Source organism: Lucilia sericata, unplaced genomic scaffold (assembly GCF_015586225.1).
Source record: "Lucilia sericata isolate MDLA Ls3-8-SP2 unplaced genomic scaffold, ASM1558622v1 Contig000164F_arrow, whole genome shotgun sequence".
Classification (NCBI taxonomy): domain Eukaryota; kingdom Metazoa; phylum Arthropoda; class Insecta; order Diptera; family Calliphoridae; genus Lucilia; species Lucilia sericata.
The window spans coordinates 110,767-254,945 of NW_023994193.1; the positions used below are offsets into that span (position 1 = coordinate 110,767).

At 31.6% G+C, this 144,179-nt stretch overlaps 2 protein-coding genes and 1 long non-coding RNA gene across 5 annotated transcripts; 2 read left to right on the forward strand and 1 right to left on the reverse strand.

Moving 5' to 3' along the window:
* Window positions 1-17,542: 17,542 nt before the first annotated feature.
* Window positions 17,543-97,636, forward strand: LOC119601444 (clavesin-2-like). Of its 3 annotated transcripts, none has more exons than XM_037952382.1 (3): window positions 17,683-17,838; window positions 56,262-56,915; window positions 97,260-97,636. In XM_037952382.1, the coding sequence occupies exons 2-3, from the start codon at window positions 56,313-56,315 to the stop codon at window positions 97,587-97,589; spliced, it is 933 nt and encodes a 310-aa protein (XP_037808310.1). In that variant the 5' UTR covers window positions 17,683-17,838; window positions 56,262-56,312; the 3' UTR covers window positions 97,590-97,636. The 3 variants fall into 3 exon arrangements, 2 of the variants coding, with proteins under 2 accessions (XP_037808310.1, XP_037808311.1); XM_037952383.1 differs by lacking the exon at window positions 17,683-17,838 and adding an exon at window positions 43,221-43,415; XR_005231229.1 differs by lacking the exons at window positions 56,262-56,915; window positions 97,260-97,636 and adding an exon at window positions 23,247-23,279 and having other exon boundaries at window positions 17,543-17,838.
* A 15,671-nt stretch (window positions 97,637-113,307) lies between these two features.
* Window positions 113,308-113,808, reverse strand: LOC119601443. Its single transcript, XM_037952379.1, has one exon. The coding sequence runs from the start codon at window positions 113,806-113,808 to the stop codon at window positions 113,308-113,310; it is 501 nt and encodes a 166-aa protein (XP_037808307.1).
* Window positions 113,809-130,430: 16,622 nt separating this feature from the next.
* On the forward strand, window positions 130,431-135,903 carry LOC119601446. Its single transcript, XR_005231230.1, has 4 exons — window positions 130,431-130,795; window positions 135,136-135,374; window positions 135,457-135,680; window positions 135,746-135,903. It is a non-coding gene; the product is annotated as an uncharacterized LOC119601446 (long non-coding RNA).
* The last annotated feature ends 8,276 nt before the right edge of the window (window positions 135,904-144,179 follow it).

Consider the following 144,179-nt stretch of genomic DNA (forward strand, 5'->3'; position numbering starts at 1 on the left):
GTTGCATTTTAAATATACTACGATCAATTTGAGTAGGTACACAAATTAAATTTAATTAATAAGATTAATAAGTATTTGTGTTGGAAAGAATTTATTTTTGACAACAAACACTTTCATTCCGACCCGACAATCCCTACCAAGGCGAATTCAGATAATGTGGTTGCAGTTCTGCCACAAAGTATACTTTGTGGTTCTGCAACAACAATATTAATACATCATGCAATCGTGAGCAGGATGTGGATACCTTGGCTGCCGGTAGACAATGCGTCAAGTGTACATCATGCCATGTGGAAAAACATAGTGGAGAAAGAGAGGATGTACTCGGAGCCGCCATCTTACGCCAAAGTTGCCAGAAGAAGTCACCGACTTATTCTGGTATTTATTTTTTTACATGAGTATAATATCATGTCAAAACCCATAAGTACGGCGAATTCATTTCATGAAAAATTTTTGTAAAATTTTTATATTTTATTAAAAAATAAAGATATTAAAATTTGTGAAGAAAATATATTCTGAATTGAATAATATTTTTTTTTTTCAAACGAAAAATTCTATTTCGGCAGATTAATTTGCAAAATTTAAGTGAGTGCCTAAAGTTAAGTAAAACTTAATTTTTTGCGAAAAATAAACATAAAAAAGTACATATTCATGAAAAAAATTATATTACGAATGAATGAATCTTTGTTGCAAATGGATAATTTTACTCCGGCGGAGTAATTTTCAATGATTAGCCAGCCATAATATAGCAGCCGCCGGCCGTTTAAATACCACATGTGGGTTTTGTTACATATAAAACGTTCCGGAACAGACATTTTTTAGTTAATCTCTCTATCTACATAGTGTATATATAAAAGAATATTGTTTAATTTGTTAACATTTAATAGATTTCAAAATTAAGCCATAACGTAGAAGTAAGCTACCGCTGCACAAAGTATACAGAGGTGTCATTTTTGACAGTTCAAAAACACTAAAATCAGCTTTTTTTGAATTGGTCTCGGTAGACAGAGAAAACTAATTTTTGGGTTTAATACACACAGTGCGTTAAAACAAACAACACTATATAAGGCTATTTTGTAAACAGAACAACAAAGCAAAAGAAAATAAACAAAATTAAAATAAATTTTGTGCATAATTTTAAAAAGTTTTAATTGCATATAAATTATGTGTTTTATTTATATATATATACATATTATGATGTTTTATTTTATATTTTTTACAGCAATTAACTCATAATTTACTTACCTCCAATAAGAAAATTGAAAAGAAACCCAAAAAATAAGACCAAAACAAAACAAGTTGAAATGGTATCGTGCGAAAGAGACAAATATATTTTTTTGCCGTGACGCCTCTGTATACTTTGTGGCCGCTGTCCGGCTAAATTCTTCATATGTGTTTCTTTATATAAAGTGTTCCGGAAGAGATTTTATTTAGTTAATCAAGTTATCTACACAAATGTTAATATAAAATATAATATGTTAACATTTAATAGAAAACAATATTTCGCTTAAATAACATTTTTGAATACTTAACAATTATGCCATTATTTAAATAACATGATATTGGTTTGCGAGATGCTTGATATTTTTAGATTTTTACATAAATAATTAATAATATTAACGAAGTTTTTCTCGGTTTAACGGAAATTTTTAAATATAAAAACGTAAACAATAACAACCTGATTTTGTGTCCCTCCAAACCTAGAATTTAAATATCAAATAAATATTTTGCCATTGATCAGAACTGTTAGATGCACCTGGAATTTTGTTTATTCTATTGGTGAAATCTTCCCATTTCTCCTTTACCATTTCCTTACCATGCAAGGCAGAAACCAAACCTTTTCCATTTTCCAGGAAAGAAAGAAGTACGGCATGTTGTACTTCTGTAGCTCGAGGGCTTCGTGTTTTCTTCCTAAGGAAAAATTATTACATTACACAAAATTTACGCTTATAATTTAATACTTACTCTTTTTGATACAACAAGCCCGATATTGGCCTAGGTGTATTTCTTCGGATACATCCTCCTATCAACCTAACCTACTCTTTTTGACATTCTCACATTTGTACCGATATTTATCGGTAAACTATTCTAACGATAATATTCGTTAACTTAAATTAGAGAATAGACATTGTTAATGCAACCAATATTTTTCACTACTTTACGATATCGGTAGTTAAATTTAAATACAGAATTGCTGTACTGGTCACAAACCTTTTTTAATATCAAAGGGTCTGCTTTCAAAACTGAACTTTACTAATCTACATACATACTATATTTCTAAGGCTTAAGAAAGCTAAATATAAAATATTTTCACTCTAGAACAGACAATAATAAGTATTTAATATCCAAAACACTAATTATGCCCGTTTTTCGCACTTTTTCCCCATCTTTAGACCCCTTTTGGTAATACTTTCGAAACTGAACTTTACATAAATAATTTTTGAGACTTAAGAAAGCAAAATAGAAAATATTTTCGCTCTAGAACGGGCAATAATCAATATTTACAGAGCTGTGACTTTTTTCAAATATTTTTATTTAAAATTAAAATAAAAATACAAAATAAGTATATTTTATTAAGAAATTTGAAATTTGATCTCTCGTTTCCAGAGGGGATTATCTTCACCCTCGTTTACAAAGAGTACATCCGTGACGAGAGCCAACCAGGTCGGTAGACATTAGTGGATATCACAGTCTTTTTCGGACGCATTGACTCTTTGTCGAACTGCAGGGTACATATAAAATATTGTAGCGTATCTAACTAACGTTGACTAAAATGATTTTGTTAAAATTTTCATTATTTTGAGCCTTAAAAAGGTTAATTTATTTGAGTAAAATATTCTGAAAATAGAAATAGAAATGAAAATAGTTATTTGTATTTTGTTATTTCAAAAAAAATTGGTGTACACTTTCTTTTGACGCTCACAGTATGTATATTAGGATGAATCCAAAACTTTTTCGGTTCGCAAATCTCATCATAAATTAATTTTATAGATAATTACGATTCAGCTATCTGGTGTTATACTACTAAACAATGTGTTGGAAAATCCAACATTAACATAAAAGAATGATATAAAAATCATTGTTTGATATTAAAAACGTAATTTATGATTACAAATTTTAAAAATTAATTCATAGAAACCGTTTTAATAAATATTACGTTATGTCCCCTATGCAATACCACGAATCGTTTCTATAATTTTTTCCAGTAACTGTATTACTTACGCATAATCAAAGTATGCTTTCTGCTGAGACAAATGGTGCAATAACAAAAACTCTATCATTAACCCTTTAGATGTAATGAGACTTAAAATTTCCAGATTATAAACTTACAAACGCTATATTTCGAAAACCACAAAAGTGGCAAATTCCATTGTCATTATACAAGTTATATATGGAGTATTAATTGGATGGCGTTTTATTAAATTAGGAGGTGATGATGAAAAAAAAACATTGTTTGATGGGAAATTATTAGCCCACAAGTTAACATTATTAACATCATAACTCTTAAACGTCTGTCATATACAAATCTTAAATTGTAATGTAGAATTGTATTTGAAATATGCACGATGGGGCAGCCATATGGAGACTTGTGGCGATAAATCAAAAATGAAAACTGATTTTTATAAAACAAATGATATATCATTTGAAAGAGGACACTTTTTTGCATAAGATTTGTTCGCAACATTTTTCATAGTAGCTTTGATCTGAGCTTGAGCTGAGCCTAAAGTTGATGAAAAAAACAATTATTTGAAATGTAGTAATAATTCCTGTTTAAAGACCTATACTTCATGTTAATAATATGACCTTCTATTGTAAAAAGCCTACTTTTTCTTTACGAGGTTTAATATTACGTATTGTTGAGAATTGATCTACGAATTTTTAAGACATAGTAATGGTTACAGGCATAGAAAAATAAATAGAACTGAAACTGAGAATAAGAAATATTACTCTCTCACATGTACAGGTTCTGTGTGAATTTAATACAATTGTATGAGTATTTTTATTTTTGTTTACATAAAATAACAAAAATATGAAAGTACAAAATGTATCCGAATACACCATACCCTACCACATTGCGAGTAAGTAGCAATAAGTTATTTAGTATTTTTTAATGTAGAAGTTATATTCAAGAGATTGATGTTTGCTTAATTAATGAATGTACTACTCATTATAACAATATATAGTCAAAATTTCGTATATATAAAATTTGTTGAGTCGAATTTTATAAATACTCTATTCTTGTATAGCATGTACCGCTTACAAAAAAGTTCAATAGGCTAATTTATGGGCGGATTACATCATTACATCGACGCAGGTGTTACAAACTTTAAGACGTAAACAAAATACCGTTCCCATTAGTGTGGTGTAGGGTGTATTTTGACTGCATTTGGGCTGCTTTGAAATTAACAATAATCGTTCATATCAAGCGTTAATTTTAGCATTAGCACAATTCCTTTGGCAAAATAGCCCCTGCTGCTGCAGTAAACACTGCTAAAAGTTATGTTTTCCCATAAAATTATTGAAAACATTTTCAGAAAAAAAAACAAATTTTTCAATCGTTTTTATTTTTTAATATTATTTTCAAGTGTCAATATTGACTCAACCCAGCAACCACAAAGAGTTTATTTAAAATTAAAAATAATTTTTAATGAAGATCTTTCTTACATTGGTCAACTGATATTGAATAAAAATGGCTAATTCAAATCATTATTTCATAAAATATCGAAATATAATATCAAACAAAAATATAAAAACTTTTTAAACGAAAAAGTTTGTATTTGTTGGGTTACATATTTTTCAACTAATACATTCTCACGACTTAGGTTTTTGACAGCAGACTTAGGTTTTGTCATACTCAGTTTCAGTTCTATGTATACCTTTTCTATGGTTACAGGTGTCAAAATGCACAACTTACTTGAAAGGAAAATTATAATTATTTTTTTTAAATTTTCAAAAGTTTGAAGGTAAAAAAGTAACACAAATGTCCAAAAATGCCCATAACCATTATATATCCTTTAAAGTAGGGGATGTCTAGAATTATAATCTTTTTTAACATTTTGCGGATTTTTGCGGTTTTTGATTTTTTTCGAGTTTGAAGATATTCATGTACACATAGATTATTTCAACTTGATTTATTTAATAACTGATTTCAATAAGGTTTAAATGCAAAAAGTCAATGATTTTTTCTAAAATTGCTAAAAACGTATAAATTATTTAATACAGAATTTTAAAATATTTTTTTAGAGATGCCACCTTTTTTGTACCTTATGTAGTAGAAATTAACTTGTTTAAGTAAAATTTCGGTTACAATCATTGTTTTATATGGTTTTTGAAATATATTATGATGCCTAAGCTCTAAAATAGATAAAGAATTTAAAAATATATTAGTATTACCCAGCAAACATTCGATAAAAATTTCAGTCGGAATAGTTAGATATCGGAAAACTACTAAATTTGTTTATATATCTCATTAGTATATATGTATATATAGTATAAAAAGGTACATATGTATTCTATGTCCACAGTATGTATGTATGTATGTATGTATATAAACGACCTGAATAATAATAATAATAGATCGGTACACTTAAGGATGGAGATTTCGAATTAGAATATCAATGAATGAATTATAAAACTTTGTAACTAAAACTTTTCCTTTAATTTTGAAGTAATGATTCGAAACAACTTTATCATAAAATCAATGTTGCATTTGTTATTATATTGATAAAAAATTCTGATTACGAGTTGAGTAAGTACTTTTGACCATCAAATATTCAAAGAATTTTGTACCCTGTTAACTTCTTTTAAAATTGACCAAAAATTTTCTTTAAGTGTATTTTAATTTTTTAACAATTATTATATAACTAGTATTTACTAATTTTTATAATCATTACATTATTTTGGAAAATTTAAAAAATAAAATATTTTTGTTATTTTTTATATTTTATATCTTTTTTGTATAATTTTGTTCGGTGGGTTATGATATTTTTACAAATTCAAAATCTAGAGAAAATTATCTTTTTATTGATACCAATCACTTGTATCGAAAGCCATTGGTTGATTTATCGCCCTTTTTAATATGTCTGTGCCCCTATGTGATATGTTCAGTAGTTTTCGGTCTATCAAAAAATGTCGCCCAAAATCGGTGTTTTGGGCGCAGATATGCAGTTGACATTTAAAAAAAATCGACAATATTAGTGCTGATTAGGCTTTCCAACTACCGACATTTTTTGATTCAAGCCCCTTGTATAATCTTTTTGGGCCTCAACGTTACCGAAATAATCCAAATATATGTAATTAAGGCCTAATTAGACTACATAAACGGCTTGACAAACATACTTTTTTCATTCCCACATTCACTACTCAAACTTTGCTCGTACAAACACCGATTTGTTCACGTTTTTATGGACTTGCAAAGATACAGATGTCAATTTTTCTTAGAAATGTAAAATTTGTTATTTATGTATATAAACCATACAAACGTTTTGACAAAAATTCAATGTTTGTGTAAAAACAGTTCTGGACCGACAGCGCTGAAAATTTGTTTCTGGGCTACTATCCAATAATACTAATGGTGAAAATTTAACAAAAATCGATTTTTTGAGTTGGGTCACTTGACTTGAAATCAAATCAAAATTTTTGTTCAACCAAACCGCGAGCATGTCGTACGGAATAACACAGTACATATGTAAAATACATGTCGTCTAATACCACCTTTAGTACCTGATATGTTAAAAAATCGCGTAAACGTTTTTTTTTAATATTTTTTATTTTATCGGAAATTCCCGGGAATGTGAATATTTTTTCCCGATTCTCGGGATAAAATAAATAATAATTAAAAAAGCGTTTACGCGATGTTTTATTGATTTTTAAATATATCAGAAATATGTACATACATACATATATATAAAATCAGAGTTGGCAATAGTTTAGATAGTATAAAAAGGTACATATGTATTCTATGTCCACAGTATGTATGTATGTATGTATGTATGTATGTATGTATGTATGTATGTATGTATGTATGTATGTATGTATGTATGTATGTATGTATGTATGTATGTATGTATGTATGTATGTATGTATGTATGTATGTATGTATGTATGTATGTATGTATGTATGTATGTATGTATGTATGTATGTATGTATGTATGTATGTATGTATGTATGTATGTATGTATGTATGTATGTATGTATGTTCATTGCTGGGAACTAATAAATGCTTTAAGTAGCTAACTTCTGTTAGGCATGAAGTTAGTAATTTAACATCTTGCTTAACCCCCTTATTATCTCAATATTCCTTAGAAAACATTCTAAACAAGATTCTAACTAATAACGGCGGTGATGGCTCAACTTTATATAAACGACCTGAATAATAATAATAATAGATCGGTACACTTAAGGATGGAGATTTCGAATTAGAATATCAATGAATGAATTATAAAACTTTGTAACTAAAACTTTTCCTTTAATTTTGAAGTAATGATTCGAAACAACTTTATCATAAAATCAATGTTGCATTTGTTATTATATTGATAAAAATTCTGATTACGAGTTGAGTAAGTACTTTTGACCATCAAATATTCAAAGAATTTTGTACCCTGTTAACTTCTTTTAAAATTGACCAAAAATTTTCTTTAAGTGTATTTTAATTTTTTAACAATTATTATATAACTAGTATTTACTAATTTTTATAATCATTACATTATTTTGGAAAATTTAAAAAATAAAATATTTTTGTTATTTTTTATATTTTATATCTTTTTTGTATAATTTTGTTCGGTGGGTTATGATATTTTTACAAATTCAAAATCTAGAGAAAATTATCTTTTTATTGATACCAATCACTTGTATCGAAAGCCATTGGTTGATTTATCGCCCTTTTTAATATGTCTGTGCCCCTATGTGATATGTTCAGTAGTTTTCGGTCTATCAAAAAATGTCGCCCAAAATCGGTGTTTTGGGCGCAGATATGCAGTTGACATTTAAAAAAAATCGACAATATTAGTGCTGATTAGGCTTTCCAACTACCGACATTTTTTGATTCAAGCCCCTTGTATAATCTTTTTGGGCCTCAACGTTACCGAAATAATCCAAATATATGTAATTAAGGCCTAATTAGACTACATAAACGGCTTGACAAACATACTTTTTTCATTCCCACATTCACTACTCAAACTTTGCTCGTACAAACACCGATTTGTTCACATTTTTATGGACTTGCAAAGATACAGATGTCAATTTTTCTTAGAAATGTAAAATTTGTTATTTATGTATATAAACCATACAAACGTTTTGACAAAAATTCAATGTTTGTGTAAAAACAGTTCTGGACCGACAGCGCTGAAAATTTGTTTCTGGGCTACTATCCAATAATACTAATGGTGAAAATTTAACAAAAATCGATTTTTTGAGTTGGGTCACTTGACTTGAAATCAAATCAAAATTTTTGTTCAACCAAACCGCGAGCATGTCGTACGGAATAACACAGTACATATGTAAAATACATGTCGTCTAATACCACCTTTAGTACCTGATATGTTAAAAAATCGCGTAAACGTTTTTTTTTAATATTTTTTATTTTATCGGAAATTCCCGGGAATGTGAATATTTTTTCCCGATTCTCGGGATAAAATAAATAATAATTAAAAAAGCGTTTACGCGATGTTTTATTGATTTTTAAATATATCAGAAATATGTACATACATACATATATATAAAATCAGAGTTGGCAATAGTTTAGAAGCTGTGAAAAGATAAGGGTAACGTTAAAGGTGGAAGTACACAACACGCGTTGAGGCGGCAACGCGTTTTACGCTTTTCAAACTTTTCGCGCTTTACAAGCTGCAAGTTACACACAACGCGTCATTTTGATCTTTCTTTTAATGTTTTTTAAGACTATTACTGTTTTAAAAATCAACATTTTAAGATTTTGTTTATTTTTTAATATTTTTCATTCATTGTTGGTGAAATTTATTTCATTTTAGTTTATTCTTATTCTACACAAAACAAAATAGAACCCTGATCAGGTGCCGACGCGTCAAAAGTTGAAAGTTGCTGAACTTTTTGCGGCAGACGCTTTGCAAACTACAGTGTGTAACTTGTTAAATGAAGATACACTATTTCAACTTTTTTTGACAGAAGCCTATAACGCGCTGCCGCGTACAACGCGTGTTGTGTACTTTCACCGTAAGGGCCAAATAGACTACACAAGCGGCTTGACAAACATACCAATATTTTACATTTGTACAAGCCTGTCGTGTAGTGTATGAGAGTGTTTAGTGTTTGTACAAATGCTTATGTTTGTATGCGGTTTGTTTGTACAAAAATCAAAAATTTTGATTTGATTTTTATTTCATGTTAAGTGACCCAACTCAAAAAATCTATTTTATTTAATTTGCACCAAGGTTAGTACCAAAGAATATAAAGAAATTGGGGCTTGTCAGTTGGTACGTAAAGGAGTTGTCATTCGGTACCTAACTCTAAGTATGTATTGGTAGAATTTTTGTATTAGTATTGGAGCTCCAACCACTTTCACCACACTTTCCAAACATACATACTTGCATAAAATCGTACATAAAAATTTTAGGAAAAATAAATAACATTTAAATTTCTACATTCGCAGATTTTTAAATTTATTTTGCCCAAATCTAATCAGTAAACATTTAATAAATATATTTTTCGGACTTAAAATCTCTTTTTTTGCAAAAAAATAAGTTTATTTTAAATAATTTTTTCATTTTCAATACCAAAATATACAACTTTGTTTTGTCAATTTTAATTTCAACACACATAAATTAATTGTCAAAAAAATTAAAATAATATTTTTTTAGTTTGTGAAAAATAAAATTATTTCGGATTGTTAAATGCGATAAAATTGTGTAAAAAATTAAAAAATTATCCCGGTATTTTCGCGAAAAAGTTTTGAAGTATTGTGAGAGAATTGAGTTCTCACAAGTGTGTTGAATTTGCACAGAACTCGTCTGTGAAGAGAAGGAAATGTTATTGTTGTAAAACAATGTCATAGTCCAACTTCTTATTATTCTTTGGTTAGTACTATTGGATAGTAGGCCAGAAACAAATTATCAGCGCTATTGGTCCAGAACTGCCGGACTTAGACATTTTCGTCATATAGGGTTTTATTCAAATGAGTGTAACTTTTCACCTGTTGCTCAGCTTATAGAATTTCCTTTAAAGCGCCTTGGCGATACATCAAACTGGCTCTCTCAAACGGTAAGTTTTTTTTATGGTGTTAGTAAAAAATCTCATATAAAAAAATCGCATATATACATATGATGTTTTTTTACTAACACAATCAAAAAAATTACAGTTAGATATTTGGCCATCCCGCTTAAAGTCTTTATCCCGGGTCTATATTAAACAAATATTTATTTTGCTAAACGTCAAATTGTTATCATAATAAAAAATTAGCAGGTACAGACGGCATTTATTCGCGTTATAACGGCGTTCTGACAGTGTTGTCTAAACAATTGTTTAGACAACGTTGTCTTGATAACAAAGGTCATTTTATTGCAAAATTTGTTTAGAATTTTGTTTTTGTGCAATTAACATTAGTTTTTTAACATTACTTTTAGGGAAATTACTGTTTATTTACAAAATTTGCATTTAATTTTAATTGTTTTTATAAAATATAGCATTATTTCAATAAAATTATCTGTGAGTTGTCGTGATAAAATCTGCGTTTTGTTACCCCTATGTATTAACATAAACAAAAAATGACAATTTTTCTGCCGACGTTTTGTCAATTGTCGTGATAAATATTTGTCTAATATAGACATGGGGTTATAGTCCCATAATGAGATGCGAGAGGGATATAATTTTTTAAGTAATTTTTTCAATATTTTCCACCAAATTTTTCCCTATTTTTCGAAATGGAAGTTTTGTTTTTGTTTTTTTTTTTTTTTTGCTGAAAAGAAAGCTTAAACCGTTTCCTTTAAGAGCTTTGTGGTTACTTAGTGGGATGCAAAAAAATAATATTTTATCTAAAAAAAACTTTAGAGATAAAATAATTTTTTTATAGATATCCCACTTGAATAAATAAAAGAAGAAAATTTTTTATATTGATATTTGAATTTTGTTCGAAATACATAAATTTTGGAGTTAAGTTTTTATTAATCGGTTAATTGATGATCGTTATTATACCCTTCACCTTCGTGAGAAGGGTATATATAAGTTTGTCATTCCGTTTGTAATTTCTATAATATAATTTTCCGACCCTATAAAATATATATATTCCGAGTCCTTATAGATAGCGAAGTCGATTAAGCTATGTCCGTCTGTCTGTCTGTCTGTATGTTTGTTGAAATCAATTTTCTGAAGACCCCAGGTATCTCCGGGATCCAAATCTTCAATAATTCTGTTGGACACACTTTCGAGAAAATCAGCAAAATCGGTCCATAAATAACGGAGATATAAACAAAAATCTGAGACAACCTCTGAATATGTCATAAAAAAATCAAGAGAAAAAAACAACAACAAAAAAACCTGTTATTGTTTTTTCAACTAAAGTTTTTTGTTTTAACTCATCTTAAATGAATTCAGTCTTCCAAATTGTAAATATTTCTTATTTAAATTGTAATATTTTTTAATCAAATTAAAAAAACATTTTTTATTTTAAATTCACACAACAAAATTTTTAGTGGAAACTGTCTTAAACAACTTATTAAAGTCAACTAACATAAAAGATGTTCATTGTCTTTGCACTCAAATAAAACTGATCATAATTATTGTTTTTCTCTTCGCCTTATTCTTATGTTTTTCAAGTGTTCCCTATCTCGTTTACTCGGGGCACATTTAAGTGACGACTGCCACACTCTTGCTTTCTTGGTGTACAGTAAAGTGGCGACTGTCTTCACTGTCGTTTACGAAGAGTACATTGGTCACGAATAACCCAATATATAGAAATTAGGGTCAACCATGTGGCTACACATTAGTATAAATGACTGTCTTTTACGTATGCATTGACTCTTTGTCGAACTGCTGGCACAAAGTATACAGAGGCGTCACGGCAAAGATATATATTTGTCTCTTTCACACGATACCATTTTAACTGGTTTTGTTTTGGACTTATTTTTTGTGTTTCTTTTAAATTTTCCTATTGGAGGTAAGTAAATTATTTGTAAATTGTTGTAAAAAATAAAAAAATAAAACAACATAATAAGTATATATATATTAATAAAACACATAATTTATATACAATTAAAACTTTTTAAAATTTTGCACAAAATTTATTTTCATTTTGTTTATTTTCTTTTGCTTTGTTGTTTTGTTTACAAAATAGCCTTATATAGTGTTGTTTGTTTTAACGCACTCTCTGTATTAAACTCAAAAATTTGTTTTATCTGTCTCCCGAGACCATTTCAAAAAAAGCTGATTTTAGTGTTTTTGAACTGTCAAATTTGACACCTCTGTATACTTTGTGCTGCTGGGTTAATTTTTTGTGTATTTCGTTTTGTATGTCTGTTGGTTTCATTGCCTTTTGTATTTATACCCTACACCACTTTAGTGGGGAGGGTATATTGGATTTGTGCTGATGTTTGTAACATACAAAAATATTCGTCCTAGACCCACCTTAAAGTATACCAATCGGCTTAGAATCGTTTTCTGAGTCGATTAAGCTATGTCCGTCCGTCTGGCTGGCTGGCTGTCCATGTAAACCTTGTGCGCAAGGTACAGGTCGCAATTTTCAAGATAATTGGATGAAATTTGGCACGCACGTTTTATTTGACCTAAGGACGAAGCCTATTGAAAATGGTTAAAATCGGTCCATTATTTCACCTAGCCCCCATACAACAGAACCCCCCGAAAAGGGCTTCTGAGCTCATAATTATGTTAAATATACAGATATATCGATAAAATACGGCACAACTAAGTTTTATAGAAGTCTTGATGACCCTGCCAAATTTCATAAAGATCGGGCCACATTTGAAAGTCTCCTTCAGAAAATTACTTGAATGTCCCAAATTAGCTTATAAACACAAATATCGCGATGAAATTCAGCACAATAAAATATTATGTCAATATAAATATATTCACAAAATTTTATCGGGCTTGGTCCATATTTGCCCCTAGCCCCCATATTAAGCCTCTTTCAGAAAATTAGTTTTTCATCCATAAATTGCTTAAATGTATCGGAACAAGGGAATATTGAAGATAAATGCTTTATTATGAAAAATAAATCACATTTAATATTCATAACTGGTGTAGGGTATCATATGGTCGGCCACGCCCGACTATAATTTCTTACTTGTTTGTTTTTTTTTGTGTGTTTTATTTCGTTTAGCGTTGTTGTAGTTTGTTTTGTTTTACTATTGATATAATAATAATATATGTATGTAGTCGGAAAAATAAAATAAATATAAATTTTATAAAATTAATATACATATTTTAAATATACTATGAAGGTTATATAAGATTCAGCACAGCCGAATATAGCACTCTTACTAGTTTAAAATTTGTCAATTGTCATTTATTCGAACAGTTATTCGACAAAAATTTATCGAAGATTTTGGAAGGTTGTGCATAAGTCAGTCACCCCCTATGATTACAGATATGTTAATAACATTTCCAAAGATATAAAAATTATTTTTTTTCCATACCGCCCCTTTAGATTTTCATATATTACGTCGCCATTTTAAGTCCGTTCGTAAGATATCATATATCAATATTTATGGCTTGACTGTACCTATATATATTACACTCTTAGAAAATTTTTTAATTTGACGTCATATTCTATGTGCGACTTCTCATATCTCGGAACCTTCCCTTAAATCTAAAGTTGTGGCTATACTGGAATAAAGTACATTTAATTATATGAAATATAAGCTTTTAAAATGCTCACTATTATGATTGCATCCCTATGTTAACACAAAAAAGATCATTTTATTCAGCATTTAATTTTATTAATTAATAACAAAATCGCGTACATAAATACTAACCCCCTTATTCACAAACAAAATTTTTATTTTATAAACAGTTTATAAATTAGATTTTGTATGGAAATTTTGTTTTATAAACCTTTTATAAAATAAAAATGTTGTTTGTGAATAAGGGGGTAAACATTTTATTTTATAAAAATAAATTAAAAATTAATGAGTTATGGTAAGTTTTACAAAAATATTTCATGCTTTTTTCCATACAACTACTTGCATGTTTATCGATTTTTTTTATAAATTTTGAAAAATGTTTATACTAATTTTTATATTGAATTTCCATATACTATTTAAGCAATTTATTGATTAAAAACTGATTTTCTGAAAGAGACTATACGTGGGAGTATACATCCTCCTATCAACCTAACCTAACCATACGTGGGAGCTAGGATCAATTATGGACCGATCCTATCAAAATTTGGTAGAGGGATTTATGTTCATATAGGTGTTAGATATGCAAAATTTCATCATAATGGTAGTATTTAAGAGGAAATTAACGACGTTGAAGCCATAATTAAGAGCTCCAAAGCCCTATTCGGGGGTACGGTTGTATTAGGGCTAGGAGAATAATGGGCCGATTCAATCCATTTTAAAACAATTTCGTCCTTGGGTAAAATGAAACATATACATAGCTAAACTACTATAGTGTTGTAGGATATTATTAACTTCCTCCTTTAACTGAAAAAATAAAAAGGATTTCTATTTTATAATTCATTTTCAAAAAAAAAAAAAAAAAAAAAAAAATGTTTTTTCCAGGGAAATTATGTAATTGTTTGTTGTGTGAACGGTTCATAATGAATATTTGAAAATTTTTAAATATCTATAAAATAGCTGTTTAATCATAAAAGTGAGCATTCCAAAAGCAAATATTTCATATAATTAAATGCTCTTTAGTCTTGTAGAGCCACAATTTCAGATTTTGGGGAAGGAAGGAAGGATTAAAAAATCGTCTAAGGGTGAAATGTAGCTACAGTTAAGCCATAAACACTGATATATCATATGTTACGATCGGACTTAAAATGACGACGTAATTTATATATAAAAAACAAACAGGGCGGTGTTTCTAAGCGTGACAAAAAAATATTTTTTTCAATTTTTGGAAATGTTATTAATATAACTTTAATTCTAGGGGGTGACTGATACAACTTTTTTTTGTCCATAGAGACCCACGCATTCTAGTGATCATCCAGGTGTTCGAAATATGATTGTTTATAAATTTATTTCGTAATTATATTTCGCGCAGTCGGAAGATCAAAAACTGTTTTCTGTAATATGTACTTGTCTGTAATAGATATAAAAATGACTCAGAAAAGAGTCAAAAATTACTAAAATGTAATTCAAAAATTACTCTAAAACGACCAGTAATTTAACTCATTAATGAGTATCATTTATGATCAGAAAATGAGCGTACTATGATAATTTTAATCGTGCAATTGCAAAAAATGCTAGGTGGTTTAGGGTTTAACTTGCTGTTGGATTAAACTTGGAACAAATTTAGGCGGACTTTATCCGATGATTGTGTTTTTCAGTTATGGATTTAAGACAGCCAAGCGCAGAAAGAGAGGCGCTAAGAAACTGTTATTGTAGTGGTGAGAAAATACTAAAAAACACGCTTGTTACCCTGCCAGCAGTTTTGTAGTCGACTACGAGAAAAATTCACTTCTAGTTTACTTTTACAGACTGACTATAAGCTAACTACAATGTAATGCAGAGCTGTCCCGAAAATTTGTATTTGGCAACGTAAAGAACCGACTTTTAAATACTAACTACAAGCTAACTATAATTTAATGCAGAAGTGCCTCAAAATTATCTGGAGAGAATTAATTGTATTTCAACATGTTTTCTCTTGTTTCTTTATTATTATGATTTTATTTGTTAACTTTAGTAGACTGACTATAAACGAACAACAATGTAATGCAGAAATGTTCCAAAATTTGGTATTTATTAACGTAAACAACCGACTTTTAAAGACTAGCTACAAGCTAACTATCATATAATGCGGGAGTACCCCAAAATTATCTGGAGAGCATTTTGTTTCGACATGTTTTCCCATGTTTCTTTATTATTTGGAATTTTGTTTTACATTTTTGTCATTTTCTTGTATACGTTGTGAAATTAGAGTCAGTAAATTGGAAAAATTAATTATGAAAGGTTAAATATTTCAAAACTCGGTCCCTAAATTCTAAATTCTGCTGATTAATAATGTAAATATAATACATTAACAGTTAACATTACACATAACATTTTAAAATTTATTTTAGATTTGGATCAATGGGAATCATGGAAATAATGAACAAATCATTCATAATTTTATGGATATTATTAGTTCCCCTGCAGAAAACTGATGTCTATTAATTTTAACGAACTAATATCATAACATGTATTAAGGCGAAATGTAATTTAGATAACTAGTAGTTAAATTTGAAATATATTTAATTAAAATGTAATTAATTAATACAGTAGGGAATACAAAAGAAAAGTATTACTTGACTTTTCTGCAACTAACTTTAAGTTAGTTAATAAAGAGTTGCCTTTAAGCTAATTTTTTAGTAACTAACTTTAAGCTAGTTGAAAAGTCATGCAGAGTAGGACAATTGACTACTGCGTAGGACATCGCCATGTTAAAATAGTCAGTTGGCTCCATTAAAAATAATCCAAGAATCAACCATAACTAGTTGATGAAAAATTAGGCTTTTAATGCATTTAAAGTTAGTTGAGTTGCTGGCAGGGTATGATCAAATTTCATAACAAGTAAAATGGTAAATTTTACAGATACAGAAAAGAAAAATGTATATTTCTTCACAGAGATAAAGTTTTTTATTTTAAATGTGTAAAAAAGTATTAAAAATACTGTTTTTATGTGTTTTCATACTTAAGCTTTGGGGAATTTCTGTTTTGGAGTGTGCTAGTTTTTTTGAAAAAAAGACCTGGTCCACACTAGGAAATTTTTGTTCAGAAACTTTTTCATAATTCTCTTTTGAAGTTTCCTTAATGTCCACACATAGAAACTTTTGTTTCAGAAACTACGTATTAATTGCATTGATTTGTTGTTGTACGAATGAGAAGAATAACAAAACAAGTTTCCGAGTACGAGAAACTCCGTACCGCGAGAGAAATGAATGATATTCTTTCTCTTTCTCTCTCACGCAAAATCAAAAGTTTCCCAAAAAAAGTTTCCTAGTGTGGACCGGCAGTAATTCTCTTGTTTACAAATTGTGTTGTTGTTTTTACAAATTGTTTTTGCAATTTTTGAAACAAAGCGACGTCAATCTACAACTAAAGATAATTTTTTGTCTTTAGTTGCGTAATTTGAACAATATGAACGCGCAACGCTGATTTAAGAGCAGTTAACTTTGTTAGTATTGCCAACTTTTCAGTAAAAACATAAACGGTAAACAGCTATTTTTAGCTAATATTACTCTTGCAAAGTGAGAAAATTAATATAAACATTTAAAATAATAAAAATAATGTTGATAAAACAAATCAGAAAATTAATATTTACTTAAAAAAAAGTTTTTCTTCTTCCGAATTGTGTATTTTTTTGTTGATTGTGTTTTCTTATAACTTAGGTTTAATTGGCCAATAACCCTCACTTAAGCTAAGATAATAAGTAACGTAACTGATTACTGAAAAACATAAAACAAAAATTAAACTAGGTTTAAACAAAGAATGTAGATTATCTTTATCAGAAAACCCCGACCTGAGTTTCTTTTTGTGATTTGACAGCGATTTAAATTTTAGCAGAAGAGATATTACTGATTCATTTGTGGTTTTGGTTGTATCATATCAAATTACTACCATATCAACTTTTCCAACTCTGTACAACATAACGCTATAAATCCAAACATACAGCGCTAACAGTAACTTGTGTTATTATTAATTCAACTAGTGAGTATTAAGTACTTAAACATCAGTAGAAATTATTAATGCTTAAAATTATTTTTATGGAATTTTCTAAAAAAAATAGCAAATAGTGATTTAATCCAATTAATTTTAATTATAAATGCGTAATTTATTAAATGTACAACACATTTGTGTTTTACACAGTAGAAACATACATACGTATTTAAAAAAACACATGTACATGTGTACATGACTAATATGTTGATCGTTACCAAAGTATGTTGATTATAAGGTAGTGTTCCGAGAACAGTTGATTGCTTTTTGTTAACATACTTTTGATTTTTATGTATAGAGTTTGACAGAGACCTGTTACTTCTAAGTGCAGTCATACTGTCAAACTCCATATATAAAAAATAATACGATTCGCTGTTTGACAATAGTTTAAAAATAAAATAACTCATTGATCGTTACACATACTTTGTATGAATCAACAGAAGCGAATTCAAATATTAATAAATATGGCTATTTACAAAGTAAATTAATAAAGTAGCGACACGAGTTGTTGTACAACAAACGTCTACAAAAACCACAGGCAATTTGTTTTTGTTCGAAATACTCACTTGTCAAAATTTGTTTACAAAAATGAACCAATAATTAATGGAAAATATGGCATTATTGTTGTACTTTCCAAAAATATGTTGTTATTTATATTAAAAGTCACAGAGTTTTCTTTATTTTTTAAAAATTAGAACATTTTTAAAAATATTATACACTTAAAATACACTTTTTCACATTAAATACAACAAATTACTCAGAAATTTGTACAAAAGCAAGCGTTAAAATGAAAACAAATATGGCAACATAAACATTTTTGACAAGTAAGTCCACAAATAGCAAGTTTAAAAAAAATAGTCAGCTGTTCAAATGAGTCTACTTTATAAATTTACTTTGGCTATTTAGGTATGTATCTAGTATTGCCAGATTTTATTTTTAGTGCAATGTCTTATTAATACCCTTTTCACTGCATCGAAATCTAGTAAATTTCTATCGAAATCTTTCTTCAAATCTAGACCGTTTACCCTTCGTATTTTTGACATTTAGGAAGATTTAATTTTTTCTAATATTTCTCCAAATTGTGTTTGATGAAAAAAACATATATATATATATATATATATATATATATATATATATATATATATATATATATATATATATATATATATATATATATATATATATATATATATAAATCTTTCTTCAAATCTAGACCGTTTACCCTTCGTATTTTTGACATTTAGGAAGATTTAATTTTTTCTAATATTTCTCCAATCAATATCTATATATATATCTATCTATATATCTATCTATATATATATATATATATATATATATAGATATATATATATATATATATATATATATATATATATATATATATATATATATATATATATATATATATATTTTCATTTATATTTTCCAATTTATTAAAATTTTGTCGACATTTTGATTTTCCTTTCTTTGTTTTCCCCTTTTTTCTTGTGCAGCATAGTATTTTTTAGTATTATTTAGGAAAAAACAGAGTTGCATTTCTATTTATTTTGAGTAGATTTTGCCGAAATCTACTCATGCAGTAGATTTTGTTTTGTATGGAAAATCTAGTTAAAATCAACTATATTTGCTCGAAATCTCGTAAGTACTAGATTTCGCTATAGTGTAAATGGGGTACAACGATGTTTGACTCAATTTTGATATGGAAAAATTTTCATATTTTCTTAATTTTTGTTTTAATTTTCATTGTGAAGTAAGGCCAGTAATTTATAATATTTTGTAATTATATTATGAAAAAGTCTTTAAAAACTGATTAGGAAATATTAAAAATCATTCACATATCATTCATCTCTCTCTCGGAAAAGTTACTCAACTAAAGTTTTTGTGTGTGGACCGGTACAAAGAAATCAATGCAATTAACACGTAGTTCTGAAACAAAAGTTTCTATGTGTAGACATTAAGGAAACTTTAAAAGAGAATTAAGAAAAAGTTTCTCAACTAAAGTTAGCGTGTGTGGACCGGCACTCACATTTATATATACGGTGTGAGTTTTTTACTAACACAGTTAAAAAACTTACCGCGTGAGTCAACAAATTTGGTGTGTGGCCATGTCGCTTTAGGCAGTACTCTACTTAGCTTAAATTAATTCGCCTACTTAACACCAGAGGCTCTGCAACTCTGTACTAAAAACAATCATAACGCGCAATTACAGAGTTGTAAATGAATAAAAATAATTTTTCTTTTTTCACAACCTTTTCTCTCTATTCTATCCCCTTTCACACCGAAAATAATAGACATATATATTTGAAATTTGATAAATCTACATAAATGTTTTATAGCCCTCAGTTCAAAAAACTCGAATTTTTTATTATGATGATGTTTATTTATAATATCGCTAAGTAGTATGGAAATGATAGGGTAAAAACTGTTTTTTTTTTTAATGAAGAGCAATTCTTAAAGAGCATTTTAAAAGAGGAAATTGTTTTTAATTGATTAAGTTGAGAACCAATTAATTTATTTTTGTAGTTATTTCTTATATGTACAATTAAAAACCAATGTATTTATTTTGTACACAGAAAAAATAATACATAACTAGAATGAATTTTGTGATAAATTGTATGAATCGAACATGACTTTTTTTCCCAAAGCATTTTCATTCAGAATATTAAAAGTTCATAAATTGTATGAATTTGTACATGAATGATTTTTTTTGTTTTTTACTTATTTTCTTTAATTTTCACAAAAAAATGCAATAAAAATAATCACAAATATATTAGTGAATTTTTATGATAAATATATAAAAATATTGGAAAACAAAATATGAAATAAAAAACATCAGCAAACATGTATGGCTATGTTCGATGGTTAATTAACAATTTTTGTTTATTTTTTCTTCCTCTTTTACATTGAGACTTTTTCTCCCTGGGCTTTTCTGAATTTTCTTTTAATCCCCTTCGTAAAATCTTGAATGTTTACATTGAGACTTTTAAGGCATGCCTGCTTTTGGAAATTATGAGCGTAAAGCTACGTTCACACCTGAAAAATATTTGGTCCAAATATTTGTAATAAATATTTTTGAAGTTGCGTCAAACCAACGCAATATTAATTTCATGTTCAGACTTGAACAAATATTTGATGGTATTGTTTTATCAAACAGTGCAAAAATAATTTGATTCAAACATACACATGTTTTACAGCCACAGTACATCGTATAATTTAATGCAAGAAAAAACCAATTTACCAATTTGTTTTAATTTTAACTATTTTTATTAGGTTTAAAATTAAATTTATATAATAAAAGTGAATAATATTAATATATAACACGATTGAAAAAACTTTGTTTGTCGAATCTGAACATAAAATATTTCATGTTAACAAACGGCAACGCGGATGATTTTTATAAAACAAATGGATTTTCTGGCAAATAAATATTTTTTCATTGTTTCATCAATGTGAACACCACAAGTCAAATAATTTACATCATTTTGGCAAAATAATTATTTGATCTTGCGAACCAAATATAAGATCAAGCAGAGTCAAATAATAGCTGTTCTTTTCGTACAAAAAAGTAGGATTTTGAATTTTTTTCAACAAGTATTAAATTTGACGTATATTTTCTTAATTATTTATCAAATTTTAATCGTTTAGTCCCCAATTAAAGCCAATGTCTTGTAGTTCGACAATATTTTCTTTATTTACATTTTTAACGTGAGGATGATGACATCAAACAATGTCTTTTAGTCAAGGATATCTCAAAAAAAGTACCTTCCATTTTCTTTATTCCTTCACATAAGATTGCTTATAGTGTACTCAACAATATATAAAAAATTTGGAATGGGACAATGAGGGGATCTGAAGTAAACCAACTTTTAGTAAAATAATCCACATCATTCCCATACAAATTTCAAAATTTATAGTTTTATTTGTACATGAACACAAAAATAAATGTAAAATTCTTAAACAAAAATTAAATTGTTCAAAAACAAAAAATTACAACTTTTAAAATTTGTATGGAAATGATATGGATTATTTTACTAAAAGTTGATTTACTTCAGATCAGCTTGACTACTGAAGAAAATTGGCGGAATCGGTCTACAATTTCATATACCTCCCATACAAAAGTACATATTCCCGGAAAATGAGTTTATCGTCAGAATGTTGATAGCTTTACAAAATTTTACAAGTAAAATCTTATGTGAATAGAACTCATTCAGAGAAAAAATTTTCAGGATCGGTCCATAGTTGGTCATAGCTCCCATACAAGGTCCCCTCCCGAAAATCACTTAAACGCACATAACTCATTACTAAATTAAGATATCCATATAAAATTTTGTACAAGTATTGCTCTTATATACAGAAATATTACTATGAATTTTTTTCCGATCGGTCCATAATTGGTCAAGCTCCCATACAAGGTCTCCTCCCGAAAATCACTTAAAAATACATAACTCCTTACTAAATTAAGATATCCATATAAAATTTAGTACAAATATTGCTCTTATATACAGAAATATTACTGTAAATTTTTTTGCGATCGGTCCATAAATGGTCATAGCTCCCATACAAGGTCCCCTCCCGAAAATCACTTAAACGCACATAACACATTACTAAATTAAGATATCCTTATAAATGTTGGCACAAGTATTGCTCTTATATACTGAAAAATTTGTTTCCGATCGGTCCTTAATTGGTCATAGCTCCCATACAAAGTTCCCTCCCGAAAATCATTTAAATGCTCATTACTAAACCAAGATATTCATATAAAATTTGGTACAAGTATTGCTCTTATATACCGAAATGTTACTTATTTCTAAATTCCTAAATCCATATAAAATTTGGTACAAGTATCGCTCTTATATACAGAAATGTTACTGTGAAATTTTTCCGATCGGTCTATAATTGGTCATATCTCCCATACTAGGTCCTGCCCCGAAAATCACTTTAACCGTATTAACCAGTTGCATTAGTGTGGGAAACTTTTGATTTTTGTGTATGAGGGAAAAAGAAATATCAATTATCTCTTTCTCTCACACACAAAACCAAAAGTTTCCCTGTGTGAACCGGCACTTATCAAATTGTGAATTTCCTTAAATCTTTGTGAATTTCCTTAAACCTGTTACACACATGCATACATGCAAATTATTAAATATCGCTAAAGCATATCTTAGGGCGCTATAAAAATATAAAAGAAAATGGCGTTTGTAATGTTCAATAAATCTTGCAATTGTAACAGATTTAAGCTGTTTAAATCTTGGGATTTTTCTATTTAAGGCATGAGAAAACTTATTTCTACAAATATTTGATCAATTAGAAAAGTGCTAATATAAAAGTAGCTGGTGGAGGGTATTTAAGATTCGGCTCAGCCGAATATATCACTCTAACTTGATTTTATATATTTTTAGGTACACTATAAGCAATCTTACGCAAAGATTTAAATAAAATGGAAGGTACCTTTTTGAGATATCCTTGACTAAAGGACTTTTTCGATATCATTATCCTTATGTTAAAATTATAATATTTTAAATAAAATATTGTTGAACTACCAGACATAGGCTTTAATTGGAGACTAAAACGAAAATATACGATTTAAAATTTAATGCTTGTTGAAAAAAATCCTAAAAAATATGAACTTTGAACCTCGATAAAATCTGAACCGTAACGAATTTAGAAATTTTGGAGAATCTCGAATTCCGTATTTACATGAAAAATGTATGTACCGAATTCCATCGAAATCAGAGAGGGTAAGGTACAAAACCTGTTCGAAAATTTTTGAAATGGCCTTCTAGTTTATAGTCTAGTCTATAGTCTATTCTATAGTCTTGTCTTTAGTCTTGTCTATACTCTAGTTTATAGTCTAGTCTATAGTCTAGTCTATAGTCTAGTATATATTCTAGTCTATAGTCTAGTCTATTGTCTAGTCTATAGTCTAGTCTTTAGCCTAGTCTATAGCCTAGTCTATAGACTAGTCTTTAGCCTAGTCTATAGTCTTTGAGGTTTTCAGTATCAAATTGAGAATATTCTAAATGAAAATGCGAATTTCCGTTTGAAATTTAGAAAAATGCAATTGAAATTGAGAAAATTCCAATTGAATTTGGGAAACTTTCAAATGAAATTGAGAAAATTACAAATGATTTTGAAAAAGTTTTAATTTGCAAATAAATATATATGTACATATATATGTAGTGCAATACATGAATGTCCCGTGAAAATTTAAAATTTGAACATGATTGTCAATCATTTCGAAAAATGCTGCGAAACTTTTTATACTTTATACTGGGATCAGAACTTTTAACCTAATTAGCGGTAAGTTCAGACCATATTTTAATATTTTTTTTAATTTGACGTATTCAGACTACCAACACATATCGCTTGAGTGGTATTCCTACATAGTATTCATGATAAACCAGCCATTGTTCCTCGACAATCGGTGGATTAACATTGGAATTTCTTTATTATTTGTTTTTTATATTTAAAATGTGTTATATAAATAAAAGGTTCTCAATTTAATTTGAAATTTTCTTAATTTCATTTAAAGTTTTCTCAATTTCATTTGAAACTTTCTCAATTTTAATTTAAGTTTTCTCAATTTAAATTCCAAATTCTCAATTTCAATTGAACTTTTCTAAATATTAAATAGAAATTCGCATTATAATTTGGAATATTCTCAATTTGAAATTGAAAATCTTAATTTGAATTGAAATTTTCTCAATATAAAACGGAAAGTTTTTCAATTTAAATTCTCAATTTCAATTGAACTTTTCTAAATATTAAATGGAAATTCGCATTATAATTTGGAATATTCCCAATTTGAAATTGAAAATCTTAATTTCAATTGGAATTTTCTGAATATAAAACGGAAATTCTTAATTTATTTGGAATTTTCTCAACATCAATTTGAAATTCTCAATTTCATATAGATTTTTCCCAATTTTTAATAAAAATTATCAATTTTATTCGGAATTTTCTCAATTTCAAATTGAAAATCGTAATTTTAGTTGAAATTTTCTCAATATCAAATTGAAAATCATAATTTCTCAATATTAAAAGGAAATTCTCAATTTCATGTGGATTTTTTCCAAATTCAGTTAAAAATGGTGTAGTCTAGTCTATATACTAGTCTATAGTGTAGTCTATAGTCTAGTAATTAATTGAGAAATTATTTAATTAATTTATTACTCAATTTATTTAAACAATTATTTATTATATATAATGGATATAAAAATATATTAATAATAAACAATTTTCTATAATTTTAAATTTATAGATGATTTAATGAAAATAATATATAATTTGGTTATTTCCCGTCTTATAGCGATTTTTTTAAATCGCTATAAACCGTTCCACACAACAAAGGTTTTTCGCTACATTGACTATACGAAATAGCTACATGTAATTTGTATTTTTTTGTGATAAAATTTTGCTGAAAAATAATATTAAATGAAATTTTAGAATAAATTGATGTTATTATTCAATGATATATCTTTTTAGTAAATATAAACACATATATTTTTGGCTTTTGGTTTGGTTGCGCATTAACTGTTCTTCTTATTATGTTCCTCTTTGCCTGCAAACAAAATTTTGTTTTTTCACTGTTTTATCCGTCAATTGTTTTAAGAAATTATTTGTTGTAATGTGAACATCGGGCAAACAAATTTTCACTATTTGTACTGAATTGTGTTTGGCATTATTTCTTCAAACAAAACGTCAAAACAGAAATACTCATTTTAAGCACATTATGAAATAAAAACTAAAAATTAAATAGTTTTTAGACAGAAATTTCTTTGAAATTTTAAAAAACTATTGTAATTTCAATTAAATAGTTTTTCTTTAACGTTAAACAAAAATTTTTCGTGTTTGGTGTTCACATTGGGAAAATATTTATAGGTTGACAAATAAAAATGTTTCACGAAAAACAGCTGATATTTTGTTTGCTCTTCAAAAATATTTTGTGTTCACTTTACAGCCAACAAATATTTGATAAAAAAACGTCAAATATTTGAACGTAGCTTTAGATAATTTTACTCTATCAGGAATGATTTTTTCTCAAAAATGTTGTTTAAATTTAATAATAAAATATATTTAGAGTTATCGCATTCTAAAATAAATATCTCTGTTTATTAACTAATTTAAAACCTATATATTGATCGTCCAAAGACAAACCTATACAAAGTCAGAAGGTTGAAATAAGGAAATTCGTAGATTTAACACATAAAATGTTTTGATTGTATATAAAATTAAACACAATACAGTAAAACAAGGAGTCAAAGACAACAATTGCTAATTCATTATATGTAATTGTATAAACATCAAGTTGACTGTTTATATATTAGATCTTTCAACTCTAATGTATTCCTTCCGAATGACAAAATCAGAGCGAAGGAAATCGTGCAAAATATATGTAAATAGTTACATTCAGGATTAATTCAAAATTAATTAAATTTTATGATTCAAATTTGTTAAGCAAAAAAAAAAGATTTTTTTTTTAATTTGAAAATTTTTGTAGAAATTTATATGGCAACGATGGTGGCCCTACAGGAATTTATAAGTATATTCAGCCATTTCAGTCCTATACCTCTAAAGTAATGGAAAAAATAAAATAAATTGAAAATTTATAAAATTAACCTTTTTAAACCAAGAATCGGAAAACGTTTTATATTTGCTTTTTAAAAAAATATTTTTCATGGAAGTTTAGAAAATATTTTAAACTTTAAAAAAAAAAAAAAACAAAGTAAAAAAATTATTTTAAATAAATTTCTTTTATGTTTAAAATAATAAAGTTCTTACAAAAAGTTTTTTAAAAAACAAAAACCTATTGAATTTCTATTGAAATATTTTTGGACTTAGAATAGTTTATAAAATAAATAATAATGAAAAAAATAAAATAATTTTATTGATTTTTTATCCCGTTCATTACTACAAACGGCGAATGAGAAAATAGGTATATAAATTCGTTATTACAACTGGATTATCCGAATAGATATAAATATACTGGTATATGCATGTAAGCCTAAAACCCCCTTCATACGAGCACACAAGTAATATGATCTGTCAAAAATTTGTGTAGAAGAGAACGGATGGGATCATCTAAACCAGAGCCTGGCAACGCCTGCTATTGGTCAGTTTTTGCAAGAGCGAAAAATAAGAAAAGAGAACGAGAAGTTTATTTTGGAAAATGTACCTATTTAATTTTTAAATTTTAAAACAAAACCTTCTGAGATATTTACAAGCTGTACTCCCACAATGAATAAAAATAAACAAAACGACTTAGTCTCGCTTGTGCCTTCATGCAGTGAGGTTGGATGTACGCTTGATGCTAGAGAAACGAATAAAAAAATGTTTAATTTAGAATGGGAAAGTTTTCGGGGGAGTTTTCCCGTTTTTCCTACCGAGCGCGTCCCCGGGTGGCGGATAGGGGGTGGTGATGGACCATCTGTCCTCCCCCAGTTTTAGTTTGAATCAAGCTGAGGGAGGGCGGATTGTCCACCACCTGGGAATATTATATTCCCCGCGGACCAAAAACTGGAAAAAAAAACAACATGGAAAATAAAAAGATAAAAGTTACGGTGCAGGGCCTAAATAACCCAGTACCGGCGGCAAGTGTTGATCCACTCGCGAGTCACTTGTCGTCGTCATCCTGCAATCGTGAGCATAATACTACTACGGAGGTGGGTACCTTGGCCTCCGTGGCGGACAATGCGTCAAGTGTACAGCATGCCATTAGCAAAAAAATAGAAAGAGAAGGATGTACTCGGAGAGAGCTCTAAGCTACCTCAGCCTTTAAACTCCCGAAGAGTTGACAACTGAGAATAAACCTAAGAAGAAAAAGAGCTCCCCGTCTTCTAATACACAGTCGAAGCCAAGCCATACTTTACTCAAAGGAACCTCAAGTCAGAATCCTGAGAGTAAGTGTGATAACGCCAAGATAGATATCCCGAAGACGACCACGTCGGCGAAATCAACCTCGAAGATAAGGGTATCTTAAGAGAAGCCCCGAAAAGCGAGGAAAGATAGGCTTGACAGTGGAAAAGGAAAAGAGCCGTCATCTTACGCCAAAATTGTCAAAAGAAGACACCGGGACGATCTCTGTTATGCAGTTTACGATGCCGGTAATCCGACAGGCAAAATTCCAATAGACCAACAGAGTAAGGTGGAAGATCTGGTAAACAATAAGATAGTGGACCACGCAATCGCTTCAAAGGGCCAACAGCCAATAGAGAGCGTGAGCTGCGAGTTCAGAATGGGCGTGATGTTGATGAGAATGGCATCTCACCAATGTGTGAGCACCCTAATGAACTTTGGTGGAAAGTACCCTCCTCCCTGGGACGGCGCTAAATTGGGACTGGCAAAGAAGGGCGAGCTTCCGGTGCTATTAAAGTTCACTGTCTACATAAAAGGATGGGGCAGTAAACTGGCTAATGAACGTATACTGGAAATTCTTGGTGGTCAAAATGCTGAGCTGGCCGTGGAAAAATGGGACGTCTTTTACAGGAAAGAAGAACCTGAGGGAACTTTATTTGTAATAGGTATCGACCAGAAATCTATGGCTAGTCTTGCCAAGAATAAAGATAGGGCTTACTTCGCCTCTAAAGCTGTCATATTCAAAATTGGGAAGGTGCCGATTGGAAGGCTGTTACAACAAGCCTCGAAAAGGACACTAAAATACCTAAGACCACAGTATCAGTAGCAAGTACTGATAACGTTAAGGAGTCAAATCCTAAAAGCGAGGAAGATACCACTAACTCGCCAAAAGAAGGTGCAGCTGCCCTTTCCAAAATTGGGGAGGTGCCGATTGAAAGGGATGTCAAAACCGGCCCACAGTGGTATAGGAAAAAAAAAGAGGGAAATAATTCGGTAACTTCTAAACGGTTAATCCGATTTTAATGAAATTTGGTATGCAGAAAGAGGAGGTGTTGTCGAGTTCGAGGTTTTGAATTTGGACCTTATAGGCCAACCAGGGGCCCGGCGGGGGGTCCTCAAATTAGGACACCTCGGCTATGTTAAATTTTTAAAACGATCCTATTTCATCATTTGAGTTCCGATTTATAGAATTTCGTATATAGAATCTCCTCATCGAGCACTATAAAAAATGTCGTCGTAGCAGTAAATTATCTCTTATAGTTTAGGAGATATTCGCATTTGAAAATTAAAATTTTAAAATTTTTACCGTCCTTACTTTAGTTTTTTTGATAATAGCGGGTCCAAATATTCCCGATTTTCGCCTTCGCTTATTCGCTTAACAACAAGTTTATATATCAAGCAGTGAAAGAATTATGTAAAAATCATGACTGAGTCCAAAGTTATAGGCATTTTAATTTAAAAAATTAAAAAAAGGCGATTTTTTGTAATTTTTTTGGGAAAAAAGTATCTTTTTCTTTTTAAGTTATCTAAAAAGTTTCTAAGAAGATGTATATAGAATTTATACTTTTTGGAAAGCTGACTTTACATAAAATACGATAAATGAAACAAAACCTAAAAATTTTTGATACCGAGGGGACCAGGTCCATCCAAAAAAACCCTATTTTTTATGGAAAATTAAATTTTGAGCAAAAATTCTCAAATCGAATAGTCGATAAGAAAAAGATACTTTTTTCCCAAAAAAATGACAAAAAATCGCCTTTTTTTAATTTTTTAAATTTAAATGCCTATAACTTTGGACTCAGTCATGATTTTTACATAATTATTTCACTGCTTGATATATAAACTTGTTGTTAAGCGAATAAAAAAAAATGGCGAAAATCGGGAATATTTGGACCCGCTATTATCAAAAAAACTAAAGTAAGGACGGTAAAAATTTTAAAATTTTAATTTTCAAATGCGAATATCTCCTAAACTATAAGAGATAATTTACTGCTACGACGACATTTTTTATAGTGCTCGATGAGGAGATTCTATATACGAAATTTTTTTTAAATCGGAACTCAAATGATGAAATAGGATCGTTTTAAAAATTTAACATAGCCGAGGTGTCCTAATTTGAGGACCCCCTGCCGGGCCCCTGGTTGGCCTATAAGGTCCAAACTCAAAACCTAAACTCGACAACACCTCCTCTTTGTGTATACCAAATTTCATTAAAATCGGATTAACCGTTTAGAAGTTACCGAATTATTTCCCTCTTTTTTTTTTTCCTATACCACTGTGCGGCCCCGATAAGGACACTAAAACACCTAAGACAGTACCCAAAGCATCATTAGCAAGTACTGGTAATTTTGAGGAGTCAAATCCTAAAAGCGAGGAGGAAATCACTCACTCGCCAGAACAGCAGTGCTGTCCAAAATTGGGAAAGTGTCGATTAAAAAGACTGCTCTTGCTATGCCTGATAAGGACACCGCATTGCCATCAATAGTACCCACTGCATTAATAGCCACTTCAGGTTACCCGGAGGAGTCAAATCCAACGAGCGGGGATGTGATCACTAGCTCGCTAGAAGACAGTTTAAATGGATGACAATGAAGTTATCCAAATAAACCTCCACTGGAGCGAGACAGCTACCAGCCTTGGACGATTCGCAACAAGATTTCCGGATTAAATCACGTAAATTTCCAACTTTTCTACGCTGATACAGGGTCTCACCCGAGAACATGTATCTTATGTCACAAGAATTTATGTTTTCTCCTCTCATAGGATTATCCACACGGATGCAACGGTACTGAAGCAAGGTCGTGGCAACATATACCTTGCATCTGTTTACCTGCCTTTCGATTCTCCGATACTACCACCAACGTCGGAGCTGATGAAACTGGTCGAAGAAGCACAAAGGCAAAATAAGAAAATTGTAATAGGTTGTGATGCCAACTCGCACCATGTAGCTTGGGGTAGTACAAACACCAATCGCAGGGGACAAGCCCTCATGGATTTCCTTAATACTAAAGACTTGATCACATCGAACTTAGGTAATAAAGCTACCTTCGTCAATAGAATCAGAGAAGAAGTATTAGATATAACTATATGTTCAGAAGAGCTCATAAACGAAATTCAGGATTGGAGAGTTTCGGACGAGCACTCCTGTTCTGACCATCGGTACATAAGATTCAAAATACTACGGCCGCCACCAAAGCCGATAAAGTTTCGGAATAAGTCTAAAACTAATTGGACAATGTTCGGTTCCTTACTAAAGAACCGTTTATGTCAGATGTCGAAATAAAGAGAACATAGACGCCAAAGCAGAAATGCTCACAAGTGCCTTGGTTGAATCGTTCGAGGACAGCTGCCCTCTGCGAGAGCGGAGATCTGCCCAGGAGAAACTCTGGGTAACCGGCGAGATCCGGAACCTTGGTAAGACTCCTCGCAAACTATTTAACCGGGCACGGTGTAAAAAGACCGCAGTATACTGGGAAAACTTGGTGAATATAAAAAAAATTGTTCGTAAAGCCAAACGAGACTCCTGGAAACTTTTCTGTGAACAGGTAGACAGCGTATATGACGTATCGAAGATAAAAAAATTCCTATCCAAAACTCATGTCCAACCAGAATCTATGGTCGATGATACGGACAGGAGGCTGGAGGTTATGGAGGAGACAATGAAACTCCTAATGGACTCTCATTTTCCACCCGGTATATCGAATAACATAGATGAACCGATATTGGAGGAAGGGGAGGCTAACACGGAAATTGTAATTACATCTGATATGTTTAAAGCGAAAATCAAGAGCTTCGCTCCCTATAAAGCTGCAGGGCCGGATGGCATTTTCCCGGCACTCTTACAGATGGAGGCGCGACTGGTTTCCATACATCTGTCCCAGATATTCACTGCATGCTTGAAATTCACATATACACCCATTAAATGGCAGGATGCAAGGGTATTATTTATACCCAAACCAGGGAAACCTATCTATTCGACACCTAAGTCTTATCGACCGATAAGTCTTACGTCCTTCCTACTTAAAACCTTGGAACGGATAGTTGATAATATGGTGAAAAGCAGTATACCCGACACAGACCTAAAATTTAAGCAGCATGCTTATGTAAAGGGACGATCGGTGGAAACCTCTTTAAACGAAGTTGTCCACTACATAGGTGCATCCTTTGATAGCAAACTGTATACACTGGCGGTATGCATTGACATCGAAGGCGCCTTCAATAACGTGCACACTGATACTCTTATCCAGTCCCTAGACTAGTTTTATGTTGACCGGGTGCTCCGTAACTGGATCAACCACATGCTAAGGAACAGATGGATAAGCTGCGAGATGTACGATATAACTATCAGGAAAAAGGTATTTCGCGGTATACCACATGGTGGCATTTTGTCACCTTTACTCTGGGTTACCACGATTAATAGCCTCCTAAGGACCCTAACTGAGAAAGGACTTAGACCTGTCTGCTATGCAGACGATGTCGTAATACTTTTAAAGGGAAAGGATCCAAATTACTTGTGTAGAAGAGCTGAGGTGGCTCTGAATATGGCCTTGAGCTGGGCTCAACCGAGAGGCCGCAATGTTAACCCGGCAAAAACGGAAATCTGTCTTTTCACAAGAAAGACAAAAATTTCTACATATACTGAACCTTGCTTCCTGGGCAAGAAGATACCAGTGACAGACAAAGTTAAGCACTTAGGTGTAATCCTCGACCGAAAATTAAAATGGAGACACCACATAGAGGATAGGATCAACAAGGCACATTGGTGCTGGGCGATATGTAGGAGAACTATAGGCATGAAATGGGGTCTTAGTCCTACTATGACAAATTGGCTTTATAAAAGTGTAATTAGACCAATTCTAGCTTATGCTTCAATAATCTGGTGGACTTCTTTAGACAAAAAGTGCAATATCAAACTACTACAGGGAGTTCAGCGTACATGCTGCTTGGGTATAAGTGGTGCCATGTGTACTACTTCAACCATGGCTCTGGAAACGTTGCTAGATATTCCACCAATTGAAACATATTTAAGATATGAGGCGGCGCTTACAGCCGAACGGCCCTTTACTCTAGGCGAACTGGCCAAAAGCGGTTATAGGACACGTCATCAATGTATACTGCCTGATCGTATACCAGACTCAGAATATGTCGGAAACTTTGAAACGCTGATCCCAGATAGAATGTCTTGGTCAAGCGGAATATTAGAGCAAATACCAGTAGGAATCCGTTGTTACACGCATGGCTCTAAATTGGGGGACAAAGTGGGGCTGAGTTTCTATATTGAAGAAACAGAAATATACCACCGTGGACCAAATCATAACACAAGCTTCCAGGTAGAAGTACGAGCAATAACGGAATGCGTAAATTGGATTAGAATAAATATGGCGCCCACAGCGCTTAATATATTTACCGATAGCCAGAAGGCAATTAGGGCGATATCAGGCGATAGAACTAAATCTAAGACCGTATTGGATTGTAAGAAAGCTTTAACTGAATACTCTCCCAGAGGTAAGGTTCACATCATATGGGTACCAGGCCACTCGGGAGTAGTCGGTAACGAAAGTGCGAATGTAATAGCTTTAAAGGGAAGGGAGCTCGATGCAGTTAACCTGACAAACGCAAAACCATTCGACGCAACAAAAGCTGAACTAAAAATATGGGTGAGAGAACCCATAAGGCCTCTTGGAATAATGAAACAGTGGGTAGAACCACGAAGATCCTATGGGGTGAGACTGATGAGAGCAAGACGAAAAATCTCCTCAAAATGAGCAAGTCTGAAGTTAGTATGATGGTACGTATTCTGAGTGGACACACAGGACTACGAGTACATCTATGCAAAATTTTACGTGCGGATTCAGACGAATGTAGAGCATGTGGAGAGGACAGTGAAACTCTGGAGCACTTTCTTTGCTAGAGCCAGGCATTCGTCGAAGTTAGATCCAAGTATCTTGGAAGTGATGTTATTCCGGAAATAACATTCCTGACTAACACTGATTGGAAGATTCTTAGGAATTACGTTCAGGAAACTGAGTTTCTGAACACTGAAAAATAATTCTTTCAGTTTTTTTTTTCATGATAAGGAGCGCACAACAGGCCCGACAGTGGCCTAGGTGTATTTCTTCGGATTTGATGTAGTATACATCCTCCTATCGACCTACCTACCTACCTACCTAGAATGGGAAAATGATTTTTTGTTTGCCGAAAAAATTTTTTGGTAAACCTGAATGTTTGATTTCTAATCGGACGATGTCACGAACCAACAAATTTAATACAATTTTTCGAAAATTTCCCTTTTTATAGAATATTTTTAAAAAAATTCTCTTTTCTTATGTTCTTATGAATAGTGAAATATACGTTGTTTTTGTTTTACTTAATTAATTTTTTCATAAATAAGATTTATTTGTTTTAATTGGTTTGTTTTTATAATAATTTTGATAAATTTAAGTAAAATTTCTCCAATAAAATATGAATACAAATCAAACACTGTTAGATTCGGGTAAAATTTGGAAAAATAAAGTATTTTCAAACACATAAAAATGCTTCTGATAACCCATTCGGGCATATTTGCAAAAAAAAAAAAGAAATTTTGAAATATTAAAAACAGCTAAAGAGATTAAAAAAATCATTAAAAATACATTTATTTTGTAAAAGTTCATAATTCTAAAAACATACATAGTTGTCCATCCCTGCATTAGCAGATTTTCATGTACAAAAGAATGAAACAAGCGACAACACAACCACCTTCAATGAACGCTCAAACCATATAGTAGGGATATAGGCGAAACTGAGGGGGTTGTCAAATAAAATTTTTTATTCTCTTCACACAGACGAGTTCTGAGAGAATAAAACACTCTTGAAAATAATTTATATTTTACAAACGAAAAAAAAAAAATATTTTTTATTCTTTGACATTTCATCTTATTTAAAACTGAAAAAAGAAAAGCTGTAAATTTTCGTATTGAAAATGAAAAAAGTATTTCACATACTTGTTTTCTTTTTCCATTAGTGCAGAAAAAAATAACAAAAAGACGTGTTTATGTTTTAAGATGAAATATCTTCTGAAAAAAATAAATTAACTATTATTTTCATTCACTAGTATATAAAATCCCAGTAATAACATACAAAAAATAACGTATCAGAAATTCATTTATTATTTAGTACCTTTTGAACAACTGTGTTTATTTTTTTGCTTCTACTAATACATTCTCACCAGTTAGGTTTTTGACACGGGACTTAGGTCTTTGACAATCCCTTTCGCCTATATGCTACTATATGGCTCAAACGAGACTGAATGTGTTTTTAATATATGTGAGTATGTGTTGTAAATTTAGTAACGATCGAAAAGCACGCGTGCATAGAAAATGCTTTGCTCTGGTCTAAACGCAATATGTAATGAAACCATCACACATTGAGAGAAAATACGGAAGGAAAATTTGACAGTCGTATGGCTCTCTTCATTTTTTGAAATGATTCAAAAAACAAGCAAGTCGCCAAGGCGAATAGACTATAAGGTGAAGTCATTTCATTTTGCGGCGAATTCATGAAATTTTTTATATATGTAGTTTGACAGCGTCGGGTTTGAGAGAGAATTTTTTTTATATTGAGTTTGACAACTTCGGGCTAAATTTCCATGGACAAAAAAACAATCAGCTGTTGAAATGACTTCACCTGCAAGTCGCATTAGATCAGGGACAGTGTTGCCACTTTGGTTATTATTAACCAAAATTGGTTATTTTTATTTTGCATGTGTACATGTGAATTATTTTTTAGTTTTGGTTATTTTTTGCAAACAATTGAACTAAATGCTGTTTGCTTTTAGTCTAAAAATAATATTTTAAAATCAACTATGTAAATATACATATCGTCCCTGTTTTGTATATCTACTGGCTATACTTATGTGCACAAAGGTATTTTTCGATATCTTAATTGGTTTAGGATTTAGCAAAAGTACCTATACATTTTCCACATATTAAATGAGTTGATTTAAATCATAACAACACCGTAATATTATTTTATTTACACTAGCCAATCTAACACCGTGAATAATGGATCCTCTCTCTCCTTTTGGTGCATCCATGAACTTAAAATCGCTTTTTGGGTCGATTCAAACTCGTCCGTCCTTCCGTTAATATTTCTATTGGAACTTTTTATGTAAAGAACTTGCGATACTTATATGAAAAAACGAAGTAGGCTGTATTTCGCATTTCGATTTTTATGGAATTTGGTGGGAATAGTCTACGTACTTAGTAGATTATGTCCTCCAAATTTAATTTAAAGTATAATTGCAACTTCTATACCTATTTGAAATTTTGCATAAACAGATACTGTGCTAATTTGCCGAAATTCTAAGATAAATGATTTAATATAATTAATAAAGTATTTTCTGCTAATTGATGCAAGAATAGTATCACAATATCTATAAAGTATTAATCAACTGATATTTTAAGTAACACAGCTAAAGAAAATTAAATTGTGTTGTCTACAAAAGTTGTAATAACATCTAATCTCGTACGACGAACAATAATCGCGATATATGCAAAGATTTGATACTCATGACCTTTGACTTCTACTAAATATCTCACCATGACTTTTAGTTCTTTATTTACATTTTCTAGATGATGTTGTATACTTGTTTTTATTTTACCGTCTTAAATTCTAAATTTTGGTCAATTTGTCGGATAATTTGGATAGATTACGTTTACAAATATTGCTGAAGTAATGAATGTAAAACTGAAATATTTCGCCAAAATATTTTTGGTTGACCCAGTTTGCTTGCTTGGTCAACAATTTCACCTAGCCCCCATATTATGCCCTATTCAGAAAATTACTATATTGCTTAAAAAAGCATGTATAGCGATGAAATTCAATACGAAAGTTTTTTTGGAAATGTATTTGTCAAAGTTTATGAGGATCGGTATATAATTGACTCTATCCCTCATAAAAAGTCTCCTCAGAAAATGACTTTAAAGCTCATAATGTACTGCAATATAGCAACAAAATTCAACATAATCAAGTTTTAAAGGAACTAAAATATCTCTGTCAGATTTTATGAGAATTGGTCCATAATTGACCATACGTCTCATATAAGATCCCCTACAGAAAATTACTTTAACGCTCATAACTGCCTTCATAATACCAGTTTAGCGACGAAATTTAACATAGTTACAAGTTCCACTTCAGAAAATGAATTTGTTATTTTAATGTCCAAATGTAAACATGAAACAAATAAAAATAATTTTGTTTACTTTTTTCTTAATTTGGTTATTTTTTATTCGAATTTTGGTTAAAAAAAAATTTTGTTGTGGCATCCCTGATTCAGGGATGTATTTTTATGTAAACACATACAAAAAAAGTGAAAAAGCTGTTCCATCTTACTTTGTTATTATGAAATCTTTAAAGTATTAATCAACTGATATTTTAAGTAACACAGCTAAAGAAAATTAAATTGTATTGTCTACAAAAGTTGTAATAACATCTAATCTCGTACGACGAACAATAATCGCGATATATGCAAAGATTTGATACTCATGACCTTTGACTTCTACTAAATATCTCACCATGACTTTTAGTTCTTTATTTACATTTTCTAGATGATGTTGTATACTTGTTTTTATTTTACCGTCTTAAATTCTAAATTTTGGTCAATTTGTCGGATAATTTGGATAGATTACGTTTACAAATATTGCTGAAGTAATGAATGTAAAACTGAAATATTTCGCCAAAATATTTTTGGTTGACCCAGTTTGCTTGCTTGGTCAACAATTTCACCTAGCCCCCATATTATGCCCTATTCAGAAAATTACTATATTGCTTAAAAAAGCATGTATAGCGATGAAATTCAATATGAAAGTTTTTTTGGAAATGTATTTGTCAAAGTTTATGAGGATCGGTATATAATTGACTCTATCCCTCATAAAAAGTCTCCTCAGAAAATGACTTTAAAGCTCATAATGTACTGCAATATAGCAACAAAATTCAACATAATCAAGTTTTAAAGGAACTAAAATATCTCTGTCAGATTTTATGAGAATTGGTCCATAATTGACCATACGTCTCATATAAGATCCCCTACAGAAAATTACTTTAACGCTCATAACTACCTTCATAATACCAGTTTAGCGACGAAATTTAACATAGTTACAAGTTCCACTTCAGAAAATGAATTTGTTATTTTAATGTCCAAATGTAAACATGAAACAAATAAAAATAATTTTGTTTACTTTTTTCTTAATTTGGCTATTTTTTATTCGAATTTTGGTTAAAAAAAAAAAATTTTGTTGTGGCATCCCTGATTCAGGGATGTATTTTTATGTAAACACATACAAAAAAAGTGAAAAAGCTGTTCCATCTTACTTTGTTATTGTTTTATACCAATCGTGTAAATACGAAAAATATAAATCATACGACATTTATTTTCTTTTTTGTCATACGGATGGAATTTCATTTTACTTTTTCATTACGTAAAGTGTGATCGTCTGAAGGGCCCTTAAAAGATACTGCTGATTTTCGTAATAATTGGCCTTAATTTGACCATAGCACCCATGTAAATTCCCCTTCAGAAAATTAGTTCGACGTTCATAATACTAAAAATTTATCGCTAAAATCACGACAAAATTTATCCAACCTTTAACTTATGTATATCAGAGTGTCCCATGGACAGAATGTGGTAATAGTTAAGAAACAAATTTTTGAAAGGATCGATTGTGCTTGGTAATCCTGATCTCAGAATAATTTTTCTAAAAATATATTCTTTAATTTTATCCAAATGGATATCAAAAGTTGCCTATTTTTCCTAAAATTATTACGGAAGAAAACATTTGTAAATTTTTATACATCATCTGTACTGATAGAACCTAGAAATATTTATCTGAGTCCTAAAAAATATATATATTCTGGATTCTTATGAAAATCTTATCAGATTAAGCATTGCAAGAAACATATCGTCTTATGAAGTCCAAAAAGCCCTAAGTTACATTGAACCATTTTTTCAGGAGAAGCAAAAAACCTTTTAAAATTATAAATAATCTAAAAATTTTCAACATTTTCTCAATTTAAGCTTATTTTTTATTGACAAATTAGTATTTGAAGAAAAATTTGCGGTTTTTGTTTTAATTGCGGAGATATGAAACTTACGCCCTTGAGAATTTGTTTTTTCTGAAACCCAAAAGGGCGTAAGTTACATTAAAAATAGTAAGTTTCAACATTTTTATTTAAATTAAAATAGGGTTTTGTTGGTCAAATAGGAAACATGGAAAGCACAAGGCTTCTTTGTTTTCATAAAGATTTTCGGAAATTGGAATTTTTCTTTGAAAAAAATCTAAAGCTGTTAAAAAAATCTATAAATCGCAAGGTTTCGCTAAAAGTGCCATTTTTGTTTTATTTGATGCCAACTTATAACATTTTACAATCTCGAAGTTAAAAACTCAACAGAATTTTAAAATTTTCATGAATTTAAAGGTATTTTTAGAACATAAACTTTTAGAATTTCGAAGATAGCGACGTTGATTTTGATTGTAATACGTTGGATCACAATCAATCAAAAAGTCAATTTTGATTTTTTGTAACTTAGGGCCTTTTGGATTTCATATGACGATATAAAATTCAAGTTTTTAGAAATGGGTGCGAAAATCTTTCTGCATTTCTACAATCTGACAGCAAAAGTATAAATTTTGACCCAAATATTCAAAGAAATCGAAGTATAACTGTAAAAATTGTAAACTGAAGTCAAAAATATAAAAGTAAATTTTTCTAAAACTTAAAATTTTAAGTTTTCAGTTTGTAATTTCTCGTCTCTGTTTTAACTCTTACTTGTTATATATTTTTAGTTAATCTAAATTCTATCAAAGCAAGTTCATATATGTATCTTAAATTTATAGAATTGTATATTGTATATGGGGAATTTCGTGTCAAGTCACCCAACTTTTAAAATCGATGTCTTCCGATATTGATGACATTAGTACAAGGTTAGTACTACGGGCAAATTTTCTACTCTATCGGTCAAGAACTGCCGGAGTCAGAGGGGGTCAAAGTTGTACATTTTGGTCATATCCAATAGTACTAGCCCAATATACAATAGTACTAACCTTGGTGCAAATTTCATCAAAATCGATTTTTTGAGTTAGGTCACTTGACATGAAATTTCCCATATATATATTAGGCTTCACGCGATATATTTCAAATTGCGATATAATACCTTTTATGAAAGTTTTTGGATCAGCACAAATATTGGCGTAATTATTTTGTTAAAATTTCAACTCCTTCATCTGCATATCTGTTGCCAAAACATCGATTTTGGGCGACATTTTTTAATAGATCGAAAACTCCTGAACATATTTCAAATCTGATTTTAGTATACAATTCTACAGGAAAATTCGACAGAATTTGGATGTACTATAAATACAATTTAAAAAAATCAAAACTTTATTTTATCATCCGTAAATACAATATTCAATGTCCTTAAAAAAATGGTGTTAAAAAGTTTTATTGTAAGTATAATTCGAAGGAAATACTACTTCCTTTTCTACTACAAGAAGTACTTATATTTGCAAAAACCCTTCAAATAACGTTTCGTGCCTGTTTTGCAACACTTCTCTCTTCTTTCTCACCTTTGCCTACAAGCTCGTAAGGCATGGCTGGTGTCCCTGACTCAAAAAGCATAGTCTGAAACAGATCCAAGCATTCGTCTGCCAGTTCGCCACTGTACTCTCTACACCACCGCTTAGCTGTTTTTTGTGCGTCAAATTATGGTTTTCACACACAAATATTATTTTCTTTCTGTTTGTCTTAAAATATACATTTGCTAAGTGCCGGTTCACACTGGAAAACTTTTTTTGGGAAACTTTTGATTTTGTGTGTGAGAGAAAGAGATGGTTGATATATCTTTCTTTTTCTCTCAGACACAAAAATCAAAAGTTTCCCAAAAAGTTTTCCTGTGTGAACCGGCACTAACGCGTTCGAGGAAAAATTTCACTTACTATGGCTACCATGAACTACTTTTTTAATGACTTACTTTGTAGTAAAAGCTAAAAAAAACAAACACACAAACAAGTTGAACCCCTGTCCGCGTCGACTTTTTATTTTTAAAATTTTTCATAAATAGTTCTATAAATAATCCAACTTACAAAAGAACTTATTAGCAGCCAAAAAATAAATGATTTCTTTTGAACAATAAGTAGAAAAGGAAATAGTCGTTCCTTCGAATTCTAAGTACTTTTCTACTTACTTTGGAACAAAGTATAACAAGCAGTCCGACTCTCGCGTACATGAAATTCCACCTCCACATATAAGGGTGTTGTGTGAATTCAACACCTTGGTGAGAAAAATTATTGTTTTAGTTAAAATTGATTTAACTACATTTTTGAAATACTATTTATAACAACGTTAGAATCCTATAAAGCTTCCCTTTTATTGCAACTTTGTTGGAAGATTCTAACGAGTAAACCGCTAACGGTGCTTGCCACCAAATTTATGCTTGTTTCGTTTGACATAAATCACTTTTGATTTGTCTACGACACAAGCACTACGTGCATATTACTTATAAAAACCATGGCATAATAAAGGTGACTGCGATAAAGCAGCTGATTATTTTTTAATTTTTGTGTAGAGTATGTATAATGTCCAGTGTGACCAGGTCTCAAAAAATGTTGCGGCTAAATCCCATCCAAAATAATGCTAGAAAAAATGCTAAATTGATTTTAAAATGCCAAAAAAATGCTAAAATTTTTAAGTGTTTTTATGAACAATTCATATTAATTTGTAACTGAAATTCATTGTAATTTATATCAAGTAAGAAAGTATATTCTGCCGTGGTTGACCATATGAGTATAAAATTTGATTTATTTTTCGTAATAAAGCATTTATGTTGAATTGAACCTTGGTTCCGATATATTTAAACTAATTTTCTGAGAAAGGCTTTATACATTTGTATATGTATGGGGGCTAGGTAAAATAAAGGACGGACTTTAACCATTTTTAAAAGGTTTTGTCATTGGATCAAAAAGCATACGTGCTTATTGTTTTGAAAATTTCAACCTCTACTAGACGGTCAGACTTACATGGCTTAATAGATTCAGAAAATGATTCTTAACCGATCAGTATACTCAAACGTAGTATAGTGGAGTAGGGTTAAAAATTAAGTTCCGTGGTATTAAGATAAACAGAAATGCTAAAAATTATTTCAACATTTTTGTAAATTTAGCAATATGTAATGTCTCTAACTTTAAAATATTTCTGAATGCAAAAATTACATTAAAACTATTAATTACACTAGTTGCTCATGGTATAAAACCTATATGTGTTTTCGTTTTTATATAAACAATTTTATTTGTCTTCCTCAAAACACTTTAAAAATGGTTTTCATGTCACAAAAATATTGAAAATTCCGTTGAAATAATTTTAAAACTCGGTGAATAGATGTCAGGTTTATAACTCATACTTCCAAGATTTTTTTCGGAAAAATATATATGAGAATGTATGAAATGAATTGAGAGATATATTCAAATCCGTAAGTTTGTAATTCTGGAATAAATTGTCAATAATATTTTCGAAATTTATGTATTTTTTTTTAATTAAAAAAAAAACGTGACAACAAAATTACTAAAAATTTGGTAAAAATAAAAAGAACAGAAAGTAGGATGGGAAAGTCTTAATTATATATTATTAATTTTTTTCAATACTTATTTTCAATAAATTAACAAGAACTCCTGAAGTATGATAAAAATTAAAACCTCTTTATTTTGTATAGGAAAAAATAAAATTTCTTAATTAACCGTCATACATAGCCTTTTCCAAAATTATATGTTTCATTCCATGAGCAAACAAAAAGTATTAGTTTGTAAAATAGCGTACTGAACGTATTTGTAAAAATATATGAAATCTCTTGAATTATTTCTATCACCTCGAATTTAAAAAAGAAAAATATTTTAGAATACAACATTTTAAAGTATTCACTTGTATTGGCGTAATTTTAAGTTATTTATCTTCATGAATCTTTTTGCATTATTTTGAATTACAGTGTAAATTATTACATTTCTCATATTTCTTGTTGCTTGTGTTTGGGTAGACATTTAATTCTGATTTTTTCCGGTTAAACCTATTTATAATATAAATCTTTTTTGCAAAAATTTGTCTTTTTTTGTTTACATACTATAATTGCAAAAAAAGCTAAAAATGCTAAAAATATTTTATAAAAATGCTAAATAAAATGCCAAATGCTAAATTAAAATTTTACAGCTAAATCAAAATAAAAAATGCTAAATCTAGCTGCAAAAATGCCAAAATGGTCACACTGATAATGTCAAAAGTTGTTATTGTTTACATGCTAAGAATGTTATTTCTTATGTCATTTTTGACATTAGTCTGATTCTAGTATAAAAAAAAATACATGTTGTTTTTGTATTGTTGTGGTGATGCAGTCACCTTTCTAAGTGTGCCCTGATAAAAACCATCTACTTCTACGAGGTAATATTCTGGTTGCAATAAAAAGAAATCTTCGTCTCTAATAAAATTGAATATTCTTTGTTTTATTTTTATATAAAATCTCGGGAAATCTTGTTGAAGCTGAACATTTGGTCCTTCGAACCGGATTTCTTAGATCATTTATCGGATTTTTTGGATCTTTATATCAGAACCGGATCTTTTTTGGAACCTTCAACTCCATTCCTATAATACAGTCCACCGGAGATATATTTATCATTTATTTATTTCTACGATATAAGGTACGTAAATATATTTCAATTGTGAGCAATAAACTAAAGTAAATTTTGTTAATATTTTATTTAAAAAAACGCGGTGGTTTTTACATTTTCTTTTGTGTTATTTGTTTACAGATTTACATCTGTAAAATAAAACAATAAAATACATAAACGGTTGATTCTTCTTCTACCTTTATATTAGTCACCCTACGCTCGGTCAGTTTTACTATTATCACGTTTGTTGATATAAAATTTGTAGTCAATTAGTAATTAGATATCGGGCTATTAATTTCTTTATTATTATTGACTTTTCATATATAAAAAATTTCGGTTTCTTCACTAAACTCACTTATAAAAGCATCGGATGCTCTTATTGCAGTTAGGAATATGTTTAGTAATTTTGGGAAAGAAATTCATACTGAAATAATCTTATTTGTAAGATTATATTTGATAACGAAACTGGTGTCGAAAACACAATTTATATTTATATTTAGTACTTTTCTTAAAGAACTTCAAACTAATTCGAACACGTCCAGTAAATAAAAACTGGACAAAGCTGTTCATTAGTTGAAGGCAGTAAGCTAAGTCCTCTTTTATATTGAGACTTTTTCCCCCTGGGCTTTTCTCAATTTTCTTTTAAATGCCCTTCGTAAAATCTTGAATGTGTACATTGATAAATTTAAGGCATGCCTGCTTTTTGAAATTATGAGTATAAGAGTTGCTAATTTTTATAATTCTTAATTTATTTTTTAAATATTTTATAAATGAATAAATCTATTTCTTTAATATTTGTTATATTAAATATTGTTTTAATTATTTAAGTAAATATTTATATAAAAAAATTTATGAAAAAAATACTAAAATACTTTAAAATACATATTTTTGCTACTATTAGCTGTATGTTTTAGTTCTTCTTATAGTTATTTATTTTTTATTAAAGATATAATAACATTTTAATTTAAATTAATTGAAATATGTAAAAAATTTAATTATTGCAAATGGCAACACTAATTCATGTGTGAGAGTAGTCGCACACGATCTTTAAGCTGTGAGAGCAGAATAGAAATAAAGCAACTAGCAAAATCACGAACATGAAGGAAAAGCAATGTCGAAAAAACCCTCAAATTACGATTCGTGCGTGTCTTGCTACTTCCCTTTCTTCTTTCCCCCTTTGCCAACAAACTCGACACGCTTGCGTGCTCACCCCTGAGAAAAAGTCTCAATGTAAAAGTGGAATAAGTTATTTTATTCATGCAACTGGTGCTGCTTTTATACCCTTTTCAATACATTGTTGTAAATTATAAGTAAATTATACAAGAACATGGTTGTATAAAAGTGTAATAACAAAGAAATCATAGAGTTGCATTTTATAAAGTCCGTTAAATTTGAAAAGTATACGTTAAATTAAATAAATTGGGATCAGACGAACAGAGTTGTATAAGAACTAAATTACATAGTTGCATTTGACTAAAATCAGTTAAATTCAGAAATAAACATGGAAAGTTAAATTTAAACAATGAAATGATATTCAGTACGGTTTATACCTTAGAGATTCAGAGTGAGGAGTTAAAAACACTTTGGAAAAATGTTAAGACGACTTACAAAGTATGGCTTAACACTTTAGAAACTAGTAAATTTGAAGTAGTGAGTGCTAAATATCAAGCCACCTACTCAGCTTATGTCCAATGTGGAGGATCCATATATGAAAAAATAGATAAATTCAAATCGGCTTCGAAAAGTAGTGAATCTCCAACGGTAAATCCGAACTCAGGTAATGCAGAGCATAGTCTGACTCTACCTCCTTGTGATATCGATCCATTCGGAGGTGACTATGTTTCTTGGACCGCTTTTAGGGATTTATTTACCGCAATTTTTATTAATAGCTCACGGCTTAGCAATATAGAACGCCTTTGCCATTTGATACGAAAAACCGAGGGTGAAGCAAAAGAAATCGTTTCTAAATATCCACTTGTTAACGCAAGTTTTGAGGTAGCCTGGCGCGATTTAAAGGAAGCTAATAACATAAGCAACTAAAACATATTTTTGGTCTCCTTTCCTTGACAAGGAATCGATAACAGCATTTAAAACATTACAACGCGGAATTAATAGTTGCCTTACGGCTCTTTCTATTTATAAAGTGTCCACTGATAATTGGGACCCAATTATCATTTTTATGTGTATTCAACGTCTGCCTAGATCTACAGTTATTTTGTGGGAACAAGGTGTTAAGAACAAAACTGTTTTGTCCACATGGAAAGATTTCGATTACTTTCTGTCAGAAAGAATTCAGGCATTGCAATGTCTTCATGGTCTTAAAGGTACGAACTCGACTGACATCTCTTATGCTCTTCCTAATAGTTCTCTTTCTACTAAACTTCCATGCCCTTATTAGTCTCACTATTTGCGAAATTGTCGTCGATTTAAAAATCTTTGAGTAACTGAAAGAATTGCGAATGATTATAACTGCTGTACTAATTGCCTTTTGAGGACACATAAAGTCAGAAGTTGTACGATCAATAACAACTGTTTTATTTGCAATAATCGACATCATTATATGCTTCATCTGCAGCATAACGATAATTCCATAGTTGAAAGACCTACTCTTTCTACTGAACAGAATTCCAGTGAGGTTTTACGGCCTACTAGCTCCCACATTCGACAGTCGCATACGTCCTATAATGTTACGTTTTGTTAGGGACTGCAATGGTAAACATAATTCATAACAGCCATAAGTATCAGGTCCATCCTTTAATAGAACGTTTACGAAAAAGATTAAAACTTTCCACTCATTCTGCGAATTCTAACGTTTCTGGCGTTAATAATGTAGTTTTTGGAGTTACAAAATTTTGTCCTTTGGAAATTAGTTCAGATTTATATTCTTCAATAAAACTATCAACTGACGCATTTGCTTTACCAGAAATAACAGGAAATTATATCCGCGCATTATTTTACCGGAAATACAACAAAACATATTAGGATCATTATTGGCACAGAAAACTATATGTGGTTCGATACTGACAGGTCCAGCTAATCCTAGGGACTTCGAAACATATATCGATGATTTAACGTATTCTACGTGGTCTAACGCTTTTTCACCATTAATATTATCACTTTAAAACGCTCACAGAAATATATTTATGTTCCTACTACCTTATTTATGTTTTTACCTTCATATTTATTATCTTTATACATCTTATGTGTATTACTTATATTAAATAATAATCCACCTGTGGGACTTCGGTTCTGTGGGAAAAGTCGAGAGACTTTCCAAAAATCCACCTGCGGGACTTCGGTTCTGTGGGGAAAGTCGAGAGACTTCTTAAAAATCCACCTTCGGGACTTAGGTTCTGTGGGGAAAGTCGAGAGACTTCTTAAAAATCCACCTGCAGGACTTAGGTTCTGTGGGGAAAGTCGAGAGACTTCTTAAAAATCTACATCGTTTTAAAATCGTTTGCAATTCCTAAGGTATTGCAAGGTGACCGGCAATGTTTAAGTTAAAATTGATTTAACTACATTTTTGAAATACTATTTATAACAACGTTAGAATCCTATAAAGCTTCCCTTTTATTGCAACTTTGTTGGAAGATTCTAACGAGTAAACCGCTAGCGGTGCTTAAATATTGTTTGCCACCAAATTTATGCTTGTTTCGTTTGAAATTATAAATCACCTTTGATTTGTCTACGACACAAGCACTACGTGCATATTACTTATAAAAACCATCTACTTCTACGAGGTAATATTTTGGTTGAAATAAAGAGAGAGCTTCGTCTCTAATAAAATTGAATATTCTTTGTTTTATTTTTATATAAAATCTCGGGAAATCTTTTTGGAGCTGAACAATTATTGTGTCAAAATACTTAAAATTTCTACTTACATTTTCGAATTCATAGCGGGTTCTACGTGAAATCTCTCCCGTACACAGAAAAAGTAAAATTTTTTAAAATACATTTACGAAATTTTTTCTTTAAAATTCCGTTTATTTTGAGCAAACCAAAAATTTTATTTTTTATTTATTATTGACATTTATTTGTTGTTGTGGTAGAATTTTAATTTAGAAGCACAGTTATATTTTTTATATTGAAAATTAATCGTGGTAACCCAGAGTAAAGGTGACAAAATGCCACCATGTGGTATACCGCGAAATACCTTTTTCCTGATAGTTATATCGTACATCTCGCAGTTTATCCATCTGTTCCTTAGCATGTGGTTGATCCAGTTACGGAGCACCCGCTCAAAATAAAACTGGTCTAGGGATTGGATAAGAGTATCAGTGTGCACTTTATTGAAGGCGCCTTTGATGTCAATGCATACCGCCAGTGTATATAGTTCTCTATCAAAGGATACACCTATGTAGTGGACAACTTCGTTTAAAGCTGTTTCCACCGATCGTCCCTTTACATAAGCATGCGCTTAAATTTTAGGTCTTTGTCGGGTATACTGCTTTTAACTATCCATTCCAAGGTTTTAAGTAGGAAGGACGTAAGACTTAACGGTCGATAAGACTTAAGTGTCGAATAGCTAGGTTTCTCCGGGCTTAGGTATAAATATTACCCTTGCATCCTGCCATTTAATGGGGGTATATGTGAATTTGAAGCATGTAGTGAATATCTCAGACAGATGTACGGAAACCAGTCCCGCCTCCATCTATAAGAATGCCGGGAAAACGCCATCCGGCCCTGCAGCTTTATAGGGAGCGAAGCCCCTTTAACAGATGTAATTACAATTTCCGTGTTAGCCTCCCCTTCTTTCTATATCGGTTTATATATGTTATTCGATGTACCGGGTGGGAAATGAGAGTCCATTAGGGGTTTCATTGTCTCCATATCCTCCAGCCTCCTGCACGTGTCATCGAGGATAGATTCCGGTTGGACATGCGTTTTGGATAGGAATTTTTTATCTTCGATACGTCATTTACGCTGTCTACCTGTTCACAGAAAAGTTTCCAGGAGTCTCGTTTGGCTTTACGAACAATTTTCTTATATTCACCAAGTTTACAACGATACTCATCCCAGTATTCTGCGGTCTTTTTACGCCGTGCCCGGTTAAATAGTTTGCGAAGAGTCTTACCAAGGTTCCGGATCTCCCCGGTTACCCAGGGTTTCTCCGCTCTCGCAGAGGGCAGCTGTCCTCGAACGATTCAACCAAGGCACTTGTGATCATTTCTACTTTGGCGTCTATGTCTTCTTTGTTTCGACATTGAAAAGTGTCCTGATATAAACGGTTCTTTAGTAAGGTCCCGAACATTTTCCAATTAGTTTTAGACTTATTCCGAAACTTTATCGGCTTTGGTGGCAGCCGTAGTATTTTGAATCTTATGTACCGATGGTCAGAACAGGAGTGCTCGTCCGAAACTCTCCAATCCTGAATTTCGTTTATAAGCTCTTCTGAACATATAGTTATATCTAATACTTCTTCTCTGATTCTATTGACGAAGGTAGCTTTATTACCTAAGTTCGATGTGATCAAGTCTTTAGTATTCAGGGAATCCATAAGGGCTTGTCCCCTGCGATTGGTGTTTGTACAACCCCAAGCTACATGGTGCGAGTTGGCATCACAACCTATTACAATTTTCTTATTTTGCCTTTGTGCCTCTTCGACCAGTTTCATAAGCTCCGACGTTGGTGGTAGTGTCGGATAAACAGATGCAAGGTATATGTTGCCACGACCTTGCTTCAGCACCGTTGCATCCGATGTGGATAATCCTGTTGAGAGGAGAAAACATAAGTTCTTGTGACATAAGATACATGTTCTCGGTCGAGACCCTGTATCAGCGTGGAAATGTTGGAAATTTACGTGATTTAATCCAGAAACCTTGTTACGAATCGTCCAAGGTTCCTGGATTAAAGCTATATGTATCATACCTGTGTTAATTAGCGTTGCACAGTGGGGCAGAATGGAAATTTTTTGGAAATAAATCTGGCATTTCTAAACGGCTGATCCGATCGGGATAAAATTTGGCATGAGCGTAGCCAAGGATTATTCGAGTTTAAGTTTTGAAGATGAACCCTGCAGATGCCCCAGGGACGGCGCTGTGGCGGCTCAAAGTAGGGTACCTACGACATGTAAAATTTTTAAACTCGTGCCATTTTTTGTTTTTCACCCAAATACAACGATTTTTATATTTCGCTCGACGAGATCTTGAAAAAACATGCTTGGACATACTACTTATCTCTTATAATATCCGAGTTATAGGCATTTAAAAATTTAGTGATACAAAATTTACCATACCTTGGTCCGCCTTTTTTTGAATACCGGGCGTAATTTTGGACCAAATGGACTCAATTTTTTCTTGTTAGACAACAAAATTTCCAATAATATACAAAAAATTTCAGATCAATATCATTTACAGATCCAAAAATATACGTTTTTTAATTTAAAAATTCAAAAAATTTTAGATTTTTGGCGTTTTTTTGCCAAAAATGTGTCTTAACTCTTTTATTAATAAAATAAAATTTTCTTTAAGAACATATAACAGTTTTATAGTTTTCTAAAAGGTATCTTTACGCAAAACGCTTTGGCTTAAAAAATTTGTCCTATTTTTTGAAAATGTTGCCACTGCGTCCTTCCGAATGTGACCTATTTTTTATCAAAACTTCAACTTTGGGCGACATGTTCTAAAATCACAAAGCTGGGATCAGAAAACTGAAAGCAGTTTTGGAAACCTCAATATGTTTTCTATTTACTCCAAAAGTATTTTCCCAGCCCTGAAAGAAATGTGGACCCTATGGGCAAAAAAGTAAAAAATCCCATTTTTGGGATTTTCATTCCTATTTTTGGGAATTGCGGGATGCCCTTTGACCTTTTCAATTTTTTTTTTGCATATTCTTATTTGAAATGACAAATTTAACAAGCGTTGAGTTTTGTTCATAAATAAAGATTTTGTCATATATTACATATTTGTTTAATTTCTAAAACTATGATTTATATCAAAATTTTAATAGGGTCGCAGATAGCTACAACAATTTAGTCCATATTTATCCCTTAATATCATTTTTTAGTTAGATATGGAAATTCTCGACCCTTTACAAAAAATTTCAAGCCAATATCTCAATTACATTCAAAAATATGTCCATTTAAACCTGTGTCCTTTAATTTCATCTTTTTCATATTTTAGTATTAAGTATGACAGAACATATTTAAATCTTATATTTACCTATTTTCTATTTGTTTGCTTATCCTTATAATTGAAAGGTCCTATTATGCTTAAATTTTCAAAAATTTATAACTATTTTTTACCTAAATTTTTTCGACAGATCATTTCGTTCTGTTTCGTTTATGATCATGTAGGTAAAAATATACAGGTAATGATAATTTCGATTCATTCACTAATAAGAAATATCAATGACTGAATTATAGGTTATAGTAATATAGTACTAAATGTTAATAGGTAGACAATTCGTAATTTTTTACTTTGGAATACCTGTATCGGAAATGACAAGAATTGGTATATAAGTAAACTTCTCAGATTTTAAGTACCATATTTAATAAATCTACAATGAAGATTACATTAAACGAAGAGTTGTGTTCCGTTTTATGGAGTGTATCTTCAAAAGGGACAGAAAGAATTGAAGACATTTCAAATTATATAAAAACTACATATAGTAGAAAAGTAGACAAAACAGGCATATCAAAAATTGAAAACTTTTTGATGTAAAAAGTAAGTCTGTGGATGGAAATCAAAAGAAATTTCGATTAAAATTTTGTAGTTGGATGGAAACTACTACGGAAATCTCAACTTACAACACATCAACAGGAGCGCCTTGCAAGTCATACGAAGACTTATGTTCAAGGTCAAAAAAAAGAGGGTCACACAAAAACTTTTTTCAATCTCAAATGAGGAAATTGCTGATACATTTAACGAAATGCTGAAAAAGGAAAACCAACCTATGGATGTCGTACATATTGCAACTATTCTTCCTAATGCATCACCAAAACGACTTAAGCGAATTGTGGAAAGTATACCAACTCCAACATCATAATCAAATTTTACTGAAGAGGAAGCAATAGCGCTTATGTTGGAACTGGGTCTCAGTCGAAATAAGTACCAAATATTAAGGAAAGCTTTGCATGAAAAAGGACACAATATATTACCATCATACAAGGCGATCCAGGAAAAAAAACAAACTATCCTACCATCACCTATTGCTGTTAATGATGTGGAAGCTTGTATTGATATATCATCTTTGCTCGAAAACACAGCATCAAGAATTGTGTCAGACTTTTCAGAAGACCAACTAAGGAAAATTCATAACTGTGATGTTGTCTTAATGTGTAAGTGGGGATGTGACGGTTTATCAGCACTTCCAGAATACAAACAAGCTTGTGGAAGTCGGACATTAGCAGACTACAAAAGTGTATTTATGTCATCATTAGTGCCATTACGAATTCGTTCATATTCCCTTAATCCATCATCGTCAAGCATCGGAAATTCATTTGAAGATATATGGATCAATACAACTCCGGGTTCAAAAAATTTTTGTAGACTCATTGGATTTGAATATATAAAGGAGTCAAAGAAAACAACAAAAGATTTAGTGGAATATTTAAAAGATGAAATAAATGCACTGGAGCCCATTTGCATAAAAATAAAGGAATTATCTATTAACGTATCATATCAGCATTGCTGACCTTTCCATCACAATGATTGATGGAAATGATCAAATAAGAAAATGCAAAAAAAAAATTGAAAAGGTCAAAGGGCATCCCGCAATTCCCAAAAATAGGAATGAAAATCCCAAAAATGGGATTTTTTACTTTTTTGCCCATAGGGTCCACATTTCTTTCAGGGCTGGGAAAATACTTTTGGAGTAAATAGAAAACATATTGAGGTTTCCAAAACTGCTTTCAGTTTTCTGATCCCAGCTTTGGGATTTTAGAACATGTCGCCCAAAGTTGAAGTTTTGATAAAAAATAGGTCATATTCGGAAGGACGCAGTGGCAACATTTTCAAAAAATAGGACAAGTTTTTTACGCCAAAGCGTTCTGCGTAAAGATACCTTTTAGAAAACTATAAAATTGTTATATGTTCTTAAAGAAAATTTTATTTTATTAATAAAAGAGTTAAGACACATTTTTGGCAAAAAAACGCCAAAAATCTAAAATTTTTTGAATTTTTAAATTAAAAAACGTATATTTTTGGATCTGTAAATGATATTGATCTGAAATTTTTTTTGTTGTCTAACTAACAAGAAAAAATTGAGCCCATTTGGTCCAAAATTACGCCCGGTATTCAAAAAAAGGCGGACCAAGGTATGGTAAATTTTGTATCACTAAATTTTTAAATGCCTATAACTCGGATATTATAAGAGATAAGTAGTATGTCCAAGCATGTTTTTTCAAGATCTTGGGTGAAAAACAAAAAAATGGCACGAGTTTAAAAATTTTACATGTCGTAGGTACCCTATCTGCAGGGTTCATCTTCAAAACTTAAACTCGAATACTCCTTGGCTAGGCTCACGCCAAATTTTATCCCGATCGGATCAGCCGTTTAGAAATGCCAGATTTATTTCCAAAAAATTTCCATTCTGCCCCACTGTGCGTTGGTAGCCGTTTCGCTCCGATGGAGGTTTATTTGGATAACCTCATCATTGTCATCCATTTAAACTGTCTTCCAGTGAGTTAGTGATCACATCCCCGCTCGTTGGATTTGACTCCTCCGGGTAACCTGAAGTGGCTATTAATGCAGGGTACTATTGATGGCAATGCGGTGTCCTTATCAGGCATAGCAAGAGCAGTCTTTTTAATCGACACTTTCCCAATTTTGGACAGCACTGCTGTTCTGGCGAGTGAGTGATTTCCTCCTCGCTTTTAGGATTTGACTCCTCAAAATTACCAGTACTTGCTAATGATGCTTTGGGTACCTTCTTAGGTGTTTTAGTGTCCTTATCGGGGCCGGTTTTGACATCCCTTTCAATCGGCGCTTCCCCAATTTTGGAAAGGGCAGCTGCACCTTCTTTTGGCGAGTTAGTAGTAGCTTCCTCGCTTTTAGGATTTGACTCCTTAACGTTATCAGTAGTTGCTACTGATGCTGTGGTCTTAGGTATTTTAGTGTCCTTTTCGAGGCTTGTTGTAACAGCCCTTCCAATCGGCACCTTCCCAATTTTGAATATGACAGCTTTAGAGGCGAAGTAAGCCCTACCTTTATTCTTGGCAAGACTAGCCATAGATTTCTGGTCGATACCTATTATAAATAAAGTTCCCTCAGGTTCTTCTTTCCTGTAAAAGACGTCCCATTTTTCCACGGCCAGCTCAGCATTTTGACCACCAAGAATTTCCAGTATACGTTCATTAGCCAGTTTACTTCCCCATTCTTTTATGTAGACAGTGGACTTTAAGAGCACCGGAAGCTCGCTCTTCTTTGTCAATCCCAGCTTAGCGCCGTCCCAGGGAGGAGGGATACTTTCCAGTCTTTTGCTCCCGATTGCAGGATGACGACGACACGTGACTCGCGAGTGGATCAACACTTGCCGCCGGTACTGGGTTATTTAGGCCCTGCACCGTAAATTTGGTCTTTTTATTTTCCATGTTGTTTTTTCCAGTTTTTTGGTCCGCGGGGAGTATAATATTCCCAGGTGGTGGACAATCTGTCCTCCCTCAGCTTGAGTCAAACTAAAACTGGGGGAGGACAGATGATCCATCACCACCCCCTATCCGCCACTCGGGGACGCGCTCGGTAGTAAAAACGGGAAAACTCACTAACACAATCAAAAAATTCCTGTGTGTGTAAATTTGTTTGATCATGGCCGTCAGCCTTAAGAGTTACAATGTAAACATTCAAGATTTTACGAAGGGAATTTAAATAAAAAGGGAGAAAAAGGCATGCTTTGAGTCACACAGAAAAAATTAAAATATCACGAAATTCGTAAAATCAACTACTCAAATTCGTAAAGTCTTTATTGAAAAAATTTGAGGATTTTTCGTATTAAAATAATATACTATTTATGAAAAACTTTAATAAATATTCACAACATTTCCAAACAATTATTTTACTAAAATAATAACGCAAATTATTTGTATATGTACTGAAATTCAAGCAATTATTTTATCTGACACAGATAAATTATTTATATAAATTATTTTGGCAATAATAATACACAAAATTCCTTATTAAATTTATAAAAATTTTGTTAAAAAAAATATATATACATATATTGAATTTTAACAAAAATTTTACTAATTCTATAAAATTAAAATTTGTAGAAAAAAGTACTTATATACTTACAACAATTTTATTTCACATTCTAGAAACTATTATTTTGTAGTGTGAAAATTGAAACACTTATACATTAAATGTTATAAACCAAATAAGAATTATATAAATTCATTTTAGTACATTCCAAAACTTGTTTTATTGTTGTATTCCATATGCTGACATATAAATAAAACTCAAACAAAAACATTTATTGAACAAGTAAAAATATTTACTGAAAATTAAATTTATTTCAATAAAGTGTTTGTAGAAGATATTTTCCTTCCCAATAAGCAAAAACCTTTGAAATGATGTAAATATGTATTTGAAAACCTATTCTAATTTCATACATAGCCTTTGAGAACAAATTTGAAAATTTTTGTTTTCAAATGGAAAATTATGGCCTTCTCAAACAAAAAGGCAGTTAGAAATCAAACGTATTTTTCAAATGTATTTCAAATTTAAAAAAAGGCTAGAGGTAAGCTTGAAACTAAAAAAAATTTTCAAACGTATTTCAAGTATTCTTTATTATAATTTTCATACATATTTCAAACCCTAATTATAATGCTAACTATTGCAAAATTCATATATTTTTTTACATCACCTGAAAATAAAACATTCATACGCTTATTTTAGCATATTTTTCTTTCATATCTCCGATTATTTCTCCTATATTTAACGTTTTTTCGCTCCCTTGCTGTAGAAAAAATGTTCTGTTTTTATTTTTCTAAAATAATTTATTTTTTGAAAGAAACTTTTCTAAGTTCAATTGAAAATTTTATAAATATCACACATTATATTTTTTTAAACGTTTTTTGAAATTATCATGTTTATTTCAAAGGCTAAACTTTAAAATTTGAAAACAATTTGGAAAATACATTATTTAGTTAAGAAAATTTTCAAAAATATTCACAGGTTTGAATCGATGTTTATTGGGTTCCGTGTGAAAATCAAACAAATACATTATGATTCTTTAACAATAATATGTAAATAATCGTATCAAAATATACGATCTATGCTCCTACTGCGACCAGGTCACGTTTTTAGGGACAAAAACTGATGTAACTTTCTTTATAATATAAATTTTTTAGATAGATAGATAGATAGATAGATAGATAGATAGATAGATAGATAGATAGATAGATAGATAGATAGATAGATAGATAGATAGATAGATAGATAGATAGATAGATAGATAGATAGATAGATAGATAGATAGATAGATAGATAGATAGATAGATAGATAGATAGATAGATAGATAGATAGATAGATAGATAGATAGATAGATAGATAGATAGATAGATAGATAGATAGATAGATAGATAGATAGATAGATAGATAGATAGATAGATAGATAGATAGATAGATAGATAGATAGATAGATAGATAGATAGATAGATAGATAGATAGATAGATAGATAGATAGATAGATAGATAGATAGATAGATAGATAGATAGATAGATAGATAGATAGATAGATAGATAGATAGATAGATAGATAGATAGATAGATAGATAGATAGATAGATAGATAGATAGATAGATAGATAGATAGATAGATAGATAGATAGATAGATAGATAGATAGATAGATAGATAACCTGTTTTCAGTATTAAAAAACCAAAAATTTAACTTAACTTTAATAACGTTTTTAAACGCACTATTTTATTATTTTTTTCAGATTTGATGATTCAATAAATAAACCTAAATAAATTATTAAGTCTTTGAAATAATGTCGGAGTATTTGGAAATCGCACTGAACAAGACTTTACATACAAATTATAATTATTTTAAATATTTTCAAAATCAAGATAATAAAAGAGAGAAACACGAGGGAAGTCATCATCAGATTTTAGAAACATTAAGATATGCAATCGAATCAAGCCTTAATTTAGCTTTGAAAGATAAATCAATTTGTTTCGATGATAATTTTCTATTTCGGTTTTTATATGCAAGAAAATTTAACTGCAATGCTGCCATGGATTTACTCATAAATTATCTAGAGAATAAAAAAAATAACATGATTTGGCAAAATATAAATGTGTTTGACCAAAAGATTCAGCATGCTTTGTTGGATGGGAATCCAGGAATACTAACTGAAAGAGATCGGCGTGGAAGACAAGTAATTACATTTACTGCAGGAAGTTGGAATACTAGCAAATATTCTCTCGAAGATATTTACCGAGCACTGCTCTTAACTCTAGACATATTGTTGGAAGATATACAAAATCAAGCATTAGGATTTGTAATAATTGTTGACTGGACAAATTTTACTTATAAACAATCAACGCATTTATCTCCGAAAATATTAAAAAACATTATTGAAGGATTGCAGGTATATATTCATACATATCGCTGACTTAAATATATTTCATCTTATAGTTTGATAGAAATTATATATGTATAAGTTACCCATTTATTTACAAGGATTAGAATCTAATGCATATGAATATAATCATTAGATTCATATGCATTAGGGTTGCCCCGTTTGTATGTAGAATAAAAAGGTACTGATGTTCCCGCCGAAAATTAAGGTTTAGTTCATTTTAAAATATTAATTGTCCTGAGTCAATATTTCGTGAGCTGTTTCAAAAGAAATGTCCTTTCTTGAGTTTTTCCAATGTTTTTCTTATTCAAGTAAAGGAATTTTGATATCATGTAAAGGTCTTTGAAAGACTCTTTCATTGGTTGCTAGTTCAAAAGTATGGAAAAACTTAATTTTTTTATAAAATTTAACATTTTAAAAATTTTTACATAGATTTATTAAATGTACATAATTAACTGAAGTCATCGAAATCCAAACTATATCAAATTTTAGGTATGTTCATTTACTTTCCTAGTAACGAGAGAGTAAAACTAAAATATACAAAATAATTCTCTTAAATCTCTTAACGCTTTACTAAAAAATTAGTAAAAACTTTCGAGAAAACAAAAGTTAAATTTTTAAACTATCTATATTTTTAAACATGTTGGTTTTTAACAAGAATTAAGCTTCCAAAATAAAAAAAAGATCCTGAGTTTTACGACATAATTCACATACATTTATATTTGAAAACAAACACAAAATAATGAAAACAAAAATCGCCAAAAATCCATTTATGAAATTTAAAATATAACTACTCCTTGGGAAGATCTATAAAAAATACATGTGTGGGTTATCTCTTTTGCTTTAAGAGATATTTCTCTTTTGCTTTAAGAGATATTTAGGTTTAAATTTTTTTATTCAAAAATTTTCCCGATCTAGTTTTAGTTTTAAATGTGGTTGGCCTACGGACGGTCGTACAATTTTTTAAAATTATCCCCTAGTTTTCTGATGAAATTCTAAATAAAACAAGTAAGAGTATTATATTCGGCTATGCCGAATCTTATATACCCACCATCAAACCTCGTTTGACTCGAATGAAACTTACTTATGTCCAATTTCATCTATATACTCGTATTTTTAGGCCAGTTATAAGCGTTAAAGTAGTTTTATGAAAGGGACCTTATATAGGGGGGTAGGGTCAATTATGGGTCGATCCTCATAAAATTTGGTAGACAGAATTTGGTTCGTATTAAATTTATTTGTGTCGAATTTCATCGCTACACTCGTATTTTTAAGAAATTAATGAGCGTTGCAGTCATTTTCTGAAGGGGACCTTATATGGGGGATTTTGACTCGTATGAAACTTACTTATGTCAAATTTCTTCTATATACTATAGTAATAAATAATAAATAGTGTAAATTTAAACAAAAATTTATAAGAGTGTAGTATTTTTAAGCCAGTAATGAGCGTTAAAGTCATTTTCTGAAGGGGACCTTATATGGGGGGTAGGGTCAATTATGGACCGATCCTCATAGCATAGTGATTTTGGATCATAAGAAACTTACTTATGTCGAATTTCATCGCTATATTCGTATTTTTAAAGCTGCTGTTAAAGCTGCTTTTCGAATGGCCACTTGTATGGGGGCTATCCGAAAGCCTTATCTATAAGAAATATTTGTGTGAAATTTCAACCCTCTAGCTCTTTCCATTCGGACTCTATCGTGCTTTCAATATACCCCCCATCTTTTTTGATGGTGGGTATAACAAAAGGACTTCTCAACAGTTATCTTGTCCCTATAAAGAATTAAACGCATTCAAAGTTGCAACATGTAAAAAGTGCCATATTTTTAATGTTTTTTCCATAAAAGTCCATATATTCTTTCTTTTAAAGAAACTAATTTTATTCTGGACTATATACAAATTTTTATGCGTTTAAATGTTACATTAAGTCAAATTTTATATTTGTAATTTTAAAAAAAATTATATTATGGTTTTGTTTACAAAAAATCATTCCTATACATTCTTTAAAGTGTAAAGATTGTGCTAGTTAAAACTTATTCTTATTCTTAAAAAATATTTACCTCGAGCAGAAGAAATCTTTTTTTATTTGGATAAAACAAAAAGGTCGATTTTAAACTACACCCTAAAAAAATTTCCCAAATCTCTCATTTCTAAAATAAATTATCCATTTGAATACTAAAACTTATATTTGTGTTGCATACCTTACGTTGATATTTTACTTCAGCAAAGCAGGCTAGGTAAAAATATCGCTCGCGATTTCTATTTTATTTATATCGCTCGTTTTAAAACTCAAAATCTCGAGTTTTATTTGTTTTGTATTCGCTACGTAACTGATATTTATATGTTATTGTTTTTTCAACTCGCTTACTAGCGTGTGGAAAACGAGTTGAATTCCAGTTAAATTCGAGCCGAAAATCAGCAAAATGTGTGTGCAAGAAACAGGTTTTGTGGTGGTAGTAAAAAAGAGCCAATAATATGGGAAATAATTATGTAGGTGTGATTGTGTAGCCCTAGGTTTTATGACGGTCAGACGAAGCAAAAGTGGGAAAGTATAAGAAATATATTGTCTACCTTTTTATTAAAATGTGTATGTTTTTTATCTGTAGTTATGTATGTGCATATGTATATTGATGGACATGCAAGTGATCTTTAAAACATTGTTGATTTATTAGGTTATTGATTGTGAGTCAAATGGTTTGGAAAATTTAATTATGAAGATAATAAAACGTATGTATGTATGTATGTATGTATGTATGATGTATGTATGTATGTATGTATGTATGTATGTATGTATGTATGTATGTATGTATGTATGTATGTATGTATGTATGTATGATGTATGTATGTAGTATGATGTATGTATGTATGTATGTATGTATGTATGTATGTATGTATGTATGTATGTATGTATGTATGTATGTATGTATGTATGTATGTATGTATGTATGTATGTATGTATGTATGTATGTATGTATGTATGTAGTATGTATGTATGTATGTATGTATGTATGTATGTATGTATGTAGTGTATGTATGTATGTATGTATGTAGGTATGTATGTATGTATGTATGTATGTATGTATGTGTATGTATGTATGTATGTATGTATGTATGTATGTATGTATGTATGTATGTATGTATGAATGTATGTATGTATGTATGTATGTAGTATGTATGTATGTATGTATGTATGTATGTATGTATGTATGATGTATGTATGTATGTATGTATGTATGTATGTATGTATGTATGTATGTATGTATGTATGTAGATAAAGTATCTTTGTAGTATAAGGAAATTTTGACAGTTTATTAAAATTAACGAGTACTAAATTCATTCAACCGTTAAATTCAAATAATATAACTGCCAGAGAAATATAAAATACAATGATACTTCTAGATAACAATTTTTTTGTTTTTTTATATTCAATATTTAGCAAAAATTCATAATTATGTAAAGTTTAATCTATAGTTTATTTATTGTCCAAACCGTGTTTGGAACATGGCGCCCGCCTTGCAGTCATGCAAAAGAAGAAGAATTGGCGGACACACACAAAACTTGGGCCAATGATTTAATGGCTTCCGATAGTATTTTGGCGTTTGGTGTATTTCGAATATGTTGTCTCGGTGCTGCCTGATTTGGTTGACGGTGGAGAGCCAATCTGGTTCTTGTTGCGATGCTTTGTTTACCCACGTGTAATAGCGTATGATGTAGGTCATCGCACTTTTTGCATGTTATAAGTGATGTACACGAACGGATGTTGTGGCTTCTAGCCAAGCAATTTAGGCAATAGTTTTTTTTTTTTTTCTACGATGAGTCTGCGTTGCCTGACGTCCATTGCAAGAAACCTTTTGCAGAATTTTAGAGGGTGGTATTTCCTACAGACCAGACATTGGTAAATCCTCGATGTGTGGCGGCTTTGAGATCGACATCTTAAGCTGCTGCTGTTGGATTGTATGCCACGGTTTCGGTTCATGTTGGTTTAGTCCCTTTTTCTAGTAGGAAGAAAGTATAAATTAGAATGAGTATTTCAAATGATTTAGATTTTGAAAAGAATAGCAGTTATATCTGAACAAAAGAGAGATATTATGAGATAGAAACAAATTGCTAAATAAATTTATGTAGAGAAAATTTATAATTTGTATAGAATTATAACATTGGCGGCCAAACATGCCCCTGCGGGCATTGTGTTATTCTCACTCATACACATGCAATACGAATGTTCTCAGCAACAAAACAACCCAGCGGTAAAAATACACATTATGTACTCGCTTATCTAAGTGATATTTCGTGGCAGTCAGTGGTGATGCTTTCACTTATTCTTCCACTTAGATTTAACATAAAAGTGTCCTAGGCTGCCTCATCGATGTGCTCTCGCTTAGAATGTAAGCCACAATGTCATTAAGACAAATTAAAATTTCACTTACATAATGTGTGGAGTTCTAAGCGAAGTTAATAAGACGCCTATAAACGCTTGCAAATAAGAATGTAATGTATGTAGATTACAATCCTATTTGCATTTGTTATAGAAAAAATATATACTTTTTATATTTCTTTTAAAATTATGCAAGTTTATTTAAAAATTATCATCAAATAATAAACATGTATTATAGTTAATTCAATAAAAATATAATTAAACAATTTTAACGAAGATAAATGAAATGAATCTTAATTTTCTTTTGAAACTTTCGGTCATCTTCCTTTAGAGATCCTGTAAATAATCAAGAGGAAATTGTCAGTATTAAAACAAGAATATACATATGAAGTAAATTTACCCCAATTTTTAAGTCCGTTTCTGCCATTTAGATCACCACAATTATTTTAAATTTTTACAATAAAATAACTTTTTTAACAAAACACAACGTCACTTACAAAAGATCAACTTTAAACTGAAACAAAAATATTCTTCTTTTCATGTATGTAGTATACAAAAGAAAAATAAAACGGTACTTTAGTTAAGTTTTTTTATAAAGAAATAAAAACAAAAAAAAAAAAAAAAAAAAAAAAACATGAAAAAGGCAGATAACTCTCTGCTTAAATCGTAATCTATGTTATAATTAAAGTGCATGATATGTTGGATTACGCATATATTGCACTCTAAGTACTTAGATTGCTCGCTTAGAACGTCATACTGATGTCATCGAATATTATCTAAGTACTTTGTTTCATTTACCGCTGGGAAACTATACACAAAACAACAACAACCCAGCGGTAAATGAAACAAAGTCAGTATGACGTTCTAAGCGAGCAATCTAAGTACTTAGAGTGCAATGTATGCGTAATCCAACATATCATGCACTTTAATTATAACATAGATTACAATTTAAGTAGAGAGTTAGCTGCCTTTTTCATTTTGTTTTTTGTTTTTATTTCTTATAAAAAACCTAAAGTACCGTTTTCTTTTGTATACTACATGAAAAGAAGAATCTTTTTGTATCAGTTTAAAGTTGATCTTTTGTAAGTGAAGTTGTGTTTTGTTAAAAAAGTTATTTTATTGTAAAAATTTAAAATAATTGTGGTGATCTAAACGGCAGAAATGGATTTAAAAATTGGGGTAAATTTATTTCATACATTCTAGTTTTAATACTGATAATTTCCTCCTGATTGTTTACAGGATCTGTAAAGGAAGATGGCCGAAAGTTTCAAAAAAAAAAATTAAGATTAATTTCATTTATCTTCGTTAAAATTGTTTAATTATATTTTTATTGAATTAACTATAATACATGTTTATTATTTGATAATAATTTTTAAATAAACTTACATAATTTTAAAATAAATATAAAAAAATATATATTTTTTCTATAACAAAAAGGGAAGACAAATGCAAATAGGATTGTAATCTACATACATTACATTACTATTTGCAAGCGTTTATAGGCGTCTCATTAACTTCGCTTAGAACTCCACACATTATGTAAGTGAAATTTTAATTTGTCCTAATGATATTGTGGCTTACATTCTAAGCGAGAGCACATCGATGTGGCAGCCTAGGACACTTTTATGTTAAATCTAAGTAGAAGAATAAGTGAAAGCATCACCACTGACTGCCACGAAATATCACTTAGATAAGCGAGTACATAATGTATATTTTTACCGCTGGGAATTTAATTTAGTTGCTCTCTTTATGTAATGATACACAGAGAATATTTTCAAAAGCCGTTACAAATAAATGTTTGTATAAATACTTTTGATAGATAGATTTATTATGTAAACAATTATTTACAATAATATTTGTATTGTCATTTATTCAAGCAATTAATCGCCAAAATTTTATCGATTAACGGTTAATCATTTGAATACTTATAGACGGACATACATACATACATACATACATACATACATACATACATACATACATACATACATACATACATACATACATACATACATACATACATACATACATACATACATACATACATACATACATACATACATACATACATACATACATACATACATACATACATACATACATACATACATACATACATACATACATACATACATACATACATACATACATACATACATACATACATACATACATACATACATACATACATACATACATACATACATACATACATACATACATACATACATATGTACATAAATACATCAACATATGCATTAATACATTCTTACATCAATATATGCATCAATACATCGTTTCGTCAATACATACATACATCGATGTATACATTCCCTCTGTTGTTCATTTATAATACAAATATTATGAATAACACAAATAAGTACAAACATATAATTTTTTTCAGTGCACAGCACACATATTTTCATTTATGTTCTCTTTCATATTTTACACTACAACATATGCATTTTAAAAATTCTCTTTCTGGCCACCAATGAATTATAATGTTAGGAAATTGGGTTACTGTAGGTTTAACTTAGTTAATTTCTAAAAGTTATACAAATGCAATGTGTTATACAATTAGGGAATCGAGGAAGCAATCGACTCTACTGTAATAGAAATAAGAATTTATTCAGAGCTTTGTTCATTTAAGAATGGTAGAAAACATAATTTAACAATCGGACGTGTTATTATGCCTGAAGCTATGCGTATATCCGCTGTACGAACATTAGAATCGGAACCGGGATATGTTTTGACAATTCTACCTAACCGCCACTCGAAGGGTGTCTGTAAGTCGTCCATTACGACTACAAGATCTCCAATTTGGAGATTTCGATGTTGGGTCTTCCATTTATACCGCTTGTAAAGGGATTTTAGATAATCCTCTTTCCATCTAATAGAGAATTGATGGTGCATTACTTTTAACTTTTCCCACCTATTCACCAGGGACATATTTTGCACAGTTTGCTCTGGGAAAGCCAGAGGAGAGGAGCTCCTCTTAAAAAGTGCCCGGGAGTAAGAGCAGTTAGATCCGTGTGATCTTCTGATAAAGCCGATATAGGACGTGAGTTTAGTACACCTTCTATTCTTGCTAAAATAGTCAAGAATTCTTCATAAGTGAATTTCTGAGCACCAGCAATTCGTTTTAAATGAAACTTAAAGCTCTTTACCGCCGCCTCCCAAAGCCCACCCATATGAGGTGCGTGTGGTGGAAAAAAATTCCATTCAAAGCCTTGAGTGATATATTTGTGTGTTATATCTACTGCGACAGATTTAATGAACGAAGTAAATTCTCTCAGAAGTATTCTACTGGCACCAAGAAAATTTCTGCCATTGTCAGACATTACCCTTTGGGGTAAAAAACACAGACATATCCTTTAATAATTTTGGACTTGCGTAGAGATGACTTTTTAAGCTCAAATGGTCCAGCAAAGTCTATACCAGTTATTTGAAATGGAAGTGATAATTGACACCTTTCGGAGGAAGAGGAGCCATAATTTGAGAGCATGGATTTTGCTTGTGAATTATACAAACTTTGCAATGCCGAATAACATTTTTGATTCGCGGTTTGAGTCTCGATATATAAAATTCGGTCTGTACCATCCTGCACATTTAGTTGCACTTAACATGAGAGAGAAAATTGTGTAAATGAGTAAGGTATAATTCACAAAAACGAGAATTACCTGGCAAAATAATAGGGTAGAGTTCATTATATGGAAGAGGGGATTGAGATAAACGCCCATTTACTCGTACAACCAAATTCGTATCTACGAATGGATTAAGTACTTTTGATGGATATAGGTTCAGAACGAGACAGTTGTGAATATTCATCAGGATAATAAGTTCTTTGGGCTAATATTAATAGTCTTATCTTTACAAAATTTACTTCATTTTGAGATAGTGTGGATATTACTGGGTTTAAATGTTTTTTAGTGACTCGATTAAAGAAACGGAAAATATACGATATTACTCTCAGTGCTCTTGAAAATGATGAAAAATGTTCGAGAATATCATTATTTTCAGTAGTGTTGTGTAAAACCTGTACAGTTTTGTTTTCAACAGTCTTTAAGGGGTTTCTATTTGGCCATGCTTTTGCAGGTCTAGTTAGCCAACTTGGTCCATGCCACCAAAGCGTGTTTGTTGCAAGATCTGAAGGCTTACAACCTCTCCTTCCTAAATCAGCAGAGTTATCGTGAGATTGAACATGGCGCCAACTTGCTTTGGGTAGTAACTGATGTATTCTAGATGTGCGGTTAGCAACATATGTTTCCCATGTGGATGGAGTTTTCGAGAGCCATCCTAATACTATTGATGAATCTGTCCATAAGAATATTTCAGAGTCATGAAAATCAAGAGATGAACTAACGTAATTAACTAAATTGGCTAATAGCACTGCACCATTTAGTTCTAATCGTGGTAAGCAAACAGTCTGAATTGGAGCCACTTTACTTTTCGCAATTAATAAATTAGAGAAAACCGTATGAGTTTGAGTTTGACATCTTATATAAACTGTGGCACAATATGCGTTTTTTGAAGCATCCGAAAACCCATGTATTTGAACTGTATCAGATGGTTTAAACTGAACCCAACTAGGAATGTGAATGGTGTCAACGCTTGAAATATCTTGGATGAAATTGTTCTAACTTTCTAAGCATTCTGGGGAAACTGTATCACCCCATTCTAACCCTTCTAGCCAGAGATGTTGCATGAGCATTTTTGCTTTAATAACTACCGGTGCGAGCCAACCAGCTGGATCGAAGAGTTTGGCAACCGTTGAAAGGATTTGACGCTTGGTTATTTCTGCGGACTTTTTAACTGGAGAGAAACTATAAGTAAATGAGTCTGTAAGCGCATTCCACTTAATACCAAAGGTTTTTGTAGTGCTTGATTCATAAAATTTAAGGAAGTCTTGATCATATAAATCGTTTTTGGGTAAATTTACTAATAACTGGCTGTCATTTGCAGAAATTTTCTTAATGGACATTCCGGCCTGCTTTAGAGCTTGAATTATTTGATTTTGAGCAATCATTGTTTCCTCTTTGGAGTGACCACCTGAGAGAATGTCATCGACATATGTTTCATTACGCAAAATATTAGCTGCTATGGCGTATGTTATTTCAACATCTGAAGCAATTTGAAGTAGAGTACGGATTGCGAGATATGGTGCGCAATTTACCCCAAAAGTAACTGTTTTCAACTGATAATCTTTTATTGGGCTATTGGGTTCATTTTGAAACAAAATTCTTTGGAATGGTCTATCTGAGGGATTTACTAGTATTTGGCCACACATGTTGTTGTGTATCTAGATGACTTATTAGTAGTTTCACGGACTTTCGACGAACACTTAACACATTTAATGGAAGTAGCAATGAATTTGAGAAAAGCCGGTTTAACAATAAATATTAAGAAAAGTAGTTTTGCTTTAAGCAGAGTAAAGTATCTCGGTTACGTTGTGGGAAACGGGACGTTGCAAGTTGACGAAGACAAAGTTTCGGCCATAAAAGACTTTCCAGTACCAAAATCTATAAAATACTTACGACGATTTCTAGGCATGACAGGCTGGTACAGACGATTTATAAAAGATTACTCGACAGTGACATTTCCTTTGACCGAACTTTTGACAAAGAAAAAAACATTTTTGTGGACAGAACAAGCACAGGAAGCTTTAGACTTATTAAAGACTAAACTGATTACTGCGCCCTTACTCATTCACCCCAATTACAACAAACCTTTTATTTTACATTGCGATGCAAGTACATGTGGGGTGGGTGCAGTTTTGGCACAGGAAGACGAGGACGGGACTGAAAGACCTATTGCCTACATGTCTCATAAACTGAACAAGGCTCAGCGAAACTATACCATAACAGAACTCGAATGTTTAGCTGTTGTAATGGCAGTGAAAAAGTTCCGCTCCTACATTGAAGGCCAAGAATTTGAAATTGTAACTGATCACGCTAGTTTAAAGTGGTTAATGAACCAGCGTGACTTGTCGGGTCGCTTAGCTAGATGGTCTTTAAAACTTCAAGGTTTTACTTTTGGTATAGAACATCGGAGTGATAAGGAAAACATAGTACCTGACGCTTTGTCTAGAGCACATGAAGGAGAAGTATTCTTAGATGTAATTGAATTAGATAATCTTCCGGCAATAGACCTTGACTCCGACGCTTTTAATTCGGACGAGTATTCAAAATTACGTGACGATATACGAAATTCAAATTTATTAGACTTCAAAATTATAGACGGTTATATATTTATAAACGGACAGAGTTTTCTTCTGGTGATACTGACGAATCCAAATTATGGAAATTATACGTACCGACTGAACTGCGACAAGAAGTTATTTATTCATCACATGACACAGCAAATTCATCGCATGGAGGTATAGCAAAAACATTAGAACGAATACGACGATATTTTTACTGGCCAAGACTTGTTACTGACGTCAAAGAATACATCCAAAAATGTGAATTATGCAAAACCTCCAAAACGCCGACTAACGTTTTGAGACCTCCTTTAGGACAAATGGTACAAACTGAACGACCAAGAGAAAGGTTAAGATCCATCAAAAAAATAAATTTAAAAAGGTAGCTAGATATATCAATGTTAACCAAGAAATAAAATAAAAACTAAACTAAAACCAGTTTGAAATTAGAAATGAGGAAGAAGATGGTATTACTTCCCCATTCTCTACCCTCCCTACTATGCTATCATATTGTAGCGGCTCTGATAGCCCTATCTATAGCCTTAACTTTTGCTCACTAACTTTTCATGGTTATGAAAATAAAAATGTTTAATTTAACATAATTTAAATACAAAATGAATCAATGTTTATTAAAACAAATTTTAAAGTTAACATTTTCAAATTGTAATGTAAATTTAATAATGAAGTGTATTTAATTGTTTGTTATGTAGTGTATCAATGTAGTATTAATTTTTATTTAAATATTGAGAATTATATTGTTATTAATATTATTTAAAAAATTCACCATAATTTTATCCAACGTTGACAGCAGGCCTGATGTACAGTTGAACATGGCTTGATAATTATTTTGTCTAAATCTAATTCTCAAAATTCGTATTTTTTTTTAAAAAATTTGTGTAGATGGTGTAGTGTATTTATAATAAAATTTGTTATTTCAGAATTTACATTATATTAAGTTAGTTTTAAGTAAATATTAATAATCAATTAATGTAATTAAAGGTAAGAATAAAATTATTTTAAAAAAGTTAAATTTTAGATAAATTAGGAAAATATCATTAGATTTTAAGGCAAGTTTATATTAAATTAACTATAATCAAATTAGCTTTAAGTTAAAGTAAGTTTTAGATGAATTAAGTAAAATTATAGTTGACCAATTTATAATATTAAGTTAAGTTTAAAATATTATTAAAATAAGATGAGAATTAGGATAAATTCAGTTAGTTAGATTAATATATTTAGATATGGAAGTTAAGAAATTTCGTTGAAGTTTTGAAGACTTTAAGATATGGATTATTCAATTTTGATAAGGATTTGATTTCAGATAACCACACTACTTATCTGGACTTAGTATTTGAATTTTGATGTTTTATTCCCCAAATTGAAGTTTAATAAAATTTCCAAAGCAGCTTCCAACTGTTTGAATTTTGAATAAAATTTTGTCTTGAATCTTCAATATTCAAATTAAATTGCATTTCATATACGCAAATTTATATTAATGTTCTCTTTCTGAGTTGTTGGACAAAATCTCAAGTCTATCTTTATGACTCAAATCTTAAAAAAAATGCACTATATTATTTTTAAGTCGTCTATCAAGTTCAAAATTTTTCAATGAATGAATTTTTCATATCAATATCAATTTTTCTAATACTCAAAATTCAAATAGTATTATGTTAAGTTCATAAAATTTTATAGTTTTCCAAACCCCCATAAACATTTCAAGTCTAATTAGCCCTCACAAAACAGATACAGCTTCACGGTATGCGTAAGCATATCGTTAACTGGATCTGTAAAGGGCAGCAATATTAAAAATCAAACAAAAATTATGTAAAGTAAAGTAAGTTTTCATAAATATTTAAAGCCATATGTCTTTACTGTGGTATATACCAATACTTCCACTGTCCATGTCTTGTAATTCGTAGTTTAGCTGTCCAATTTTGCGCAAAACTTTTGCCTGAATGCCCACAGGACCAAGTTTAGAATTAAAATTATTAATTTTTGAACTTTGCACAAAATTCCTTCTTCTCACAGTCTGTCCTACTGTAAAGTCTTTTGTCCGAGATCGTAAATTGTAGGTTCTCACATTTTTATCATATGCCTTCTTCATGTACTCCTTGACTTTATCACGTATTAATTTAAACTCGTCCTGTCGTTCAATTTGTAGATCAGTTTCCACTAAAAGATTCAGTCTTCGTAAAAGTTCATAGTCCTTTCCGTGAGTCATCATATCACCACTGAATACATATTGATAATTTCTCCAGTTTAGAATAATAGAGATTAATTCGCGTTGAAGGGTTGGGCCTGTATATAAAATATTATTGAGTGAGAATTGTGACTTCGTTTTTCTTGAAGCATTAAATACTACTCTAACCATAGAAAAGGTATACATAGAACTGAAACTGAGTATGACAAAACCTAAGTCTGCTGTCAAAAACCTAAGTCGTGAGAATGTATTAGTTGAAAAATATGTAACCCAACAAACACAAACTCTTTCGTTTAAAAAGTTTTTATATTTTTGTTTGATATTATATTTCGATATTTTATGAAATAATGTTTTGAATTAGCCATTTTTATTCAATATCCGTTGACCAATGTAAGAAAGATCTTCATTAAAAATTATTCTTAATTTTAAATAAACTCTTTGTGTTTGCTGGGTTGAGTCAATATTGACACTTGAAAATTATATTAAATAAATAAAAACGATTGAAAAATTTGTTTTTTTTCTGAAAATGTTTTCAATAATTTTATAGGAAAAACATAACTTTTAGCAGTGTTTATTGCAGCAGCAGGGGCTATTTTGCCAAAGGAATTGTGCTAATGCTAAAATTAACGCTTGATATGAACGATTATTGTTAATTTCAAAGCAGCCCAAATGCAGTCAAAATACACCCTACACCACACTAATGGGAACAGTATTTTGTTTATGTCTTAAAGTTTGTAACACCTGCGTCGATGTAATGATGTAATCCGTCCATAAATTAGCATATTGAACTTTTTTGTAAGCAGTACATGATGTCATAGGAACGAGTCAGTACTCACTCACTATACATCAGTTTCAGTTAACCAGAAGTTACCTCAAGATGAGTTAGCTTCTAGTGCATAAATAAAAGATCAGCTGTGAGTTACCTGAGCAATTTTCTTATATTTTTATACTATTTTTAACAAATTGTTAGTCATTATAAATGCCTTCAATATGCAGCAACATTTCCTTCCTATATACACCATTATCTATGTCTTATATTCCTGAAAATGTTAATTCAATAATAATAAATTCATTTGTCATTGCTGAAACAAATTTTCATTTTCATAATTTAATTTTTTCAATACAAATTGTTTGACAAATTCGAGTTTCTATTTTATTTTTTATTTAAAATTTTATTGAAATGTTTGTTCATTTCCTCGATCATTTTGAGTTACATTGAAGCTAGGAATAAGAAGTTATCAAAAAGTTAACTTGATTTTTAGTTAACTCACAAAATCCTACAGGGAAAATAAAAATACTCATACAATTGTATTAAATTCACACAGAACCTGTACATGTGAGAGAGTAATTTTTCTTATTCTCAGTCTCAGTTCTATTTATTTTTCTATGACTCTAACTTTAGTAGTTTTATGCTCAGGACGAACTACTGCATGGTGTGGTAAATAAAAGGATTGATATTTGCCTTGGGATACAACTTCCTGCGATGAAGTTTCTTCCATGTGGCTAAGAGTTAAATATTCGTTTAGAACAGCATTATACTGTGATTGGAGTTCGGGATTTTTCGGCTTTTCTAGGCTTTTTTCCATTCGGGAATATTGGGCTAATGCTATGAAGCGCGATGAGCCGAGAAAAACTTTGTTAGGAAAATCTTTTTAAATGGTAGTTTAATGGTGTAAAACATTTCGCAATACTCATCTTCTTCTGATGTTATACGAGATGTGGGGATTTCTTCCTGTTCCCAAAATTTCCTTAAGAGATCATTGAGATCGGAAGAGTCAGATAGAACTACGGAAGTTGTAAAGGCTTGGATGCCTTGTGTTTGTATGGGACCACTGAGTACCCATCCGAAAATGGTATTGTATGCCGATGATCTTCCACAGATGCTTTTCTTTATGCCATCAATATTGATAAGGCGTTCGTAATCATTGCCTATTATTAAATCTATCTGTGAGGATTTATTAAATGTTGGGCCTGCTAATTCTAATTCATATAATTCTGATGATTTTAGAACTTCAAATGAGTAAGCTGGAAGTTTTTTTGGTAAGCTTTGGTAAAACTATTTCATTAATGGAGAATCTGATATTGTGTTTTTTCGCGTATAATATAAATTCACATTCTTTATTTGCCACTTGCTTCTGACCTCCAATACCGACAATTTCAAAGCGAGATTTACTATAGGGGAGCTGAAGTCTACTTCTAATTTTTTTCAGATATAAATGTGCGTTGTGATCCTGGGTCAATTAAGGCTCTTATTGTAAATAGATCTCCTAAGTGATCTATTTGCATCAAAGCTGTGCGCAATAATATATTTTCGTTGCTAGCTGAGAAATTAGCATGAACTCCCTTTGACGTTTGCGGGCCTTCCGAGTGAGAATTATTTTGGGTATTAGATAGATTATTTGGTCCTAAATTTTGAGAGTTATGATTTGTTTCGTTTGAGATATGCGGTTCTATTTCAGATGGCGAGTTTTGCCATTTATTTTTGATATGTAATAGAGTATGATGACTTTTTTTACAATTTAAGCAAGTATTTTTGCTTTTACAATTTGCTTTTACATGAGTTGAAGATAAGCAATTATTACAGCATTTGTTTTTGTAAATATAGTCAACTCTTTGTTGCACTGTAAATGTTCGAAACTTAGGACATGTTCTTAGAGAGTGATTTTCACCGCATAACTTGCAGGAAATAGTTAAATTATCTTGAGATACATAAGTTTGCATTCTTGAATGAGGAGTTTTCGCAAGGGTGATGGAATTTTTTGTTGCTTTTATACTAGTGCAACGTTCGACCGTTTCGTATCTATCTATAAAAAATTGCGACATTTGGGTCCATTTCGGTAGTTCACGTGGTGATGTAAGTGATTGTTCCCATAGTGAAAGCGTGAGATCTGGGAGTTTGGTAGAGATTAGGCGAATGAGAATTGGGTCCCAACTTTCTACTTCGATTCCAAGAGTTTTAAGAGTAGCCAAGGAATCGTTCACTGAGGATTGAATTCGCCTGATTGATTCACTATCTTCGTTTGTAGCTGAAGGAATGTCAAAAAGAATTTTTATCTGATTATCTACTAGCACTCTTTTATTTTCATATCGAGTTTTTAATGCGGTCCAGGCGAGGTCGAAATTGTCATGAGAAAGAGGGTAGCGTTTAACAATTGCACCTGCTTCGCCTTTGGTTTTATTTCGCAAGTGATAAAGTTTAGTTACTGGAGTAAGTTTGGGATGATTTATATAAACGGCAGCGAACATGTCTCGAAACGATGGCCATTGTTCGTAACTGCCTTCGAATACTTCTGTGTCACAGGGAGGGACTTTAATGCAAATATTTGAGTTATCTTGAGCTAAACTTTGGGTACGGGCTTGTGGGGGTATAGAATAACGATCTGGCGCTTCGTAATCGTGATTTTGAGTTGTATCTAATCTGACTGCTTTTATTAAATCAATTATTTGAGAAGTACAGAGATAGTAGGGTTCAACACAGGCATCAAAATTAGCTTTAGCTTCTTTTTTAAATTCAGATTTCACTTCTTTCTCAGGGGCTAACATCATTTTCTCATATGAAGCTTCTACTTTTCCCCATGCATCTAAATCTTTTAATTTAACTTCCAGCACTGAATCTGTTTGGTCCTCAACAGGTGCTCGATTGAATTTTTCGCAAAAGTGTAATAAATGATCGCAGTCAAATATAAAACGCTCGTTTAGAGCTGATGAATTATTAGAATCTTTCTGTGACGAAGTGCTCATTTTTAAAGAATAAAATAACTTTTTAAAAGTTAGTGTGAAATTTTTGTTTTTTTTTATATTTATATTATTGCTTGTGGGTTCAAGCAACTAAAATATGCAATTCTACCTAGGGGCTCTTTCTATAGCACTAGAGCAAATGTCTAGTTAAATTTACTTAATGAGGAGTAAATAGTAGAATGTACAATATTTGGTAAATATGAAAGGTACTATTTGTAGTATATCGCTAGACTACAGAATCCAAAAAAATGGTTAAAAATATGTAAATTACTTGAGATTTATAGATATTGATTGACACTTTGTTATTGGCATCACTTCAATAACAAAATTATTATTTCGTGCACGTAAACGTAAAAAAGTATAAATGGATTTACCTATATAAAAAAATTAATGTTTGTTCGTAATCGATAAACGCAGAAACTACGGCACCTGATGGGACAAAATTTCAGGGATATTGAGAAGTGTTCCTGTAAAGGTTTAAATTTGGCCGATAGATAGCGTCGGAGTTTTAATTTTCAACCAATTACACCTAAGCCGCTAATTGGAAAGCTTTTAATTTTAGTGATCTTTGATCTTTACATGGAGAAAATATAGACTAATATTAGGGCCGGTAACACGGCCCAGGTACAGCAAGTAAGTATTATAAAGTAAAGTGCTCAAAGATTTATAGGAATACACCCATGAGTTAATAGTGTACTATTTGATAATAGTGTACTACACTAATGTATGCAAGAGAATGAACATCAGAGAGACAGCAAGATTATTACACTCAAGAGATTTTATCAACAAATACACTTTCAAACTCAAGAGATCCCCCAGTAGGGAAAACAATTAATGCTAAAAGCTTTTTTCTTTAAATTTTTAAGAGAGCGAATCACGAAAATTCGACATTTTAGAATACAGATTTTTAATACACTTTTCAACTTTGTATACATATATATAAATTCTAATTTTCAGAGTTTTAAAACCATATGTAAACTTGTATATACATAACTTCTTTTTAAACAATAATACTTACTTACCTTAAATTGCACTCAAAAACATACAACAGAATTATGTACATACATATAAATATTGTTGAGTTGAGTATTATTTTCAGTAAATATTATTTGATGTGAGCAACACCCAATTTACACGATGATTTTTTTCATGTTTGCCCAGACGTCTCTTTTCATGTTTGTCGATGATTGGTGGTGAGCGGGGTAGAGAAGAATGGGGGGTAAGAAAACAAACATGATTTGGGATTTTCATGATTGTTTTTGACATTCCTCTTTAAACTCATTCGTACTGCTCATGTAAAAAAATAATTATGTCTTTTTTTACATGAAAACATTAAAATTTGCATTAAAAAAATACTATAGCGTGTAATTAAATTTTTTTAAATAAAAATTAAATGGTTTTTATGTTAAAAATTTCATTTTATTTTTATTACGAATGAGTAATTAAAAAGGATTATACAATTAAACATCAAAAAAAGACATGCATAGTTGCATGTAAAAAATCACCGTATAAATGTTCATGATTTTTTGGAAGATTCTCAAAAGAGAATTGGAAAAAACAGACGTCTGAAAAGTCTTCATGTAAATTGCGCCCAACAGATAAAAACACAGATTAGCGGTATTTTGCTTCTATATATTTTTTTGTTTGTTATTTTTATGTGTTTCTTTTGAATTATTAAGTTGGGTAAGAAGCTATTTCCTTTGTAATTATTTGTAGTACAGGATTTTCCTGATTTATTAGTTTTTTTTTTTTTAATGTTGTAATCTTGTTCTTAATTATGATTATTATTTTTTATTTTTTGATGAAATACATATATGTTAAGCTGCTGGTTAATTATTATCCTTAAGTATTTTGTTGTTCACTTTAATTGGTTAAGTTGAATATGGCGCACTTTATTTTGTATTTTATTTTCATGAAATTTAGACAAAATTTAAAATTTTAGGTTATTGAACTGTATGGAATTTTTCCGCGAAAATTTATTGATTCGTTTATTTTGAAAAATGGCGGAACATGTTTTTCTTTTTGCTTTTGGTTATATATATAATCTTTATATTTGTAATCTAACGGTTATGTTGTTTTTTGTTTTGTTTAGAGCAATGGTTACTTTTTCTTTAAATTTCTAGAACAATAAAAACAATTTTTTTTACGGTTGTTTAGAAAAATGGCGACTTTGTCTTAAAATTTCTATAACAAAATTTTTTGTTTTTTACCGTTTATGTAGATTTTTTTTTGTTAGAATTATGGCGATTTTGATTTTGAGAGCCACAACTATAACGATGAAACACAATTTTTTTTTTAAGAATTATGGAGCATTTTATTTTAATTTTTTAAAGGAACAACTATTTTTTAAAATGCGACTTAAATTTGTTCTTGCAATTTTTTACACTTTTTCAATTCAATTTTCCTTTTTTTATACACTTTTTAAATTTTTTGTTGAATTTTTTTTTTTTTTTTTGAATTTTGCTGATATATGTATGTATTTATTTATTTTTCGCGTTTTTTTTCTTTCTTTTATTTAAAAATTTTTTGGTTTTCTTGTTCTGCTTTCTGTGTTGTATGCTTTGTTGCTTTAGTACATATGTATATGATGTAGGTAAGTATGAAAAAAATTACTTACTCCGTTTCTGGCGGCTATTTCTTTTGAACTGATGTTTATAATCTTTGTGCTTTACCTCCTTCAATATTTTTTCACTTTTCTGACTCAATTTTTGTGCTCGAAAAGGACCATGAATAACTTTGAATAGTTACTATTATTAATACAAAGCCTTGTTTGCTTTGGGATTATCTTTTGGAGATGAGATTGTAGAACTCTTCAAGATGCTGATTATCTATAAGAGATTGTGCGTTATTATAATTACTCCAATGTAATTATAATATTATTTAAAAGGTTTGGGGAATGAAATAAAAAAAAAAAAGACAAGTATATCAATTAGTAAGAGTTCTAATGCACAGTGGGGCAGAATGGAAATTTTTTGGAAATAAATCTGGCATTTCTAAACGGGTGAGCGAAGCCAAGGAGTATTCGAGTTTAAGTTTTGAAGATGAACCCTGCAGATGCCCCAGGGACGGCGCTGTGGCGGCTCAAAGTAGGGTACCTACGACATGTAAAATTTTTAAACTCGTGCCATTTTGTTTTTCACCCAAATACAAAGATTTTTATATTTTGTGAAAGCGCTCGACGAGATCTTGAAAAAACATGCTTGGACATACTACTTATCTCTTATAATATCCGAGCCTTTTTTTGAATACCGGGCGTAATTTTGGACCAAATGGACTCAATTTTTTCTTGTTAGTTAGACAACAAAATTTTCAATAATATACAAAAAATTTCAGATCAATATCGTTTACAGATCCAAAAATATACGTTTTTTAATTTAAAAATTCAAAAAATTTTAGATTTTTGGCGTTTTTTTTGCCAAAAATGTGTCTTAACTCTTTTATTAATAAAATAAAATTTTTATTAAGAACATATAACAATTTTATAGTTTTCTAAAAGGTATCTTTACGCAGAACGCTTTGGCGTAAAAAACTTGTCCTATTTTTTGAAAATGTTGCCACTGCGTCCTTCCGAATATGACCTATCTTTTATCAAAACTTCAACTTTGGGCGACATGTTCTAAAATCCCAAAGCTGGGATCAGAAAACTGAAAGCAGTTTTGGAAACCTCAATATGTTTTCTATTTACTCCAAAAGTATTTTCCCAGCCCTGAAAGAAATGTGGACCCTATGGGCAAAAAAGTAAAAAATCCCATTTTTGGGATTTTCATTCCTATTTTTGGGAATTGCGGGATGCCCTTTGACCTTTTCAATTTTTTTTTTGCATATTCTTATTTGAAATGACAAATTTAACAAGCGTTGAAAATTTCATTGAGTTTTGTTCATAAATAAAGATTTTGTCATATATTACATATTTGTTTAATTTCTAAAACTATGATTTATATCAAAATTTTAATAGGATCGCAGATAGCTACAACAATTTAGTCCATATTTATCCCTTAATATAATTTTTTAGTTAGATATGGAAATTCTCGACCCTTTACAAAAAATTTCAAGCCAATATCTCAATTACATTCAAAAATATGTTCATTTAAACCTGTGTCCTTTAATTTCATCTTTTTCATATTTTAGTATTAAGTATGACAGCACATATTTAAATCTTATATTTACCTATTTTCTATTTGTTTGCTTATCCTTATAATTGAAAGGTCCTATTATGCTTGAATTTTCAAAAATTTATAACCATTTTTTACCTAAATTTTTTCGACAGATCATTTCGTTCTGTTTCGTTTATGATCATGTAGGTAAAAATATACAGGTAATGATAATTTCGATTCATTCACTAATAAGAAATATCAATGACTGAATTACAGGTTATAGTAATATAGTCCTAAATGTTAATAGGTAGACAATTCGTAATTTTTTACTTTGGAATACCTGTATCGGAAATGACAAGAATTGGTATATAAGTAAACTTCTCAGATTTTAAGTACCATATTTAATAAATCTACAATGAAGATTACATTAAAGTACGAAGAGTTGTGTTCCGTTTTATGGAGTATATCTTCAAAAGGGCCAGAAAGAATTGAAGACTTTTCAAATTATATAAAAACTACATATAGTAGAAAAGTAGACAAAACAGGCATATCAAAAATTGAAAACTTTTTGATGTAAAAAGTAAGTCTGTGGATGGAAATCAAAAGAAATTTCGATTAAAATTTTGTAGTTGGATGGAAACTACTACGGAAATCTCAACTTACAACACATCAACAGGAGCGCCTTGCAAGTCATACGAAGACTTATGTTCAAGGTCAAAAAAAAGAGGGTCACACAAAAACTTTTTTCAATCTCAAATGAGGAAATTGCTGATACATTTAACGAAATGCTGAAAAAGGAAAACCAACATATGGATGTCGTACATATTGCAACTATTCTTCCTAATGCATCACCAAAACGACTTAAGCGAATTGTGGAAAGTATACCAACTCCAACATCATAATCAAATTTTACTGAAGAGGAAGCAATAGCGCTTATGTTGGAACTGGGTCTCAGTCGAAATAAGTACCAAATATTAAGGAAAGCTCTGCATGAAAAAGGACACAATATATTACCATCATACAAGGCGATCCAGGAAAAAAAAAACAAACTATCCTACTAAATCAACAAAAAATAATGAAGAATTGAAAGAACTGAGAGCTGCGGAAAAAAGCATAATCCAAGAAGAATTTAAAGTTCAGATGGGATTAATCATCGACAAACCACTTTCAAGTTGCGGTAGTACAAATGACGGTAATACGTCGAGAAGGTTTTTTCGTGATTTTGAAATTACTTCAAAAATAACTGGAATCGACAAGGAGTTGCTTCGAAGAGTTAAAACTATTTTAATGGCACTGAATAGTAAACATAAAATTAATGAAAATCGATTTGGGGAATACACATCTGAAATTTCTAAATTACTTGTATCTCTGTATCCATGGAGGGAACTAACACCAACAGTACACAAAGTATTGTGTCATGGTCAAATAATAATTGAATCGAATATTCTTCCACTTGGAGAGTTAACAGAAGAAGCCCAGGAAGCGAGGAATCGAGATTTTAAGCATGTTCAACTATTCAGCTCAAGAAAATGCTTCAGGCAATCACAGAATGAAGATATTTTTAATAGTTTACTTCTATCTTCTGATCCTGTTCTTTCAACTATGCGAAAAAGATGGATTTGTTATGAAACTCTATCATCTCAAAACAAGGAAGATTTAAAGGACTTATATTACCTTCTGGATATGTATACCGATATGACAGATTATTTTATAGAAAATAAGTAGTGTTAGGAATTAACTATATAAGTAGGTTGTAAGAATTAATTGTATTATGTTTAAGATAAACAGTTCAAATAAAAAAAGCTATTATACTAACTGATGATATTGTATTTAATTGTGTTTTATATTTCGGTGGGCGGGAAAGGTAATTTGTGTGGGGTGATTTAGGTGTTGTTGTGCGTGGCTCATAATAAAATTATAATTTTTTTATTTTATATACAATATTATAATAAAATAATTAACTAAATAATTTTTAAAAATTGTCCAAATATTTTATTCAACACCAAATGTATGTTCTGTCATACTTAATACTAAAATATGAAAAAGATGAAATTAAAGGACACAGGTTTAAATGAACATATTTTTGAATGTAATTGAGATATTGGCTTGAAATTTTTTGTAAAGGGTCGAGAATTTCCATATCTAACTAAAAAATTATATTAAGGGATAAATATGGACTAAATTGTTGTAGCTATCTGCGATCCTATTAAAATTTTGATATAAATCATAGTTTTAGAAATTAAACTAATATGTAATATATGACAAAATCTTTATTTATGAACAAAACTCAATGAAATTTTCAACGCTTGTTAAATTTGTCATTTCAAATAAGAATATGCAAAAAAAAAAATTGAAAAGGTCAAAGGGCATCCCGCAATTCCCAAAAATAGGAATGAAAATCCCAAAAATGGGATTTTTTACTTTTTTGCCCATAGGGTCCACATTTCTTTCAGGGCTGGGAAAATACTTTTGGAGTAAATAGAAAACATATTGAGGTTTCCAAAACTGCTTTCAGTTTTCTGATCCCAGCTTTGGGATTTTAGAACATGTCGCCCAAAGTTGAAGTTTTGATAAAAAATAGGTCATATTCGGAAGGACGCAGTGGCAACATTTTCAAAAAATAGGACAAGTTTTTTACGCCAAAGCGTTCTGCGTAAAGATACCTTTTAGAAAACTATAAAATTGTTATATGTTCTTAATAAAAATTTTATTTTAAGACACATTTTTGGCAAAAAAACGCCAAAAATCTAAAATTTTTTGAATTTTTAAATTAAAAAACGTATATTTTTGGATCTGTAAACGATATTGATCTGAAATTTTTTGTATATTATTGGAAATTATTGTTGTTTAACTAACAAGAAAAAATTGAGTCCATTTGGTCCAAAATTACGCCCGGTATTCAAAAAAAGGCGGACCAAGGTATGGTAAATTTTGTATCACTAAATTTTTATATGCCTATAACTCGGATATTATAAGAGATAAGTAGTATGTCCAAGCATGTTTTTTCAAGATCTCGTCGAGCGCTTTCACAAAATATAAAAATCTTTGTATTTGGGTGAAAAACAAAAAAATGGCACGAGTTTAAAAATTTTACATGTCGTAGGTACCCTGGGGCATCTGCAGGGTTCATCTTCAAAACTTAAACTCGAATACTCCTTGGCTACGCTCACACCAAATTTTATCCCGATCGGATCAGCCGTTTAGAAATGCCAGATTTATTTCCAAAAAATTTCCATTCTGCCCCACTGTGATAATGTTTATTAAGATATTTGTGTTGCTCACCGTTTGGAGTTTTTAGTATAAGTGACAATATTTCTTTTCGTTTTTCAAAATGTAACTTTTAATACTATAACATTACTTAGGAAAAGTATCTTTGTAGTATAAGGAAATTTTTGACAGTTTATTAAAATTAACGACTACTAAATTCATTCAACCGTTAAATTCAAATAATATAACTGCAGAGAAATATAAAATACAATGATACTTCTAGATAACAATTTTTTTGTTTTTTTATATTCAATATTTAACAAAAATTCATAATTATGTAAAGTTTAATCTATAGTTTATTATGTATGTATGTATGTATGTATGTATGTATGTATGTATGTATGTAATGTTGTCTGTATGTTATGTATGTATGTATGTATGTATGTATGTATGTATTTTATTATGTATGTTATGTATGTATGTATGTATGTATGTATGTATGTATGTCTGTATGTATGTATGTATGTATGTATGTATGTAGTGTAGGTGTATGTATGTATGTATGTATGTATGTATGTATGTTGTATGTATGATGTATGTCTGTTGTATGTATGTATGTATGTATGTATTATGTATGTATGTGTATATGTATGTATGTATGTATGTTATGTAGGTGTATGTTGTTAGATGTTGTATGTGTGATGTCTTAGTATGTCTGTCTGTCTGTTGTCTGTAGTTTATGTATGTAGTATGTATGTATGTATGTATGTATGTAGTATGTCTGTATGTATGTTGTATGTGTTTATGTATGTATGTCTTTGTGGTAGTAGTTTGTATGTATGTTCTGTTTATGTTGTATGTATGTATGTACTGTCTTGTCTGTCTGTCTGTTGTCTGTTGTATGTTGTTGTATGTATGTCTGTGTTGTATGTATGTCTGTATGTCTGTATGTCTGTCTGATGTTGTTGTATGTTTTTCTGTTGTCTGTCTGTCTGTCTGTCTGTCTGTCTGTCTGTCTGTCTGTCTGTCTGTCTGTTGTCTGTCTGTCTGTCTGTCTGTCTGTCTGTCTGTCTCTGTCTGTCTGTCTGTCTGTCTGTCTGTCTGTCGTCGTCTTCTGTCTGCCTGTCTGTCTGTCTGTCTGTCTGTCTGTCTGTCTGTCTGTCTGTTGTCTGTCTGTCTGTCTGTCTGTCTGTCTGTTGTCGTCTGTCTGTCTGTCTGTCTGTTGTCTGTCTGTCTGTCTGTCTGTCTGTCTGCTTCTGTCTGTCTGTCTGTCTGTCTGTCTGTCTGTCTGTCTGTCCTGTCTGTCTGTCTTGTCTGTTGTCTGTCTGTCTGTCTGTTGTCTGTATGTCTGTCTGTCTGTCTGTCTGTGCTGCCTGTCTGTCTGTCTTTCTGTTGTTGCTTCTGCCTTCTTTTTTCTTCCCTTTTCCGCGGTTGTCTCGGATTTTATATGGAAACTTCTCGAAAGCATATACTTGATGGGTCGGAAAATTATATTGTGGAAATTACAAACGGAATGACAAACTTATATATACGCTTCGCAACACGGTTGTCAGATCTTACGACGTTGGTAGAAAAATGTTCATAATTTATCTAACAATCGTGAAAACTTAAAATTTTTTTCTTGTAACGTTGTCAGAAATAGTATTTTCAGTATATTGTAAAACAATAATACTTTTTTTGGGAATCTTTTGATTTTGTGTCCGAGAGAAAGAGAAAGCAATATCAAAAATTTCTTTCACTCACACACAAAATCAAAAGTTTCACTGTGTACACCGGCACTAATAATCCTGTAAACACATTACGTTGCCATTGCCAAATAATTGTGACAATTTTTATTGTCAGATGCGCGAATTTTATGCATCTGACAATTGTACTATTGTCGAATAATTTTTTTCTATTGTTAACACGGTGCATTAAAAGGACATATGGATTAGGGTTCTATAGTTGAAACGAAAAGTCGACTTTTCGACTTTTTGCATTTAGTTAAAAGTCGACTTTTCAACCTTTCGACTTTTTCCATTTTATGAAAAGTCGATTTTTCGACTTTTCGACCTTTTTCATTTATTTAAAAGTCGACTTTTAGACTTTTCGACTTTTAGTATTTTATAAATGGTCGACTTTTCGACTTTTTTCGACTTTTTCCGACTTTTCGACTTTTTCCGACTTTTTTCGACTTTTTTCGACTTTTCGACTTTTCGATTTTTTACGACTTTTTGACTATTTTCGACTTATTTCGACTTTTTTTCGAATTTTTTCGACTATTTTTTACTTTTTTCGAGTTTTTCCGACTATTTTAGAGTTTTTGACCTCTTTTCCACTTTTTTAAAATTTTCGACTATTTTCGACTTTTCGGCTTTTTTCGACTTTTCGACTTTTTCCGACTTTTCGACTTTTTTCGACTTTTTTTGACTTTTCGACTTTTTTCGACACATCGACTTTTTTCGACTTTTCGACTTTTTTCGACTTTTATTTACAAAGTCGACTCTTCGACTTTTTTCATAGACGATAGTCGAGTTATCGACTTTTTTGGAACAAAATAGTCGACTTCGACTTTTCGACTTTTTTCGACAAAAAGTCGATTTTTCGATTATTCGAAAGTCGATTTATAGAACCCTAATATGGATCTAAAATTAGATCGTCAGTTCACACTGTTGTGAGATTGTTGCATGGTAAAAGTTGCCAGATCTTATTTCAGCTACATCCCTACAAACATTTTCTATTGCGGAAGTTACCCACATGAAACTTCCAAACGTGCTAAAAGCTCGCCAGCGATGTTGCGGAAGTATAAGAATTCTTGTCACCAGTCGGGAAGAACTGATGCCGAGCTGGGGAACGTCTAAGAGTAACGTGGAAGATACTTCTGGAAGACCCGCAGAAGAAACTTCCCCTTCAAACATTTAGAAGACAAAACTATTGCGCATCACCCCAGACGCCACGTCAGAAACACTTCTGGACGATTGTCAGACGAAAATACATTGATTTCGAATTTTCGTCTTCTAGAAAAATACTTTTAAGTTACTTCCGGATGATAGTTAGAAGAGTGCATCCATTTTGCTTAAACAAAAAACCATGACTGTTGAATTTTTTTCATCTGGAAGTATACGTTTTAGTGACTTCTGTATGAGAGTTGGGTGGGAACACACATTTTACAATAACAAAATACATTGTTTCCTAATCTGTATCTTCTTGATTTGTATGTTTATGTCACTTCTGGAAGAGAGTTTGAAGAGTGTTCACATTAATGTTGTATTTTATTCATCTGGAAGTGTGGATTGTAGTCACTTCTGGACGATTGTCAGACGAGAGCACACACTTTACAAAAACAAAATACATTGATTTCTAGTTTTCGCCGTCTGGAAGTATACATTTAGGTTACTTCCGGATGATAGTAAAAAGAGTATAAAAACAAAAAATTATAAATACTCCATTTTTTAGCGTGAACGCAAAAAAAAAAATAATGCAGAAATTTTGCGAAGTTCAGTGATGTTTTGTGTTTTGTCCAGTCATGTTCAGTTTTAATTATTCATTGTAAAACTTAAATGAGTTATTGAATTTTATGTTCACAGAAAAATAGTGTAATTAATATATTGTGAATCTTAAGTAATAAAAAACAATATGACAGTGTTGTGTTAAAAGTCAACTGTTAATAAACATTTAAGAAGGTTTTGTCAATTGGTGAAGTTTATTAAATATATACCAAAAAGTAATTAGCTTCAAGAATTATATAAATAAAATTAAAAAGTAAGTTGTCATATTTTACATTAAAATACTATTTTAGGAATAAGTTAACAACTCTAAACGGCTTCCAATACGTTTAAATTAAATTTCGTCTCTCTCTTAATTGGTTTAGGAGTTATAAGCATTTAAAGACTTTTTCAAGTTGTACGTTTCGGCTTTCATTTGATGAACATTGCATTTTTAACCTACTTAGATTTATTTGAGTTAAATCGTAACTTTTAATATTTTTTAAACTATTTGCGCGTTTAGGTAATTCTAGATTACGTATGATCACTTTGAGCTGAAATTTTATTTGTATTTCATTATCGTAACAAAAAAAAATACATTAAAATTTCGCTTAAATTTTAAAAAATTTAAATTTTAAATTTTATTTGTATTTCGTTATCGTAACAAAAAAAAAAATACAATAAAATTTTACTTAAAGTATTTAAACGCTAGCTGGAATCATTATATTCATTTTTAACCTATTTAGATTTATTTGAGTTAAATCTTAACTTTCAATATTTTTTAAACTATTTGCGCGTTTAGGTCCTATTTCTAGATTACTTATGATCACTTTGAGCTAAAATTTTATTTGTATTCCATTATCGTAACAAAAACAAGATACATAAAAAATTTTACTTAAAGTATTCAAACGCTATCTGGAATCATTATATTGAAATTAATACTACTGTTTTATACATAAATTATTTTTTGACTTGGGTCACTCGACACGAAATTGCCCATATAAGATATTTAATATTGAAATCAGATATTTTTAAGCCCACCTTTTTTAAATAAATACAATTTTATTAATTGTCATATAGCTTTGGATTTAATTATTCTAATTATAGGTACTTTTTGAGTTATTAACACCAGGTCTTTCTATGACCTATGATACTAATATTCTTAATATTGAGCATGCCGTTCCCAAGATATTAAACCTAAGAAGATAGTTTTTGAACGTGTATAACTCCTTAATTAGAAGAGAGCAAACAAAAACAAGTAAGAAATTATAGTCGGGCGTGGCCGACCATAAGATACCCTACACCAGTTATGAATATTAAATGTGATTTATTTTTCATAATAAAGCATTTATCTTCAATATTCCCTTGTTCCGATACATTTAAGCAATTTATGGATGAAAAACTAATTTTCTGAAAGAGGCTTTATATGGGGGCTAGGGGCAAATATGGACCAAGCCCGATAAAATTTTGTGAATATATTTATATTGACATAATATTTTATTGTGCTGAATTTCATGGCGATATTTGTGTTTATAAGCTAATTTGGGACATTCAAGTAATTTTCTGAAGGGGACTTTGTATGGGAGCTAGGGTCAAATGTGGCCCGATCTTTATGAAATTTGGCAGGGTCATCAAGACTTCTATAAAACTTAGTTGTGCCGTATTTTATCGATATATCTGTATATTTAACATAATTATGAGCTCAGAAGCCCTTTTCGGGGGGTTCTGTTCTATGGGGGCTAGGTGAAATAATGGACCGATCTTAACCATTTTCAATAGGCTTCGTCCTTAGGTCAAATAAAACGTGCGTGCCAAATTTCATCCAATTATCTTGAAAATTGCGACCTGTACCTTGCGCACAAGGTTTACATGGACAGCCAGCCAGCCAGCCAGCCAGCCAGACGGACGGACGGACGGACGGACATAGCTTAATCGACTCAGAAAACGATTCTAAGCCGATTGGTATACTTTAAGGTGGGTCTAGGACGAATATTTTTGTATGTTACAAACATCAGCACAAATCCAATATACCCTCCCCACTAAAGTGGTGTAGGGTATAAATAGTATTGCAGTATTAGTGTCAAAAGCAATATCCCGTTTAGGGTCGTTAAGGTGTTTCTATCGTTAGTGACTGTAAATAATTTAAAAAATAATCCATAGCTTAGTAATTTCAGATCTTTATAGATGGTTTAATTCCAAGTTATTTAAAAAATGTTCATGAAAGGTAATGTTTTTATTGATTCAAAACAATAAATAAATAAATTAATTAATTAATTTTTAATTATTTTATTTTTTTTTTTAGAAAGCAGTAGCTAATATTGTACCCCCTATCAAAATACTTCTAACCGAATTAAAATATAAAAAGGGATCTGGTAAGTTATAAATGTCTTATTTCATCACGCGGTTCCATCAAACATGTCGATTATTTGCAGAAAATGTAAAAAATGGATCTGACCGTTTAAACTTTGGTGGTAAATGTATTGGACATAAGAGAATCCTATTTTTATTGCTTCCTAAAGTATAACAGGTAATTTCAGTACAAAAGTATGTACATATATACAATATTAATTATACATACATATGTACATTAGACCAACTCTCTTTGTATGGAAAGCAAAAACGTGTTTTTGTTACCCCTCTCAAAATTTACCTTGCTTTCTTTTATGATGATTCCCAAAATATTTTAAGTCTTAAAAAAAGGTATTTTGGAATTATTATACCCTCCACCACCATCAGTGGTGATAGAGGGTATATATAAGTTTGTCGTTCCGTATGTAACACCAAGTAATATTCATCTAAGACCCAACAAGTTATATATATTCTGGGTCCTTATCAAATTCTGAGTCGATTTAGCTATGTCCGTCTGTCCGTCTGTCTGTCTGTCTGTGTAAAACACGCTCACGTTAAAACTAAGCAAAGGAAATCAACCAAATTCACACAAAATATTTATTATTATCCTAAGCAGTTTGAAAATCAGCAAAATCGGTTCACAACATAAAAAGTAATGAGTAAAAATTTCAGACTACCTCGAAAAAAATAACGTTTTTTTCATAATTCTTTTAAAGTTTTCTCAGAAACTACCAAAGATATTTCGATGAATTTTGTCACACATTATTTTTTTAGGGCAGTGATCAATTATGTTCAAAATCTTTACAATCGATCCAATATTTCCCATAGACCCCATACAAAGGTATATATTCCCGGAAATTAGTTTATCGTTAATAACTCCCTCAAATATATTGGTATATCAACACAAAATTTTGTACATGTAAATATAATATGAACAGAAATCATACTGTCAACGTAGACCTCAGTTGGTCCACAATTGGTCATAGCTCCCATATAAGGTCCACTTCCGAAAATCACCTAAACGCACATATTTCATTGATGAATAAAGCTATTGTGATAAAATTCGAGTAGGATGTGTTTTGTATACATACAAATCATTCTACAAAATTTTTTACGGATCGGTATATTATTGGTCATAGCTCCCATATAAGGCCCACTTCCGAAAATCATTTAAAAGCTCATATTTCATTGTCAACTAAAGCTATTCTGATGAAATTTGACACAAATATGTTTAGTCTAAATATAAATCACTGTACGAAATTTTTTCCGGATAGGCCCATAATTGGTCATAGCTCCCATATAAGGTCGACTTCCGAAAATCACTTAAACGCATATATTTCATTGAATTATAAAGCTATCGGGATAAAATTCGACACAAATCTGTTTTGTATTCATACAAATCATTCTACAAAATTTTTTACGGATCGGTCCATAATTGGTCATAGATCCCATCACTTAAAAGCACATATTTCAATGCTAAATAAAGATATATTGATAAAATTCGAAACAAATATGTTTTACCTAAACATGAATCACTTTACGAATTTTTTTCCGGATGGGGCCATAATTGGTCATAGCTCCCATATAAGGTCCACTTCCCAAAATCATTTAAACGCATATATTTCATTGAATTCTAAAGCTATCGGGATAAAATTCGACAGAAATATGTTTTGTGTGCATTCAAATCATTGCACTATTTTTTTTTAAGATCGGTCCCTTATTGGTCATAGCTCCCATATAAGGCCAACTTCCGAAAATAACTTAAAAGCACATATTTCAATGTCAAGTAAAGCTATCTTGACAAAATTCGACACAAATATGTTTTGCCTAAACATGAATCACTCTACGAAATTTTTTCCGGATAGGCCCATAATTGGTCATAGCTCCTATATAAGATCCACTTTCGAAAATCACTTAAACGCATATATTTCATTGAATTCTAAAGCTATAGGGGTAAAATTCGACTTGAATAAGTTTTGTGTACATATGAATCATTCTACCACTTTTTTCTCGGATCGGTCCATTATTGGTCATAGCTTCCATATAAGGTCCACTTCTGAGAGTCACTTAAACACACATATTTCATTGCCAAACAAAGTTATCTTGAAAAAATTCGTCACAAATATGTTTGTCTTTACATAAATCACTCTACGAAATTTTTTCTGGATAGGCATATAAAACATTCTACCAAATTTTTTCTGGATCGGTCCATATTTGGTAATAGGACCACTTCAAAAAAATTCCTTAAACGCACATACATATACACACAGAAAACAGATCGATTGGAAATCGGTTACCATGATAAATATTTAGTTAAATTAATTAAAATTGTATAGATGTTATTGAAAAACTGTAAAATTAACTGATTTTCTATATTCAGAATTAAAAAACCATAATATTAATCGAATTGTGGTTGTAACAATTTCCAAATCAATAATTTGAACTGAATTCTATTGGTTATTAAATTCATTTGTGAATTTAGTAAATGCAGCCGACTTTTATTTAGGATTAAAATGTAAGAACATCAAATATTAGTCTCTGTAACCGAAAAACAGTAGAAAGTAAAAAATATTGACCACTGCAACCAATTATCAACTGATAAAATTATTTAAAATTTAATTACGGTTAAAGGAACCAAATTCGATGTTCACAACCGATGAATTGGTAATTATATTTGACGTATACAAAAATAAATAAAATAAAACGATTTTATAATTGAATAATAAAACTAATAACAATTAAATGTAAATTAATACGGGAAAATGGGATAGAAAAGGTAAGTTTAGTCTATTTTATATCTTAACATCTATTTTGTGTTATTTTCCTATAATCTTTAATAATTTTACAGCAGCGGAAAAGCGTGATATGGTAGTGTTCCTTTGGAAATGTTGGACAGAATTAAGAGTAAAATCTCTGGTACTTTTACCATCAATATGTCAAAACTAGAGAAGAAAAGTGACTATTTTATAGTAATAAGTTTTGTAGGTTTGTAAATGTACATTTATATTTATATTTTATTGTAATTATTTTAAACAAAATAAAATATATTTTTTGAAATAAACATAATCCACAAATTACCCAGCAAAAACTCGGTAATGGGTTGTACTTCCATAACCACTTACTTTTCAATGACTACTACTTACCATCTGCATTACTTAGAAGTACTCTAGTAATGACTTTCTTATAATCTGATATAGAAGTACTTTATTTTCGGCTTTGTCATTTTGTTTGCACATTTTATTTAATTGCGTTTTAAGAATTGTGTTTTACAAAAAATAAAACAAAATTAGTTTTGTATGTGAAAACCATTATTTGACGCGCAATAAAATATCTAAGCAGTGGTGCAGTGTGTAGAACATTTGACTAACAAACCGAAGTCCCTGGTTCGTATTCTAGCTGGCTCTATTTATTATTAAAAAACAAAACAACTTACTAAACAACTGTTTTGTAAGAGAAATTGCAAGTACTTCTTCAACTCCCTATTTGTAAGCGAGCGTAGAAGTACTTGCCTCCAATGACATCACCGTGTTAAAATAATGACTTAAAATGCTAATGAAGAAGTAGTGAAAAGAGGTTTTATTAGCTTTTTAACTCATTACTTTTCAATGTAAGTTTTTCCTGGGTAGTTTTAATAAATAATATTTCAGTTCCAAATACCGATCATTTCGATCCAGATTATCGAAAAATAATTTAAAATAGTTGCGTACACCATATATTCAGTAACAGGAACCGAATTTTACAGTAGTTACAATCGAATTATGGGGTAGTTGTGAGAACCGACTGAATTCGATTGGAAACAAATTCGGTTATCACAACGAATCTGTTTTCTCTGTGTATCATTATCAAATAAAGATATCTTTATAAAATATGATTTGTGCACATATGAATCACTTAAACGCACATTTTATACATAGATATAAAATTTGACATAAATGTGTATTTTCTATATATGTATATAAATCATTATATGGAATTTTTTGCGGACCGGTTCAAAAGTTGTCTTAGCTCCCATATAAGGTTAACTTCTGAAAATCACTTAATAATACTTAATTCGTTATTAAATTATTATATCCGGATAAAATTCGACATGAGTATGTTCTATGTATAGATAAATCATTCTATTAAAATGTTTTCGAACTGGCGTATTAATATAAATTTTTCTGGACCTAATCAAAATTAGGTCGACAAAAATTTTGGCAAGTTATCTAAAAATTAGATAGTTAGATGGGTTTCAATAAAAAGTAGCTTGCTGGTGGAGGGTATTTAAGATTCGGCATAGCCGAATATAGCACTCTAACTTGTTTCTACTATTTTAATTTCAATTATTTCAATAAAAACTATAAAATTCCATTTTATTTAGATTTTTTTATAGATTTTATTTTGGTGAGTATACAAATAAAAGAAGAAAAAACTCATCTTCTAGAAGACGAGAATACTCATCTTCTAGAAGAAGAGAATACTCATCTTCTTGAAGATAAGATAGGAACACTTCTAGATGATACTAGGTAGTCACTTCAAGAAGTGACTTCCTAGTCACATCTAAAAGAGTCTTTGGCAATACCTTACTTCCAAGAGTCATCTAGAAGTTTCTTCTGCGGGTCTTCCAGAAATATCTTCCACGTTACTCTTAGACGTTCCCCAGCTCGGCATCAGTTCTTCCCGACTGGTGACAAGAATTCTTATACTTCCGCAACATCGCTAGCCAACTTTTAGCACGTTTGGAAGTTTCACACGGGTAACTTCCGCAATAGAAAATGTTTGTAGGGTCTAGATGACTCTTGGAAGTAAGGTATTGCCAAAGACTCTTCTAGATGTAATTAGGAAGTCACTTCTTGAAGTGACTACTTAGTATCATCTAGAAGTGTTCCTATCTTATCTTCTAGAAGATGAGTTTTCTCTTCTTCTAGAAAATGAGTATTCTCGTCTTCTAGAAGATGAGTTTTTTCTCTTCTTCCATTTGTATACTTACCAAAATAAAATCTATAAAAATAAATCTAAATAAAATGAAATTTTATAGTTTTTATTGAAATAATTGAAATTAAAATAGTAGAAAAAATAATAGATTTAACAACTAATCTAAAACAAGTAATATATGTTCATTAGACCGACTCACAAAAAATGGTGCTTGAGTTACCCACCTCAAAGTATTCGCTGTTATGTAATATGATGTTACCCAAAATATTTTCGGCTAAGTCTTGTCCATTCGTGAGCTGGACAGTTTTAAAGAAAAAATTCAATATTTTACCCAGTTTCAAAAAATCTTTGTTATTTTTTATAATGATTGCCAAAATATTTCTAGTCTATCGATGGCCGTTCGTGAGCTGAACCGGTTACAAAAAAGTCCCTTTTTAGTTATTTTTTTAATTATAAATTCTTTAACAATATATACAGTATGTGGTATCATTTGAAAGGTTTTTTGAAACCAAGTCTAATATGTAAAATTGTGCATACGTTTTATTTTTCTTAGTGAAAAACCTAACAATTTAAAATATTTTGGAATATGACAATTATAAGCAGACGGTTATTTATGATTAATACATCATTGGACGCTGCTTTAAAATACCTTTTAAACGATACCCCGTATTGGATATTTTGTTTCAAAACAAACAAAAATTTTAAAAAAAATAATTCCAAAATACCTTTTTTTTTAATTTGGTCCAGCTCACGAACGGTCATCGCTAGACTTAAACTATTTTGGGAATCATCATAAAACAAAGCAAGCTAAATTTTTAGAGGGGTAACAAAAACACGTTTTTGCTTTCCATACAGAGTGAGTCGGTCTAATGTACATATGTATCAAAAATTTAGAATTTTATTACCTTATAATAAGATAATTTTTAGGAAATCTGTATTAATATTCCAACTGTTGACTGGTATACTTCCAAAAAGTGTAAAACGTTAGACTCTAAAATATTTTTGTAGTTCTTCATAAATTTTATGATCAATCCATCAAATTGTAAGAGTTATATTTCCTTCAACGAAATAAACAAAAATAATGTTATAATTAATATTGAATATACATACTTTTGTATTTATTGAAATTACCTGTTATACTTTAGGAAGCAATAAAAATAGGATTCTCTTATGATCAATACATTTCCCACCGAAATTTAAACATTTAGATCCATTTTTTACATTTCTGCAAATAATCGACATTTTTAATGGAACCGCGTGATGAAATAAGACATATATAACTTACCAGATCCCTTTTTTATATTTTAATTCGGTTAGAAGTATTTTAATAGGGGGTACAATTTAAGCTACTGCTTTCTAAAAAAAATAAAATAATTAAAAATTAATTAATTTAGTTATTGTTTTGAATCAATAAAAACATTACCTTTCATGAACATTTTTTAAATAACTTGGAATTAAACCGTCTATAAAGATCTGAAATTACTAAGTCATGGATTATTTTTAAAATTATTTACAGTCACTAACGATAGAAACACCTTAACGACCCTAAACGGGATATTGCTTTTGAAACTAATACTGCAATACAATTTTTTGTTTGCTCTCTTCTAATTAAGGAGTTACACACTTTCAAAAACTTAAGAATATTAGTAAAGGCCTATAATTAGAATAATTAAATCAAAAGCTATATGAAAATTAATAAAATTGTATTTAAAAAAGGTGGTTTTCAAAATATTTGATTTTAATATTAAATATCTTATATGGGCAATTTCGTGTCGAGTGACCCAAGTCAAAAAATAATTTATGTATAAAATAGTAGTATTAATTTCAATATAATGATTCCAGATAGGGTTTGAATACTTTAAGTAAAAATCTTAATGTATTTTGTTTTTGTTACGATAATGAAATACAAATAAAATTTTAGCTCAAAGTGATCATACGTAATCTAGAAACAGGACCTAAACGCGCAAATAGTTTATAAAATATTGAAAGTTAAGATTTGACTCAAATAAATCTAAATAGGTTAAAAATGCAATGTTCATCAAATGAAAGCCGAAACGTACAACTTGAAAAAGTCTTTAAATGCTTATAACTCTTAAACCAATTAAGAGAGAGACGAAATTTAATATAAAAACATTTTTAATTAAACATATTAGACTTCGTTTAAAAATAATGGAAATGGAAGCCGTTTAGAGTTGTTAACTTATTCCTAAAATAGTATTTTAATGTAAAATATGACAACTTACTTTTTAATTTTATTTATGTATATAATCCTTGAAGATAATTACTTTTTAGTATATATTTAATAAACTTCGCCAATTAGCAAAACCTTCTTAAATGTTTATTAACAGTTGACTTTTAACACAACACTGTCATATTGTTTTTTATTACTTAAGATTCACAATATATTAATTACACTATTTTTCTATGAACATTAAATTCAATAACTCATTTAAGTTTTACAATGAATAATTAAAACTGAACATGACTTTACAAAACACAAAACATCACTGAACTTAGCAAAATTTCTGCATTATTTATTTTTATTTTTTTCGCGTTCACGCTAAAAAATGGAGTATTTATATTTTTTTGTTTTTGTACTCTTTTTACTATCATCCGGAAGTAACCTAAAAGTATACTTCCAGACGGCGAAAACTAGAAATCACTATGTTTGGTTTTTGTAAAATGTGTGCTCTCGTCTGACAATCGTCCAGAAGTGACTACAATCCACACTTCCAGATGAATAAAATACAACATTAATGTGAACACTCTTCAAACTGTCTTCCAGAAGTGACAAAGACATACAAATCAAGAAGATACAAATTAGGAAACAATGTATTTTGTTATTGTAAAATGTGTGTTCTCACCCAACTCTCATACAGAAGTCACTAAAACGTATACTTCCAGATGAAAAAAATTCAACAGTCATGGTTTTTTGTTTAAGCAAAATGGATGCACTCTTCTAACTATCATCCGGAAGTAACTTAAAAGTATATTTCTAGAAGACAAAAATTCGAAATCAATGTATTTTGTTTTTGTAAAATGTGCGTTCTCGTCTGACAATCGTCCAGAAGTGTTTCTCACGTGGCGTCTGGGGTGATGCGCAATAGTTTTGTCTTCTAAATGTTTGAAGGGATCAAACAAATTTACACACACAGGAATTTTTTTGATTGTGTTAGTGAAAAAAAAAACTCACACGCACTGGTTTGATGAAAATCAAAACACTTTTGATTTTGAACTAAAATTGAAGCAGAAGAAAAAGCATAAATTCATTTTTATTTAGTTTTTTGTTAGACAACATCACATTTTTGCCGCAAGGTAAATGAAATATGGATGAAAAAATTCATATTCGAATCTATTTAAAGGCACAGTACCAAATTTTACTTGAAATATACCAAGAAAAATATCCAATTTTTTAATAAAACATTTTTTCATTAATGAAAAAAATAATTAAAAAAAATGAATAATTGTTTTTTACAGCAAAAATTACATTTATAATAATGGTAAAAATTGTATGTGTAACTGTATAGACCACTGGTGGTCACATACACACATACTATCAAGTATTTATTGTGTGTACTAAGCAGCAGAGAACCGTATACAAGTCAACATTTAGTATTAGTACACTGTTAAAAGTTTTTCATAAACAAAATAAAATATTTTGCGTGCAAATACACCTTTAATATACATAAAAATACATTAATAAGTTATTTCAATAATTTTTTTCAATAAAGCGTGGAAAATACAATGTAATTTCATGAAAAAAATAAATATTTTTATAAATAATGAATATTATCTGTAAAAATTTTTAATTCTCTTTCATTTTTTAATGTTTTTTATAATTAAACAATTATTTTTGACCATCCATATTTTTTATAAAAAAAACTATTTTCCCAAATAACATCATAAGTTTTACTTTGCATCAAACATTTTGCTATGTGTATTAAAAGAGAATATAACATGCATTAAAAAATTTCGCAACAACAAAACAACAAACAAGTTTTCATTTCACTTAAACACAGACACACCAATTCACGCAAGCTTATTGTGTAGGTGTGCCAACGAAACGTCAGCAGAATTTGCAGGCCTATACAGCGAGCATTCGAATCACAATTCTGCTCTTCACTGGTATAGACACATAACGCATAAAATTTTTTCATACAATTTTTTATCACCATACGGTAAAAAAAATGATGTTGCCGTCGTAAAATCTAAATAGAAATGAAATTTATGCTTCTTCTTCCTCAATGATTGCTGGAATAAATTACTAACACATAAACAAGTTTTGACCAAATTTTGACGTGTTGCCATCACCCTTTAATGCACCGTGTTTTTAATAGATACATTTATCTGACAATATTATTGTTTTACAATCTTCTGACAATGATTTCTCTGACAACGTTGCAAGCCAAAATTATAAGTTCACAAGGTTGTTATACATTTTCTCAACATTTCTCTGTCAACAGTGTAACATCAATCTCCAGTGTCTTTGTTTCAATCCGCAGATGTTGTTCGTCGTTAAGGTGGGAGTACACAACACGCGTTGTACGCTGCAACACGTTATAGGCTTCTGTCAAAAAAATTGAAATAGTGTATTTTCATTTAACAAGTTACACACTGTAGTTTGTAACGCGTCTGCCGCGAAAAGTTCAACAACTTTCAACTTTTGACGCATCGGCAGCTGATTAGGGTTGTATTTTGTTTTGTGTAGAAGAGAAATAAACTAAAATGAAATAAATTTCACCAACAATGAAAGAAAAATATTAAAAAAAAACTTAAAATTTTGAATTTTAAAACAGTAATGGTCTTAAAAAACATTAAAAGAAAGATCAAAATGACGCGTGGTGTGTAACATGCAGCTTGTAAAGCGCGAAAAGTTTGAAAAGCGTAAAACGCGTTGCAGCCTCAACGCGTGTTTTGTACTTTCACCTTTATTGTTTTACACCCCTCACTTCACACATTTAACTTTCCCAAATTCTTTACACGGCCGTTACACGATAAGTTTTACCTTTTAAGTTTACCAAAAACATACATTTTTTTAGTAATACATTCATACTTTTAAAAATTGAAACGAAGTTGCTTTTCAATTTCTCTTTCCATCTGTTTCAATTTGAAATCAAGAAATCAGCTAATTATAATTTTTTGATTAAATTAAAGTTGTTCTTCTCTCGACTTAATTTTGTATATACATAGGTGCTTTTAAAAATATATTCAAATTAAATATGTTTGTGAATAAAATCCTTAGAACTGCCTGCAGTCTACGTCACAGAAGTAATTTCAAATTAATGTTATCAAGCAGTTTGTGTGAAATACTTACCAGAAAAACTTTTAGGTGTAACTGTAGGGTAACACTATTATTAACAAAGTATAACAAGTAGTCCGACTCTCATATATAGGAAATTACTCTCTCACATCTACATCTCACATCTGTCGTGTGAATTCGACTCTCTTGTGAGAAATTTAAACTTGTCAAAACACTCAAATGTTTAACTTACTTTTTTGACCACTTTTAAGGATTGTGCGCGAAATTACGGTTGTGCACAAAAAATCTGTAATATTTTAAAATAATTTTATCACACTTTTCGCACAAAATTTTCATAAACTAGAAAAAAAATATTTTTTTCTAATTATTGTCATTTAATTTTTGTTGTTGTTGAATTTTAATTTAGAAACAGAGTTTTAATTTTTGATATTGACATTTTTGGTATTGAAATTCCATTTTTGTTACTAACACATATTTAGAGTTAGGTAATTTTTCACTAACACATGCATATTTATGTTTAAAATTGTATTAATTTAAAATTATACTTTTTAGGAATTTATGCCAGTTAAATTTAAAGGAATCCATTTCATCGCTCAGCCATGGTACGTGGACTTCACCCTAACAGCTATAAAACCATTTTTTAAAGATAAAATTAAGAAACGTATTTATGTTCATGGATTTAACCTCAGCTCAATGCACAATCTTATTTGTAAAGATATATTACCTCCCGAATTAGGTGGTGAAGCACCCAATGTTAATCATTTTGATTGGTTTAATTTTTTAATTGTGTGCAGTCAATCATCAGACATTCCAAAGGAATATCGAATTATGAAAACAATTGTTTATACTAAATCTCCAATATGTATGAAAGAAAATATGTAATAAAACAAAAAACAGAAAAAACTAAAAACTTTTCTAATGGCGATGTTTTATATGTAAGCATTTTATGTATTTTTCCAATATTATGAATTTAAATATTTTATCAATCATTTTTTTTTTTTAATTTTGGAAATACTGGAATTAAAATTATTTTTTAATATTTTATGTAAAACTTTGTAATTAATAATATTTTTCTACGAAATTTATATTTTTTCTTCTTTTTCATCTTTTATTTCACACTATCGTAATGAAATAAAATAAAAATGATTGTTAATTTTCAGTCAGTCCAATATACATTTAGGTATATCTGCAACATTAAAAAGTCCCCTTTCATAGATTTCATACAGGTTCAATCTATATATATAATATTCTAACGTTACTGACTCACTGACTGATTCATTATCTCACAGCCTAAACGGTTGTATTTCATAAATTTTCAATCAATAATGATTGATTCTAGTCTCAATGTTACAGGAAATTCAAAAAATGTCGGTTGGAGGACGAAAATGTAAGAGATAGTCCCTTTTTATAGATTTTATATTTTATATTAGGAAATTCAAAAAGTATTACTAAAACAACAAAAAGTACCATAAAGCCTCTTTTTATAAATTTTCGTTCAATGTTTATATATTCAAAATTTTACAAATATCAACAAGTATCAGTTGAAGTACGAAAACATACCAAAATACATCTTTTATTTATTTTTGTGTTTCTTAGTTCAATAGTTTCAATGTTTCTAGGTTCAATATTTTAGAAAACTCAAAAAGTACCGTTAAAGAATGAAAAAGTACAAAAAAGTCCCCTTTCATGGGTTCTCATTTAGTGCAAAAATGACAGTCAAAAAGTGCTACACAATATCGATAAACAATACAAGTTTGTTTATTGTGCAATAATTGCAACAAATCTTTGCAAAAGTAAGCTAAATAAAAATACATGTCAGAGCGTTATTTTGATTTTATAAATAAATCCAAGTACTTTTTAAAAATTTGCTAAAAAAGCTAATATCCTCCGAAAACATTTAAAAAAATTCATTAAAAATGTTTAAAATATATAAAAACAAGTAAAAGTGTAATATTCGGCTATAACAGCTTATATACGCTTCTTCAAAGCATGTTTTTCCAAAACTTACTCATTTATTAGACTTGTGCTAAAATTTTATTATCGTGTATTCGTAGTAATAAGCACATTAGTGTGCATTAGACTTCGGAATACGATCTTAAGCCCCCTTCACACGAGCACACAAGTAATATGATCTGTCAAAATTTTGTGTAGAAGAGAACGGATGGGATCGTCTAAACGCAATATGTAATGAAACCATCACACATTGAGAGAAAATACGGATGGAAAATTTGACAGTCGTATGGCTCTCTTCATTTTTTGAAATGATTCAAAAAACAAGCAAGTCGCAATCGTGTAAACACAAAAAATATAAATCATATGACTTTTATTCTCTTTTTTGTCATACGGATGGAATTTCATTTTACTTTTTCATTAGACTTGTCGTACGTAAAGTGTGACCGTGTGAAGGGCCCTTTAATGGTTTGGGCCAAGGTCCGACATCTAATGATGGTGTTTCAAAACAAAAACAAAAGTTATGAGTGTTAAAGTCATTTACTGAATGGGAAGTTATATGGAATGGGCTTAAATATGATTCGATCCTTGCAAAATTATGTAGGGAAATTTATGTTACTATTAAACTTGCTTAGGTTGATTTTCATTGATATACTAATATTTCTATGCTTTTTATGTTAGTCATTTGCTGAAAGCGACTTTTTATGTGTGTATTGCATGGGGTAATTTGTATGGGGCTATGCGAAAACTTGATTGTCATATTTCCGATTTGCAATACCAAACAAACATCTAGGAAATATTTATGGAAAATTTTAGCCCTCTAGCTCTTTCTGTTCGGACCCTATCATGCTTTCAAGACAGACGGACAGACATCACTAGATCATATTAGAATTTAATATTTTTATACCCTCCACCACCATCAGTGGTGATAGAGGGTATATATAAGTTTGTCGTTCCGTGTGTTTCACCAAGAAATATTCATCTAAGACCCAACAAAGTATATATATTCTGGGTCCGTCTGTCTGTGTAAAACACGCTCACGTTAAAACTAAGCAAAGGAAATCAACCAAATTCACCCAAAATATTTATTATTATCCTAAGCCTTCGCGACGGGTAGTCATCTTGACGCGATGCGAAGGCTTATGTGTGATGACCCATGCAGGCCGTGCTGGTAGGGCTACCCATGCCAGAGGGGCTCATGACGAGCACATACTAAGAACTACCCTTCCCACGACTGGTAGCGTCTGTTTCTCCCCGATGGGGCGGCTACCAGTCCAAGTACTTGTCAAAAGATCTCTACTCATCCTTCGGATGTGTATCTTTTGACAGTACAGTCCGTTCGGGATCCTTAGATCCCTAAACTCCACGACGGTCCGTCTAAATCCACCAGCGTCTGTTCCCACATTGGGCGGCTTGGTGGTCTGCAAGCACATCATATGCAGAATCATATACTTGGCAGCAAGTATAAAATGCACACCGTTTTTAATGTCCAATGTCCGACAAGAAACCGTGCCCCGCGTATCCGGTAAGGGGCCTAATAATCTCCGGAGACCCTACCCCCACGGCGAAGACGACAGGCTGTGGAGAGTCGAGTGCTACTGCCACCCAGGTTAGTCCGGCGGAGACACCGGGTCGGGCTAGTCTGAATGCTACCGGCGCCAAACCCAAAACAAAAGCGTCTGCGGATTTAGGGAAGCCTGGATCCTGCAGTCGCAAAACAATAACAGCATCTGGCTCCAAAGCTGGATGCAGCAAAATAAGCAGCGAGGCACCTCTGGACGTCACCCCAAGTACCTCAAAGGCAGCTCAGGTCCGTATTGGCAAAATGCCGATAAAACCCCCTGTTTCGGGGACTACTAAGGCCACCAAAACCAAGGTAGCAACCCCAGTGCCGGTTATGCACGAGGGAACTGCGAACAAGATTTCGGGTTCTCAAACGGCATCTCCCAATGCCAACACGGCGAATAGTAAGACCCCCAGGCACGTAACACCAGCAAGAAGGGCCTTCCTACAACGGCGCTCCGCCGCCAAAATTCTAGCGCGCTTAGCTGGCAAGCCAGTTGAGTCGCTAAGTAAAGAGGACAAGTCCTCTCTAGAATGGGCTAAGGGAAAATTGGCCGTTCTGGAGAAGAGTCCCCCCCTCACGTCTAAGGACGCGCCTAAACGGCAACGTTCTGAGGAGGAGACTAATCTTCAGGGCCAGCAGCCCGGGACAAAACGTCCGAAACCGTTGCCCCCCAAGCCGCATGACAGGACCTCCGGTGAAGTGGTTGAGAACCAATTCACGCGTGCTGTCATCGACAGGGGTGACATAGATGGCGCTATGTCTCCATCCAGATGGGACATAGTGCGAAAAAAGCTGATGGGGGTGTTCTGGGAAGTTCTTAAACAGAACCCTGGTCCCCCCCCACAGTGTGAGGACGGCGGTTGGTTTCACAACAGAGTGAAGCTAATGGCCTGTTCCAACGAGCGCTCAGCTTTGCTCCTGAAGCAGGCTGTGTCGCTGATAAAGGATCCGTGGGAAGGTGCTAAGCTGGAAGTGGTCTCTGTGGACGAGATCCCACGAAGGCCTAGATCCACCGCCATAATTCCTGCGGAACCACATAAAAAGGCAGCGATACTGTAGCTTCTACAGGTTGGCAATCCGGATCTTCCAACTCAAGATTGGAAGGTCGTCAGGGTTTCTCAACCTGTAGGAAGCTCCAGAAGGATTGTTGTGATCCTGAACCAGGAGTCTTTGGCGCCGCTTCGCGAGAAACAAGGGAAGGTCTACTACGGCTTCGAGTCGATCTTCCTCCGTGTCTACCGAGGCGATGACAAGGGACTATTGGAACAGGATGATCCCGATCCTGACCAATCCGCTGCGGATATGTCTTGCGACGAGACTGACCTTTCGCTGAGTCAATCAACTTCTAAGTTGGTTAAGGAGGGGGAAGAGTCAGTTGACGAGGACGATCTCCTTGCCTCTGACAAGGAGGACGCCAACGTCACAGTGTTGCGTAAGGACAAAAAAGGAGATGGTGAGAGTAACCCAAATTAATCTCCACCACTCCAAAGCAGCCTCGGCTGCACTGCTCCTCCGAATGGGTGTAAGTGGGGAGGAGCTCGCCCTAGTCCAGGAACCCTGGATTCACCAAGAAAGGGTGAGTGGACTAGGCATGAAAAGCTTTAAGCTATTGTACGCAAAAGGATCTGGTAAGATTCGATCCTGTATAGTAGCCAAAAGCAGTCTCAACATCTTCATTCTTTCTGATTTCAGTGATGAAGACACCGTAGCAGCCATATGGGAGACCAGTGTAGGTGCTATATTGGTTATCTCGGCGTACATGGCTCACGACCACAGCGACCAGCCACCGAACAACCTGGTCTGCAGATCCATAGAGATGGCAAACTCGAAAAGCATGCCGATCATTATGGGGGCTGATGCCAATGCCCATCACACTGTCTGGGGAAGCTCGGACATAAACGCTAGAGGTGAGTCAATCTTTAACTTCATTCTAAGCAATAATCTTGATATTTTAAATACAGGATCCGAACCGACCTTTATTGTTTCAAACAGAAGGGAAGTTCTCGACATTACGCTGGTTAGTTCTATGCATCATGATAGGATAAGGGGATGGAGAGTCTCAAGTGACTGCTCTTTCTCTGACCATCAGTACATCGATTTTGAAATCGTAGTTGACAAAGTGGCCCCAAAGCCCTTTATAAACAGGAGACGAACAGATTGGGAAATGCAAATGGGGCTAATCTCACGTTCACTCCAGGATGTACCGATCATCGAAAACCGATCGGACATAGAAAACGCGGTTGAAACCATAAATCAAGCTTTCAAACACGCGACTTCACTGTCTTGTAAACAGAATATGCACAAAGGCAGATGCAGGCCCCCATGGTGGTCTGCGGACATTGCGAAATCTCGAAAAGAGACGCGCAGACTGTTTAACGAGGCAAAGAAAACAGGAAACTGGATTTCTTACAAGACCTCGGTTAATCGTTTCAAGAACCTGGTAAGAAATGCAAAGCGCAAATCTTGGAAAACCTTCTGTAGCGGCGTGGAAGGTTCTTCTGAGACCAGTCGTCTGCGCAAAATCTTATCATCTACTCCTCCTGTCCCAAGTTTCATTCAGAAACCTTGTGGCAGTTGGACGACCAGTAGCCAAGAAACCTTAGAAGTTTTAATGGCCACTCACTTTCCAGGCTGTCAATCTCCGGAAAACGGTACTGACATGCAGTTTACAGATCTCCCAGCTGATACAGGAATATCCATAAATGAAGATAAAATCAACTGGGCGATAAACAGCTTCGACCCCTACAAATCACCGGGTCCTGACGGTATAATACCTGCGGATTTGCAATACAATGCTGTCCATCTTATGCCTTGGCTAACGCGGATATATGATGCCTGTTTAAAATGGTCTTATATACCCGAACCCTGGACCAAGTGCACAGTGGTTTTCATTCCGAAAGGAGGAAAGACCTCTCACACGAAGCCAAAGGATTTTAGACCAATTAGTCTATCCTCCTTTCTTCTCAAAACTTTGGAAAGGATAATTGATCTGCATCTCAGAATACATATCAAACCTGACCATTTATCAGCATCTCAACATGCCTACATGAAGGGAAAATCTGTTGAGACTGCATTACATTCGCTAGTTTGTCACATTGAAAAGACAATAGCGCAAGGGGAATATACACTGGTTGCCTTCTTGGACATCGAGGGGGCTTTCAACAATGTTCACCCTGGGTCGATAACAACGGCCCTAACTGGTCTGGGTATAAACCAACCAATAACAGCTTTCATCAAGAGATTACTGACTCAGCGAATCATTATCTCCGAAATGGGAGCAGCAAATGTCACAAAAGTGGCAAATCGCGGTACCCCACAAGGTGGAGTTCTATCTCCACTTCTGTGGAACCTAGCGTTGAACCCACTTCTTATGGATCTTAGATCTATGGGATTTAAGGTAATAGCATATGCAGACGATGTGTCTGTAGTAGTATCTGGCAAATATCTGGATACTTTATCGCAAAGGATGGAGATTGCACTCAGGACACTCAGTACATGGAGCAACGTCAGTGGCCTTGGTGTTAATCCATCGAAAACGGAACTTGTTCTCTTCACTAAGAAGTACAAGATTCCCACCTTCACTCTCCCACGACTGAATGGGATAGAATTGAAGTTATCGGATAGTGCTAAATATCTGGGAGTAATCCTAGATTCAAAACTATCATGGCATTTGAACACTCAATCTAGAGTATCAAAAGCGGCTGCGGCCTTATACTCGTGTAAAAGAGCAATTGGCAAATCATGGGGCATAAACCCCAAGAATACCAAATGGCTCTTCGACATGGTAGTCAAGCCCATACTATTGTACGGTGCACTTGTATGGTGGAAGTCTGTACAAAAGGACTCACACCGCAAACGTTTTGAGGGAATCCTTCGCACATCAGCTCTGTTGATAACGGGGGCTCTCCGCACCACCCCATCAAAGGCTCTCTTTGTCATGATGGGATGGCTACCTATTGATCTAATGGCCCAAGAGGTTGCCCTCAACGCGGCTATTAGACTCAATACAATTGGTATGTGGCATATGATTCAGTCAGGTCACTCCACCATCCTCAATTGTCTAGGAGAAATTCCTGGCAATATCGACTATTGCATCGCCAAACCGTCTTTTGATAGAAGCTTTTCGGTGAATATCCGAGACGACCCAAATGTGATGGAAACAATCCTCCATGATGGATCGTATAAGGTTTTCACTGATGGCTCAAAATCAAACCATGGTGTAGGCGGTGGCTTTTACATAGCACATTCGGGAACGGAAGTATCATTCAAGCTTCCTGACCAATGTAGCGTCCTTCAGGCTGAACTATCAGCCATTAAACGGGCTGCAAACTGGCTCAGGTTTTATCGAATATACGGTGTTAATATTCGAATTTATACCGACAGCCAGGCAGCCCTTAAGGTTCTAAGTGGTGTCTACACGACGTCAAACTTAGTCCTAGAATGCCGGGCATCCCTTAACGAGATGGCGAAACATTCCACAATAGGACTGTATTGGATTCCAGGACATCAGCAAATTCCTGGTAATACCATCGCGGACTCTCTTGCCAAGTTAGGCTCCTCGCTTGCAGGAGAGCATACCGACCCTTTTGTCGGTATACCGCTTTCAACCTGCAAACGCTCGATACGTGAAAAACTATATGAGCTTGCGCAATGCAGATGGTCGACTGAAGCCACCTGTAGACAGGCAAGGATCATGTGGCCATCTTACGACCCACAAAGATCCCAAGCCCTTTTCTACATTCCGAGAGTTAATCTACGGAACTTAACGGCAGTGGTAACTGGCCACTGGCCTTTCGGACTCCATGCAAGAAGACTGAACTTACCCAGTAACGACTTCTGCAGGAGCTGCCAGGATGAAGAGGAAGAAGAGAGTATAACTCACTTCCTCTGTCATTGTCCTGCCCTAGCTGATCACAGAGTGGGTCTGCTAGGTAGCTATTTTCTGCATGACTTAGCGGATCTATCGGAGGTTGATATCCGAAAGATAGATTCCTATATTCGTGCGACAAACTGGTTCGGTGGAAACCAGAGTGATTAGGTTGAAGTGTACTAATACGCCGACCGTTCTCTCTCGTTTCAGGTATCACAAAGGGATCAAAATTCTGGACCCAAGTGTGTCCCCAGTGATGACATCGCGAGGACGACCTGCCTACCTAACCTAACCTAAGCAGTTTGGTATTGAAAATCGGTTCATAACGTAAAAAGTTATGAGTAAAAATTTCAGACTACCTCGAAAAAAATTAAGTTTTTTTCCTAATTCTTTTGAAGTTTTCTCAGAAACTACCAAAGACATTTCGATGAATTTTGTCACACATTATTTTTTCAGTATAATGATCAATTATGTTCAAAATCTTTACAATTGATCCAAGATTTCCCATAGCCCCCATACAAAGGTATATATTCCCGAAAATAAGTTTATCATTAATAACTCCCTCAAATATATCGGTATCAACACAACAAAAATTTGCACATGCAAATATAATATGAACAGAAATCATACTCTCAACGTAGATCTCAGTCGGTCCACATATAAGGTCCACTTCCGAAAATCACCTAAACGCACATATTTCATTGATAAATAAAGCTATTGTGATGAAATTCGATTTGAATATGTTTTGTGTACATACAAATCATTCTATCAAATTTTTTACGGATCGGTCCATTATTGGTCATAGCTCCCATATAAGGCCCACTTTCGAAAGTATAAAATTCGACTTGAATATGTTTTGTGTACATATAAACCATTCTACCAATTTTTTTCCTGGATCGGTCCATTATTGGTCATAGTTCCCATGTAAGTCCCACTTCCGGAAATCACTTAAACGGACATATTTCATTGTCAAATAAAGTTATCTTGATAAAATTCGACACAAATATGTTTTGTCTTTATATGAGTCACTCTAAGGTCCACTTACGAAAAGCACTTAAACGCATATATATCTTTGAATTATATAGCAATCGTGATAATGTACGACTTGAATATATTTTGTGAGCATATAAATCATTCTACAAATTTTTTGCCGGATCGGTCCATATACGGTAATAGCTCCTATATAAGGTCCACATCAAAAAAATCACTTAAACGCACATATTTCATTATCAAATAAATATATCTTGATATAATTCGACACAATGTTTTATGTATATATGATCAATCTACGAAATTTTTCCGGATAGGCCAGTATTTGGTCATAGCTCTTATGCATATAAAGTCCACTTCCGAAAATCACCCAAAAACACGCTCACTTTAAACTAAGCAAAGGAAATCAAGCAAATTCACCCAAAATATTTATTATTATCCTAAGCATTTTGGTATTGAAAATCAGCAAAATCGGTTCACAACGTAAAAAGTTATGAGTAAAAATTTCAGACTACCTCGAAATAAATTACATTTTTTTCCTAACTCTTTTGAAATTTTCTCTGAAACTACCAAAGATATTTCGATGAATTTTGTCACACATTATTTTTTTAAGGCAATGATCAATTGTGTACAAAATCTTTACAATCGATCCAATATTTCCAATAGGCCCCATACAAAGGAATATATTCCCGAAAATTAGTTATCTAGAAATTATATAGTTAAATGGGTTTTAATAAAAAGTAGCTTGCTGGTGGAGGGTATTTAAGATTTGACATAGCCGAATATAGCACTCTAACTTGTTACTTTAAAAATTGGCATAAAAACAACAAAAATTCAAAAGATAATTATTTTTTGCTATTAAACTTGAATATAACTGTTGTTAGTTATATAATATATTTGAAACAATTCACTTCTTAGATTAAATTTTATTACAATAAACATGTGGGCAATTCCATACGATTGTATGTGATATTTGCACATCTTCAGAGTGGTAATCCATAATTTTAAAATAAAAAACTTTTTAAGAAAATTTTTAATTAATGAAGATATGTTCTTGAATATCGTACATGACACATTTTTCTCCAGCATTTTTTAGTTTATAAAATATATATTTTGTAAATATATACATACACAGTGTGTAATACACACATTTAAACAAACAAATAGGAAAGTATAGTCGGGCAATATGATACAAAAAAAAATTTATATTGAATTTTACCTTTATGCCGATGTATTTAAGCAATTTATTGGGGACTTTTCATTGGGATTAGGGTCTATTTAGGGCCGATCACTACAAAAATCGGAAATATTATATATGTTTATAAAAAACTCTGCCGTAGTTATAAGCTAAAAAGCCAATATCGGAATTATGGGGGTTAGGTGAAATTCGTCCTTGGGCCGAAAACACGTATGATCCAAATTTCATCGAAATATCTTGAAAACTGTATCTTGCGTACCAGGTGTACTGGACAGCCACCCAGCCGGACTCAGAATGTGATTCTGAGTTGATCCACAAATGCATAATACCCTCCCCACTATGGCGGTGTAGGGTATAATAAAAAGGAGTAGGAAATGCAGTCGGACATGACTGACCTATATACATGTTTAAGCAATTTATAGATAAAAATAAAAAACAGATGTGATATGGGGACTAGGGTCAAATATGGACCAATCCTCATTCAATTTGGGGTGGGGTGGGATTTATAATCATATAAAACATATTTATGCCAATTTTTATCATAATACTAGTGCTCAAAAATATCTAGGAAAAGACGAATATGTGCTAAAAAGCATCTAGCACTTTTTTCTAAAAAATTAGTGCAGCCGACGAAAAAAGTGCTAGAATTGCACTTTAAATGCCGTTATGGCAAACACTGCTGTGCGATGATGAGAGTAGAAATACAATATTGCGGCTGCGGAGACGGATATTTTTTATATTGAGTTTTCACAACTTAAATCGTTGAAGAAATCCGCACCAAATTAAAATTTATTTTAATTTGTTTACGAATTTTCTCTCATTTACATTTAGAGTTGCCATGCCATTCATACTTTCCATGAACAAAAATTATGTGGTGAATAAATAAACTATGAAATACAAAAAACAATAAAATGGCTACAAATCCACAACCGCACTCCATTTAATTTACATTTTCTCTTGGAACCAGAAAACGCAACCGCATCCGCAGGTTTGTATTTCTACTCTGAATCAGTCAGTCAGTAACGTTAGAATTTTATATATCGTCACCTGAAACGCAAACGGCCCTAACTAACCAAAAATTCAAAATTTATTTTAATGTTGATTCTAATGTATTGCATCAAAACAAATGTCCACACCAAAAATTGGACTCTTCCAACAAAAATTATCGATTTTATTGCCCAAAAACAAAAGGCCCTATCTATAAAAACATTTCAATATTAAAGGTAAAAAGAGTGGAGGTTCTGAATATTGCGGCTATTAGTACTAACTATAATGAACTAATCAAGGGGTGGAATGTCTCCAAAGACTGTTCCTTCTCAGATAACGGCTACTTGACATAGTTGTTGAAGGTTAAAGCTTCCAAGACTTTTCTGAATAGAAGAAAAACTAACTGGGAGAAGCATGATACTTCTCTAAGCACCATTCTTTCTTCTGCTCTGAGAATAGGGAGCAGGAGTGATATAGATCTAGCCGCAAACTGGATTGTAAGTTTTCTCAGTGTTGCAACGAAAAGAGCCTGTAAACTATCAAAAAGCGTTAATAAGCTTCGCCTGGCTGCATCTCCTTAGGAGATTTAACTAACTACTCTCAAAATTTAATACGTACGAAAGTACGTGTATCTATTGATGGCTGAGCAATTAAGAGGTTTAATCCATACATAGCGCCGGCCCTGATGGTATTTTTTCGGGGGAACTTCAATATAATATAGATGTCGTTCCTTGGCTACGGAACTTATGTGGCTATACATGGCTTGGAAAGAATGATTTCTATTTGGAATTAATTCCCTTATATTTTTAATTCGGCTTTAAATTTTAGAATGTACCATTCTTCAAAATCATTCTTCGAATTAAAGATAAATTCCTTGGCTTTATATTCCATTAAATTCATTCCTAAGAGAATTCATTCTTTATAGGATTGAATTCAATTGAATGATCATTCTTATTTATTTAATTCCTTCTATTACAAATTGAATGTAAGAAACAAATTTTAATTTAATTTTTAATATACTTGCTTTTGATTTATGAACCAAAACATTCATTCAATCTATTCCAAATTGAATGGTTGAAAAATTATTAAATTAAATTTGTAATAGATTGAATTCAAACAAAATTTTTATCATTCAGATGGAATTTAAAGACCAATAGATTGAATGCAATCAAAATTAATTCATTCAGAAGGAAATTAACATTCTATAGGAATTAATTCATTATAGAATTAATTCATCTACATCGAAAGCTTTAAGAATTAATTCTAGGAATTAAATCATAGGGAATGGGTTTGAAGAATGGTTAATTCTTTAAAATATAACTCAATTTCAAAAGAAGATTTAGGGAATGAATTATTTTAGAGCTTTGTGTATAGCCTGTCTTTCTTGGTCCTATATTGCTGTTCAATGGACCATGTAGAATGTGATATTTATTCTCAAGGAGGGTGGTGAACTTCTTTTTCCCAGGCAAAAATCCCTTGTGGGAGAATAGACAACAAAAGCTTCGAATTCTATTAAATTTATTAACAGCCTCTTGCTGCTTTGGGTTATTTAACTACTTTATTTATTGAGTGTTAAGGAACAACTAAACTTATTTCTTAAAACTAAGAACCATAAAGGTTGAGATCTGATGATTATTTCATTAATATTAGAACAAAAACAAAATAACTCAATGTAACTCAGCAAAAAATAATGAGTACAAAAAAGAATATAAAAGGCAAATATAAACAAGTGAGAGTGTTATATTCGGCTGTGCCGAATCTCATATGCCTATAGTTAGTATTAATTATAAGAACAATTTGTGAATATGTATATTTTAATTAAATTAATATTTATTATAAAACGATTTAAAGAACTCAACAATACAAAAGTTTATGTTGTAATGAAAAATATTGAAAACTCAATTTGATTTATAAAATTAATATTTAAATGAAAACTTAATTTAATTTTTTTTATGTATAAGTATATAAAGTATATTATTTAGACGCCTACAACTACTCCCCCTCCAAAAAATGTATTTCCAATAAATTAAAAGAAACTTTTTTTGTTGTTTGTTTAGAATTACTAGTATTAATGTTTGAATTAATGTTGGTGTTTTCGGTTACTGCTGGTTTCAATCGATCGATAGGTAAAATTGTTATTTTATTGTTTATATCAACTTTGAAGTACTTTTTGTTCTTTTCTACCACTCTATACGGTCCCTCGTATGGTTGTTGTAAAGTTTTTTTTATTAATTACACGCACAAATACAAATTTGCAATCTTTTAGACCTTTTGGTACATGGATACCTGTATTAGTATTACAGTGATGGCTTATATTAGATCTTACATTTTTAAAATGATCTTTTAATGTGAACAAAATGTCAGAAGCATCAAAATTTTCAGAAGATGTTATTATTTCTTCAGGTAACCGTAAATTTTCACCATAAACCATTTCTGCGGGTGTAGCTTGTAGATCTTCTTTAAATACTGAACGAATACCTAGTAGAGCAATCGGAAGTTCGTTATACCAATTCGCTGATTCACCCTTAGCCATCAATGTTGCCTTTAGTTGTCTATGAAATCGTTCAATCATGCCATTAGATTGAGGGTGATATAGTGAAGTAGTTATTTTAATACATCCTAACATGTCTGTTAATTCAGAAAACATCTTAGAAGTGAACTGTCCGCCTTGATCTGTTGTTATATTCAAAGGTACACCAAAACGAGATATATAATTGCGAATGAATGTATCTACTATAGTTGATGCTGTGATGTCTTTTAAAGGATATGCTTCAGGCCAACGAGTAAATCTGTCGATTATGGTTAATATGTATCTATGTCCTTGAGATATTGGTAAAGGTCCAACAATGTCTAAATGTATATGTTCGAATCTTCCTTTGGGTATTTTTATTTCAACTACTGGTGATTTAGTATGTTTACTTATTTTAGATTTTTGACAGCTAAGATATTCTTTCGACCAGACATTTAGTTCTTTGCTCATTTTTGGCCAAAAATAACGTTCAGTTATTAATTTACGTGTAGCTCTGATACCGGGATGAGAAATACTATGTAATTTTTCAAATACTGTTTTCCGTAAACTTAAGGGAACGTAAGGTCTAAGTGTATTCAATGTACATTCACACCAAATATCCAAATTAAGAACAAGCATTTTTAGGAATTTCAAATTTAAATGTTTCTCTTTATCAGAAAGAAGTTCCGAAAGATCTTTATCTTTCAGTCGTTCTTCATATAATATTCTAAGGTTAAGATCTGAATGTTTATATGCTTCGACTTCAAACGTTCTTGATAAAGTATCAGCTACAACATTAACATCGCCTTTTATATGTCGTATGTCGCTAGTAAATTGCGAAATATATTCTAAGTGTCGTGTCTGTCTTGGACTTCTTTCTGTTTTTGAATCTAGAGCAAATACTAAAGGTTTATGGTCGGTGTACACAGTAAATGATCTGCCTTCTAATAAATATCTGAAATGTTTTATATTTAAGTATATTGCCAATAATTCACGGTCAAAAGTACTATATTTTGTTTCACTAGGAGTTAATTTTTTAGAAAAGAATGCTAAGGGCTCTGAAATCCCCTTATGAACTTGTTGTAAGACACCACCTATGGCTACCTTTGAAGCATCTACAGTTAATGTTAAATTTGCTTCATTGTTGAAATGATTCAACAAAACTCGAGATGCAAATGATTCTTTAATGCGATCAAATGAATTAAGAGCATCTTTAGTCCATTCCAGATTTTTATTTTTCAATGCACTGGTAATTATAGCATGAATAGGATTAGTTAATTCAGCTAATTTAGGAATGTATCTATGGTAGTAATTTACCATTCCAACAAATTTCTGAACTTGTTTAACCGTTTTTGGGTGTTCAAAGTTTCGAATATCTAATATTTTCTCTTCAGATGGTTTTATACCAGCATTCGAGATGTTGTGACCTAAAAAATCTATATCTGAAACACCAAATGTTCACTTCCCCGGTTTGATATTCAACCCATATTCTTCTAATCGTTGAAAAACTTTTTCCAAGTGATATAAATGTTGTTCATTGTCTTCACTATATATAAGAATATCATCGATATATACAAACACGAAATCTAAACCCGTAAAAACTTCATTTATAAATCTTTGAAATGTCTGTGCAGAATTTCGTAAACCAAATGGCATACGTTGGAACTCAAACATTCCGAATGGAGTTGTAATTGCCGTCTTAAATATATCTTCTTCATCAATTTTAGAAAATATATTTTTATCTTTTATGTTCATATTTAAATCGTGAATATGAGGTAAGGGATATCTGTCTGGTAAAGTTACTACATTCAAACGTCTAAAGTCACCGCACGGACGCCATTCGTTTGGGTCTTTCTTAGGAACGAAATGCAAAGCAGATGCTACACTTGAATTAGACGGTCTACATATACCTGCTTTTACAAGATACTCAAATTCTGTTTTCGCTACTTTATATTTTACGGGGTCTAAACGACGGGGTTTTGAAAAAGGTAAGGGTCCTTTTGTTACTAATCTGTGAACTGTTGAATGTTTTATTGGTTTTGTATAATCTGGTTCTAATATCAGTGAAGGAAACTTTATTAAAAGTTGTGTATATTGATTATCTACAGAAAATAATTTAGGAAGTGATACATTACATGAACTTGAAAACATATTAACGGACAAATTTGTAAGTGGATCGATTAGGCACTTATGTTTAATGTCTATTAAAAGACCATATATGCAAAGAAAATCGGCACCAATAATAGGTTTTGAAATATGCAATTATGAAAATAAATGGAAATTCTCGTCGAAGACCTAAATCTACATTAAGCAATTTCTTTCCGAAAGTTGCAATGTTTGAGCCATTTGCTGCGCTTAAAATAATGTCAGCTTTTCCATTATCATTTTTGAATTTTGATGATGGTAACACAGATATTTCTGCACCACTATCGATTAGAAACTTCATTTTATTATTTTTATCAAAAATAAAAAGGCGACTTGAATTGTAATCAACATTTCTACTGTTCGTCGCGGCAACAGTAGACGATTTTAGTTTGTTGAATTTTCATTCGAAAATGAACAAGGTTGTTCGCATTTTCTGGCTTGGTTACCAAATCTGTAATGAAAACGACAAAGCCAGTTTCCGTTTGGTGAACGACCACGAGATCGTGAACTACTTCTACTATATCTCCTATAAAACGGACGTGATTTTCGTGTTTCCAATTCCTTTTTAAGCGAACCAACTTCCAGTGTTAATTTATTTATATTTTCGCATAAAGAAGAGGTTAGGTTTTGAACAATTTGTTCTATATTAGAACTTCTAGAAGCTTGTCTGACACTACATATTTCACCATTGTAAATTACTTCCCATAATCTATCAGCTAGTTGAACTAATTCATTATGATCACTTATATTTGATCCCGTCAATGCCACATTTAAGCTTTTAGGAAGCTTACGTAGCCAAAGTTTGGTAAATACATCTGAACTAAAATTGGAACCAGCGAGAAGAGCTAACGATCTATAATATTCCGATGGCTTTCTATCTCCCATATCACTATCAGATAAAATTTTATCTAATTTCGAAGTTTCGCTTAAAGAGAAACGTTCGATCAAAATCTTCTTGAGATTTAACTTCTTGAGGAAGAGCTGTTATTATATATTCATATTTGGTTTGGTCTGCAGATATGCCTCTTGTTGCAAATTGCATTTCTGCGTGTACAAACCATGCTTCTGGACAATTTGTCCAGAATTGAGGGAGTTTAATAGTCGCAGCACATATGTCTAAATCTATCTGGGAATTCCTATCAGTCGATTGATTACCAAATGTATTTGGATTTAAGACAGTATTTGTAGTAATTAAACTAGATTGTGAATTTGTTGAACTTTGTGTGTGTGTACTTGTACGAGGTGGAGAGCGTGTAGTCATTTTGGAGGCGAAGTTTACAAAAAATCAAAATGAAGATTAAAATTGATATTAATTTAAGCTAATTATTTAATATTTCAGATTATGTGTACTTATGTAGGTATATCTAACGGATATTTAAAATTAAAAAATTAAATACTTAATATAAGCAGAATAATAGATGTTAAGATTAACTTAAGATAAATACTTAATATAAAGGAATTCTTTTCCTCGATGTTTCACATTGGTATTTTATTTAAAATGTTGTTGTTTGAACTAATCTGATCTGATATAAAATTTCCTTCGTTTTCCAACCGTTTAGATGAATTAGAATTGATATTTATATATATATGTATATTTTAGCAGGATTTGTAGATGTAGATTAAGAAGTTTTTGTTCTTGAGTATATTCGATTTTGAATCACTCCACATTGACCAAAATGTTCGAATTGATTTTTAATGATTTAAATACTTAATTCTTCATTCAACGTTAGTTTCGATTCAAATTGTTAGTTTTAATTATAATTATAAGAACAATTTGTGAATATGTATATTTTAATTAAATTAATATTTATTATAAAACGATTTAAAGAACTCAACAATACAAAAGTTTATGTTGTAATGAAAAATATTGAAAACTCAATTTGATTTATAAAATTAATATTTAAATGAAAACTTAATTTAATTTTTTTATGTATAAGTATATAAAGTATATTATGTAGACGCCTACAATACCCACCATCAAACCATATGCCTTAAAAGGATATTACTCATCAAATTATCTTATGAGGACCTTATATGATAGGGTTAATAATTGACCGTTTTTCATAAAAAAATTTTATACCAATTTTGGTTCATACAAAATTTTTTTACATCGAATATCACTTTCCGACACTTTCCGCATGAAATTGGGTAGGAAGATTTATGTTCCTATAAATGTTTTTTATATAAAATTTCATAACTGTTCACTTATTTTTAAGTCAGCAATGATCGTTAAAGTAATTTTTTTATGGACCTATCCTCAATACATTTGGTAGAGAGGTTTTAACTCGTATAAAAAATATGTATGTATGTCGAATTTCATCGCTTTTCTGTATTTTTAAGCCAGTAATTATTGTTTAAGTAATTTTTTGAAGGGCACCTTATATGGGGTCAATTATGAGCCGATCCACATAAAGTTTGATAGAGAGATTTTTGCATCATTGAAACTTATGTGTGTCGAATTTCATCACTATACTCGTATTTTTAAGCCAGTAATGAGCGTTAAAGTCATATTCTGAAGGGGACCTTATATGGGGGGTAGGGTCAATTATGGACCGATCAACATAAAATTAGGTAGAAAAGTTTTTGATCATAAGAGACTTACTTATGTCAAATTTCATTGTTATACTAGTATTTTTAAGCCAGTAATGAGCGTTTAACCGATTTTCTGAAGGGGCCTTATATGGACCGATCCTCATAAAATTTGGTAGGGAGATTTTGGATCAAATGAAACTTATTTATGTCGAATTTCATCACTATATTCGTACTTTTGAAACAGATTTCCAATTAAAGTTGTTTTTCGGTCGTCCACTTGTATGTGGGCTATCCGAAAACGTGGACCGACATTGCCCATTTTCAATACCAAACAAACCTTACCTATAGAGAATATTTGTGGAAAATTTCAATCCTCTATCTCGCTCCGTTCGGACTCTATCGTGCTTTCAACAGACAAACAGACAGACGGACGGACGGACATGGCTAGATCGTCTTAGAATTTAATAAGGAATATATATACTTTTGTGGGTCTATGACCAATATTTCGATGTGTTACAAACGGAATGACAAATTCTTAGAATTTAATAAGGAATATATATACTTTTGTGAGTCTATGACCAATATTTCGATGTGTTACAAACGGAATGACAAAATCAATATACTCCGGCAAGGCACGGCTACACGGCAAAAAATAATATTGGTTGAAGTCGCTTCAACATACTCCCGCGGGCGAATGGCAAATGCACCCTTTCCAAGGACCATAGATTATACAACCAAATTTGGATTTTTGTGCACAGGGCCCGTCATCTAAAGGAACTTCAACTTCATTAGAGAGAATTTTCTGGGCGATATCTCTACCAAGTACTCCATCTCGCCAGGTATTGTAAAAGAGATGACCTAGTGGATGGTATCGCTTAAAATGCATCATGAACGCACTGTCGTTAATGGGCTCCGATATGTTTACATCCAGATATTGATTAATATGTGATTTCACAATAATTTCATCTGACTCTTTATGGGAAAATGCTTGCTCTAAAAAAAATAGACCGCACTGATTTCCTCGCTTATCTGTCGTAGATTTACATTCTGGTAGCCATCTCGCTACATCCGCAAGAATATAGGAGTCCTCTACCTTTGGATTAATTACAAAGGTTATATACATTTTTGCTCCCCGATTGTTTATGTTTATTCCTACCAGTGGAGGTTGAATTAGCCATATAGGCTCTTTTCTCGATAGCGTAACGTAACTGTCTATCGAATCTGGTTCCATTAGGTTCGGAATTTGTTATACCCTACACCACTTTAGTGGGAAGGGTATATTGGGTTTGTGCTGATGTTTGTAACATACAAAAATATTCGTCCTATACCCACCTTAAAGTATACCAATCGGCTTAGAATCGATTAAGCTATCCGTCCGTCCGTCTGGCTGTCCATGTAAACCTTGTGCGCAAGGTACAGGTCGCAATTTTCAAGATAATTGGATGAAATTTGGCATGCTTTTTTGGCCCAAGGACGAAGCCTATTGAAAATGGTTAAAATCGGTCCATTATTTCACCTAGCCCCCATAGAACAGAACCCCCCGAAAAGGGCTTCTGAGCTCATAATTATGTTAAATATACAGGTATATCGATAAAATGCGGAACAACTAAGTTTTATAGAAGTCCTGATGACCCTGCCAAATTTCATAAAGATCGGGCCCCATTTGACCCTAGCTCCCATACAAAGTCCCCTTCAGAAAACTACTTGAATGTCCAAAATTAACAAAATAAACACAAATATCGCGATGAAATTCAGCAAAATAAAATATTATGTAAATATAAATATATTCACAAAATTTTATCGGGCTTAGTCCATATTTACCCCTAGCCCCCATATAAAGCCTCTTTCAGAAAATTAATTTTTCATCCATAAATTGCTTAAATATATCGGAACAAGGTAATATTGAAGATAAATGTTTTATTATGAAAAATAAATCACATTTAATATTCATAACTCGTGTAGGGTATCATATGGTCGGCCACGCCCGACTATACTTTCTTACTTGTTTTTTGATTGGTTTTGGTGATGATGTTGGAGTTGTCTGAGAGCCGCGCTCGGTTAATACCTTGTAGCACCCTTTGATGTTTGCACTTGTTTTACCGTAGTCTCAGGAAGAGTAAAAGCAGCATTTGAGTCAATTGCGGTAGGAGTTTCTAGGAGAGGACGATTCGCAGTCAATTTCAATTCTGTGGGCTCTAGTATGTTCCTTGGTGACTGGAGTATTTTCGACCTTAACTGCTACCAAGGCCTCAAAAAGAACATTGTTTAATGTTGTATCTTCAATCCATACCGGTTGGTTGTCATCCTCAAAACTGGAAGAAAGTGGGACCGTTCTTCACGATGTAAAATTGTGTGGTGTTTAGCATTACAAAACTTGTTGGGACCGTATTCAAAATAACATTGTTCTAGTGGAGTGCACCAATTACGTGAGTGATCAAAGGCCAGACAGTTAAGGCAATAACCCTTGTTTATAATGGTCAGTCGTTTTATTTCCATACTCCATTTTTTAAATCTGCGACAGTACTTCAAAGGCTGATTTAAACCACATATATGACATTTTGGTTTCCCGGTAATCTAGATTAGAAAAGAAAGAGATAAAAGAAATAGGTACAGTATAAATAAATATTGAGTGCAATTGAGATATCTTTTTTTTTACTCGATCAAGGGAAATTTAGTAAGTTAATTAGTTACATTTTTTAGGCGGATCATTACGGTTATTTGTTGGTAATAAACATAATTTTACAACAGGTCGCAAAATAGTACCGTTTCTAGTTCGTACTTCAACAACTCTTATTTTGCTATCACGCCCGTAAATGACGTTCTCCATAGAAAATTTATAGCTTACTACATTGATATTGTGTTGCTTATTTTGTATTCGAAAGTGCTTACAAACTTACACACACTCTGGCTTACTTTACACAGGGTATGGCCGCTTGAAAATGACACACTAACTGATATACTTGGTTTGCGATATTGTGTGTAGATTATACTTTTTTTGTAATATACTTGTGTGTGAAAAAGTAGCTATTCCTACATTCTTACCGATATACCTAGTAAGTAAAATTGTTTCTACAGCTCCTTTCTAGGTGGAACGCAAGGGTATCAAAAAGTATCTACAACACCTTTCTAGTTTAAATTGATGTGTATTAAGAAGTATCTAAATATGTATATTTTTTTTAAATGTTACCCAAATACATGTATCTACAAATTCATTCATAAGTATAAGGCCATTCCAATTATAACTAGATCATGATCCTAATTTTAAGCAATAAATTTTGCTTAAAATTCATCTAAACATTGAAAAAATGTTGATCCAAAAAATATTTTTCGATAAATTTTTTGTTGGTTAAATTACAGCACACTTGATTTTTTTATATTTTAATTTTCTGTTCTCATATACAATGTTAATCACAAGTATATTAAGATGTAATGCAAAAAAATTATTAAAAATTTAAACTTCATATCCAGATTTTATATACAAGTAAATGAAATTATAAGTAACACAAAGTAAAGCACACAACATTGGTTACAATTCCGAGTACTCTGAAAATTTTCTGTGGGGTTGGTTATACTGCTAAGTCGCCACTCTGTAGGTGGTAAAAGGTCTTCTTTTACTATAACTATATCATTTGGCTTTAAGTTATCTCGTTCTTTCTGCGATTTAAAGCGGCGTTGAAGCTCGGAGATATATTCCGTTTTCCATATTCTGGCCAAAAATGTTGAAGGGCTTTTATTCTCTCCCAGCGTTTCAAGAGGGGCACATTTTCTATTTGGGGTTCATCAAGAGCTTCGGGCAGAGCAGTAATCGGGGCTCCTCGAAGTAAGTGACCTGGAGCTAGCGGTAAAACTTCCGTCGTGTTTTCTGTTATTGGTGACAGTGGTCTCGTATTTAAAACTGCTTCGATACGAACAAGATGTGTAGAAAATTCCTCATAGGAAAATGATAAATTGTGATAAACTGTGATCTTTTTCAAATGGGTTTTCATACTCTTCACTGCAGCCTCCCAGAGTCCAACCATATGGGGTGCGTATGGTGGAATGAAAGACCAATTGAATCAATTAGAGCCTTTTCTGCTGACTTCAAGAAAATATTGTGGGTTTTGAGTAAGGCATAACTTGCTCCTAGAAAGTTTCTTCCATTATCGGAAAACATTGTTTTAGGGAGCCCTCGTCTCCCAATGGACTCAACGTTAACAATCTGCTTTTACGACTTAATGATTGCTTTTCTTTTAAATTATTGTAATCTTTGCCAAAATATATCTTGGGCAATTGAGATGAGTCGAATTTTCATACAGTTTATTTCTTCTGATGTAATGAACTTTTCAGTCGAAAATGGTTTTTTAAGGACGCGGTTTATAAATCGAATTCTATAGCATAGATTTCCCAACGCCTTTTCAAACGATGAAAATTCTTCAGGTAGTGCTGTAGTGTTTTTAAATTCCAGGTCTGTTGGATCAAAAGTACGTGGAGTTGGCCATGAAGTTTTGGCCAGGTGGGCCCATGCCACCACAATTCTTTATCTGCCAGGGGGAGCGACCACGTGTTCCTATATCTGCAGGATTTTCTTCGGTTTTTACATGCCTCCAGTGATGAGTACTTGTAATGATGACGATCTGGGCCACCCGATTTGCAACATAAGTTTTCAATGTATTAGGTGGTTTCTGCAACCAGCCTAATACTATAAACGAATCTTTCCAGAAAATAATTCATAGGTGAACTGGCAGTTCGTACCTAAGCATCGTATTAGCTTAGCAATCAATAAAGCTCCACACAATTCGAGCTTCGGAATTGTAGTCTTCTTAATTGGAGCTACCTTCGTTTTTGCAACTAATAATTTGCAACCAATTTGGCCTTCTAAGCTTTCTGTTCTGATGTACACATAACCGCAATAAGTCTTCTCTGAGGCATCACAAAAGCGATACTGTGCCATAAATGTGTAAAATACATGCCGTCTAATACCACCTTTAGCTCGCCTTGTTTGAGCTTGGCTTCTTCAAATGTGTGCCCACCGGACAAAATATCGTCCATGTATACTTGTAATACTTGTAATTTCGCCAACGTAGCATTATTTGGATTAAATCTTTTTGAAGTGTAGGACATAAACAATCATTCTGGGACAAACCACTTTCAGTCTTTTTCGAGGCATTGAATACCACTCGTACCCTTGTCGTTTTACTTTCGGGTTTTATGACAGCATGATGTGGAAGAAAAAAAGATGAATTTTCTTCATGTTTGGGCTCATAATATACAACTGATTAAATGTGATGTAAATCTATATACTCTTGGAGAACTTTCATATAATGTTCTTTTAATTCTGGGGATTTATCAAGAGTTTTTTCCATCCTGTGGTACTGTGCAAGTTTTTTCCATCCTGTGGTACTGTGCAAGTGCCATATTTTTTGATAAAAAAAAATTTCATTGGGATATGTATGTTTCTTTAAAAGGAAGCCAAACTATATAACGCCAGTCAGATTGTCTAGTTGTCATTTTCTGAAAATAGTTTTCACAAAAAACTCTCTGTACCTCGCTTTTTTCAACCTCTTCTAGCTCTTCTAGCAAAATCTTCTTAATGGCTCGTGAAAAAACAAATCCTATGAGTTATAGATTACTGTATGAAAGAAAGTAATCTCGTTCAGGTTGAGGACCTGACAAATACCATCCAAAGTAGGACTCTCTTGCTTCAAGACAATTTCCAACATTAAGTTTCACACCAACTAATCTCATACATAATCATATATGATTATATATGAACATGTATGAGAATGTATGAACATATATGGTTTCATATATGAACATATATGTGTTCATATATGAACATACATGAAAAATTTTATCATATATGGATGCATATATGGAACCATATATGGAGAATTGAATCATATATGGACGCATATATGGAATCATATATGAAAACTTGTATCATATAAGGACGCTTATATGAACACTTTTGTCATATATGGCATCATATATGAACATATATGGATTCATCCATAAATAATGTATGTATGTATGTATGTATGTATGTATGTATGTATGTATGTATGTATGTATGTATGTATGTATGTATGTATGTATGTATGTATGTATGTATGTATGTATGTATGTATGTATGTATGTATGTATGTATGTATGTATGTATGTATGTATGTATGTATGTATGATGTATGTATGTATGTATGTATGTATGTATGTATGTATGTATGTATGTATGTATGTATGTAGTATGTATGTATGTATGTATGTATGTATGTATGTATGTATGTATGTATGTATGTATGTATGTATGTATGTATGTATGTATGTATGTATGGTATGTATGTATGTATGTATGTATGTATGTATGTATGTATGTATGTATGTATGTATGTATGTATGTATGTATGTATGTATGTATGTATGTATGTATGTATGTATGTATGTATGTATGTATGTATGTATGTATGTATGTATGTATGTATGTATGTATGTATGTATGTATGTATGTATGTATGTATGTATGTATGTATGTATGTATGTATGTATGTATGTATGTATGTACTCGGGGGAGTTTTCCAGTTTTTTCCTACCGAGCGCGTCCCCGGGTGGCGGATAGGGGGTGGTGATGAACCATCTGTCCTCTCCCAGCTTTAATTTCACTTAATCTGAGGGAGGGCAGATTGTCCACCACCTGGGAATATTATATTCCCCGCGCACCAAAAAACTGCAAACAAAACAAATATGGAAAATAAAAATAAAAAGATAAAAGTTACGCTGCAGGGCCTAAATAACCCAGTACCAGCGGCAAGTGTTGATCTACTCGCGAGTCACGTGTCGTCGTCATCCTGCAATCGTGAGCAAAATACTACTACGGAGGTGGGTACCTTGGAATCCGTGGCGGACAATGCGTCAAGTGTACAGCATGCCACTGCCAAAAATATAGGGGTGAAAGAGAAGGATGTACTCGGAGAGAGCTCTAAGCTACCTCAGCCTTTAAATATAGGTAAGGGTTCCGACTCTGAATCCTCAGATGATAATAATACCATTATAGCAAATCCCAAAAAAGATGAAGTAGAGCAAATGGTGAAAGAGGTGAGTGATAGCATAGCTAAACTACCTATTACTAAGAAAAGACTTTCTGGAGCACAGAGGAGGAAGTTGAAAAAGATGCTTCAGGAAATAATAGTTAGTCAATCCCACGACACTCCAAAGGAAAAATCGGACTCTCTCACAAGATCTGAGGCAAAAAGGATCAGGTCTCCCGAGGAGTTGACAACTGAGAATAAACCTAAGAAGAAAAAGAGCTCCCCGTCTTCTAATACACAGTCGAAGCCAAGCCATACTTCACTCAAAGGAATCTCAAGTGAGAATCCTGCGAGTAAGGGTGACAACGCCGGCGAAATCAACCTCGAAGGTAAGGGAATCTCAAAAGAAGTCTCGAAAAACGAGGAAGGAGAAGCTAGACGGAGGAAAAGGAAAAGAGCCGCCATCTTACGCCAAAGTTGCCAGAAGTAGGCACCGGGACGATCTCTGCTATGCAGTTTACGATGCCGGTAATCCGACAGACAAAATTCCAATAGACCAACAGAGTAAAACAGAAGACCTGGTCAACAATAAGATAGTGGACCATGCAATCGCTTCTAAGGGCAAACAACCAATAGAGAGCGAGAGCTGCGAGTTCAGCATGGGCGTGATGTTGATGAGGTTGGCAACTCACCAATGTGTTAGCACCCTAAAGAACTTGGTGGAAAGTATTCCTCCCCCCTGGGACGGCGCTAGGCTGAGACTGGCAAAGAAGAGCGAGCTTCCGGTGCTCCTAAAGTCCACTGTCTACATAAAAGGATGGGGCAGTAAACTGGCTAATGAACGTATACTGGAAATTCTTGGAGGCAAAATGCTGAGCTGGCCGTGGAAAAATGGGATGTCTTTTACAGGAAAGAAGAACCTGAGGGAACTTTATTTGTAATAGGTATCGACCAGAAATCCATGCTAGTCTTGCCAAGAATAAAGGTAGGGCTTACTTCGCCTCTAAAGCTGTCATATTTAAAATAGGGAAGGTACCGATTGGAAGGGCTGTTACAACAAGCCTCGAAAAGGACACTAAAAAACCTAAGACCACAGCATCAGTATCCACTACTGATAACGTTGAGGAGTCAAATCCTAAAATCGAGGAAATTACCATTAACTCGCCAGAAGAAAGTGTAGTTGCCCTTTCCAAAATTGGGAAGGCGCCGATTAAAAGGCTGTCAAAACCGGCCACGACAAGGACACTAAAACACCTAAGACAGTACCCAAAGCATTATTAGCAAGTACTGTCAATGTTGAGGAGTCAAATCCTAAAAGCGGGGAGGAAATCACTCACCCGCCAGAAGACAGAACAGCAGTGCTCTCCAGAATTGGGAATGTGTCTATTAAAAATACTGCTATTCCTATGCCTGATAAGGACACCGCAGAGCCATCAACAGTACCCACTGCATTAATAGCCACTTCAGGCTACCCGGAGGAGTCAAATCCAAAGAGCGAGGAGGTGACCACCAACTCGCTGGAAGACAGTTTAATGGATGACCATGATTGAGGTTATCCAAATAAACCTTCATCGGAGCGAGACAGCTACCAACGCTCTGATGGCTAAAATTAACACAGGTAAAATACATATAGCTTTAATCCAGGAACCTTGGACGATTCGCAACAAGGTTTTTGGATTAAATCACGTAAATTTCCAACTTTTCTACGCTGATACAGGATCTCGCCCGAGAACATGTATCTTATGTCACAAGAACTTATGTTTTCTCCTCTCAACAGGATTATCAACATCGGATGCAACGGTGCTGAAGCCAGGTCGTGGCAACATATTCCTTGCATCTGTTTACCTGCCCATCGATTCTCCGACACTACCACCAACGTCGGATCTGATGAAACTGGTTGAAGAGGCACAAAGAAAAAATAAGAAAATTGTAATAGGTTGTGATGCCAACTCGCACCATGTAGCTTGGGGTAGTACAAACACCAATCGAAGGGGACAAGCCCTCATGGATTTCCTTAATACTAAAAACTTGATAACATTGAACTTAGGTAATAAAGCTACCTTCGTCAAAAGAATCAGAGAAGAAGTATTAGATATAACTATATGTTCAGAAGAGCTTATAAACGAAATTCAGGATTGGAGAGTTTCGGACGAGCACTCCTTTTCTGATCATCGATACATAAGATTCAAAATACTAAGGCCACCACCAAAGCCGATAAAGTTTCGGATTAAGTCTAAAACTAATTGGACAATGTTCGGGACCTTACTAAAGAACCGTTTAGGTCAGGACACTTCTCAATGTCGAAATAAAGAGGATAAAGATGCCAAAGTGGAGACGTTCACAAGTGCCCTGGTTGAATCGTTCGAGGACAGCTGCCCTCTGCGAGAGCGGAGATCTGCCCAGGAAAAACCCTGGGTAACTGGGGAGATCCGGAACCTTGGGAAGACCCTTCGCAAACTATTTAACCGGCCACGGCGTAAAAAGACCGCAGTATACTGGGATGAGTATCGTAATAATCTTGGTGAATATAAGAAAATCGTTCGAAAAGCCAAACGAGACTCCTGGAAACTTTTCTGTGAACAGGTAGATAGCGTAAATGACGTATCGAAGATAAAAAAATTCCTATCCAAAACTCATGTCCAACCGGAATCTATGATCGATGACACGGGCAGGAGGCTTGAGGATATGGAGGAGACAATGAAACTCCTAATGGATTCTCATTTCCCACCCGGTATATCGAATAACATAGATGAACCGATACTGGAGGAAGGGGAGGGTAACACGGAAATAGTTATTACAACTGACATGGTTAAAGGGGCAATCAAGAGCTTTGCTCCCTATAAAGCTGCAGGGCCAGATGGAATTTTCCCGGCACTTTTGCAGATGGAGGCGGGACTGGTTTCCGTACATCTGTCACAGATATTCACTGCATGGTTAAAATTGGCATATAATCCAGTTAAGTGGCAGGATGCAAGGGTAATATTTATATCCAAACCAGGGAAACCTAGCTATGCGACACCTAAGTCCTATCGACCGATAAGTCTTACGTCCTTCCTACTTAAAACCTTGGAACGGAAGCAGCATATCATACAAAGACCTTAAATATAAGCAGCATGCTTATGTAAGGGACGATCGGTGGAAACCGCTTTAAACGAAGTTGTCTTTCGATAGCAAACTGTATACACTGGCGGTATGCATTGACATCGAAGGCGCTTTCAATAACGTGCACACTGATACCCTTATCCAATCCCTAGACCAGTTTTGTGTTGACCGGGTGCTCCGTAACTGGATCAACTACATGCTAAGGAACAGATGGATAAGCTGCGAGATGTACGATATAACTATCAGGAAAAAGGTATTTCGTGGTATACCACAGGGTGGCATTTTGTCACCTTTACTCTGGGTTACCACGATTAATAGCCTCCTAAGGACCCTAACCGAGAAAGGACTTAGACCTGTCTGCTATGCAGACGATGTCGTAATACTTTTAAAGGGAAAGGATTCAAATTACTTGTGAAGAAGAGCTGAGGAGGCTCTGAATACGGCCTTGAGCTGGGCTCAACCGAGAGGCCTCAATGTTAACCCGGCGAAGACGGAAATCTGTCTTTTCACAAGAAAGACAAAAATTTCTGCATATACTGAACCTTGCTTCCTGGGCAAGAAGATACCGGTGACAGACAAAGTTAAGTACTTAGGTGTAATACTTGACCGGAAATTAAAATGGAGGCACCACATAAAGGGAAAGGATTCAAATTACTTGTGAAGAAGAGCTGAGGAGGCTCTGAATACGGCCTTGAGCTGGGCTCAACCGAGAGGCCTCAATGTTAACCCGGCGAAGACGGAAATCTGTCTTTTCACAAGAAAGACAAAAATTTCTGCATATACTGAACCTTGCTTCCTGGGCAAGAAGATACCGGTGACAGACAAAGTTAAGTACTTAGGTGTAATACTTGACCGGAAATTAAAATGGAGGCACCACATAGAGGATAGGATCAACAAGGCACATCGGTGCTGGGCGATATGTAGGAGAACCATAGGCATGAAATGGGGTCTTAGTCCTACTATGACAAATTGGCTTTATAAAAGTGTAATTAGACCAATTCTAGCTTATGCTTCAATAATCTGGTGGACTGCTTTGGACAAAAAGTGTAATATCAAACTACTACATGCTACTTGGGTATAAGTGGTGCCATGTGTACTACTTCAACCAAAGCTCTGGAAACGTTGCTAGATATTCCACCCATTGAAACGTATATAAGATATGAGGCGGCGCTTACAGCCGAACGGCTCTTTACTTTAGGCGAACTGGCCAAAAACCGTTATAGGACACGTCAGCAATGTATACTGGACACATTAGAAGGTTATACACATTCATCGGACGTGCCTGATCGCATACCAGACACAGAATATGTCGGAAACTTTGAAACGCTAATCCCAGATAGAATGTCTTGGTCAAGCGGAACATTAGAGCAAATACCATTAGGAATCCGTTGCTACACGGATGGCTCTAAATTAGGGGACAAAGTGGGCCTGGGGTTCTATATTGAAGACCCAGAAACAGAAATATAGCACCGTTTACCTAATCATAACACAAGCTTCCAGGCAGAAGTACAAGCAATAACGGAATGTGTAAATTGGACTAGAATAAATATGGCGCCCACAGGGCTTAATATATTTACCGACAGCCAGAAGGCAATTTGTGCGATATCAGGTGATAGAATTAAATCTAAGACCGTATTGGATTGTAAGAAAGCTTTAACTGAATACTCTCCCAGAGGTAAGGTTCATATCATATGGGTACCAGGCCACTCGGGAGTAGTCAGCAACGAAAGGGCGAATGTAATAGCTTTAAAGGGAAGGGAGCTCGATGCAGTTAACTTGACAAACGCAAAACCATTCGACGCAACAAAAGCTGAATTAAAAATATGGATGAGAGAATCCCATAAGGCCTCTTGGAATAATGAAACGGTGGGTAGAACCACAAAGATTCTATGGGGTGACCCTGATGAGAGCAAGACGAGAAATCTCCTCAAAATGAGCAAGTCTGAGGTTAGTATGATGGTACGTATTCTGAGTGGACACACAGGATTACGAACACATCTATACAAAATTGGACGTGCGGATTCAGACGAATGTAGAGCATGTGGAGAAGATAGTGAAACTCTGGAGCACTTTCTTTGCCATTGTCAGACATTCGTCGAAGTTAGATCCAAGTATCTTGGAAGTGATGTTATTCCGGAAATAACATTCTTAACCAACACCGATTGGAAGATTTTTAGGAATTACGTCCAGGAAACTGAGTTTCTGAACATGGAAAAATAATACATTCAGTGAACAATTTTTGTTTCTTGAATTGGAGCGCACAACAGGCCCGATAGTGGCCTAGGTGTATTTCTTGGCAAATTTGTTGATTTTGTAAAACATACATATATAAAAACTGCGAGAAACAGGTAAAAATCCTCATAAATGTTTATTTATCACTAAAAAATCATTCAAGTTAAGGGTACCAAAATCTTTTTACCATACATTTTCTAGAATTTTATTACATTTACACGTGTGCACATATATATTACAAAAAGTAGGCGAAATATGCTTTATTGTTGGTTTTATTATATTTTCATACATATGTATGTATAAAAATCGCGAAAACTACTACCTGCTATTGAAAAATAAAAATGTTAAAATCGGTATTTTCTATATTATACTTTTCATAATTTTATTATACTCGCACGTGTACGTTTAAATATATACAAAGTTAGGTAAAAATCAACTTTACTATCATTGGATATTTGCAATTTAATTTTGATTCATATTCATTCAGAGTATTAATGACAATTCATTAGAATACATCAATTTACCCGCTGCTAAAAATCGCGTACGTAAAATAATATTAGCAACACCGCTAACGATAAAAACAAACACATTCTACGCAATATTTAAAACAAATAGTAACACAATACCAAAAACTGCTAAATGTATTTAATTAAATATATAAATTAATTGTTTAAAATGTGTTTCTGTAAAATTTTCTGTAAAAAACAAAGGAAGCAATCATTTTTTGCAAAAAAAAAACAAACAAATAAAATTCGTAAGAAAGAAGATTCGACACAACCTATTAATATGAAGGAAAAAGTAAGTACATATGCACAGTGAATCAACTAAGTTTTTTGCCTACCTTTTTTAAGAGAATTTTGTTTTTTGTTCATAAATAAAATTCAAAAAAACAGGTAAAAAGTAAACTTATGTTTTCCAATTAAAAATAGAGATTGTGTAGAATGGGAAAACCAAGAAAAAAATATTAAAATAAAAATTTTGGTGCATTTGTTGTTGCATTTTATGATTTTTCATCAGAATTTGCACGTCAATAAAGTATTTTGCATATTGATATTTCCAGTTAATTTTGTTGGGTTTTTCAAAGCTCTGGAAACGTTGCTAGATATTCCACCCATTGAAACGTATATAAGATATGAGGCGGCGCTTACAGCCGAACGGCTCTTTACTTTAGGCGAACTGGCCAAAAACCGTTATAGGACACGTCAGCAATGTATACTGGACACATTAGAAGGTTATACACATTCATCGGACGTGCCTGATCGCATACCAGACACAGAATATGTCGGAAACTTTGAAACGCTAATCCCAGATAGAATGTCTTGGTCAAGCGGAACATTAGAGCAAATACCATTAGGAATCCGTTGCTACACGGATGGCTCTAAATTAGGGGACAAAGTGGGCCTGGGGTTCTATATTGAAGACCCAGAAACAGAAATATAGCACCGTTTACCTAATCATAACACAAGCTTCCAGGCAGAAGTACAAGCAATAACGGAATGTGTAAATTGGACTAGAATAAATATGGCGCCCACAGGGCTTAATATATTTACCGACAGCCAGAAGGCAATTTGTGCGATATCAGGTGATAGAATTAAATCTAAGACCGTATTGGATTGTAAGAAAGCTTTAACTGAATACTCTCCCAGAGGTAAGGTTCATATCATATGGGTACCAGGCCACTCGGGAGTAGTCGGCAACGAAAGGGCGAATGTAATAGCTTTAAAGGGAAGGGAGCTCGATGCAGTTAACTTGACAAACGCAAAACCATTCGACGCAACAAAAGCTGAATTAAAAATATGGATGAGAGAATCCCATAAGGCCTCTTGGAATAATGAAACGGTGGGTAGAACCACAAAGATTCTATGGGGTGACCCTGATGAGAGCAAGACGAGAAATCTCCTCAAAATGAGCAAGTCTGAGGTTAGTATGATGGTACGTATTCTGAGTGGACACACAGGATTACGAACACATCTATACAAAATTGGACGTGCGGATTCAGACGAATGTAGAGCATGTGGAGAAGATAGTGAAACTCTGGAGCACTTTCTTTGCCATTGTCAGACATTCGTCGAAGTTAGATCCAAGTATCTTGGAAGTGATGTTATTCCGGAAATAACATTCTTAACCAACACCGATTGGAAGATTTTTAGGAATTACGTCCAGGAAACTGAGTTTCTGAACATGGAAAAATAATACATTCAGTGAACAATTTTTGTTTCTTGAATTGGAGCGCACAACAGGCCCGATAGTGGCCTAGGTGTATTTCTTGGCAAATTTGTTGATTTTGTAAAACATACATATATAAAAACCGCGAGAAACAGGTAAAAATCCTCATAAATGTTTATTTATCACTAAAAAATCATTCAAGTTAAGGGTACCAAAATCTTTTTACCATACATTTTCTAGAATTTTATTACATTTACACGTGTGCACATATATATTACAAAAAGTAGGCGAAATATGCTTTATTGTTGGTTTTATTATATTTTCATACATATGTATGTATAAAAATCGCGAAAACTACTACCTGCTATTGAAAAATAAAAATGTTAAAATCGGTATTTTCTATATTATACTTTTCATAATTTTATTATACTCGCACGTGTACGTTTAAATATATACAAAGTTAGGTAAAAATCAACTTTACTATCATTGGATATTTGCAATTTAATTTTGATTCATATTCATTCAGAGTATTAATGACAATTCATTAGAATACATCAATTTACCCGCTGCTAAAAATCGCGTACGTAAAATAATATTAGCAACACCGCTAACGATAAAAACAAACACATTCTACGCAATATTTAAAACAAATAGTAACACAATACCAAAAACTGCTAAATGTATTTAATTAAATATATAAATTAATTGTTTAAAATGTGTTTCTGTAAAATTTTCTGTAAAAAACAAAGGAAGCAATCATTTTTTGCAAAAAAAAAAAACAAACAAATAAAATTCGTAAGAAAGAAGATTCGACACAACCTATTAATATGAAGGAAAAAGTAAGTACATATGCACAGTGAATCAACTAAGTTTTTTGCCTACCTTTTTTAAGAGAATTTTGTTTTTTGTTCATAAATAAAATTCAAAAAAACAGGTAAAAAGTAAACTTATGTTTTCCAATTAAAAATAGAGATTGTGTAGAATGGGAAAACCAAGAAAAAAATATTAAAATAAAAATTTTGGTGCATTTGTTGTTGCATTTTATGATTTTTCATCAGAATTTGCACGTCAATAAAGTATTTTGCATATTGATATTTCCAGTTAATTTTGTTGGGTTTTTCAAATTATTTTTTAATTGCTTTTTGGAATTTATTGTTTTATTGTTAAAAGGACACGTGTTAAGTATTTTTCAATTGTAATTTTCAAAAATCATATCCTTATTGTGTGAAACTGTGTAGTTATTTGCGCTAAAAATGTTTAAAGGGAAATAATGAGGCAATTCCAATATAAAAAATTAATTTAGATTTTTAGAACAAGTATAAATCAATGGAATTCAATTATGAGATGTTTAATCAATCATTAAAAAATATAAAATATAGAAATTGATGAAATAACACAAAGAATTATTAAAAAAACGCACTGAGTTGTCTTTCAAAATCTTTAACTGCCAAAGGAGAGCGACTTGTATCCAAGCAAAAACCATTGAAGTCCTCATTTATCTTCTCCAAAGTCCATATACGAACTTAAATGAACACTATGTTTAAATTTAGACCTCTAAACAGACCTTAGGCTGCTTGGAAACAATATAAAGCGAACAATCGTGTGGTACAGGAAAAATACTTAATTTAGATATTTACAAATAGGTTCTCATCACCTAAGATTCACAAAGCAATATTTTACAGCTAATACATACACTTATATATAGTTAGAACCCAAATCAAAATAACTTTCCAAATCCAACTACGCACAGTGGTATAGGAAAAAAAAAGAGGGAAATAATTCGGTAACTTCTAAACGGTTAATCCGATTTTAATGAAATTTGGTATGCACAAAGAGGAGGTGTTGTCGAGTTTAGGTTTTGAATTTGGACCTTATAGGCCAACCAGGGGCCCGGCGGGGGGTCCTCAAATTAGGACACCTCGGCTATGTTAAATTTGTAAAACGATCCTATTTCTTCATTTGAGTTCCGATTTAAAAAAAATTTCGTATATAGAATCTCCTCATCGAGCACTATAAAAAATGTCGTCGTAGCAGTAAATTATCTCTTATAGTTTAGGAGATATTCGCATTTGAATATTAAAATTTTAAAATTTTTACCGTCCTTACTTTAGTTTTTTTGATAATAGCAGGTCCAAATATTTCCGATTTTCGCCATTTTTTTTTATTTGCTTAACAACAAGTTTATATACCAAGCAGTGAAAGAATTATGTAAAAATCATGACTGAGTCCAAAGTTATAGGCATTTAAATTTAAAAAATTAAAAAAGGCGATTTTTTGTCATTTTTTTGGGAAAAAAGTATCTTTTTCTTTTTAAGTTATCTAAAAAGTTTCTAAGAAGATGTATATAGAATTTATACTTTTTGGAAAGCTGACTTTACATAAAATACGATAAATGAAACAAAACCTAAAAATTTTTGATACCGAGGGGACCAGGTCCATCCAAAAAAACCCTATTTTTTATGGAAAATTAAATTTTGAGCAAAAATTCTCAAATCGCATAGTCGATATCAAATTATAGTGACCTGTTTTATATGACCCAATAAGTTCTTAATCATTTTGTAACGGGTTTCGATAACCCCGCCCCTGGTATGGATATAATAGGCAAAAAACCAAAAAATCCCATTTTTGGGATTTTTTAAAACTTTTTTGGGAATTCCGGGATTTCTAATAAGAAAATTCGAAATTTTTATTTAATTTTGGATTTTGAGTAAAAAAATCTACCTAACTGTAAAATTTCATCAAAAAATATTCATAAATAAAATTTTTATTGCAATTTGAAAAATTTGTATCTTCGCAAAAACTGAATAAAAAACATTTTTTAATTTTTTTAAAAAAAGTATTCCGCGAATTTTTTAATTTTCAAAAATTATATACAGTTTTGAAAAATAGACAAAATTACCTTTCCATTGATATATAACATGCCTACCTAATGTTTTTTAAGTGACAAATTAATTAGGGAAAACTCAACATCTTTTAGAAAATTTACCTAGCACTATTATTTTCATCCATATATGTAACAAATTTAAGAGTTAACCTTATGGATGAAAATAATAGTGCTAGGCAAATTTTCTAAAAGATGTTGAGTTTTCCCTAATTAATTTGTCACTTAAAAAACATTAGGTAGGCATGTTATATATCAATGGAAAGGTAATTTTGTCTATTTTTCAAAACTGTATATAATTTTTGAAAATTAAAAAATTCGCGGAATACTTTTTTAAAAAAAAATTAAAAAATGTTTTTTATTCAGTTTTTGCGAAGATACAAATTTTTCTAATTGCAATAAAAATTTTATTTATGAATATTTTTTGATGAAATTTTACAGTTAGGTAGATTTTTTTACTTAAAATCCAAAATTAAATCAAAATTTCGAATTTTCTTATTAGAAATCCCGGAATTCCCAAAAAAGTTTTAAAAAATCCCAAAAATGGGATTTTTTAGTTTTTTGCCTATTATATCCATACCAGGGGCGGGGTTATCGAAACCCGTTACAAAATGATTAAGAACATATTGGGTCATATAAAACAGGTCACTATAATTTGATATCGACTATCCGATTTGAGAATTTTTGCTCAAAATTTAATTTTCCATAAAAAATAGGGTTTTTTTGGATGGACCTGGTCCCCTCGGTATCAAAAATTTTTAGGTTTTGTTTCATTTATCGTACTTTATGTAAAGTCAGCTTTCCAAAAAGTATAAATTCTATATACATCTTCTTAGAAACTTTTTAGATAACTTAAAAAGAAAAAGATACTTTTTTCCCAAAAAAATGACAAAAAATCGCCTTTTTTTAATTTTTTAAATTAAAATGCCTATAACTTTGGACTCAGTCATGATTTTTACATAATTCTTTCACTGCTTGATATATAAACTTGTTGTTAAGCGAATAAAACAAAATGGCGAAAATCGGGAATATTTGGACCTGCTATTATCAAAAAAAACTAAAGTAAGGACGGTAAAAATTTTAAAATTTTAATTTTCAAATGCGAATATCTCCTAAACTATAAGAGATAATTTACTGCTATGACAACATTTTTTATAGTGCTCGATGAGGAGATTCTATATACGAAATTTTTTTTAAATCGGAACTCAAATGAAGAAATAGGATCGTTTTAAAAATTTAACATAGCCGAGGTGTCCTAATTTGATGACCCCCCGCCGGGCCCCTGGTTGGCCTATAAGGTCCAAATTCAAAACCTAAACTCGACAACACCTCCTCTTTGTGCACACCAAATTTCATTAAAATCGGATTAACCGTTTAGAAGTTACCGAATTATTTCCCTCTTTTTTTTTTCCTATACCACTGTGCTACGCCTACTGTATTTAATTCATAAAATAATGCATTCAAAATATGAGGTAGAATATCAAAATTCTAGCATGTAATAGTTCTATAGTGGTATACGGTGATATCACCATACTTAGAGTGGCTAGGATGGTACTTAGTGTTAGCTTTATTGAATAAGAATCAATATTATACAATTCTAAATAAAATTCACACAGTAACTCCCCAAATAGATGGGGTTTCCGTAATGTAGTTTTTGTTTATGAATACAAAATGACCAAAAACCTAGATTATTTGTGTTATAATCTATAGATTTATACCCCACTAAAATTTTCTTTCTAGGTCCAAATCCATTGATTTCCTAATATATCATGTATCCAATTCAAAATTACTTATTATTTTCGAAATTAAATCAAAGAAACGATGGATTTCATGTTAAGTCAAATATTGAAAAATTCTTATAGGTATATGGGATAATAAATCGGTTAAGAAATGTCCAAACTTAGTCGTTCCACTACTAAAATATCTAAAAAATGTTTTTCTAATATATAGGAGTAATAATAATGCAGCAATATTAAAAAAAATGAACAAAAAACCTAAAAAAAGCAAAATACTTTATTGACCTTAGAAGTTAACAATACGTTCACATTTTATCAAAAATCTCGTTAATTAATATCACGATTTTACTTTTTATGGTAGAAAATTAAAATATAAGATATTCTTTAAAAAATACAATAAACAAATTGCTTTATTTTGCTAAAAATATTTGTTCAGATAAAGTTTTTTCTTAAAATTTATAAAATTTTACATAGGCAAATTACTTAATTGATTCACTGTATGTATATAATTTAATTTCATAAATATTCATAAATAAAATAAAAAGTGGTAATAATTATTTAGAACAATACTGCAGAAAACTTACGACTTGAATAAAAAAAACTTTCAAGACAAACTGGCAAGGATAACAGCAGAAAAAGTAACCGAAGCACAACAAAGTGGAGAATCTGAAGATCAACCTGCTGTGTCAAATCCTGCAATTGAAACCATACAAATAAAGGAAATTGATGCAACAATCATCGAAGTTATAAATTCTCCTGAAAGGAACTCCAGATAGATGTATGAAAAACTTTGAAAAAGATGTAAGTATAATACATATATAAAAATACCTATTAAACATAGTAAATATAAATTACTGTATTCTTATTGAATTTGTGTTTTCAGATAGTGCTATTAAAGGAAATAAAAGGAATAGTGTATGATAGCGTATTAGGGTCGACATTCAAGGCATCCCGTTTGGCCTGAAGACTTTGTTATTTATTTCATACAATAAATGGATGCCATTTTAACATGTACCTTTTCCGGGCAACCTTCAAAGACACAAGGGGATGATATGAGAAACAACAAATACGGCACATTGAATGGTGATGCTCGGAAAGCGTTAACAGGTAAGAATGTCAAGCTAAACGTATTAATGTTTACTATAATTTTGATTTTTTATATAATTGATTAGATTTCTGCCGAATATGCTCAAAAACATGAATGAACCCCTAAACTCCGCATGATGTTAATCAAACTAACACCCAATTTACACGATGATTTTTTTTCATGTTTGCCCAGACGTCTGTTTTCATGTTTGTCGATGATTGGTGGTGAGCGGGGTAGAGAAGAATGGGGGGTAAGAAAACAAACATGATTTGGGATTTTCATGATTGTTTTTGACATTCCTCTTTAAACTCATTCGTACTGTTGATATTATGCTCATGTAAAAAAATAATTATGTCTTTTTTTACATGAAAACATTAAAATTTGCATTAAAAAAATACTAAAGCGTGTAATTATTTTTTTTTAAATCAAATTAAATGGTTTTTATGTTAAAAATTTTATTTTATTTTTATTACGAATAAGTAATTAAAAAGGATTATACAATTAAACATCAAAAAAGACATGCATAGTTGCATGTAAAAAATCGCCGTATAAATGTTCATGATTTTTTGGAAGATTCTCAAAAGAGAATTGGAAAAAACAGACGTCTGAAAAGTCTTCATGTAAATTGCGCCTAAGACACAAAAAATAGGAGAACTTAAAAGGCAACATAAAAATATGTAATTCCCGTAAATAGAGAGACTGAATATATTTTATTTTTTATGAATACTTTTTTATTTTAGGCTTAAAATATTTAATAGATTTGGTTTGAATCATGTCTTAAGATTTTGTTATTTTATTTTATTATACATATATTTATCATCATTATTTTATTATATTATGTATACAAATTTATAAGAAATGAATTTAAAATTATGTATATATTCTCATTAATTTAAAACAGAATTACCAGAAATACATACATATGTGCTAAGATTTCATTTTATTTTTTCTCTTATTTATTATTTACACAACATATAAATAAGTATGTACGTATTTACATAGAGTATAGTTTTTTAATATAAATTTAAATATTTATTAATGTTAATTAAATAATTTATTTCTATTTATAAGTCAAAACTTATGTTACCTGTAACTTTTAAATATTAAAATATATAAAAATCAAATTTTTAGAAAATTGATTTTTATATATGGTCATATATGTTCATATATCGCCAATTTTCGGATCCGAACATATATGGAGCTCCATATATGAAGATGTATGACTCCATATATGAATATATATATGAACATTTTTAGCTGGGGTAGTAAAATGTTTTAAAAGTTATTTCATGCGGTAACAAAAATTGTTTGTCAAAATTGTTATAATTATTTTTGTTATTTTTTTTTTTTTTGCTATTCGGGAAAAAAAATTGCAAATAAATGTAAAAATGTGCAAAATTATTTGTAAATGTTTCTTAGTTACTAACAGAGCACTTTTATGTTAAAAAACATAATATTTTACACAAAATGTATATAGAATACAAATTAATGTAAAGAATAAAGGTATTAATTTTTTTAGTTTTCGTGATCATTCCTTCAAGATTAAACCACACATAGTCGTGAATCTTAAAAATACTACTATACGTATGAAAAAAAATTAGATATAAATTGTGTACCTTCAGTCATTTAATATTTTTATCGAAGAAGGATGGTTTCAAACAATTCCGATATATATATATATATATATATATATATATATATATATATATATATATATATATATATATATATATATATATATATATATATATATACATACATATATATATATATATACATATATATATAGATAGATAGATAGATTCACTGTATTGTTTACATTCAAATTAATTTTTTGCAGCAAATAATGGACCAATTGGTTATAGTAAAATTTTAATTAATAGCATAATGTCTTATATATCATTAAACAGACAAACATTAGTGCAATACTTTAATCCTAACCTACTTAATAACCGATTTTTTATGATTTTATTCTAAAACACTACGTTATTGAACAATATTTTTTGGCTCATTTGAATAGGTTCATCATCTTTAATTGACAAAAATAACAACAAAATGCATTTTTCATGGAACTTTTTTTTTATAAACATTTTTACAATGTTTTAGAAAAGATTTAGTATGGAACATATCCGCCGTTACTTGATATAACTTCGAAAATTCGAGGTGATAAAGAGTTATAAAGATTCTTAAGTAATGGCAAGGAAATTTCGGTCCAAGCCTTTTTAGTTCCTTCAATTTAGGCTTCTTTTGTGTCATACTGTCTGCCCGACCTATACACTTTACGAGAAAGAATTTCCGAAACATTTTCAACAATAAAAAGGTGAGAAGATTGTATATATGTATATATGAAAGTCCTTACTACTAAAAGGAGATGCAAAATTAAAACTTCTTTATCTCAAAATTTTTACTTATATATCTCACTCGCATCCCACTAAGTTATCACAAAACTCTTAAAGGCAATGGTCTAAGCTTTATTTTGAGCAAAAAAAAAAATACAACAAAAACGTCCATTTTGAAAAAATAGCGGAAAATTAAGTGCCAAATATTGAATAAAAAATTTATTCTTGAGTTAAAAAATAATTTTTGGGGATTGTAATTTATACAAAAATCTGAATGAAATACTTATGCTGTTATGATATATCCACAAATCAAAAAGTACTGTTCAGCTTTCTGATACAAATTGACACAATATAAAATGAAGTACCTTCTTCCAATACGTTTTACTGCAACTAGGCTTGCTATAACACCCAATTTTTACTGCGGAATTACTTGACTTGGAGCAAGATTTTATAAAATCTCTTATATATATAGCATTTTTTTAATTATCTTCGAAGTAGGACATAGCGTTACTCCAAAACTCCGTTAATAAATATTATTACATCTAAAATATAGGATGCAGTTTTTTCGATTTTATATTGACGCTATATCCGATTTTTTTGTCGCGACAAATTTTATGATAAAAACAATGTTGAGGCGATTACGTCTAAATTCTCTGACAAACAAAAATAAAAAATTTTGTGTATATCTTTCTATAATTTGCATATATCTGAAATTTAAGAGTGTTATAAATATTTTTTATAAGATTTTAAGATCATCTAGCGATGTCCATATGTCAGTCTGTTTGTTGAAAACCGGATAGGTTCCGAACGTTAGGAGCCAGAGCGATGAAATTCTCCAAAAATGCTCATTGATGACAAATATTGCTTGGTGTTGAAAATTAACAAAATTGGTTCATGATTTCACCTAGCCCTCATACAAGTGCCCCCCGGAACATAGTTAAAACATTAATAAATATGTTGTTTAGTTAGCAATCGCAATATAAATTTGCAGAAGTCAGTTTTATATACATGTAAATCAGCGATGGCAAATTTGGTGCGATGGTACTTTTTTTGATACTATTTGATGTTCAAAAGTACCGTGATACTCCCGAGTCTTATTTGATACTCTCAGGGCCAATATCTCAACCTCCGGTTATCGTTTAACAGGTGGATATACTGCTTGTTAAAATAATTTTTGTATGTAAAATGTCAATTTATCGTTTTGATAAAACATAATCAGACAATGAGAAAATGGGGGTCAAAGTATCTTTAAAAGTTCAAATTTGAAATTCTAAGATTGTTTTGAAATCTAGTTTTAAAAGCCACTTTTTAGAAGTATGTTTTGCAAATAACCAATGCAGCTCATTTCGAATTTTTATCTTGATTGACATTATATGAATATTAATCTAATTAAATTTTATTGTTAATATTATATGAGAAAATTACCAAAAATTTCAATTTTGATAAAATATTTGACTTTAAAACTAATTATTTCCAAATGATAGAAGCTCGAAGGACTCAATTTTTATCTAATATAAAACGATATGTTTTGAAATTAAGAATTCAACCATAGATAATAAGAGAAATTTTTGGTGAAAATTATTTGGAATTTAAAGCAAATTATTGTTTCATGTAGAATTTGATATGACTATTGATTTTTTAACAAATGAACACCTATGTACATCGAATTTTAATTTAATAACACATATGCGTTATTAAATTTGGGGCCCTAATAGGCCCCAAAATGGAAATTGCTGATGTTCCCACCGAAAATGAAAATTTAGTTCATTCTAAGATACCATTTCTCAAAATTTTTGTGAGACGATTTCAATGACATACACAAATTCGTATACAACACCAAAATGATTACAAATGTCGTAATTTTTCTGAAAAATTTTAAGTTTTTCATATTTTTACATAGAAATATATAATGTAATTAATTGAAATTATTATATTATAAACCTCAACTAAATTTCACCGAAATGGTTTTTTCTGTTTTTCGAAATTCTTTATGTTTTGTATTTTATCTTAATATTTTAAACTTTATTTTGTCCCAGGTATTCTGTTAGCTATATTTATCTAACATACTTAATATGTACATCAGCATACGCGTAATTTCAATAGCTTTACAATAGTATATAACACTTTATGGTTTCATTCTATTATCAATCAAATTTTTCAGTTTAACTAACATAGTAAAATAATTTATTCTAAATCTACTTGTTTGTTACGCTTGCTTTGTAAATAACAATTTCTATGTTATTTTTTACATTATTTCGCGATGTTTTGGTAGCGTAAATAGGCTTCGATAAATTTTAATAAAATTTGATCTAGATTGAATTTTGAAAAACGGAAAAACCCGTTTCGTAGATTTTATTGATTTCAATTAATTATATTAAAATCATATATGTTAAAATGTAAAAAATCTGAAACTTTTACGAAAAATTTAGATTACTTTTACTGTTACACAAAAATTTACACAAATCTGGTATGCCATTGAAAGCGTCTCCCCAGGACCTTTCTAATGATACTAAAATTTTATATCTTTCCTTTGGAAGAAATATGAAAAAAAATCATAAAAACCTCAAAAAAGGACCTTTTTATCCTTTGATCCAGCTCGCCAAATATTAACCCCAGGACAAAAATTTTGAGAAATGCTATCTTGTAATCAATTAAACTTTAATTTTAGTTGAGAACCAGGCCATCCTAATTTATATAAGAGATTTATTGACAATAAACTATAGTTACTAATATTTGTAGCAAATATTAGTATCATGACTGATTTTAATATACATATTTACGAAGTACAATATCGGGGTAATATTTTTATGGTAGCTATATGATAACATGGACATTGAAGTCATCATCAAATTATATCGAAAAAGTTAAGATTGAGGGACGGACAAAGATTCATTATATCAATATATGTATGTATATTAGGGTGATCGATTCTGTTTTTCAATCGGTCATAAAACCGTTTTTTCTGATTTACCAATGTCGGTTTTTTTTAAATGTTGATTTTTTTCGAATATCGAATAACCCGGTTTTTTAACTTTTTAAAAGCCAGTTTCGAATACTTTTATTTGCTTTGTATTCAAAGATTACTTCAATTAAATTTTGAAATAAATAATAATACAGCCTGTCTAAATTTCAAGAAACTAGAGTATATTTTTCTAAAGCACCTTTGGTTAAACTTTTTTGGTTTTCCTAATTATGAAAATTTACTTGTAAAATTGATTGGAATAACTGTTGGATAAAATTTTATCAATCTTAAGATTATATTCCAATTACAATAATTAATTTGTCGCTGAAATATTATAGCAGTGTTGGAATGCCTATGAAATACTAAACAGGGACTTTAGAATAAACTAAGATTATGATTCTTCCCAATTTTTTATATTAAAGAAATAATGTTTATTTTAAAAAATCAGTTCGGGTCATAATTTTTTTTCAAATTAAACTAGATGTTTTTATTTATAATAAAAGACCGTTTTCTCTGAATTTGAAAAATATCAACCGGTTTTTTTCAAATGTTAACAATTCGAACTACTCGAAAACCGGTTTTTGGAAAATGTCGAATAATCGATCACCCTACGGTATATATAATACCTTTTCTACTTCTGTTGTTGATTATTTAAAAATGTCTAAATATGTGAAGGTGTATTTAAGAAATTAACAACTTTCAGCAAAAAAAAAAAAAATATTTTAGTACTCTAAGATCCAAAAAAGTACCCTCTGAAATATTTTTTGATACTGAAACAAAATCTCATTTTCCATCCCTGATGTAAATTATCTTGGGAAGTGTGACAGATGTTTGGCAATATTTGACACTAGCCTCCATATATGGATCCTTTAAGACACTTACTTTATGACCACATCTGACATAAAAATATCAGTATAGCAACGAAATTTGATGTATGGTGATGTTTTAGGATGGGTTCATATGCCCCTCATACAGAAAATAAAATTACTGTTAATAAATCTTTCAAAAATTAATTAACTTCTACAAAAATGATTTGTTTCCGAAACTAATCACGCTTTTAAATTCTATAGACCTCGATCCACAATTGACCAAATCCCTTGTTAAAGGCCGTATTCTGAAGTTCACCCAGATGTCCATATTAATACCCATACATGGTAGTACAATTCGCCATATATCGAATAATAAGTAAATTTTGGTAGTATCGATTCATTAAGAGTCCATATATAGGTCCGCCTTCCGAATTCCACAAATTTACAACCAAATATAAGAGTTGGTTAAATCGTAAAAATATAAATGCAATGTAATTAGTAATTAGAATGAACTAAATTCATAAAAGGTTATAGAAAATTATAAATATCAGCGCATAAATTGCAAGGGCATAGAGATAATTACATAAATTTATAACAATTATACTCAGATATGTGGCATTTCATTCACAAACAAATTTAATAAATTAATCTGTTCAAAATTTTTCCATAAATTTAATATATTTTAAAAGAAAATTTACACGTAACCGACACCTTGCTGTTACAAAATTCATAAACAGAAAATAAATGTGTACTTACGTCATTTTTCTTATAAAGTTGAAAATATTGGATCTATAGCTAAGAAATTTTAAGAGATGATGCTAATAGGCCTTAATTATCGATTTCTATAAAAAAAAAACGAAAATCGAAATCATGTCGCTTACGTCCACTTTGCAAAAAGGGCTCGATATGTACTGTCAATTTTTTATCCATATGCAATTTCGAATGTATGTCAAAATTGTAATTTTACACACGATTCATAACTTTTGCTATCACACCTGCATATGTTTTTCCGTATGACATAACGTATAAATGTAATCAAAGCTGTCTTTTTAATGTGCAAAAATTTTTAAAATTATAAATTAGTTTATTGAAAATTGAAAAATACTTACTTTTTCATGTTATTTATTCATTTTCTTTAATTAATTTTTTTTAAAAATTTATTTCAAAACAGCTGTTTTGTTAATGTTTGTCACACGAAAATAGAGCACGTTGTAATCAAAAAATTACATATGTATTTCCACATGCATTTTACACATGCAATGTTTCATATGTATCAGACGATATGTACAACTTTTACAGATGGAAATTTTGACAGTACGTATGTAAAATACATGTCGTCTAATACCACCTTAAGCGAAGTTAATGAGACGTCTATAAACCAGAGACAGTAATTGTTATTATTTTTGTTTAAAAAATTAAATTTAAATATTTTATTTGATTTGTATTTAATTTCTCAGAAAATACAAATTGCTTTTGATTTGCATTTTTTATATTTTCTGTAAAAATTACTGAGAACTTTTTCAAATAAAAATCAATAATAAAAAACACAAATTATTTTTAAACCATAATGCCCAAATAAAAATCAGGCAATGAAACTGAAAAATGTTCAAGTATTTATTTTTCCCTTAGAAGCTAACTGAAATCAGTCAACTGTGCGCACACGCTGCTGCAATAATTAGCAAGTGATTTTGTTTTTCTTCAGTGCCGGTCCACACACAGAAACTTTAGTTGAGAAACTTTTTCTTAATTTTCTTTTAAAGTTTCCTTAATGTCCACACATAGAAACTTTTGTTTCAGAAACTACGTGTTAATTGCATTGATTTGTTTTTGTACGAATGAGAAGAATAACCAAACAAAACAAGTTTCTGAGTACGAGAAACTCCGTACCGCAAAAGAGATGAATGATATTTCTTTCTCTTTCTCTCTCACGCAAAATCAAAAGTTTCCCAAAAATAGTTTCCTAGTGTGGACCGGCAGTCAGCAGCCACACAAACAAGCAGAGGCCATGTTAAGTTTTTCCAACTCAACCGAACTGAACACGACGACTGAACAGTGCATTTTTGATCAACATTTTTGAGTAACTGCCGGTCCACAATAGGAAACTTTTTTTGGGAAACTTTTGATTTTCCGTGAGAGAAAAAGAGAAAGAATATCATTCATCTCTCTCGAGGTACGGAGTTTCTTGTACTCGGAAACTTGTTTTGTTTTGTTATTCTTCTCATTCGTACAACAACAAATCAATGCAATTAATACGTAGTTTCTGAAACAAATGTTTCTATGTGTGGACATTAAGGAAACTTCAAAAGAGAATTAAGAGAAAGTTTCTCAACAAAAGTTTCCTAGCAGGGATGGAAAATGAGATTTTTTTAGTATCAAAAAATATTTCAGAGGGTACTTTTTTGGATCTCA

Bases quoted from the DNA above. Each gene is read 5' to 3' on its own strand.
- LOC119601444 (XM_037952382.1), top strand. From the start codon at position 56,313: ATGTCGGAGTATTTGGAAATCGCACTGAACAAGACTTTACATACAAAT. The intron at 56,916-97,259 runs GTATATATTCAT...TATACTTTTTAG, and splicing joins ACATTATTGAAGGATTGCAG to GAATTTATGCCAGTTAAATT.
- LOC119601443 (XM_037952379.1), bottom strand. From the start codon at position 113,808: ATGGGAGATAGAAAGCCATCGGAATATTATAGATCGTTAGCTCTTCTC.